Source organism: Xiphias gladius, unplaced genomic scaffold (assembly GCF_016859285.1).
Source record: "Xiphias gladius isolate SHS-SW01 ecotype Sanya breed wild unplaced genomic scaffold, ASM1685928v1 HiC_scaffold_1479, whole genome shotgun sequence".
In the NCBI taxonomy this organism is placed as follows: Eukaryota; Metazoa; Chordata; class Actinopteri; order Istiophoriformes; family Xiphiidae; genus Xiphias; species Xiphias gladius.
The window spans coordinates 4167-126062 of NW_024401809.1; the positions used below are offsets into that span (position 1 = coordinate 4167).

The 121896-nt window shown below is 37.8% G+C and overlaps 2 protein-coding genes and 1 long non-coding RNA gene across 5 annotated transcripts; all 3 read right to left on the reverse strand.

The window, feature by feature from the left end:
- Positions 1–31411: 31411 nt before the first annotated feature.
- On the reverse strand, positions 31412–46777 carry LOC120787487 (troponin C, slow skeletal and cardiac muscles-like). The gene is made up of 6 exons (XM_040123164.1): positions 46675–46777; positions 45807–45837; positions 37589–37735; positions 37287–37401; positions 36854–36990; positions 31412–31686 (listed from the first exon to the last, which is right to left on the reverse strand). The coding sequence occupies exons 1-6, from the start codon at positions 46696–46698 to the stop codon at positions 31655–31657; spliced, it is 486 nt and encodes a 161-aa protein (XP_039979098.1). The 5' UTR covers positions 46699–46777; the 3' UTR covers positions 31412–31654.
- On the reverse strand, positions 40690–45238 carry LOC120787488. Its single transcript, XR_005706938.1, has 3 exons — positions 42107–45238; positions 41553–41675; positions 40690–41435 (listed from the first exon to the last, which is right to left on the reverse strand). It is a non-coding gene; the product is annotated as an uncharacterized LOC120787488 (long non-coding RNA).
- Positions 46778–64907: 18130 nt separating the features above from the next.
- dedd (death effector domain containing) lies at positions 64908–111363 on the reverse strand. 3 transcript variants are annotated; one of them, XM_040123160.1, is made up of 7 exons: positions 105735–105752; positions 105601–105657; positions 105277–105361; positions 101660–102299; positions 87227–87331; positions 87005–87142; positions 64908–69090 (listed from the first exon to the last, which is right to left on the reverse strand). In XM_040123160.1, exons 4-7 carry the CDS (start codon positions 102222–102224, stop codon positions 68684–68686), a joined length of 1215 nt encoding a protein of 404 aa, XP_039979094.1. In that variant the 5' UTR covers positions 102225–102299; positions 105277–105361; positions 105601–105657; positions 105735–105752; the 3' UTR covers positions 64908–68683. The 3 variants fall into 3 exon arrangements, with proteins under 3 accessions (XP_039979094.1, XP_039979095.1, XP_039979096.1); XM_040123161.1 differs by lacking the exon at positions 105601–105657 and having other exon boundaries at positions 105735–105830; XM_040123162.1 differs by lacking the exons at positions 105277–105361; positions 105601–105657; positions 105735–105752 and adding an exon at positions 111198–111363.
- Positions 111364–121896: the final 10533 nt, after the last annotated feature.

Here is a 121896-nt window from a genome sequence, read left to right on the forward strand (position 1 = left end):
GGGTCGACAACATGTCTTATATACATATATGTTCCAAAAGAAACAAGCTGTTTAGACTATATTATGTTCAAATTCCCTCTCTCGTCGCGAATGAACATCAAATCAAACATGTACTGCGTTTTCAAAAAAGTGCTTATGCAAACTCAATTCAAAGCACATACTTACCTTGCTTATGGAGTCTTCTTAAAGTACAAAGTTTTCTAAAACGATCTGGCAAGAATTAAGAGCCTAGCAGCTCAAATGAATATTTGAGTCAAATGAAGTTTTCTCGGCGAATAGACGTCAAAAATCAACATCTGCTGTGATTCTGGCCCGTCTGCGCACTGAAATCAAATGAAAGCATGTTTGCCATCATCAGTCATGCAATTTCTTGGGTTCCAAAATCTTAAAGTAGTTAGATGAGCTTGAGGGGTCGACAACATGTCTTATATACATATATGTTCCAAAAGAAACAAGCTGTTTAGACTATATTATGTTCAAATTCCCTCTCTCGTCGCGAATGAACATCAAATCAAACATGTACTGCGTTTTCAAAAAATGCTTATGCAAACTCAATTCAAAGCACATACTTATCTTGTATGTATGGAGTCTTCTTAAAGTACAAAGTTTTCTAAAACGATCTGGCAAGAATTAAGAGCCTAGCAGCTCAAATGAATATTTGAGTCAAATGAAGTTTCTCGGAATAATAGGCCCAAAAATCAACATCTGCTGTGATTCTGGCCGTGTGTCTTACTGAAATCAAATGAAAGCATGTTTGCCATCATCAGTCATGCAATTTCTTGGGTTCCAAAATCTTAAAGTAGTTAGATGAGCTTGAGGGTCGACAACATGTCTTATATACATATATGTTCCAAAAGAAACAAGCTGTTTAGACTATATTATGTTCAAATTCCCTCTCAAATGCGAATGAACATCAAATCAAACATGTACTGCGTTTTCAAAAAGTGCTTATGCAAACTCAATTCAAAGCACATACTTATCTTGCTTATGGAGTCTTCTTAAAGTACAAAGTTTTCTAAAACGATCTGGCAAGAATTAAGAGCCTAGCAGCTCAAATGAATATTTGAGTCAAATGAAGTTTTCTCGGCGAATAGGCGTAAAAATCAACATCTGCTGTGATTCTGGCCCGTGTCTTACTGAAATCAAATGAAAGCATGTTTGCCATCATCAGTCATGCAATTTCTTGGGTTCCAAAATCTTAAAGTAGTTAGATGAGCTTGAGGAGTCGACAACATGTCTTATATACATATATGTTCCAAAAGAAACAAGCTGTTTAGACTATATTATGTTCAAATTCCCTCTCGTCGCGAAAGAAAATCAAATCAAACATGTACTGCGTTTTCAAAAAGTACAAGTTCAAAAACTATCTGGCAAACGCAAAATTTCTAAGAGCCTAGCAAATGAATAAATGAATTCAAAAGTTTTTTTTTTTTTCGGAGAATAGAAAAAAATCAACATCTGCTGTGATTGATTCCCGACTGAAATCAAATGAAAGCATGTTTGCCATCATCAGTCATGCAATTTCTTGGGTTCCAAAATCTTAAAGTAGTTAGATGAGCTTGAGGGGTCGACAACATGTCTTATATACATATATGTTCCAAAAGAAACAAGCTGTTTAGACTATATTATGTTCAAATTCCCTCTCTCGTCGCGAATGAACATCAAATCAAACATGTACTGCGTTTTCAAAAAAGTGCTTATGCAAACTCAATTCAAAGCACATACTTACCTTGCTTATGGAGTCTTCTTAAAGTACAAAGTTTTCTAAAACGATCTGGCAAGAATTAAGAGCCTAGCAGCTCAAATGAATATTTGAGTCAAATGAAGTTTTCTCGGCGAATAGACGCCAAAAATCAACATCTGCTGTGATTCTGGCCAAGCTGCGCACTGAAATCAAATGAAAGCACGTTTGCCATCATCAGTCATGCAATTTCTTGGGTTCCAAAATCTTAAAGTAGTTAGATGAGCTTGAGGGGGTGACACCAGGTCTTATATACATATATGTTCCAAAAAGAAACAAGCTGTTTAGACTATATTATGTTCAAATTCCCTCTCTCGTCGCGAATGAACATCAAATCAAACATGTACTGCGTTTTCAAAAAAGTGCTTATGCAAACTCAATTCAAAGCACATACTTATCTTGCTTATGGAGTCTTCTTAAAGTACAAAGTTTTCTAAAACGATCTGGCAAGAATTAAGAGCCTAGCAGCTCAAATGAATATTTGAGTCAAATGAAGTTTTCTCGCTGAATAGGCGCCAAAAAATCAACATCTGCTGTGATTCTGGCCCGTCTGCACTGAAATCAAATGAAAGCATGTTTGCCATCATCAGTCATGCAATTTCTTGGGTTCCAAAATCTTAAAGTAGTTAGATGAGCTTGAGGGTCGACAACATGTCTTATATACATATATGTTCCAAAAAACAAGCTGTTTAGACTATATTATGTTCAAATTCCCTCTCGTCATGAATGAACATCAAATCAAACATGTACTGCGTTTTCAAAAAGTGCTTATGCAAACTCAATTCAAAGCACATACTTACCTTGCTTATGGAGTCTTCTTAAAGTACAAAGTTTTCTAAAACGATCTGGCAAGAATTAAGAGCCTAGCAGCTCAAATGAATATTTGAGTCAAATGAAGTTTTCTCGTGCGAATAGGCGTAAAATCAACATCTGCTGTGATTCTGGCCGATGTGCGCACTGAAATCAAATGAAAGCATGTTTGCCATCATCAGTCATGCAATTTCTTGGGTTCCAAAATCTTAAAGTAGTTAGATGAGCTTGAGGGTCGACAACATGTCTTATATACATATATGTTCCAAAAACAAGCTGTTTAGACTATATTATGTTCAAATTCCCTCTCTCGTCGCGAATGAACATCAAATCAAACATGTACTGCGTTTTCAAAAAGTGCTTATGCAAACTCAATTCAAAGCACATACTTATCTTGATTATGGAGTATTCTTTAAGTACAAAGTTTTCTAAAACGATCTGGCAAGAATTAAGAGCCTAGCAGCTCAAATGAATATTTGAGTCAAATGAAGTTTTCTCGTGAATAGGCGCCAAAATCAACATCTGCTGTGATTCTGGCCCGTGTGCTCACTGTAATCCAATGAAAGCATGTTTGCCATCATCAGTCATGCAATTTCTTGGGTTCCAAAATCTTAAAGTAGTTAGATGAGCTTGAGGGGTCGACAACATGTCTTATATACATATATGTTCCAAAAGAAACAAGCTGTTTAGACTATATTATGTTCAAATTCCTCTCTCGTCATGAATGAACATCAAATCAAACATGTACTGCGTTTTCAAAAAGTGCTTATGCAAACTCAATTCAAAGCACATACTACCTTGCTTAGGGAGTCTTCTTAAAGTACAAAGTTTTCTAAAACGATCTGGCAAGAATTAAGAGCCTAGCAGCTCAAATTAATATTTGAGTCAAATGAAGTTTTCTCGGCGAATAGGCGCCAAAATCAACATCTGCTGTGATTCTGGCCCGTCTGCACTGAAATCAAATGAAAGCATGTTTGCTATCATCAGTCATGCAATTTCTTGGGTTCCAAAATCTTAAAGTAGTTAGATGAGCTTGAGGGTCGACAACATGTCTTATATACATATATGTTCCAAAAGAAACAAGCTGTTTAGACTATATTATGTTCAAATTCCCTCTCTCGTCGCGAATGAACATCAAATCAAACATGTACTGCGTTTTCAAAAAAGTGCTTATGCAAACTCAATTCAAAGCACATACTTACCTTGCTTATGGAGTCTTCTTAAAGTACAAAGTTTTCTAAAACGATCTGGCAAGAATTAAGAGCCTAGCAGCTCAAATGAATATTTGAGTCAAATGAAGTTTTCTCGGCGAATAGACGCCAAAAATCAACATCTGCTGTGATTCTGGCCCGTGTGCGCACTGAAATCAAATGAAAGCATGTTTGCCATCATCAGTCATGCAATTTCTTGGGTTCCAAAATCTTAAAGTAGTTAGATGAGCTTGAGGGGTCGACAACATGTCTTATATACATATATGTTCCAAAAGAAACAAGCTGTTTAGACTATATTATGTTCAAATTCCCTCTCTCGTCGCGAATGAACATCAAATCAAACATGTACTGCGTTTTCAAAAAGTGCTTATGCAAACTCAATTCAAAGCACATACATACCTTGCTTATGGAGTCTTCTTAAAGTACAATTTTTTCTAAAACGATCTGGCAAGAATTAAGAGCCTAGCAGCTCAAATGAATATTTGAGTCAAATGAAGTTTTCTCGGCGAATAGACGCCAAAAATCAACATCTGCTGTGATTCTTGCACTTGTGCGCACTGAAATCAAATGAAAGCATGTTTGCCATCATCAGTCATGCAATTTCTTGGGTTCCAAAATCTTAAAGTAGTTAGATGAGCTTGAGGGTCGACAACATGTCTTATATACATATATGTTCCAAAAGAAACAAGCTGTTTAGACTATATTATGTTCAAATTCCATCTCTCATCGCGAATGAACATCAAATCAAACATGTACTGCGTTTTCTAAAAATGCTTATGCAAACTCAATTCAAAGCACATACTTACCTTGCTTATGGAGTCTTCTTAAAGTACAAAGTTTTCTAAAACGATCTGGCAAGAATTAAGAGCCTAGCAGCTCAAATGAATATTTGAGTCAAATGAAGTTTTCTCGGCGAATAGGCGTAAAATCAACATCTGCTGTGATTCTGGAAAGTCTGCGCACTGAAATCAAATGAAAGCATGTTTGCCATCATCAGTCATGCAATTTCTTGGGTTCCAAAATCTTAAAGTAGTTAGATGAGCTTGAGGGTCGACAACATGTCTTATATACATATATGTTCCAAAAAAACAAGCTGTTTAGACTATATTATGTTCAAATTCTCTCTCGTCATGAATGAACATCAAATCAAACATGTACTGCGTTCTCAAAAAATGCTTATACAAACTCAATTCAAAGCACATACTTACCTTGCTTATGGAGTCTTCTTAAAGTACAAAGTTTTCTAAAACGATCTGGCAAGAATTAAGAGCCTAGCAGCTCAAATGAATATTTGAGTCAAATGAAGTTTTCTCGGCTGAATAGGCGCCAAAAATCAACATCTGCTGTGATTCTGGAAAGTCTATGCACTGAAATCAAATGAAAGCATGTTTGCCATCATCAGTCATGCAATTTCTTGGGTTCCAAAATCTTAAAGTAGTTAGATGAGCTTGAGGGTCAACAACATATCTTATATACATATATATAGTTCCAAAAGAAACAAGCTGTTTAGACTATATTATGTTCAAATTCCTCTCTCGTCGCGATGGAATGAACATCAAATCAAACATGTACTGCGTTTTCAAAAAAGTGCTTATACAAACTCAATTCAAAGCACATACTTAGCTTATGGGGGAGTCTTCTTAAAGTACAAAGTTTTCTAAAACGATCTGGCAAGAATTAAGAGCCTAGCAGCTCAAAAGAATATTTGAGTCAAATGAAGTTTTCTCCCTGAAAAGACGTCAAAAATCAACATCTGCTGTGATTTTGGAAAATCTGCGCACTGAAATCAAATGAAAGCATGTTTGCCATCATCAGTCATGCAATTTCTTGGGTTCCAAAATCTTAAAGTAGTTAGATGAGCTTGAGGGGTCAACAACATATCTTATATACATATATGTTCCAAAAGAAACAAGCTGTTTAGACTATATTATGTTCAAATTCCTCTCTCGTCAATGAACATCAAATCAAACATTTAAAAGTCTATGCACTGAAATCAAATGAAAGCATGTTTGCCATCATCAGTCATGCAATTTCTTGGGTTCCAAAATCTTAAAGTAGTTAGATGAGCCTGAGGTCTTATATACATATATGTTCCAAAAAACAAGCTGTTTAGACTATATTATGTTCAAATTCCCTCTCGTCGCGAATGAACATCAAATCAAACATGTACTGCGTTTTCAAAAAATGCTTGTACAAACTCAATTCAAAGCACATACTTACCTTGCTTATGGAGTCTTCTTAAAGTAGAAAGTTTTCTAAAACGATCTGGCAAGAATTAAGAGCCTAGCAGCTCAAATGAATATTTGAGTCAAATGAAGTTTTCTCGGCGAATAGACGCCAAAAATCAACATCTGCTGTGATTTTGGCCGTCTAAGACTGAAATCAAATGAAAGCATGTTTGCCATCATCAGTCATGCAATTTCTTGGGTTCCAAAATCTTAAAGTAGTTAGATGAGCCTGAGGGGTCGAAAACACATCTTATATACATATATATATATAGGTATGTTCCAAAAAAAACAAGCTGTTTAGACTATATTATGTTCAAATTCCCTCTCTCGTCGCGAATGAACATCAAATCAAACATGTACTGCGTTTTCAAAAAATGCTTATGCAAACTCAATTCAAAGCACATACTTAGCTTTCTTTGGGAGTCTTCTTAAAGTAGAAAGTTTTCTAAAACGATCTGGCAAGAATTAAGAGCCTAGCAGCTCAAATGAATATTTGAGTCAAATGAAGTTTTCGCTGAAAAAGACGCCAAAATCAACATCTGCTGTGATTTTGGAAAGTCTGCGCACTGAAATCAAATGAAAGCATGTTTGCCATCATCAGTCATGCAATTTCTTGGGTTCCAAAATCTTAAAGTAGTTAGATGAGCTTGAGGGGTCGACACATATCTTTATATACATATATGTTCAAAAAGAAACAAGCTGTTTAGACTATATTATGTTCAAATTCCTCTCTAAATCGCGAATGAACATCAAATCAAACATGTACTGCGTTTTCAAAAAATGCTCATGCAAACTCAATTCAAAGCACATACTTAGCTTTCTTTGGGAGTCTTCTTAAAGTAGAAAGTTTTCTAAAACGATCTGGCAAGAATTAAGAGCCTAGCAGCTCAAATGAATATTTGAGTCAAATGAAGTTTTCTCGGCGAATAGACGCCAAAAATCAACATCTGCTGTGATTTTGGAAAGTCTACGCACTGAAATCAAATGAAAGCATGTTTGCCATCATCAGTCATGCAATTTCTTGGGTTCCAAAATCTTAAAGTAGTTAGATGAGCTTGAGGGGTCGACAACACATCTTATATACATATATATATGTTCCAAAAAACAAGCTGTTTAGACTATATTATGTTCAAATTCCTCTCGTCATGAATGAACATCAAATCAAACATGTACTGTTTTCAAAAAAATGCTTATACAAACTCAATTCAAAGCACATACTTAGCTTTCTTTGGGAGTCTTCTTAAAGTAGAAAGTTTTCTAAAACGATCTGGCAAGAATTAAGAGCCTAGCAGCTCAAATGAATATTTGAGTCAAATGAAGTTTTCTGCTGAATAGGCGCCAAAAATCAACATCTGCTGTGATTTTGGAAAGTCTAGCGCACTGAAATCAAATGAAAGCATGTTCTCCATCATCAGTCATGCAATTTCTTAGGTTCCAAAATCTTAAAGTAGTTAGATGAGCTTGAGGGGTCGACAACATATCTTATATACATATATATATAGGTATGTTCCAAAAGAAACAAGCTGTTTAGACTATATTATGTTCAAATTCCATCTCTCATCGCGAATGAACATCAAATCAAACATGTACTGCGTTTTCAAAAAATGCTTATACAAACTCAATTCAAAGCACATACTTAGCTTTCTGTGGGAGTCTTCTTAAAGTAGAAAGTTTTCTAAAACGATCTGGCAAGAATTAAGAGCCTAGCAGCTCAAATGAATATTTGAGTCAAATGAAGTTTTCTCGCTGAAAAGACGCCAAAAATCAACATCTGCTGTGATTTTGGAAAGTCTGCGCACTGAAATCAAATGAAAGCATGTTTGCCATCATCAGTCATGCAATTTCTTAGGTTCCAAAATCTTAAAGTAGTTAGATGAGCTTGAGGGGTCAACAACATATCTTATATACATATATATATAGGTATGTTCCAAAAGAAACAAGCTGTTTAGACTATTTTATGTTCAAATTCCCTCTCTCGTCGCGAATGAACATCAAATCAAACATTTTGGAAAGTCTGCGCACTGAAATCAAATGAAAGCATGTTTGCCATCATCAGTCATGCAATTTCTTGGGTTCCAAAATCTTAAAGTAGTTAGATGAGCCTGAGGGGTCGAAAACACATCTTATATACATATATATATAGGTATGTTCCAAAAGAAACAAGCTGTTTAGACTACATTATGTTCAAATTCCCTCTCTCGTCGCGAATGAACATCAAATTAAACATGTACTGCGTTTTCAAAAAATGCTTGTACAAACTCAATTCAAAGCACATACTTACCTTGCTTATGGAGTCTTCTTAAAGTAGAAAGTTTTCTAAAACGATCTGGCAAGAATCAAGAGCCTAGCAGCTCAAATGAATATTTGAGTCAAATGAAGTTTTCTCGGCGAATACACGCCAAAAATCAACATCTGCTGTGATTTTGAAAGTCTAACACTGAAATCAAATGAAAGCATGTTTGCCATCATCAGTCATGCAATTTCTTGGGTTCCAAAATCTTAAAGTAGTTAGATGAGCTTGAGGGTCGACAACATATCTTATATACATATATATATAGGTATGTTCCAAAAAACAAGCTGTTTAGACTATATTATGTTCAAATTCCCTCTCTCGTAGCGAATGAACATCAAACCAAACATGTACTGCGTTTTCAAAAAATGCTTGTACAAACTCAATTCAAAGCACATACTTAGCTTTCTTTGGGAGTCTTCTTAAAGTAGAAAGTTTTCTAAAACGATCTGGCAAGAATTAAGAGCCTAGCAGCTCAAATGAATATTTGAGTCAAATGAAGTTTTCTCGCTGAAAAGACGCCAAAAATCAACATCTGCTGTGATTTTGGAAAGTCTGCGCACTGAAATCAAATGAAAGCATGTTCTCCATCATCAGTCATGCAATTTCTTAGGTTCCAAAATCTTAAATTAGTTAGATGAGCTTGAGGGGTCGACAACATATCTTATATGCATATAAATAAGGGTGTGTTCCAAAATAAACAAGCTGTTTAGACTATATCAAATCAAACATGTACTGCGTTTTCAAAAAATGCTTATGCAAACTCAATTCAAAGCACATACTTACCTTTCTTTGGGAGTCTTCTTAAAGTAGAAAGTTTTCTAAAACGATCTGGCAAGAATCAAGAGCCTAGCAGCTCAAATGAATATTTGAGTCAAATGAAGTTTTCTCGGCGAATACACGCCAAAAATCAACATCTGCTGTGATTTTGGAACGTCTGCGCACTGAAATCAAATGAAAGCATGTTTGCCATCATCAGTCATGCAATTTCTTGGGTTCCAAAATCTTAAAGTAGTTAGATGAGCCTGAGGGGTCGAAAACACATCTTATATACATATATATATATAGGTATGTTCCAAAAAAAACAAGCTGTTTAGACTATATTATGTTCAAATTCCCTCTCTCGTCGCGAATGAACATCAAACCAAACATGTACTGCGTTTTCAAAAAATGCTTGTACAAACTCAATTCAAAGCACATACTTAGCTTTCTTTGGGAGTCTTCTTAAAGTAGAAAGTTTTCTAAAACGATCTGGCAAGAATTAAGAGCCTAGCAGCTCAAATGAATATTTGAGTCAAATGAAGTTTTCTCGCTGAAAAGACGCCAAAAATCAACATCTGCTGTGATTTTGGAAAGTCTGCGCACTGAAATCAAATGAAAGCATGTTCTCCATCATCAGTCATGCAATTTCTTAGGTTCCAAAATCTTAAAGTAGTTAGATGAGCTTGAGGGGTCAACAACATATCTTATATACATATATATATAGGTATGTTCCAAAAGAAACAAGCTGTTTAGACTATATTATGTTCAAATTCCCTCTCTCGTCGCGAATGAACATCAAACCAAACATGTACTGCGTTTTCAAAAAATGCTTGTACAAACTAAATTCAAAGCACATACTTAGCTTTCTTTGGGAGTCTTAAAGTAGAAAGTTTTCTAAAACGATCTGGCAAGAATTAAGAGCCTAGCAGCTCAAATGAATATTTGAGTCAAATGAAGTTTTCTCGCTGAAAAGACGCCAAAAATCAACATCTGCTGTGATTTTGGAAAGTCTGCGCACTGAAATCAAATGAAAGCATGTTCTCCATCATCAGTCATGCAATTTCTTAGGTTCCAAAATCTTAAAGTAGTTAGATGAGCTTGAGGGGTCGACAACATATCTTATATACATATATATATATATATATAGGTATGTTCCAAAAGAAACAAGCTGTTTAGACTATATTATGTTCAAATTCCCTCTCTTCGCGAATGAACATCAAATTAAACATGTACTTCGTTTTCAAAAAATGCTTGTACAAACTCAATTCAAAGCACATACTTACCTTTCTTATGGAGTCTTCTTAAAGTAGAAAGTTTTCTAAAACGATCTGGCAAGAATCAAGAGCCTAGCAGCTCAAATGAATATTTGAGTCAATTGAAGTTTTCTCTGCGAATAGACGCCAAAAATCAACATCTGCTGTGATTCTGGCCCGTGTGCGCACTGAAATCAAATGAAAGCATGTTTGCCATCATCAGTCATGCAATTTCTTGGGTTCCAAAATCTTAAAATAGTAAGATGAGCGTGAGGGGTCAACAACATATCTTACATACATATATGTTCCAAAAGAAACAAGTTGTTTAGGCTATATTATGTTAAGAAACACGTTTGCCATCATTAGTCATGCAGTTTCTTAGGTTCCAAAATCTTAAAGTAGTTAGATGAGCGTGAGGGGTCGACAACATATCTTATATACATATATGTTCCAAAAGAAAAAAGTTGTTTAGACTATTTTATGTTCAAATTCCCTCTCGTCGCGAATGAACATCAAATCAAACATGTACTGCGTTTTCAAAAAATCCTTATGCAAACTCAATTCAAAGCACATACTTAGCTTTCTTTGGGAGTCTTCTTAAAGTAGAAAGTTTTCTAAAACAATCTGGCAAGAATTAAGAGCCTAGCGTCTCAAATGAATATTTGAGTCAAATGAAGTTTTTCAAGTAATAGACGCCAAAAATCAACATCTGCTGTGATTTTGGAAAGTCTGCGCACTGAAATCAAATGAAAGCATTTTTGCCATCATCAGTCATGCAATTTCTTGGGTTCCAAAATCTTAAAATAGTTAGGTGAGCGTGAGGGGTCAACAACATATCTTACATACATATATGTTCCAAAAGAAACAAGTTGTTTAGGCTATATTATGTTAAGAAACACGTTTGCCATCATCAGTCATGCAGTTTCTTAGGTTCCAAAATCTTAAAGTAGTTAGATGAGCTTGAGGGGTCGACAACATATCTTATATACATATAAGTTCCAAAAGAAACAAGCTGTTTAGACTATTTTGTGTTCAAATTCCCTCTCTCGTCGCGAATGAACATCAAATCAAACATGTACTGCGTTTTCAAAAAATGCTTGTACAAACTCAATTCAAAGCACATACTTACCTTGCTTTGGGAGTCTTCTTGAAGTAGAAAGTTTTCTAAAAGGATCTGGCAAGAATTAAGAGCCTAGCAGCTCAAATGAATATTTGAGTCAAATGAAGTTTTCTCTGCGAATAGACGCCAAAAATCAACATCTGCTGTGATTTTGGAAAGTCTGCGCACTGAAATCAAATGAAAGCATGTTTGCCATCATCAGTCATGCAATTTCTTGGGTTCCAAAATCTTAAAGTAGTTAGATGAGCCTGAGGGGTCGAAAACACATCTTATATACATATATATATATAGGTATGTTCCAAAAAAAACAAGCTGTTTAGACTATATTATGTTCAAATTCCCTCTCTCGTCGCGAATGAACATCAAACCAAACATGTACTGCGTTTTCAAAAAATGCTTGTACAAACTCAATTCAAAGCACATACTTAGCTTTCTTTGGGAGTCTTCTTAAAGTAGAAAGTTTTCTAAAACGATCTGGCAAGAATTAAGAGCCTAGCAGCTCAAATGAATATTTGAGTCAAATGAAGTTTTCTCGCTGAAAAGACGCCAAAAATCAACATCTGCTGTGATTTTGGAAAGTCTGCGCACTGAAATCAAATGAAAGCATGTTCTCCATCATCAGTCATGCAATTTCTTAGGTTCCAAAATCTTAAAGTAGTTAGATGAGCTTGAGGGGTCAACAACATATCTTATATACATATATATATAGGTATGTTCCAAAAGAAACAAGCTGTTTAGACTATATTATGTTCAAATTCCCTCTCGTCGCGAATGAACATCAAACCAAACCTGTACTGCGTTTTCAAAAAAATGCTTGTACAAACTCAATTCAAAGCACATACTTAGCTTTCTTTGGGAGTCTTCTTAAAGTAGAAAGTTTTCTAAAACGATCTGGCAAGAATTAAGAGCCTAGCAGCTCAAAAGAATATTTGAGTCAAATGAAGTTTTCTGAAAAGACGCCAAAAATCAACATCTGCTGTGATTTTGGAAAGTCTGCGCACTGAAATCAAATGAAAGCATGTTCTCCATCATCAGTCATGCAATTTCTTAGGTTCCAAAATCTTAAAGTAGTTAGATGAGCTTGAGGGGTCGACAACATATCTTATTTACATATATATATAGGTATGTTCCAAAGGAAACAAGCTGTTAAGACTATATTATGTTGAAATTCCCTCTCTCGTCGCGAATGAACATCAAATCAAACATGTACTGCGTTTTCAAAAAATGCTCATAAAAAACTCAATTCAAAGCACATACTTAGCTTTCTTTGGGAGTCTTCTTAAAGTAGAAAGTTTTCTAAAACGATCTGGCAAGAATTAAGAGCCTAGCAGCTCAAATGAATATTTGAGTCAAATGAAGTTTTCTCGCTGAAAAGACGCCAAAAATCAACATCTGCTGTGATTCTGGCCCGTCTGCGCACTCAAATCAAATGAAAGCATGTTTACCATCATCAGTCATGCAATTTCTTAGCTTCCAAAATCTTAAAGTAGTTAGATGAGATTGAGGGGTCGACAACATATCTTATATACATATATATATATAGGTATGTTCCAAAAGAAACAAGCTGTTTAGACTATATTATGTTCAAATTCCCTCTCTCGTCGCGAATGAACATCAAATTAAACATGTACTGCGTTTTCAAAGAATGCTTGTACAAACTCAATTCAAAGCACATACTTAGCTTTCTTTGGGAGTCTTCTTAAAGTAGAAAGTTTTCTAAAACGATCCCTGGCAAGAATTAAGAGCCTAGTAGCTCAAATGAATATTTGAGTCAAATGAAGTTTTCTCGGCGAATAGACGCCAAAAATCAACATCTGCTGTGATTTTGGAAAGTCTGCGCACTGAAATCAAATGAAAGCATGTTTGCCATCAACAGTCATGCAATTTCTTAGCTTCCAAAATCTTAGAGTAGTTAGATGAGCGTGAGGGGTCGACAACATATCTTATATACATATATGTTCCAAAAGAAAAAAGCTGTTTAGACTATATTATGTTCAAATCCCTCTCTCGTCGCGAATGAACATCAAATCAAACATGTACTGCGTTTTCAAAAAATGCTCATGCAAACTCAATTCAAAGCACATACTTAGCTGTCTTTGGGAGTCTTATTAAAGTAGAAAGTTTTCTAAAACGATCTGGCAAGAATTAAGAGCCTAGCAGCTCAAATGAATATTTGAGTCAAATGAAGTTTTCTCGCTGAAAAGACGCCAAAAATCAACATCTGCTGTGATTTTGGCCGTCTCTTGCACTGAAATCAAATGAAAGCATGTTTGCCATCATCAGTCATGCAATTTCTTGGGTTCCAAAATCTTAAAGTAGTTAGATGAGCTTGAGGGGTCGACAACATATCTTATATACATATATATATATATATATATAGGTATGTTCCAAAAGAAACAAGCTGTTTAGACTATATTATGGCCAAATTCCCTCTCTCGTCGCGAATGAACATTAAATCAAACATGTACTGCGTTTTCAAAAAATGCTTATGCAAACTCAATTCAAAGCACATACTTAGCTTTCTTTGGGAGTCTTCTTAAAGTAGAAAGTTTTCTAAAACGATCTGGCAAGAATTAAGAGCCTAGCAGCTCAAATGAATATTTGAGTCAAATGAAGTTTTCTCGGCGAATAGACGCCAAAAATCAACATCTGCTGTGATTTTGGAAAGTCTGCGCACTGAAATCAAATGAAAGCATGTTTGCCATCATCAGTCATGCAATTTCTTAGCTTCCAAAATCTTAAAGTAGTTAGATGAGCTTGAGGGGTCGACAACATATCTTATATATATATATATATATAGGTATGTTCCAAAAGAAACAAGCTGTTTAGACTATATTATGTTCAAATTCCCTCTCTTCGCGAATGAACATCAAATCAAACATGTACTGCGTTTTCAAAAAATGCTTATACAAACTCAATTCAAAGCACATACTTAGCTTTCTTTGGGAGTCTTCTTAAAGTAGAAAGTTTTCTAAAACGATCTGGCAAGAATTAAGAGCCTAGCAGCTCAAATGAATATTTGAGTCAAATGAAGTTTTCTCGTGAATAGGCGCCAAAACCAACATCTGCTGTGATTCTGGAAAGTCTGCGCACTGAAATCAAATGAAAGCATGTTTGCCATCATCAGTCATGCAATTTCTTGGGTTCCAAAATCTTAAAGTAGTTAGATGAGCGTGAGGGGTCGACAACATATCTTATATACATATATTTTGCAAAAGAAACAAACTGTTTAGACTATATTATGTTCAAATTCCCTCTCTCGTCGCGAATGAACATCAAATCAAACATGTACTGCGTTTTCAAAAAATGCTCATGCAAACTCAATTCAAAGCAAATACTTAGCTTTCTTTGGGAGTCTTCTTAAAGTAGAAAGTTTTCTAAAACGATCTGGCAAGAATTAAGAGCCTAGCAGCTCAAATGAATATTTGAGTCAAATGAAGTTTTCTCGCTGAAAAGACGCCAAAAATCAACATCTGCTGTGATTTTGGAAAGTCTGCGCACTGAAATCAAATAAAAGCATGTTTGCCATCATCAGTCATGCAATTTCTTAGGTTCCATAATCTTAAAGTAGTTAGATGAGCTTGGGGGTCGACAACATATCTTATATACATATATATATATAGGTATGTTCTAAAAGAAACAAGCTGTTTAGACTATTTTATGTTCAAATTCCCTCTCTCGTCGCATATGAACATCAAATCAAACATGTACTGCGTTTTCAAAAATGCTTATGCAAACTCAATTCAGAGCACATACTTAGCTTTCTTTGGGAGTCTTCTTAAAGTAGAAAGTTTTCTAAAACGATCTGGCAAGAATTGAGAGCCTAGCAGCTCAAATGAATATTTGAGTCAAATGAAGTTGTCTCGGCGAATAGACGCCAAAAATCAACATCTGCTGTGATTTTGGAAAGTCTGCGCACTGAAATCAAATGAAAGCATGTTTGCCATCATCAGTCATGCAATTTCTTAGCTTCCAAAATCTTAAAGTAGTTAGATGAGCTTGAGGGGTCGACAACATATCTTATATACATTATATATATATAGGTATGTTCCAAAAGAAACAAGCTGTTTAGACTATATTATGTTCAAATTCCCTCTCTCGTCGCGAATGAACATCAAATCAAACATGTACTGCGTTTTCAAAAAATGCTTATGCAAACTCAATTCAAAGCACATACTTAGCTTTCTTTGGGAGTCTTCTTAAAGTAGAAAGTTTTCTAAAACGATCCCTGGCAAGAATTAAGAGCCTAGTAGCTCAAATGAATATTTGAGTCAAATGAAGTTTTCTCGGCGAATAGACGCCAAAAATCAACATCTGCCGTGATTTTGGAAAGTCTGCGCACTGAAATCAAATGAAAGCATGTTTGCCACCATCAGTCATGCAATTTCTTAGCTTCCAAAATCTTAGAGTAGTTAGATGAGCGTGAGGGGTCGACAACATATCTTATATACATATATGTTCCAAAAGAAAAAAGCTGTTTAGACTATATTATGTTCAAATTCCCTCTCTCGTCACGAATGAACATCAAATCAAACATGTACTGCGTTTTCAAAAAATGCTTATGCAAACTCAATTCAAAGCACATACTTAGCTTTCTTTGGGAGTCTTCTTAAAGTAGAAAGTTTTCTAAAACGATCTGGCAAGAATTAAGAGCCTAGCAGCTCAAATGAATATTTGAGTCAAATGAAGTTTTCTCGGCGAATAGACGCCAAAAATCAACATCTGCTGTGATTTTGGAACGTCTGCGCACTGAAATCAAATGAAAGCATGTTTGCCATCATCAGTCATGCAATTTCTTAGCTTCCAAAATCTTAAAGTAGTTAGATGAGCTTGAGGGGTCGACAACATATCTTATATACATATATGTTCCAAAAGAAAAAAGCTGTTTAGACTATATTATGTTCAAATTCCCTCTCAAATGCGAATGAACATCAAATCAAACATGTACTGCGTTTTCAAAAAATGCTTATGCAAACTCAATTCAAAGCACATACTTAGCTTTCTTTGGGAGTCTTCTTAAAGTAGAAAGTTTTCTAAAACGATCTGGCAAGAATTAAGAGCCTAGCAGCTCAAATGAATATTTGAGTCAAATGAAGTTTTCTCGGCGAATAGACGCCAAAAATCAACATCTGCTGTGATTTTGGAAAGTCTGCGCACTAAAATCAAATGAAAGCATGTTTGCCATCATCAGTCATGCAATTTCTTAGGTTCCAAAATCTTAAATTAGTTAGATGAGCTTGAGGGGTCGACAACATATCTTATATGCATATAAATAAGGGTGTGTTCCAAAATAAACAAGCTGTTTAGACTATATCAAATCAAACATGTACTGCGTTTTCAAAAAATGCTTATGCAAACTCAATTCAAAGCACATACTTAGCTTTCTTTGGGAGTCTTCTTAAAGTAGAAAGTTTTCTAAAACGATCTGGCAAGAATTAAGAGCCTAGCAGCTCAAATGAATATTTGAGTCAAATGAAGTTTTCTCGCTGAAAAGACGCCAAAAATCAACATCTGCTGTGATTTTGGAACGTCTGCGCACTGACATCAAATGAAAGCATGTTTGCCATCATCAGTCATGCAATTTCTTAGGTTCCATAATCTTAAAGTAGTTAGATGAGCTTGAGGGGTCGACAACATATCTTATATACATTATATATATATAGGTATGTTCCAAAAGAAACAAGCTGTTTAGACTATATTATGTTCAAATTCCCTCTCTCGTCGCGAATGAACATCAAATCAAACATGTACTGCGTTTTCAAAAAAGTGCTTATGCAAACTCAATTCAAAGCACATACTTATCTTGCTTATGGAGTCTTCTTAAAGTACAAAGTTTTCTAAAACGATCTGGCAAGAATTAAGAGCCTAGCAGCTCAAATGAATATTTGAGTCAAATGAAGTTTTCTCGCTGAAAAGACGCCAAAAATCAACATCTGCTGTGATTTTGGAAAGTCTGCGCACTGACATCAAATGAAAGCATGTTTGCCATCATCAGTCATGTAATTTCTTAGGTTCCAAAATCCTAAAGTAGTTAGATGAGATTGAGGGGTCGACAACATATCTTATATACATATATGTCCCAAAAGAAACAAGCTGTTTAGACTATATTATGTTCAAATTCCCTCTCTCGTCGCGAATGAACATCAAATCAAACATGTACTGCGTTTTCAAAAAATGCTCATGCAAACTCAATTCAAAGCACATACTTATCTTGCTTATGGAGTCTTCTTAAAGTACAAAGTTTTCTAAAACGATCTGGCAAGAATTAAGAGCCTAGCAGCTCAAATGAATATTTGAGTCAAATGAAGTTTTCTCGCTGAAAAGACGCCAAAAATCAACATCTGCTGTGATTTTGGAAAGTCTGCGCACTGAAATCAAATGAAAGCATGTTTGCCATCATCATTCGTGCAATTTCTTAGGTTCCATAATCTTAAAGTAGTTAGATGAGCTTGAGGGTTCGACAACATATCTTATATACATATATATATAGGTATGTCCCAAGAAGAAACCAGCTGTTTAGACTATAATATGTTGAAATTCCCTCACTCATCGCGAATGAACATCAAATCAAACATGTACTGCGTTTTCAAAAAATGCTTATACAAACTCAATTCAAAGCACATACTTAGCTTTCTTTGGGAGTCTTCTTAAAGTAGAAAGTTTTCTAAAACGATCTGGCAAGAATTAAGAGCCTAGCAGCTCAAATGAATATTTTAGTCAAATGAAGTTTTCTCGCTGAAAAGACGCCAAAAATCAACATCTGCTGTGATTTTGGAAAGTCTGCGCACTGAAATCAATTGAAAGCATGTTTGCCATCATCAGTCATGCAGTTTCTTAGGTTCCATAATCTTAAAGTAGTTAGATGAGCTTGAGGGGTTGACAACAAATCTTACATACATATATATATAGGTATGTTCCAAAAGAAACAAGCTGTTTAGACTATTTTGTGTTCAAATTCCCTCTCTCGTCGCGAATGAACATCAAATCAAACATGTACTGCGTTTTCAAAAAATGCTCATGCAAACTCAATTCAGAGCACATACTTAGCTTTCTTTGGGAGTCTTCTCAAAGTAGAAAGTTTTCTAAAACGATCTGGCAAGAATTAAGAGCCTAGCAGCTCAAATGAATATTTGAGTCAAATGAAGTTTTCTCGTCGAATAGACGCCAAAAAACAACATCTGCTGTGATTTTGGCCGGTCTGCGCACTGAAATCAAATGAAAGCATGTTTGCCATCATCAGTCATGCAATTTCTTGGGTTCCAAAATCTTAAAGTAGTTAGATGATCTTGAGTGGTCAACAACATATCTTATATACATATATGTTCCAAAAGAAACAAGCTGTTTAGACTATATTATGTTCAAATTCCCTCTCTCGTCGCGAATGAACATCAAATCAAACATGTACTGCGTTTTCAAAAAATGCTCATGCAAACTCAATTCAAAGCATATACTTAGCTTTCTTTTGGAGTCTTCTTAAAATAGAAAGTTTTCTAAAACGATCTGGCAAGAATTCAGAGCCTAGCAGCTCAAATGAATATTTGAGTCAAATGAAGTTTTCTCGCTGAAAAGACACCAAAAATCAACATCTGCTGTGATTTTGGAAAGTCTGCGCACTGAAATCAAATGAAAGCATGTTTGCCATCATCAGTCATGCAATTTCTTAGGTTCCATAATCTTAAAGTAGTTAGATGAGCTTGAGGGGTTGACAACAAATATTACATACATATATATATAGGTATGTTCCAAAAGAAACAAGCTGTTTAGACTATTTTGTGTTCAAATTCCCTCTGTCGTCGCGAATGAACATCAAATCAAACATGTACTGCGTTTTCAAAAAATGCTTATGCAAACTCAATTCAAAGCACATACTTAGCTTTCTTTGGGAGTCTTCTTAAAGTAGAAAGTTTTCTAAAACGATCTGGCAAGAATTGAGAGCCTAGCAGCTCAAATGAATATTTGAGTCAAATGAAGTTTTCTCGCTGAAAAGACGCCAAAAATCAACATCTGCTGTGATTTTGGCCCGTCTGCGCACTGAAATCAAATGAAAGCATGTTTGCCATCATCAGTCATGCAATTTCTTAGCTTCCAAAATCTTAAAGTAGTTAGATGAGCTTGAGGGGTCGACAACATATCTTATATGCATATACATAAGGGTGTGTTCCAAAATAAACAAGCTGTTTAGACTATATCAAATCAAACATGTACTGCGTTTTCAAAAAATGCTCATGCAAACTCAATTCAAAGCACATACTTAGCTTTCGTTGGGAGTCTTCTTAAAGTAGAAAGTTTTCTAAAATGATCTGGCAAGAATTAAGAGCCTAGCAGCTCAAATGAATATTTGAGTCAAATGAAGTTTTCTCGGCGAATAGACGCCAAAAATCAACATCTGCCGTGATTTGGGACCGTCAACGCACTAAAATCAAATGAAAGCATGTCTAACCCTAACCCTAACCCTAACCCTAACCCCCTAACCCTAACTCTAACCCTAACCATAACCCCTAACTACTAACCCTAACCCTAACCCTACCCTTAACCCTAACCTTTACTCTAACCCCTAACCCTATCCATAACCCTAACCCTAACCTTAACCCCAAAAATCAACATCTGCTGTGATTTGGGACCGCCTGCGCACTAAAATCAAATGAAAGCATGTCTAACCCTAACCCTAACCCTAACCCCCTAACCCTAACCCTAACCCTAACCCTACTGGGTACACGTGAAAGTCTACAAAACGAAGTGGTTGGAAGCCACGTGGACAGGACCCTATAAGGTAATGGAGGTTACCTCTCACGCGGTCCAGGTAAAAGGTAAATCTGGAGCAAATTGGCACCACATTGTGTACCTGCCCCACCACCCCCTCATGCGCATCAGCGTAGGTTAGAACTGATTTGGAAGAAACTGATGCATGTCCGACCCACAAAGACATCCATGGCATCTATTTGCTAATCCTAGACCAAAATGTGCCTTTGGATCCTCCAGTTTAGGTTGGATGGGTAAGGGCTTCAGCTTAGTGGGATCGCCACAGGACTGGAGCATATATCCAGCTATTAACATAACATTCTATAAGAGATATACTGCCACTGTAGAAGTAGATTTCTGTACCTTAGTGGGTGGCAACTGCGGGGATAAGTCATGGGCTTCAAAACTTACTGGGTCAGACAAGTACATATGTATAATATATCAGAACACTCGATCAGGCAGGAAGTGTGGCCAGTCGTCCAAAGCCCTATGGACCACAGGGGCTGATTACGGCTATGGGATGCAAGGAAACGATAACCTAGACTAAAAACAAAGATTGATAATAATTAAGAAAGCCAGTTCTGAATGCTCATCTAGCACAACTCGTAATAAACTCTCTAACTTTCAACCAACCCCCAGAACGCGGATCAGAGACTGTTTGCCATAGGGGCTGACATTAAATCACCTAATTACTACTGCCTTAACGAAATTAGCAAATCTTCCCCCTTACCAAATGCCCCAGTTAAACTTCGGAGTGGAGTTAGATGAAGAGAAGGAAGCCAAAGAGTCAGGGGACGAAGAAGGCCGGCAGGTTGGGCTCCTATTGAGCTTAGGGAGGACAGTGAGGCTGACAATGTGATTTAACTGACTCTACCTATTAGTAATAAGGTTGTAGAACTCCAGGTCACAACGGATGACCTGTAACTGGGGCTGAAGGTCAGAATAGGTATCCTAGTCGAGAACTGCTACTGGGCGTTGGTTTACACCTTAAAAGGTGTAAAAGGAGGAATTTGTTAGATCTAGCTCTTTTTATTAATCATGCGAATATAAAGAGCATGCCAAAGATACATGCTGTTTGCACACAGTTTATTGTATGTACGTAGAAAGACAATGGCTTATGAAAGGGTGCGTGTGGTGAGTGGCAATTATCTACGTTTGTGCAAACAACAGTTTTTCTGGTTGTTGACTGAAAATCTGCAAGTCCTGCACCCATCCATTGGTAAACTGAAGGTGACCCTCGAGATATAATAATTTATAATTTCTGAATTGCTTGAATGTGTAAGCATTTACACCACAAACAAGGTAGGAAGACATGTCTGGAAACGTTACTTAGGGTAGCTCATTGAGATCACTCTGCCACTCTTTGTTGGTACGGATCAAGCCTGTTCATTTCTTTTATTTTCTCGAAGGAGTGTTCCTTTGCCTCGTTGTTCAGCTTCGCTTGGTAAGGAATCTTCGAACAGTCAATTCTTATTTGATTCGTGCGTGTTTGAAGCGGTGTGTCCTAAACTATGGCGACCAATACCCGGAGTGCAATGCACTATGACACAATTACCCACTCTCTATCGACTGCTTGTCACTGCTTTGAGTCATTAGCCTGCTGGTCAGGAGGGATCCTGCCCCATTAGATCATAACACAACAGACACACACACACTAGTGTGGCCACGCACAACCAGAGAAGCCTACTGCATGCTGTCAACTGAGAAAATTTTTATCATAACATCAATTAGGGATTACAAATGAGCTATTCAGAATTTTTTACACATTAATCTCAGTACAAGGAATGTGTTTGGGTTATTACCAGAATTAAATTAAGAGAGAATTTGCCACCAAGTTGTTGGTGGCAATTTGGAGAAGAGATGGTCAGTTACAGTCATGCCACACACTCACCAAAGAGTTATGCTGCAATTTAGGATCACACTTCTATAAACTTCAGGGTTTCACAAGAGACAGATTTTTAGAAAATGAAGTTGGCTAGCTCCATTAATGCAGGAGCCTCCATTTCCCACATTGCAACTTGGCAACCTCTTCTCCTTTGACCCTCCCTGTCTGGTAAATGCTCACATTTTTTTTCAAACTCCATGCCAACACTTTTTAATAAAGGCTTTCTGTCAAAAATTTGAAGTAAAAATAGCAATATTACACTATAAAAGTACACAAGTATACAAGTACAGCTTCTGCATAAAACATTTTAATTATGAAGAAGTACTAATACTGAAGTATTAGCAAAAAAATGTCCCTCAAGCATTTAAAGTAAAAGTACTCATGCAGAATTGCCCCAGTAAGTGTTGTTTTATTATTGGATCATTATTATTGATGCATTAACATTTATCTGATGTACTTTAATGTTGATGGTGGAGGTTTAGCTAATTTCAGTTGCTTCTGGGTAGTTCAAGTTATGATAATACTAATATTAGAAACAAATCACATGTTTTTATATGTAAAATTTTAACTTGTAAAGAAACTTGTCACTATAGCTTTTAGATAATTTTAGTGGTGTACAAAATAAATTTCCTTCTAAAATGTAGTGGAAATGGAAATGTAGTAGAAGTATAAAGTGTGGAAATATTAAAGTAAGATTTAGAGGTACTTGTATTTTACTTAGATGCAGTACTTGAGTAAATGTAATGAGTTACTTTCCACCTCCAGTCAAGATGACCCTGATGACATCACCATGACAGGATCACTGTTTGTTTTTTCTGCATTTTGTTGTTGCTGTTATTTTAGAAATCTCCTCCAGAGCCAGGGAGGAGATTACACATTTTTTTTATTACAGAGTGAGTAGTACTTCAAATCTGTGGAGTGCCATTTTAGGAACGATTAGATTGGCGAACAACCTATAAAGAAAGAAAATAAAATTTGACCTCAGAGACTTGGTAAATGAATTAAATTATTAGAAAAGAACAAATATTATTAATTTGAAGAAATATAATTAAAATGGAACTAATATATTACTAAGACAACCCAATTATTTATTTTGTATGAATACCGATTAAGGAAACTGATCCATCATAATTTGTCCATCATCTTTTGTTCATGTTTAAAGTGAAATTAAATTGAATAAACAGATCAGATCAGATAGAGTGCACTGGTAGCTGAATGTTTACAGCAAATCGCACCGTCCGTGGTTTGATTCCGGCCAGGAACCTTTGTTGCATGTCATACCCCTTCACTCTCACCCATGTTTCCTGTCTGCCTCTTCACTGCTAACTGTCAAATAAAGGCAAAAAATGCCAAATAATCTTAAAAGAAACAAAATATGTTGATAAGATAACTGAAAAGGTTGTTGAACTAACTGAGAAAGTGGATTCAAGTGGTGGAAGCAGCAACACAAGTATTACATAAGATTACCTTTGGGCTGTTTGTGTCATACTTGTGTCTTAGAGTATTGTTCAAACGCAGCTGTAAGATACTCAAAGGTCTGGCACATTAAAAACGACTAGCTGTGGGTTATCCCTGCATAAGACAACTGTAATATCATCAGCCTCCACAGGAAGAAGTTTACCTGGTTCTTGTCGAGAAATTTGAAGAAAAACACTGTTATCTTACAAATAAGGCAGTAATAATATGTAGTATGAATGTGAAATGTAGTTTTGATTACTACAAACTATTTCCTAATTATTATCATTATCACTAAGGAGTCTACCTGATGACGATAAGTCAAAAATTTACTCTCCTTTTTGCTCTGCTTTAGTCTCCACCAACTCCTATCTGTCTCTTTAGTTTCTAAATGGTCCACTTTATTCACCAGCTATTTGCTAACTTTGTCTGTGTTTAGTTTTCATATTTGTAAGTTGTTTTGAACAGCATCTAGGCAGAATCTGAGGCTTGATCTAACATAGCAATCGAAATCAACTAAATTCAACAAAATAAAAGTCCAAATAAACATGTGCAAATGTTAGACAAAGTGCTGAATGAATCTCAGATGAAATCATTTTGTCCTAGTAATTCATCCATTTTTTAATGTTTCCAGTGATAAAAAAAAACTTGTATTTAGAGTATCTTGACCAAAAAAAAAAAAATCAAAGAATTTCAGAAACAACTTATGTAGCCTTTCATAAAGTGTTGAGTAAAACTCACATGAAACTATTTAAAACATTGTTCCTCCAAATTCATCCAGTTTTTGTATTTTATTTTAAAGAAAGCTATTTCAAACAGTATCTGAGCGGGATTTGAAGCTAGAACTTGGCTCCTATCACATCAGAAACACATTATCTAATGATAAAGTTACTCTAGATGGCATTGCACACTGTTAAGCACCGCTGTTAAGAATCTTGGAGTTCTCTTTGATCAGGATATGTCCTTTAACTCCCACATCAAACAAACTTCAAGGACTGCTTTTTTTCACCTACATAACATTGCAAAAATCAGGCACATCCTGTCTCTAAAAGATGCAGAAAAACTAGTCAATTTTACTTCCAGGCTGGATTATTGCAACTCCTTATTATCAGGCTGTCCAAACAAATCTTTAAATTCTCTCCAGCTGAACCAGAATGCTGCAGCATGAGTACTGACAGGAACTAGGAAAAGAGATCATATTTCTCCTGTGTTGGCTTCCCTGCATTAGCTCCCTGTAAAATCCAGAATAGAATTAAAAATCCTCCTCCTCACCTACAAAGTCCTTAATGGTCAGGCAGTGCTATGAGTTAAAGAACTCATAGCACTGAGCTCTTTAAGATATGAGCTCAGTACTATGAGCTCATGCATTCTGGGAGCCTGTGCTGTGTTCTGGGAGCCTGTGCTCCCAGAACACAGGAAGGTCAGAAAGTGAAGGGAAAAGTCATTTCCAAAATCTTACATACATTTTCAACATCTTTTTACTGTGATTATATTGACTGTTATGCTATGTTCTGAAGGTACTGACGGTTAAGCCTATGCTGATGGCTACTTATGCTGCTATAGGCCTAGGCTTGCTTGTGGTCACCAAAAGTAAAATGGGAAGCAGAGCCTTTAGTCATCAGGCTCCTCCACTATGGAACCATCTTTCAGTTTGGGTCCAGGAGGCAGACACCCTCTCAACATTTAAGAGTATGCTTAAAACCTTCCTTTTTGATAAAGTGCATAGTTAAGGCTGGCTCAGGCTTCGCTTGAACCACCCCTAGTTATGTTGCTATAGGCCTAGACTGCTGGGGGACTTCCCAAGATGCACAGAGCTCCTCTCTACTCCTCTTCCTCTCCCTCTGTACGCAATCCTATCCCATCAATGCTTATTACTAACTTGGTTTCTTCTCTCTCCCATAGTTTTGAGCTTTCTTGTCTCTCTCATCTCTCCTCCTGTCGCTTTCTCCGGGTATTTCTGCCTCTGGTGCTGCAGAGTCTGGATCTGTGACTGGACTGACCTACTGCCCCCATGATCCTGCACAACACCCACAACTTCAATTATTATGATTATCATTACTATTATTATATTTGGTTTTAAATGGTATTATTATTCACCCTAGTATTATAATTATTAGTTATATTATTAGTCTCATTATTATGATACATCTTTATGTGGTACCTATACCCTGCTATGTTCTCTTTCCTTCCTCCGGCCCCCTCCCCCCATCTCTCTCTCTATTTCTCTCTCTCTCTTTCTCTGTCAACCCAGCCAGTTAGGGCAGACAGCCGCCCACTATGAGGCGGGTTCTGTTAAAGGTTTCTACCTGTTGAACTGGAGTTTTTTCCTGGTGCTGTCGGCAAGTACTTGCTCATGGGGGAATGTTGGGTCTCTGTAAATATAACTATAAAGAGTACCTTTCTAAACCTGTTCTATATGAAAAGTGGCCTGCGATAACCTCTGTTATGATTTGGCGCTATATAAATTAAAACTGAATTGAATTGAATGTAGCTTTAAGACAGAGTTTTGAGTGAAAATAAAAGGAAACAATTTTGTCATCTACATTCATCAAATTTTTGACGTATAAGAAAGTTGCTTTTAACAGCATCTTGTGATGGCTGAACAAACTATTCTCTAAAATCATTATCTAAGTGAGGGAATTCCAAAAGCAAGTTATGTAGTTGCTGGACAAAGCTTTGAGAGAAAGTCAGATAACAGCATTGGAAAAATGTAATTTTTCACTCAGGTTTTAATATTTACATTGAAGAAAGCTAACTCATTAAGTAGCTGAGCAGAAATTTAAGCTGTAACTGTTACATGTACAAACCTTTGTCAAAGGTATTCTCAGGAGATACCGAAGCTTCAACAAGTATTTGAGCAGAAACTGAAGTTTCAAAAAAACTACTTATTTCTGCAAATATTCTTAATGAACATGTGTATCTTTTGAAATAAGTATTCCAAGAGACTCAGATTATACGATGTTCTCATTGACCGGACTTTTTCAATATTTCCATTTAAAAAAACTTGTTTTTAAAGGTTTAACTAATGTAGTCCTTAAAATCAACTTATTTCAGCAAAGGAATTTCAAAAAGCCTGTGGACAAAGATTTGAGGGAAAGTCATATCAAACAATCATTTAGTCATTCATCAAGTTTTAAAGTCATTAAAACAAATTTGTGTCTGAAGATGAGGAAAACTCAGATGAAACTATTGTTGTCTTTAATATTAATATAATTTTTTTGCATGTTCCAATGTGGAAACTTTATTCCAACAGGTTTATGAAGAGATGACAGCTTGAGCTAAAGTAATCATTGAAATGAAATAAAAACAGCAACAGATGTTAAAAAGTGAATTTTGGAAGACTTTGAGAGATTTTTTTTTAGATAAAACCAGATAAAACACTTCCTGTGTTTAGTTTTCATATTTGTAACTTCTTTATGGCATCTGGGCGTCTTTAAATTTTAATTTACATAATGTGTTGAGCAAAATTCAGTTGAAATCACAAAAAATGTTTCTATGAGTATACCGGCAGAAAGCGGTGAGCAAATTTCAGATTAATTTTTTTTTGTCCACCTTCTTCAATAGATTTTTAATGTTTCCAGTTACATCATTTGTTTTTAAGAGCATCTGAGTGTCATTAAAATCAGTTCAAATGAAAACTTAAATTCTTCCTCCATATTCATCTTCGTTCAATTGATGACAGTTGTTTAAAGATTATCTGAGCAGATAAATCATCTCAGAAAACGATATATGAAATGTACGTGTAAAGCTTTTGGCACACAAATTGAGAGGAACTCAGAGGAAACCCCTTCACAATCTTCAACTTTTTAATTGTCTCCAAAGCAGAATCTCTTTCCAAAGAGGTTCTGGGAAATAAAATCAGGCGGACATGATGTAACTTTCAAAATAACCTTAAAACAGCGAAAGAAGTTCAAACTGAATGGAGTCTTCAGGGCAAGTTTTAAAGGATAATTGGATGAAACTATTTTATCGTTCTCAGTCCTTAAATTTCAAAATCTTAAATTTCCAAATCTGAAACTCAAGTCAAACACTGTGTGGGAAGCAATTTTTTTCTTTTTTTAAAAAAACCTGATGGGTAGAAACAACATTCTCATAATCAAGACACACTGTGTTGAGAGAAAATGTTACAGAAACTTAAATCCTGTTTGACTTGATATTTAACCAGTTTCTTATCTTCCTAAAAATATAATTTTGTTTGAAAACCCTTCTGGAAAGAAGTGACAGTTTAACCCAATATTATTTTCACATTAAGCCTCTTGCTGCAAAACAATCCCAAAATGAATATATACTCTGTTCTGGGAAAATGTATACAAAAACTCAAATCCATTCATGTTTTCATATAGACGTCTCTAAATTCATAGGTTCCTAAACAGTAAAGTTGTTTGAAAAACCTGTAGAGTAAATAAGACAGGTTAAACTAATATTTTGTTCAAATTGACAAAACGTTAAATTTTACATTTGTTTTGCTTTGGGGAAATGTTTGCAGATAGTAAAATCCTTCATATTTATTAAAGTTTTGTATGTTACTCGATTGTAAATTTGTTTGAAAAGCCTGCTAGCAAAATTTGACAGCTTAAATTAACGTGCTAAAATTTGCTTTCTGTGAATGAACCTTAAATTCAACAAACTAGAAAAGTGAGCACAGAAGCTCAATGCAAAACATTGTTGCCACCGTATTTGTGCAGTTTTGAATGTTTCTAAACCTTAAAACTTGTTTGAAAAACGTGATGGGTAGAAACAAGAAACAAAACTAATATTGAGTTCAAAATGAGCTTTTCGCTATGATTGAACATCAAAATCAAGATATACCGCATTCAGGGAAAATGTTTACAGAAACTTAAATCAAACCATGTTTGACTTCATATTTATCCAATTTTTCATCTTCCTAAAGTATAAAGTTGTTTGACAACCCTTTTGGGAAGAAGTGACAGTTTAACCCAATATTCTTTTTACTTTGAGCTTCTCGCTGTGAATGAACCTCAAAATGAATACAATAGCATGAAAAAGTTGAACTGATTTCCAAAAGGCATAAAATTAAAGATGACACATTTCATTTATTTTGAAGAACATTAGTTTTTTACTTCTGTCAAAATAAGAAAAGGGCCCGAAATGAAAAGTTTAGGTGCCCTGCATGGTAAGTACTCGCTTTGCAAGTGTAAATATTTTTTGTAGCTTCAAGGAGTCTTTCATTTCTTGTTTGGGGAATTTTTGTCCATTCTTCCTTTAAAGGCCTTTAGGTTCTGTGACATTTTTGGGCCGTCTTGCATGCTCTGCTCTTTTGAGGTGTAGCCACAGATTTTTGATAATGTTTAAGTTTGGGGTCTGTGACGGCCACTGCAAAACCTTCAACTTGCACCTCTTGAGGTAGTCTATAATGGATTATGGATCATTATCCTGTTGTAGAAGCCATTCTCTTTTTATATTCAGCTTTTTCACAGATAGTGTGGTGTTTGCTCCCAGAATTTGCTGGTATTTAATTTAATCCATTTATTCCCTCTACCAATGAAATGCTCCCCATGCCATAGGCTGCAAAAACAAGCCCAGAGCATGATCGATCCACCCCCATGCTTTACAGTTGGAGAGAGTGGTTCTTTTCATGAAATTCTGCACCAATTTTTCTCCAAACATACCTTTGCTCATTGTGGCCATAAAGTTCTATTATAACTTCATCCTCACAGGAGTCTGCTAAATCTTCCTGAAAGTCTTTTGTAGTCAAATGGGGGTTCTGATTTGCCTTTCTAGCAATCCTACCAGCAGTTCTCTTTGAAACTTTTCTTGGTCTTCCAGACCTCAACTTGACCCCCACGGTTCCTGTTAACTGCCATTTCTTATAAACTGAGGAAATGGCTACCAGAAAACACTTAACTATGTTCTTATAGCTTTCTCCTGGTTTGTGGGCATCAGTTATTTTAATTTTCAGGTTGCTATGCAGCTGCTTAGAGGAGCCCATGGCTGTGGATTGTTGGGACAAAGTTTGAAGAGTCGATGTATTTATAAAGCTTTAAAATTTGTATCACCTGGCCTTTCCTAACAATGATTGTTAGGAAAGGCCAATTAATTAAGGTCAGATATCTTGGCAACAAGATATAGGCCTAACAAGCTAATTAAGGGCAGATATCTTGACATATCTTTTATGGTGCTCCTTTCCTTTTTCACTTTAAAATTGTACAAAACAAAAATAATATAATAATCTTGCTTAAAATGTTTAAAAGAATGTTTCATTTTTAACTTTCTGCTTTTTGGGGATCAGTTAATCTTCTACTCACTAACTGTTCACAGTAACAAAATGTTTGTGCAGGGGTGCCTAAACTTTTTCATGACACCGTATAGGCTGTGTTCTAATTTATACAAAAAGTCAAATCAAACCATGTTTGCTTTTAGACTTCTCTAAATTCTTAAACAGTAAATTTGTTTGAAAAACCTGTTGCAAAGATTTGACAGCTTAAATGGCAGGTTTAGAACTGATCTTAAGAATTTATTGCTTGTTTTTAAAGCCTTCCAAAACTTTAGCTCCTGAACATATCTATGCTCTACTAATTCACTATGAGCCTCATCACTGCTTGTGATCCTCTGGCAGGGCCCTACTAATGTTTTTAAAATCTCAACTTGTCACTAAAGGGCCTATGCTGTCTCATTTTTATCTCATGGCTTTTTATAACCGATGGTATTCAGTGTAATTATTTTAACTATTTTTCTGTTTTTAGATTTCTGTTTCAGATTTATTGCTTTTATTCCATGTTTTTACTGTGGTTTGAAAGGTGTTTTATAAATAAAGTTGTTATTATTATTATAAGTATTAACAAGGGGGTATAGTGTACACTACCACTCTAATTTTGATTGTAATTTCTTGATGCTATTTTGACGAGAGGAGCGATCTGACTGTTTAGATCGAAGTGATGGTAATTGCAGCCACAGTGCAGGCTGCACCCATGGACAATATACCTAAAACAATTATCATAACAAACCTGATTTATGCTACTGTAAGTATCATGAAATTCTTTTTTTTAAATAGAATTTGTTAATCCAAATTAGCTATCTTTTGCAGTAACAGGTTTGACAAAGAGATGTCCATTGGGTGGCATAATACTATTTTGCTAAGTTTTAACTGTCTCACTTTTACACACTGAGAAAAATTTGTGCGAAGCTAAAGAAAATGTCTCCCAGCTATTGCTTTATTCTTAACACATCAATCTATCAATCTTCTCATCTAACTCATGAATTAGTGTACTTCCCAAAACGTCAAATTATTTGTTCTTTATGTTATTTTGTTAGAAGTTTTGAAATTTAGATAGTTCCTTTAGCAACACCAACAGAAAAATAGTTCTTACGCTTTACATTGTACATTCTTGTAGATGAATCCGGGACTGGTCCCCAGTCTATCACAGGGCTGACATATAGACAAACAATGCTATCATTCACACCTAAGAGCAATTTAAAGTAACCAGTTAACCTGCATGATGTTACACTATGGGAGGAAGCTGGAGTACGTAGAGGAAACCCATGCAAACTCCACACAGAGAGGCCCCAGAACATGCAAACTCCACACAGAAAAGCTCCGGCTCTCACTGTGACACGACAGTGCTATCCACTGCCCCTGGTACAACATATTATATTTAATACCATAATCACTCCCCCTGGTACAACATGTTATATTTAATACTATTAACCTCTATTTAAGATTTGTAAGACAACACCCAATGGAATGACCTTGAATGACACTGAGAACATTCAAAACCACCCCTTTACAAAAATCAACTATACTGTATTGGCTTTGAAAGCTTTTAAGGTTTTTGGAATCTAAAATCTCCCAGTCTACAATCTTGTAAAAAAACAAGTTCTTTGTTATTTTTCTCAAGATGTTAAATATAGCTTGATGAAAACAATAAATCACATATCACAACAGACATAATCTACAGTTATGAAAATCTTTTTATTGAAAATAGCCTTTATATTTTTGCAGTTTTTGCGAGGCAAACCTTTCAGGTCCTTGGTGGTGTTGTTTGAGAATAACTGACAGGACAGGTGTCTGCTGAGGACAGGTGTGTTGTATGTATTGTTCAAAGCAGACAAAGGCTGAAAGCATGTCTTCAGGAATGGCCTTAGATGATGTTGTCACAATTGAAGATAGGTGGTGCAGTGTGAGGCCTTCAGCTGAATTCTTTATTCAACACCTTTCATGAACTCCAGAAACTCTGTCAGAGAGAATGCAAAAAGTCAATACATATATATGTAATGTGTTGTGAAGAAATATGACATATGATGACTGATCCATCCAGTCCTTCCCATCCCATCTTTTCCAACTTTTTTGGGGTATGGAAAAGACCACACTTCACTTTAAACTGTTTCTGAACTCAAGTTCCTGTATTTGGTGAAACCCAGATTTACACATGGGGCATGGTGAGACTAGCTCCAAAGTGGTATACAATCTAGAGGTGATTTACTATATAAACTATAAAAGAAAATATTCAAGTAAGGAACTATTGTACAAAATTGTACTTAACACAGCACATGAGTTAATGTACCTTCCACACAAGCAAACTTGAAAAACATGGTGTGACTCAGATTTTTAAAAAAAAGAACAAAAAACAAAAAAAGGAGAGGAACACTGCTCTTCTAACCATGGCTTAGTTTACAGGACAGAAGCAGTCTCACAGACAACCTTCATCCAATCATTCCGCAAAACCAACATGGAGAAAAGACACATCTCATAAATGTAATGGAATGATGCATTTAGTGAGAAATTATAGAGTCCGCAGCGATTATTACATACCCAATCAGATAATTAATAAATAAATAATAAATTTGTTTAAATGTATATTTGTAAATAAATCAAAATAACCCATTTGTAAATCAAAATCAGAGATGCAAATATAAAAACTGTACCAACTCTGTGATGTATGACACTAAAATTAAATCGTCTAGCTCTACAATGAGGATACAATAACAGATGTTGTTGTTAATGGGCAGAGAATATGTATGTTGAATGACTCTGGGACAAGCTTATCTTAAGTCTTATTCAACATGATAGTTTTTATTTTTTACAACTCTGCAGTGAGTCTGTTGAGAAGAGTATGTGCACTTAAAGATGGTATTTATTGTATGCCTGATGAAAAATAATTTTAAGACACTCAGTCAAAACCCCAAGACAAGATAAAAGACAATTTTAAATAGGATTTAAAAGGATTTACAAAACAGAAAAAGATAAATAAAAAAGACAGAAAACTAGAATTACCACCTCTCAGTTGTATGCTTCCACCAACCAGTCAAGTTGCAGTTTATAGCCATGTCTGTCCAGACTCATATAATATAGGTAGTTAAGACACTGAAGGAATTTAAAGTGTATTTTATCATACTTAGCATATGAATTCTAGAGTTATGATCAAAAACGTGTTTTGTGACGTTGATGTTTGACCATCAAATTCCAATTAGTTCATCCTTGAATCCAAGTGGACGTTTGTGCCAAATGTGATGAAATTCCCTTAGGCATTCCTGATGTATCAAGCTGACAAAAATGGGAGGGACGTGAGGTCACAGTGACCTTGACCTTTGACAACCCAGAAATATGTAGTGAAGACTATGAACGACTTTAATTAAAGGTTGTAAATGTATTTTGTCATATTTAGCATATGAATTCTTAGGTTATGGCCAAAAACATGGTTTTTTGAGGTCACAGTGACCTTGACCCTTCACCTTTTACCACCAAATTCTATCCAGTTCATCCATGAGTCCAAGTGAACATTTGTGCAAATTTTGTAGAAATTCCCTCAAGGGGTTCCTGAGATATCGTGTTCACAAGACCTGGGCGAACGCAGGGACGGATGGACAACCTGAAAACATAATGCCTCCAGCCACAGCTGTCGCTGGCACAGAGGCATAAACATGAGAATAAAAATTACAGTGCAATCACAAGATACAATATGACTCAAAAGTTTCAAGTTAAACTAAATAAAATGCAGTGGCTAACAGAAAAGCACACATTGTGATGGGCTCCGCATGTAAAGTCTTGTTCTTTATGCTGTTTTACATTTACTGAACACTTGAGCCACCCAGTATATGACAGTTGTGTAGAGATGTGGCTATAAAGTGACCATTCTGATCTCCACAAGCTGAGTTGTATGCCATGACACATGCCTGTATTTTGGCTGAAAGCCATTCTGCCATCATTTATCAGGATATACATTTAGTCCATGATTTTGGTGCACTGTGGAAACTCAACAGGTTCATGACACAACATCTTCTGGTATATAAATGAAACATTTATATCCAACCTTTTAAAAGCCATTCTCTAGGCTTCTCAACTGGTTATTGCAAAACCTGTTGCTCACCTAGCTGGTACTGATTCTGTTTCCAAAAGTAACTTGTTAGCAGACAGCGCTGCTAAACAAGCTTTTCTTATCCCATCATCTAGGGAATTATAATGTTTGTCTTTGCAGCGCCTTGTTCTTTTGCCAGTTGTCTAACATAAGAAGGTCGCAGGTGCCAAACTCTGTGCGTATGGTTCTGAGACAACAATGTGGGAAAACTAAGGTTGTACTCAGGTTGTGGCTCCACCCTGAGGTTAAGCCAGTTTGCCCCAAAATCCCTCCGCCATTTGTTAGCTGAAGGTGCACACGGACCCACACATGTACTATAAAGGGGGATGAATCATATGATCTGAACCCAATGATTCTCTTCAGGTATAACTGCAATGACTCAATTGGTAGTAAACAGGTTCACTGTGTTCTTACAAAACAGCAAGGGGCGAGGAAGCAGTAAAACATGACAACCCACCAACAGTGGGCATGTTTGTAGATATGCAAATAGACTGAACATATGCCTCTATGTATTTGTTAAAGATACCTTTTAGTGATTGTAAATATGTTTTCAAAGGGGGTTAAAGTGTTCCCCACAACAGTGGTAAAATGTCTGGTGAAAGAAATAATTCTCATATTCGGCTTTCTGTAGGGAATTAATAGTGACAAAGGGACACTTTTTACCTCTAAAGACACCCAACAGCAGAGTGTTAGGGATAGACTGCAAGTTGCATATTCTTTATCACCAGAGATTTTGTGTTTGGGAAATCACTAGATAAAATGTCTGTTTTCAAGGTGGAAAGGATCCTACCAAGTGCTGCTGACTATGAAAACCACCCTGAAGGTGGACAGGAAAGCAGAATAGATCCATGTCGCAAGGTGCCACAAAGATCCAAACAAAGGAAACGAGGGCATGTGCAACCCTGCTACTCCTTGGCATAAGTGGCATTGCCTTCATCCTCCTGAAAGACAATGTAAGACAGTCACCAGAGTGCACAGGCTCACATATTCACAACACAGACACTTTTCACACAGGACCAACAAACTATTAGGGACACCAGAGTGATCATTATTGTATTTTTGAGCGAAATGTTTTTCTTTTTATGTGACCCAATGTTTATTGGGTGCATTTAGGGTTTTACTCAATTTGTCATTCTGAGGTTCTTCCCTTCTTGCACTACATACAGAGTAGCTAGACACATTGGTCTTTTTGACATCTCTTGTCTCTACTGGATTGGGATGTTTGGCCTAAATTGTGGCTACTGTATGACCTTTGACCTCTAAAGATGGAACTCATAGGCCCTCAGAGGTATAGTTTGTTTGATTTTGATCTAATGATTAAACTATCATGGCACTCAGCAAAGTGCAGATAGGTCAGATATATTGACATTTAAAGTCTGTGCACCCCTGGTCAACATTTCTATTACTGTGAATATGTAAGATAGTAAAATATGAACTGATTTCCAAAAGGCATAAAGTCAAAAATGACACATTTCTTTAATATTTTGAGACGGGTTGCCTTTTTTATTTGCATATTTTACAATTTCGAAATAACAAAAAAGGAAAAGGGTGCAAAACAAAAGTTTGGGCGCCCTGCATGGTCAGTACTCAGTAACACCCCCTTTGGCAAATATCACAGCTTGTAAATGCTTTTTGTAGCCAGCTAAGAGTCTTTCATTTCTTGTTGGGGGAATTTTCACCCATTCTTCCTTGCAAGAGGCTTCTACTTCTGTGAGATTCTTGGGCTGTCTTGAATGCACTGCTCTTTGAGGTCTATCAACAAATTTTCGATGATGTTTAGGCCCAGGGACTGTGAGGACAAAACCGTCAGCTTGCGCCTCTAGAGGTAGTCCATTGTGGATTTTGAGGTGTGTTTAGGATCATTATCCTGTTGTAGAAATCATTGACTTCTCATCTTCAGCTTTTTAACAGATGGTGTGATGTTTGCTTCCAGAATTTGCTGGTATTTAATTTAATCCATTCTTCCCTCTACCAGTGAAATGTTCCCCATGCCACCGGCTGCAACACAAGCCTCAAGCATAACTGATCCACCCCCCTGCTTGAACAGTTGAAGAGGTGTTCTTTTCATGAAATTCTGCACCATTTCTTCTCCAAACATGCCTTTGCTCATTGTGGCCAAAAAGTTACATTTTATCTTCGTCAGTCCACAGGACTTGTTTCCAAAATGCACCAAGCTTTTTTGATGTTTTTCTTTGCAAACTTCTGATGCTGAATTTTGTGGTGAGGACGCAGGAGAGGTTTTCTTCTGATGACTCTTCCATGACGGTCATATTTGTGCATCTGTCACTGCACAATAGAACAGTGCACCTTCACACACCACCATTCGCTATTTAAATAATGACCACAATCTTTTTCTTAAAGAGGAACTATATGCTTTTAGCTGCCTACTCCATGTAGCAGCTTATAAGCCCAATATTTTTTTCAGGAGGAGAAAAGACAATTAATATTGCACTTAATTTATCAGATGACCACAAACCCAACGAATGCTATTGTTTCCCTGTTTATACTGTACATGTAAATACGCAATATAAGCAGTAAAATGTCTGATGTGTGGGATTTTCAGCTTGCATAGGAGTTCTGCCCTCAAGTGGCAAAAAAAGCCCAGCTTTAATCATGACCTTAGCTTTTAGCTAGTTGAAGAACAAGTTTTAAAAACACTCAACTATTTGTAGGTTAAAAGTTTAATATTAAATTTGAAATGCTAAAGAACAGTTTAATCTGGACTGTGTTATATTTAAGACTGTCCTCAACACTTATCATTTGTTCACCTTTAAACACTTAAAAAGATGTATCCTTACATTTTTCTGACAAGGACTTCTGGTGGCTATGTGGATAATGACTGCAACTCTCAGTAACAAACAAGGAACATGTTATTTTGGAATTTGATGACAAACAATGTATTTTGTTTAGTTTGCAGGAGTTGTCCTTATGTTTCCTGCAAACATTAGCTGAAAATGAAAAATCTCTGCATCTGAACATTGGTTGTAGAACATACAGTTAGTGTCTGATGTTTACTGTTGTGCTACTACTGCGCTGGCTAACGTACCGTCATAATCAATTTTGCCATCATTGTTTTTGTCTCCATCCTTCATCAGCTCCTCAATGTCATCCTCCGTGATGGCCTCTCCAGTGGACTCCAGCATGGTCTTCAGCTCTTCTAAGTCTATGTAGCCGTCTCCATTCCTCGAAAAAAGATAAAGGAATCAAGCTTATACTCATCAGGAATGTCTGTTGAGTTTAACCTTTTTAGCAATAGACTGCTCTGAGTGTACTGTGCTGAACATACTGTAATTTATTTCTAACATTGTAACATAGTGAAGTTTTTGCTACTACTTAAGGTCAACAAAAGAGATCTGTTTGACCTTAGTGATATTTAAAAATTAATCAGTCAATCTACAAGAGGGAATCAGCACTGATTTCCTTTGAATTTTGTAGAGACTCTGTGTAGTGTGTGAACAGAAATACAAAGGGAAACCTACTTGTCAAACATGCGGAATAGTTCAGCCAACTCCTCTTCTGATTTTCCTTTGCTCTCCTCCTTCATGCAGCGGACCATCATAACCAAGAACTCATCAAAATCTACTGTGCCACTACCTGTGAATATGCACCATGATATTATAAAGACTCAATATCTTGATATCATATTTGCAGTTGATTAAATTTAAATTAAAAATTTCCCCTTTAATTTACACTCAAGTTGCTTTAGTGTTGTTAAAATAATTTTATTCCCCTTCAAGAAACAAACATGCTCCTGATGTCACACTTAATGATGCTGACATACCATCCTCATCCACCTCATCTATCATCTCCTGTAACTCTTCAGGGGTAGGATTCTGTCCCAGCATCCTCATCACCTTTCCCAACTCTTTGGTGCTGATGCAGCCATCCTCTGCATCCTGGATGAAGATGTCAAATGCAGCCTTGAACTCTAGAAGAGACATAGCAACTGTTATTGTGGGAGATAATTGCTTAAGTTAGTTACAGATACAAACATAAGCAAATTGTACATTTTTTAGAGAGCATATGGTAGGTTGGCAACTCAAAGGAATCAGTGGAGTTTTTTTTTGTAAGGGACTTAAAAGTTCAGCTTGAAAAGGACAATATATGTGTGCACATACATACATACATATATATATGTACATACATACATAGATATATATGTATATATATATATATATATATATATATATATATATATATACATATATATAATATAATACACAGTTAGGTACATAAGTATTAGGTACATAAGTATTTGGACAGTGACAGAATTTTTTGGTAATTTTGCTTCTGTGCACCACTGCAATGGATTTCATATAAAGTCATCAAGATGCGATTAAAGTGTATACTTTCAACTTTTCGGGGGGGGGGGCGGGTAAGGAAATATTGCATTAACCATTTAGGAATTTCAGCCATTTTTATACAGAGTCCCTCAGAGGCTCAAAAGTAATTGGACAAAAAAGATTATTTTTAATACCTGGAAGAAAATCCTTTGCAGTCAATGACTGCCTGAAGTCTGGAACGTTTGGACATCACCACACGCTGATTTTCCTTCCTTGAGATGCTTTGCCATGTCTTACTGCAGCCACCTTCAGTTGCTGCTTTTTTTGGGGTCTTTTTGCCTTCAGTTTTGTCTTCAGTAAGTGAAAAGCATTCTCAATTGGGTTGAGGTCGCGTGACTGACTTGACCATTCAAGAATATTCAATTTCCTTGCCTTGAGAAGCACTTAGGTTGCTTTCGCAATTTGTTTTGGGTCATTATCCATGTGTACTATGAAGCACTGTCCTACCAGTTTTGCAGCATTAGCGGAATCTGAGCAGATAGTGAAATCCTATACACTTCAGGATTCATCCTGCTACTTCTATCAGCAGTCACATCATCAATAAACAGGAGTGACCCAATTCCATTGGCAGCCATACATGCCCTTGACATAAAACTGCCTCTACCATTTTTGACAGATGATGTGGTATGCTTTGGATCATGAGCCGTTCCTTTCCTTCTCCAAACGCTTGTCTTCCCATTAATCTGGTAAAAGTTTATCTTGGTGTCATCTGTCCAAATAATCTTGTTACAGAACTGGTCAGGCTTTTTAAGATGTTTTCTGGCATAGTCTAATCTGGCCTTTCTGTTCTTGAGTGTTACCAGTGGCTCGCAGAATTCTGCGATCAGCCCCTTGAGTTGTCTTCTGTGGTCTTCCAGGCCTTTTGGTGTTGCTGAGCTTGCCAGTGCATTCCTTCTTTTTAAGAATGTACCAAATTCTTGATTTGGCCACTCCTAAAGTCTCTGCCATCTGTCTGATATATTTGTTTTGTTCTTTCAACCTAATTATGGCCTCCTTCATTTGCATCGACACCTCTTTTGAGCGCATATTGAGAGTTCCCATGAACCACTATCAAAAGCGAATTCAACACTTGGAATCGACTCCAGACATTTTATCTGCTGAATTTGTCATGAAATAACGAGGGAACAGGCCACACCTGGCCATGAAACTGATGTCTGATGATTGTCAGTCAATTGTCCTATTACTGAAAAATCAGGGACTATGTATAAAATGTCTGTAATTCGTAAACGATTAATGTGATATTTTTGTTAAACCACTTAAATTAAAGCTGAAAGTCTACACTTCAATCACATCTTGATTGCTTCATTTCAAATCCACTGTGATGGTGTACAGAGGCAAAATTAAAAAAATTGTTTCACTGTCCATACATTTGTACCTAACCGTATACAGTGGGATCCAAAAGTTCAGGTGCATGAGTGCATGGGAAAGTGGTCTCAGACTTTTGGACCACACTGTACTGTGAATATATATATATATATATATATATATATATATATATATGTATATCCATACTGTATAAATATAAGTATAAATATATTTATACTGTATATATACACCATTCAGTCACAATATTAAAACCGGTAACTGGTTTTAATGTTGTGGCTGATCAGAATAGAAGGGTAAGTGGACCAAGATAGTAAAGTACATATTGATGCTGAGTGAGCAGCAGTTCCACGGGCAGAAATGCTTTGTTGATGACAGAGGTCAGAGGAGAATGGCCAGACTAGTTGAAGCTGACAGAAAGGCTATGGTAACTCAGATAACCACTTTTTACAACTGAGGTGAGCAAAAGCATCTCAAAATGCACAACACCTCCAACCCTGCAGCGGATGGGCTATAACAGCAGAAGACCAGTTTGGGTTTCACTCTTGTCAGCCAAGAACAGAAATCTGAGTCACAGTGGGCACAGGCTCACCAAAACTGGACAGTTGAGGACTGGAAAAACATAGCATTGTCTGGTGAATCTCAATTTCTGCTGAGGCACACTGTGTGGAGGGTCAGAATTTGGCGTCAATAGCATGAATCCATGGACCCAATCTGCCTTGTGTCAACAGTCTAGACTGCTGGTGGTATGAATTGTGTGGTGAATTTTTTCTTGGCACACATCGGGCCCCTTAATACCAATCAATCATTGTTTGAATGCCACAGCCTATCTGAGTATTGTTGCTGACCATGTGCATCCCTTTATGGCCACAATCAATCCATCGTCTAATGGCTACTTCCAGCATGATAATGCAAGATGTCAGTAAGCAAAAGTCATCTCAAACTGTTAACATTAACATGATAGTGAGTTAAGTCTACTTCAATCACCTCCCCAGTCACCAGATCTGAATCTAGTAGAACACATTTGCAGAAATTATGTAATGCAATCACGTTACAATGGAGCAGAATCTGAAAGGAATGTTTCCAACATCTTGTGGAATCCATCCCATGAAAAATTGAGGATGTTTTGAGTGTAAAGGGAGGCCCTTTACACACACTAGTGTGGTATTCCTAATAAAGTGCTTTGTGAATGTGTACTTAATCATTTATTTGTGAAATTGACTACCAATGCAAATTGCAGAGGTTAGAAGTATTCAAACATTGCTAAATAGAAGGAGGAGTTTACAAATATTTTGAAAGGCCTCATCTGGGTTACAATCAATAAAATTAATCACAATTACAAAGTTTTTCTTATTGTATAAAAACATTTTATGTAAATTAAGATCAGATATAGATCAAACAGACACCCCAGGCAGCCCCAGACTATAACAAACATAATTTTTAAATACAATCTGTGTGTAATATTACATTCATGATATATATGCCCAATGTTAACTGAGTACAATAAGAAAAAGTAAATATTGAAAACGCTCAAAAATATATCTGTTTTTTTCTTGTAATGTTTTTTTCTCAACATTGCAAGGAAAAAGAAAGTTCACTCGATCCTTGGCCCATGGCCTAATTGTTTACCAGATTTGATCAAAATCTCTCACAAAGGTTTTGAGATACCTAACAAATAAATAAATAAATGTGAATATGAATACAAATTATAGAACTGATCGGACTTTATGTTGACTTTTAAAGATTTTATCCTGAAAACTGGGAACCACAACATCTGTGCAGGTTTCACACTAATGTCCTGTATTAAACTGTGAATGCTGTGCGAGGTAAAAGTCAACTGCCTCAGGAACTGCAGGGGAAGGGGGGTGCACTGAAGGATAAGACTTCACTGCTCTTGCGTAGAACCTTTGGTGACCTGGAGTAAGCCCTCTCTCAGAGACTCCATCAGGGTCATTGCAAAGGCTGGAGGAAGGAAAAAAATGTTTAATTTTAATTCAGTGGTATTTTAGATGACTTCTACACTGACTAACATAAATAATACACATAAATAATATAAAGGGAGTGACAGAAACTGCTAACCATACAATGGCTTCTCCTCGACAGGTCAGACCTATCACCACCTTTGTCGAACCTTGGGTAGCAAACCGCATGGCATATAACCTCCTTCCATTATGGTTGAAATGCAGGGCTGCCAAGAGAAGCCTGTATAAAAAGCTAATTATGCAGTTCACATGTTTTACAGATGGGAATAAATCCAGAAGTAGAAACAACATATAGAAAATTTGTAAAACCCAATTTTCTTGTATTGTATCATACTGACAGGAAGGAATATTCAAATCCAATAAATTATTATCTCCCAGTTTATCAGGTGCACCTAGCTCAAACTAATGCAGTCTAAGACCAAAATTGAAACCCTACTTGCATGATGGTCTTCTTTGTTTTAACAGTTTTATAGAGGCACTGATTTAACCTTATGCCCGAATCTGCGGTGCTGTTAAATTGTACAGTATTGTGTAATGCTGAGACGTGTTTCTGTTTAGTCTGCCCCATTTATATCAGTGAGGTTTGGGCTGCTGTATTAGTATGCGTTTGTTTTAGTCATACTCATTCTTTCACAATCACATAATGTTTACCTGCTGTGCCTCCCAAGGAAAAGAACCCAATGTGCTTTGGTATAAAGTGGAGGATGAAGAAGCGAAATATCGCTAAGATCTGATGCTGCGGTAATATCTGCCAAACACCCGTGACCTGTGCTGCTGTGGTATCTACACTCTCCAGTTTAACTTCTACTGTTGATCCTGCAAGAACACATATTTTGTTGTGCATTTATTACATACACTTTTAGTATAAGGCATGATTGTATGATTACTATCAGGTGTGATTTGTATAACATCTTGTTCATGTGTTTTTACTTTTTATACTGGAAAAAGGGTGTTGGGCTGAAACAACATGTTTTATTTATTTTTTTCTCTGAAGCATTGCCTGTGCATCTATTTGCCATATAAACATGTACAACTAATACTAGATATAAGAGTAAATTGTCACTACCTGGTGAATGATATACAGGTTTGAGGTTGTACTGCAAGCCATAGTAAAGCATAGAGATTGGCTGAGAAGCCAGTGGAGAGAACACCTGCAGCAGTAATGGCTGTAGGTGCGTCTGTCCACATGTGACCTGCAGTATCTCCCCAAACCCAATAACACCACATGGAACTAAATAACAAATGCAATAGATGTGCAAACAAGTCACCGAGCTATTTAACTAGACCTCAGAATTTCAATTTTAGCAAACTGAGGTTACGTCCTCAAATGGTATGTTTTACAAAATAGGATACTAATGCTAGCTAACGTTAGCCATTATGCCTTATCAGCTGGTCGGTTTTACAGAATAGTTAGTCGCCCTAGAAAAAACAAATACTTTACACACATTGCTTCTCAATATTTAAATCATGATGCTGACTAATTTGGAAGTTAGTAAACATTAGAAAACAAGACTTACGGTGCACAGTTCACGTTTTCATCAAGCTGAATCTCTGACAGACCTATGACTGGGTGGTGATGCTGACAGTGGAACTGGTGAAGCAGCTGTGTGTGCTGAAGGAACCACAGCAGCTACCAGTGTCACCTGGTCCTGGCTTCAAAATCCCATCCTGAAATCCTGAATTATCGCTGGGAACATGATGCTCCTGTCTAAAATGAGTGCCATACACTACAAAGTTTTTCATCACATTCACAAAACGTGCCCAAGCCCAGAAACTGCACCTCTTGTTATTAGGAAAAATGTCGACTCCATGGATGGAGCCGACTGCCTCATGTAATTTGACATGTTTTTAAGGGCATTGCTCAAACTTCCATCTGAATTTCTGCATTTATTTTGTTTTTCCAGGGAACGTTAAGTACAACATTTGGAAGAAATTTAACCTGCAAGTTGCTCTTTAGTGTTCAACCAACCTGCTGTTACAGGCTAAAAGACTTTCGATGTTAAGTTGGCAATTCTTTGCAATTATTTAGATTTCCTGTATTTTACCCATAATCAGTACCAATGTTGGAATGGCCATTGGAAGAACCGAGACTTTTCCTGGGTGGCAACAGAAATCGAACAGAAAGAGAGAAAGAGAGGGAGTGAGACAGAGCAAGAGGGAGAGAGATAGTGCCGTGTCGCAGTTATCAGCCCAGTCGAGCAGTCTGCATGGCCCACTGTGGTGTGCCAGTCATCTCCCTCACATCTGCCTGCCTCTCCAGCTAACTAAGTTTGGTTTGGCTCCACCCACCGGCTTCCCGTTTATGTGTACATATCTTCGTTTAAACATTGAGGCAGCCAGCAGTGGAGTTTTGCTGAATCTTTTTACATGAATAATAAAGTTTAACAAAACATTAAGGTGTGGTTGAAAAGCTCATAGAAAAGAAGTTAAACTCCAGAAAAATCCAAATGTTTCAAAGAGTTGTGCATCCAGCAGCAGTACCTCTGCAGACAACAGAGAGGAGGAGCAGAGCGGCAGAGTGGATTCAGGACCATAGCTCCCAGTGAGTCCAGTTCAAACACCACTCAAGTTTTACAGCATAAGTGGTAGGCAGAAGACAAAAGGAAGCTTGCCTGAGTTTATTTAGCGTGAAAAATACAAATTCAATTTAATACAATGCAAAGTGAGCAGCAGTAAATACCAGCTACATTACTTAGCTACAGTATTTGTTGACCCTTGTTAGTGTGTCAACTCAGTTATATGGTAATTTTTGAGACTGTAGCTACTTTGTTGTTATAGTTGTAGACAATCATTTCAAAAGGTGTTTCTGATACTGTTTTTTCTACACAAACTACAGTAATAAAATCTTCAAAGAATCTGTAATTGAATTATGTAAACAACAATTAGACTGTTAGACAATTAGGCAATGCATGTACATGCATTTTATGTATGGTGTTACATACATCATAGTTAATTTAACCTCTGTTTACTACATGAATCTCGTAGAGTGGGACATGGGCTGTATGTGATCCTGTGTCTTCATATAGGTTTCGGTGGGCCAGTCCCAGTCAAATGCCCTTGGCCAATTTTTATTCCCACTCCGACCCTGATTAGTACCAAACTATATATTTCTTTCCAGGAGATTTCTTTGAAATCATTAAGTAAGTATATGAAAATGATACACCTGTTAAGTAAACAAATAAATAAGGAAATAAATAAACAAGACAAGGCATTACAGTTGTGCACTAAAAAGGATGGAAGCCCATGCTGTTTAATTGGATCCAAAAGAAAAACCTTGAAAGCCCCTCTCTGATGAAGGTAATACGGTGCGCGAGAAAATAAACTAAGGAACTTAATAAGGAAATAAAAGTCCCTTTTTAACTGTTTGTGTTTCAACTATACCTGGAGAACCACTGAGATTAGTCAAATAGACCAGTAATGTATTACAAATTGCACCTTTGTTTGGGATGCAACTTTTGCACATTACAAAACAATATCACAGTCATTCTAGTGGTTCTTGTGCTTTAATGCTGCATGATTCTTATGTTTGTTAATGAAGACATGCCACAAGGGGCAGAGACAGACAGAGTCAGCCAGCTCTAGTATTGACAGTCTGTGAGTGTTTTATGGTTATCTGTTTATTTCTTTTAACTCCACTCTCTGTCACTCATTAGTTCTCTCTCACAACTACAGTGTTTTTGTTTTCTTGCTCTTTTCAGACTATATTTTCTTAGCATCAATAAACTTGACAGGAAATGTCTGCCACTTCTCCTAATATTAATCCTAGTGGCAGTGTTGCAGAGCGGAGACCTTTTATGGCCCGGGAACCAAATTTAGTCCCTGGTTCCTTCAGTTGAAACCAAACCCTGGAGAAGAGGATTTTGGAAATCTTCCTGCGGTGCTACGGCAGGCCTATAAAATAAATCAGCAGCATAGAAGACAGTTCCTCTCTTGAGAGGCTCAGTGCAGAGTCAGTGAAAAGGACTTCACGGATAAATGGCAGCCATTGAAATTTATCAGTGATCTTCTCTTTAAAAGAGGGGCCCAAACTGACAGCCGTCATGATTTATCCATTAAGTAGGCTAAATTAGCCTGTACTCAGTAATATACAAAAGGACCGTGTACGTGCATATTTTATTGTTATGTTTTTCATTGTTTCTGTAGAGACTGTAGAACTGTGAAAGTCAATAAAACCTAAATCAAACTTCTCTTTTACATACTATTACTACTACTAGTAGTAGTTGTCATACTAATAGATAAATGTTATACTACTGGTAGATAAATGTTATGAGTATTATAAGTCTTACTAGTAGGTACATAAATATAGATAATGGTAGTAATAATAACAGTAATGTGATAACAGTTTCCTCACCATTTTTCTGCTCCTCTGTCAAGTTTTCAACCTGAAAGGAAATAAGATCAGAATGAACATTGTACATATAAGTGTTTTTCAGAGTAACAGCCACCTTTATTTCCACTCTACAGTTGGAGTTGATCTTCAACTCAGCAACTATACTGATCACCTCAATCTGTGCTGCTCTCAGTGTAGCAGGACTGCAATGCCACACTGCCACGACGGGGTGGTGGGGGGGGTATCTGGTGTCACCCATTTGTTTTAATAGCCATCAGCTGTCCCTTCTCCTTTTCGCCCTGAACTGTCCAGCTGTTCTTTGTTCTATTGTCAGGCACAGAAATATGACCTAACCAAAGCAGCACTCTGTGCTCTGTCTGGGCTTATCACAACTATTGTTTCAGTGTCATTACAAGTTGAAGGAACACACAGAGACTCTTGTTTTTGTGCTTTCAAACATACTAAATATATTTTTTAAAAACAATAAACATTATTAAAGTGGTCATCACAGGAAGACATACAATAAAGTCAGTGATCATTGCAAAACAAACCCCTGAAAAACAAACAAAAACAAAATACCAAGGGCGTGATCTCAGCATCTAAATTTGCATCAACTAATGTCTAAAGTCAAAGTCTCAAAATGTGATAAACTCTAATCTGTAATCTGCAATCACAAAATGGCCTCTAAACCTCAAATACATGTATGCTATCAAAGACCTCAAATATAACAGTGAGTGTGTTGGGTTGTATGTTTTTGTTGAATCAAAACATACAAGGATCAAATCTGTCCCAAGATTTTCTACAGCTTTAGAAATCATCACTTCAAAGCCAATTATCATCAGATAGAGAAATAATATAGCATATCATACTTGGCATACTCTGTACTCACCGCTGCTTTATATACATCATCCATGGCTGCTGGTCCGTCCCTGCCTCTGACTTACTGCTGAACGCACTGCTGCACTCAGATACAATTCAAATGCTGGCAGCAATAACTGCCTCAGTTTTTATTGTTGGGTGAGTGTGGCACTAAAAAAAGCTCTTGACCCATCCCACAAAATCCGAGGGTGACGGAAGGAGGAGTGACAGAGAGAAAGAGATAAAAAGAGAGAGAGACAGAGATCTATAAATAGGAAACAGCATAAGCCACCCAACAATAGTGGAACATCAAAAGCAGTGCCTATGTTCAACTCAGGCTGTTCTTAGGTATGACTTTATACTGATTATAATGTTGTTGTCATATTTACATTAAAGTCTTTTATTCTCGGACTTTACCTCTACTGCCCTAGTATGTACATATTCGGTCAAAATGAGATAAGACCGGAATGTAACTTTGTGACATCTCTTCTACAATGTAATTGCTATAGAAATGTGAAACTTCATAGAAAACCATGTGCAAAGCTTAAAGCAAGTTTGTAGTAATTTAAACACTGTCCACTCATCAGAAAGGTGTAGGGGGGAGGGGCTTTCTGAAGTGTGCTTTCCTGTTACAATCTGTTGCAGATCTCCTGCCCACGCCAAGCAATTTGAAGCACATTGTATGCTAAACCACATCCTCACTGCCTGCCCCGAAGCCCTGGGTGAGGGCCGGTATAGGTGGAAGTATTATCATATCTCCAATCGAAACCAATAAGTGGGTAGAGCCTGAGAGATCAAAAGCAAACAGCAAAAAAGCATTTCACACTTAGGGTTGGGTGGGTTGTAGAGGAAACAACTGGAACGCTTCTGCAGGTGAAGGCTAGTTTACCCTCTGCTGCTCCACTCAGACAGGTTAACCCTCCCGCTGTCCTCGGGTCATAGTGACCCGCAACACAAGTCTCCTCGACATCCAACCCAAAGCAGGGAATCGTGTGCTGCAGGTGTAAGAAATATATCTGCAAAGGCTGTATACTTGCATACTGCCCTACATGTGGTAATCGGGACTTTAGTGAAGGTGGCACGGTTTCAACAGGAGGACATGGTGTGTGTACAGAATATGAGGACAACAGGAAGGTTAAGGGCCGAAACACTGGTGATCCTGAGATACCTGCTGAGAATGCAGAAGGGTTCCCAACAGATACTCTTTCTCTGCCAAAGGAAGTAAAATCAAAAGGAAGTACAACTACTTTCAACAAAAGCTGAACATTATAACCATCATGAAGGTAGGATTTATTGAAAGACTGTTTTATTAGACTGCATTCAGTTTAGCCAGGTGTACATAATAAACTGCCAACTGAGTGTATGTGTGGCTGTGTCTTATATGGATTTATGTAGAGTATAACCTGAATGATACTGGGTTTTTAATGCAAATACCAATGTCAATATTTTAGAGTGTAAAAAAAACTAATAACAATTTATCTGCCATATTAGTTTTTAAACATATCAAATACACAAACATTTTTAACAAGGACCCCTTGCATTTTGTTATTAAAGAACTGTGAACCAGATACTGTACTGAGCATGGCATTTAAAGGGTAAAAATAATCTTGTCAGGGTGATGGCATGTAATGGCAACACAGTTTCTAAATCACCTCAAACATAGAGGTCTTTTTGTACTGACATTTATTTTCACTTATTGACTGACATATACCAAAACTGATTTATCTGCAAGAAGCTAATATCAACCCATATCTATTTATCAGTCAGGGTAAACAGAGCTCACAGAGCAACATGAAGAATTTGTTGGAAAGCCCTGCCAACGAATGGGACAGCACATAGAGAATACTTGTTAGGTCAATCATATCCATTTCACCATAAACACACAAGCTCTCCAGATTTGAACATTTTGAAGGGCAGCAACCCTGGTCAGACTGAAGAAAATCAAAGGGTTAAAAAAAAAAGAAAATCATCATCATAACTAACAATAATCTTCCTTATTTACTGTGCCCTGAGTTTAGAGTGGAGTCAGTTGTCTACATGACAATAGATACACTAATAGGGTTATTTTGAACATGTGTCCTTGACTAGAAATAGTAGACCTCTACCAGTGGGGAGGGTGAGAAAGTGGCTATGGTGATAAATCTCTGTTGTAAGGCTACACTATGCAGAACAGATAGGTAGCACCTGCCAATGTGCAGCAGCTGTAGATCAGGCTCAGAGGTCAGAGCTCAATCAAACCTTTCTCTAAGTAGGGAAGCGTACTTATCACATCTGCAAATAACCAATTTTTATGTTTGCAGTACTAAACACTTAATTCAACCCACAATTCTGAGTGCTGAGAACCCACAGTGCCATGATGCAACTATATTTGAAAAATCTAGAATTTCATATAACATAAATACTAAAGTCCTCTATGTACATACACACAACTTAATGAGTTCTAAAGCTGTAGCTGTAAAACAGCACTGATATCAACCTTTGATAAACATTAATGGAAAGTTATATGCAGGGACTTTGTCAGACTGTCTAGTGCTGCAGATTATAAGTAACTAATGCAAAAGATTTGGACTATGCATAATTTCTATGTCTGTAATCAAACCTCACTAGATCAATAAACCTTTACATCAACAATTATAATGGATTTATTGTTGCTATTACTATAATAATATTAATAATAAATAATAATAATAAGGTTACATTTGTGTGTTGTATTTGTGTGTGTAGTTTTTTGAGAGTCTTTTCACAGTCCCAGATCCACAAATGTATGCTGTGTTTATGTTATGATGGAAAACTTGTACATAATTTCTAAATGGAAAAGGCATTTTGCCAAAAAGATTAAATAGCTCTATGTTTAGACAAAAATAACTAAGTATTTTTAAATTGTGTTATGCCCTGGTCTAAGGGTATGACAACACAACATAGGGACAAGAAGCGGAGAGTGAAAATGAACGAAAAATTGAGCAATTTATTGCCACATACAGTAAGCGTTATTTACAGTCAGTGAAACTCAAATTCAGAGTGAACCAAAGGCCAAAACAATAAATAAAGCAAAGCTACCTTCCCGCCAAAAGTACTGCCAAATCCCTAACTGAAAAAAAGAAATTAACAAAAAGACATTTTCTAACCCTGACTTACTAAGCTAAACAAGACAGAAGAAAAGTGTCAAACAGAAATGGCAATTTGCCCGTACTGCCTCGTGCTATAAACAATGTGTCTGAGCTATTTACAAAATGTACAAAAGAAATGTTAGCGATGAAGCCAAAGCTAACAGTAAGTACCAACACAAGCCAAGGTTATCTAAGATCATCAGTCTTAAACACACAAGTTTCACAAAGTTTCACAAAAGTTTGAAGAATAAGGAGGAAGGAGGCCCAGCTGTTGATTGAATATGGTTTCAATTCACCCCCCAGCATCGCCTCAGAGATCCCAGAAGTTATAGAGGCCAGCCTCTGGATCAGCTAATCTGCACCCCCATCACTGGAACTGCACTGGAACCAGCACCTGTCAGTTAACACACAGATCCTCACAAAAAAGAGAAAGCTCCCACTCTCTACCAAAAAAAACAGTTGTATGCATCACACCAAAATTAAATGTAAATACAGCTGGTGCCATTACACCCCCCCTTCCTGAAAAACAAGCATTTCCCTCAGAAAAGTTTGTTGATTAAGACTGGGCTGACAAATGGGAAAGGGCATCTACCAGTACATTTTCTGTCTCTCTTTTTTTTGGTGAATCTCCTGATTGAACTCTTGTTCCAGTAATGACCATCTCATCAGTCTCTGAATAGAATGTTGCATCTGGTTCAGGAACATAAGAGGGTTGTAGTCAGTATACACTGCAACAAGTAACGGACTTGAACCAATGTACATTTCAGTCCTTTAATGCAAGCAGTAATAAGAGAGCCTCTTTTTCAATTGTATTGTAATTGACTTGAAGTAAGCTGAACTTTTCTGAGAAATAACAAATGGGAAGATCAATACCTTGCCCATCCTCCTGCAGTAGCACAACACTGGACCAGCAGGCACTAGCATCTACCTCCAATTTGAATGGGCATGTGTTTGGAGCCGCAAGGACAGGTGCACTGCAGACGAGAGCGAGTGAGGCAGTAAGGGGAGCAACCATATCAGCAAAGTTTCTACAACAAGACTAGGTCGAAACCATGGCTGGACCGTGTTAGGTCAATGTGCACAATTTGTGGAAATTTCTTACAGGGATAATCAGTGGTAGTGTCTATAATGTGAATTCCTGTATATTTAATGTTCATTGAATTTTCTACAGTGGTCTTAATATTATTTGATGTTAAAGTGCACTGAAGTAGCATATCACATGACATGGTTAAGCTTCGATTGAGTTTAAAAAAAAAAGGTTATAAATGCACTTGCAAGAACAATACTTTACACCAATATCTTGAGATGTTTGATTTGCAAAAGAACTTGTTTTGTAATTATAACTATTTTAATTATTTGTTAAACCTCCCTGCCCCTTCATCAGTTTCTATCTGAGGATGTTTCTTGTTTTTCTAAGACTCATTGTGTATTGAGTGTTTTGTCAGAGTGATTTTTATTTGGTATGCTTTAACTTTGTGCTCTGCCTCATACCTTTCAGCACATGGAGGGGTGCAGTCGTGAGATGAACTGATATAAGGGCCCCCTTCAGGCATAGTTGAAAACTGTTGTGGATCCACTGTAAATGCTTCCTGATGATATAATAGAAAATGTTTGAGCCAAATCATTTTTAAAGAGCAACAGCCAATGGGAAAAGTCTAACACTCATCTGACCAATGGTGTAACTTCATCACAAACTCAACTCTGTCACTCATTCACTCAGTCATTGACATTCAGGGATATGGCACTGGACCATGGCCAGTCCAACCAAAAACTGCAATAATGCCCAGCCATTTCCAGGAAATGGCTAAGAAGGCTTGTACCTTAGCATTAACTGGACATACCTAACCTTGACCCACCTGTTTACCAAGGTAGGTAACAGTAGCTCTGCCAAACCTACCCTTAGCTAGGTTCAAACTAAGGGTGGCCTCCATTAATCACCTTAAAATCACCTCTAAGGTTTTAATGCGCTCAGACCACGTGTCTGACTAGTCCACAACATCATCAAGATATACCTCAAAGTTTTCCAACACCAGCTAAGACGATGTGCATTACTGGAATGTAGCAGGTGCATTATGGTGACCGAAGGGCATGACAGTATACTGAAGAAAACTGTGGCGGGGTGACAAAATAAGAAATTTCAGAAACATGAGGGGTTTACCAGTAGCCTTTTAGCAGGTCAAGATTTGTGACAAAGGAGCTGAACCAATTCTATCAAAACAATCTTCCATTCAAGGCAAAGGGTACGAGTCAGCATTGGTAACATTGTCTACCTTTCTGAAGTCTGTACCAAAATGTGGCGTCTGATCTTACTTGGGCACAAGCATCCTAAGGGAATTCCAAGCACTGGAGCTGGGAACAACTAGTCCGTTCCCCAACAAATAGTCAACCTCTTTTTTTTTAGAAGAGAGCGCTTGGTAGGATTTACATGGTAGGCATGCTATTTAATGGGCAGGTGATTACCAACATCAATGTTGTGAGAGAGGACAGTGATGCGGGGAAAAAGTGTCTGGAAACAGGGCGGGGTTATTTTCAATCAAATAATAATGAATAATGTTTGCTTGGGCTGAAAAATCCAAATGCTGCACGTGATCTGGCAAATTCTTTAGAAATTCAGAATTTTGTTGCTGCGAACAAGGAGGGCTATTCACACACAGGACATCACTTTCAGAGGAGTATAGAGAGGGAGTTATACATGTGACAGTGTCCATGTGGTCGGCACGACAGAGGGGCAGGCAACAGTATCACTGCATGTGAAATATGGTTTCAATATATTCACATGACAGACTTGAGTGTTTCTTTTGCAATCTGGGGTACCGACAACATAGTGTCACTCAGTTTTTCTCTCACATATCGGCAACAGAACTTCACTTTGAGGGCAGAACTGGAGATTGGGAGAAGGGCCAGTACCCTACCAATATTTGCATTGAAATAATGTTAACCTTCTGAGAGTTGGGTAGTTTTACACATAAGATTGATTTATATCAATTCTATATTCTAAACAATATGTATATATTTTAAAAAAAATTGGATAGTTTATGCGACTATTGCCTTCTCTTAAAATACATAAATAAAATAGCAACATTATTTTCCTTTGTAAGCAAGTCTGGCACGTTCAAGTTGCCTGAGCTCAGTTTAATATTTGCTACAGCACTGTGATGTGAGCTAGCCAGTTGCTGACATTTCTGTCGAAGTCCTGCTACATACTGTTTCCACACTACATTCAAGACACATGGATTTACACACATTTCAACATATTTCACTGGAAATACTTTTAAAGGACAGTGTTAGTCAGGAGACATTTGGCAGGTAATTTCAACTGGTACTTCTAGCTGACACCACACAAACACACACACAATCATGTTTAGGTCAATTCAGAGGACTGTGCGTTGACTTGCAATCTTTTGTGTGATACACACAACCATAACCACACACACACACACAAATTGCTATCTCTCTGTAATTTAAACTCCAGTTCCATAGATTTTCACGATGTAAACCAAAATAAATGACAGTAATTGTGAGGATATATAATATTTTGTTAAATTATAAAGATCACATTTAGCCTAAATTTTTGAAGCCATCTGTTTTTAACGCTGGAATTGCAGTGTCCCTGACTGCCTTCATCTACTCTTTCATACAGATTTATGAAAATGTTGAAAATGTTCTCCTATTTGAAATTCAACTTCTTCGGCAGACTTTCATTTAGAGACTTAAGCTGTAAACACGTCACAAGACTTTCAACTATTAAACTTGTGTTCAGCTTTTTGATATCTTGGTTGAGATTTTTATCGCAGTTTAAATGTTATGAGTTTTGGATTTTATAATGGTGATGTTACCCACTCTAAACTTCAGCTGTTCTGCTTTTCTAAATTTTTTGTGCTGCAGCTCTTGTAGCTCACACATCTTTTACTTCTCACACACAATTTAGACATCAAATTGTAGAAAAATGAGTGCTCTTTCACACAGTGTGGCTACTTCAGCAAGAGAAGAGTCAGCCTTTGAGCAACTGGAGTAGCCCTCAACTGCTTCACCAGAGTTTTTCGAGGTTTCTCTCAGCCTAATCCCTGTTTGAACCAGCTATAACTAAGGAATGACCATCACTATGGGAACCATTAACTGCAGCTGGGCACACAAAAGTTATTCAGATCAGCTGATCCTCTGAAATGTCCGCTATATACCAGTTTTTATCCAAAAATATTTCACAAAAGTTTCGAGTTTTTAGGTAAGTTTTTGCCAACTAGTTGTCACATCCGATTCCATTGCACAAATTTCACTATCAGTGGCATCCTTATCTTTGTGATTACCAAATACTTTCACCTATGGGGACAGCACATACTGGCCAGCTATTGTAGACACCATTCTTCTTATGACTGACTGGATCAAGGGTATGCAAAATATCACAGCCATCAGTGCTACTCCTATAATAATCCCCATCCTGATTAAAGCTGCTTTCCAAGATGTTTTCCACAACCAATCCCCCCATGACCACTTCTCTGGTTCTGCCTTCATTTTTCTAACATGCTCATCTCTTGGGGTTTCTCAGATTTTATAATGCCTTTGTTATATTAGCGTGAGTTCCTGTGTGCATTGTTATTACTGTGCAACACTCTTCCCCAAAGCGTGTGCATGCTCCTTGTTCTTGTCAAGGAGGAGTTTATTCTGAAGTGCCATATTGCTGGTGGCATGCAGCTGTTCTTTTACCCCCTCTAGTGCGTGCACAGGCTTTAATCACTGCTCCATGGACAAATCACTAAAAGGCTACCACCAATATGTGACCTGTGCCACATGGATGCATAACACCCTAGATAAGTATTATGGCTCAGTTTCTGGAGCATATAGATCACTCCCCTTCCCTCCATTTGGATCGGCTGATCATAAGATCATGCTACTTGCCTCAGCTAACATCCCTGTGATGAAGCTAGTAAAGAAAGAGGTGAGGAGAGTCAAAACATGGACTCTATCAAGCATTGAGGCCCTCCAGGGTTGTTTTGACTCCAACACATGGGAGCTGTTCCTGGATTCAAGCACTAGTCTAGATGAGCAAGCATTCACAATATCAAAAGATATTACATTCTATATTGATTCTGTAATTCCTCGTAAGCCAATCACTATATTCCCCAATAATAAAACCTGGGTGACCAAGGAGTTTAACGGCATCCTTAATGAGAAAAAGGGTGTTTTTTACAGGATCTTCTGAGGAGAAAGAACAGGTCAACAGAAAGGGGAAAGAGGCCAGCAGCCAACCCAGTACAAAACTAATATTGAGCAGATGTTTCTGCAAAGCAACAAAAAAAAAAGCTGTACTTCGTTAGAGGACCTCTCCTAATCCACGATGATGATCCAACCTGATTGTGATCTACATTATCCAGGAAGACATAGAGAGACAACTTTCTTTTCTTTCATTCATTCTTTTCACGTGTTCAGATTTAACAGATGGGGGTGGACGATAAGGAAGTCACTCTTTCTTTCCCACAGCCCATATCCTTGGGAAATGAGGGTTGGGGTATAGTGAGGTCACTTTTTACTTTCCCACAGACCATATTCTTCGGAAATATCAGTAATCCCTTGTATATCAGCCTGCTGCTCCTCAAATCTTGACAGGTCCCTAACCTCCAAAAGCTCTTCTCAAAATGAGAAAGGATTCAAAGAAAGCTGACCTTTCTTTTCATCAGTGAGGGCTTCAGCAAAATACCTCAAAGGTAAACTAAAAGCATTTAAATCAGTGGAGCAGAGACGATGAAAAAAATAGAAAAATAATGCACGGCATAATTCACCCATTTTTTGCGGTCTTAACAAGATTCCATTTACAACAGCGGTATTTTTTTTGGTTTTAAAGAGTGAAGTATAAAACAGCCTACCATGACGATCCCTCACGGGTTTTGATAAAGACAAGGGCAGACTGAACACACAAGATGAGAAGCTGGAAACTTTAACTGACCATTCCATCATATTTGTTCTTTTAATTAAAGGATTAATTTTTTATAGAAATTGAGGTTTGCGCAGAGATCCTTGGTCCTCCTCAACGGAACGCATCTCCATTTCCCTTTGAGTAAAAACTGTTCTTTTCTCTGAATCAATTTTTATTTTATTTGTCAAAAAGATTGCGCACTTTTTTGAACACGATTTCTTTCTTTTAGCCGTCTACTTTACACAATCACACAATCAGAATACGGTACGCGTTCCTCTCTGTTTTTTTTTAAATGACAATGTCAAAAACTTTTAAAAATTAATTCACATTATAAAAACTACTTATAGATTTATCAGACGCCATGGTATGTTGATTCCAGGCTGTAAATCCTGAAGGAGCAGGAGAAGATGAGAACGCAGCACAGTCACAGAGCCTAGCGTGTCCATCTTCCAGTGGTTCCCTCTCTGGTAAAAGACCGGATTTCGTTGAGGAAGCAGACAGATCCTCCGTTAACATCGGGTCAGAAGGTCCAGCGAGAGAGCTTGTTAGCAGCCTACTTGAATCAAGTAAGCCGATAAAACTTTTAAACGATTAATTTTAAAATACGCCTTACGTTGGATGTAGCCTGCTTGCTGCTTACAGGATTTGAATAACTCTACTTCCTGTTAGCTACAGCGTATGAGAGAGGGTGAGAGAGAGTCTTTCACGGTGACGTTTAACATAGAAGTTAGGAAGTCAGCTTAGGTAGTCGTGCAGGTTGTACGACTAGAGGTGGAGGTAAACTAATGCTGGAAAAAACTATATACAGCGAAATCGTAATTAAAAAATCTTGTTACAAACAATAGGCAGGACCAGTTCTGTTCAGCTTAGCTCATCTAATTGAAGTTGAACTCACCAAAAGCGAAGCCGCGCAACTAGAGAGAGAGTGTCAACATCTCGCCAGTTTGAACGATCAGACGGCCCTAACTTTTAGCGACTTCAACACATTTGAAAAGATTCTGAAACGTAAAATTGTGGTGTTTAACAGAAACATAAAAAAATCAGTTTGTTTCTGTTTTTATTCCAAAACCACTACTACGCTATAAAAAAATCTCAAAGCCAGACATGTTTGCAATTATTGTTGCAGAGGCTATGATGATCCCTATGTACACAGATGTAAAGGTTTTTCTGCTTTATGTTTTCCAGATAATATAACGTCAAGTACTTTACCTTCCTTAATGAGAGAATTGCTATGGTTCAATGGGATTACAACGAGCATTGCTTCGTGCACCCCAGTAAGGTGAATAACGTTTTCATAGCCGCGCCCACCACCGCGTACGCACATTTAACGCTGTACGGTTATCTGGAACGGTTTCAAGAGAATGTTCTTTATACTGATACTGATACCTTTACCTTTATATACTTGGTGGAAGGTGGGGAAACTCCCCTGGAATTGGGGGACTAATTGGGTCAAGTGATGGATGACCTGAAGGGTGACAGCATTCAGTAATTTGCCGCCCCAAGAGTTGTGCGTACCAAACCAAAAACCAAAAAAAAAGTAGTGCTATGTGTCAAGGGTATCACGTATACCCAGGAACGCTGAAAACTAGTCAACTAGACAACATCAGAGAGCTGGTGGAGGGTTACCTGCACAACTCTGAAGAGGGCGTAATTGAGACCCCTCAACACAACATCACACGTGATAAAAGGGGCTTTCTGTTGAAAAACTCCACATTTCTGAAAAAGTTTAGAGTTGTGTATGACAAAAGAGTTGTGTACGACAAAAGACATCCCTTCACTGATGGGAAATATTAGCCTTTCAGCTATTAGGATATAGCCTCACTTTCTTGCCCATTTCATCTTGCACACTCCTCCGAAGCTACCTGGATGGGCAGGGTTGTAATATACTTTTTTCATGAACTGTTTCTCTGTCATCCTGCTTGTATGGCCACTAAGGTTTTACTGTAAAAAAACAATGCATGAGCGCTTCTTTATTCGTTTTTCATTTATTTACAATAAAAAAAAGGCATACATGACAACATACATTTGTCTAACAAAAAGCATATTGGTGGATAAGCTAAGAACTACATTTTCTTACAAGAGCAGTATTAATGAGTCAAAGCTAACACTACATTTTTATTTTTTTTTACAAGAGCATTTACAAGTTATCATTTTTAAGGCTCGGTCTAAAATGGAGTTATCCAGGGTATTGTAAATAATGTAATGTAAGCTTCTCAATTCAGTCAAGATATTTACAGCCTTGTTGTTTGGAAGACGATAACTCACACCATAAATAAACAAGGCATAGAGACGGAACAAATGGCTAGCTTTTATATCTTTCTGGTTGACGTGCTGATGTGCTGAGGTAAGTATATTGTGTCATTTCCTGTTGCCAGCTTCTGTGTGACTGGTAGCGATTTTTGCTGCTCTGCCTCTACCCAGTTAATTTTGGTATTTTCTTTGTTACAGTGGCTAATTACCTACTGTACATTTAAACGTACATTAGTTCTGCTTAAGCATTCTTAGCTCTCTCTTTCTGCTAGCGATTCCTCCCTACTTCACAGTTGTTTACACACTTCTACATCCACTAGTTACTTTAGCTTAGCAGTTAGCGATGGCTTTTCTGTCCCCTGCGCACTCTCCTGCTCTCTCTTGCTCAGTGTGTCTCATGTTTAGTTATTCCTCTGCCTCCTTTAGCGATAATGGTTCATGTAATAAATGCACTTTATTTGCAGTGATGGAGGCGAGGCTCAGTCTATTGGAAGCAAGGCTCCGCACCATGGAAACCAAATCGTTAGTTACTGTAGTTAGCCAGCCACCAGTAGCCGGTGTGAGCCGACCAAGCATAGCTCCTTCTCTTAGCCAGGGCGGCTGAGTGACTGTCAAGACTAACAAGAAGCATAGTCCTAAGCAGAAACCAATGGTTCACCACCAACCAGTTCACATTTCAAACAGATACTCCCCACTCAGCAACACACCAGCAAGTTATTCTGCTTTGGCCCCCAACACTTCAGAAACACCTTATCTAATGATAAAGTTACTCTGGATGGCTTTGCCCTGGCCTCCAGCACCACCGTTAGGAATCTCGGAGTTCTCTTTGATTAGGATATGTTCTTTAACTCTCACATTAAAAAAAACTTCAAGGATTGCCTTTTTTCACCTATGTAACATTGCAAAAATCAGGCACATCCTTTCTCAAAAAGACACTGAAAAACTAGTCCATGCTTTTGTTACCTCTAAAATGGATTATTGTAATTCCTTATTGTCAGGCTGTCCCAACAAATCTTTAAAAACTCTCCAGCTGATCCAGAATGCTGCAGCGCGAGTACTGACAGGAACTAGGAAAACATAACATTTCACCTGTCATAGCTTCTCTGCATATGCTCCCTGTAAAAGTCAGAATAGAATTAAAAATCCACACCTACAAAGCCCTTAATGGTCAGGCACTATCATATCTGAAAGAGCTCATAGTACCCTATTACCCCAGTAGAACAATGTGCTCCCAGAATGCAGGCTTGCTTGTGGTTCCTAGAGTCTCCAAAGGTAGAATAGGAGGAAGAGCTAGCACACTCCTCTACTGTGGAACCATCACCCAGTTTTTGTCCGGTAGGCAGACATCCTCTCCACGTTTAAGAGTAGGCTTAAAACCTTCCTTTTTGATAAAGCTTACAGTTATGGCTTGCTCAGGCTTGTCTTGTACCATCCCCTAGTTATGCTGCTATAGGCCTAGACTGCCGGGTGACTTTCCAATATGCACTGAGCTTCTCTCCCCTCTTCCTCTACATCTGCGCACATTCATATGGCATCACCGCTCAGTACTAACTTGACTTCTTCTCTCTCCCATAGTTTTGTGCTTTCTCACCTCTCTCCTCTCTCTTCCTGTCGCTTTCTGCAGGTATTTCTGCCCCTGGTGCTAGAGAGTCTGTATCTGTTACTGCAAACCACCTACTGCCCACACAATCCTGCTCAAAACCCACTGCTTCATATATCATGATTATCATCTATTATTATTAATTATAATAATATCTATAATTATTATTTAGTTTTATTAGTATTATTATTCACCCTATTATCATAATTATTAGTTTTATCATTAGTCTCATTATTTTTTCCACATCTTTACGTTACACATCTAATGTGCAATGTGCCGCCCCCCCACCCACCCTCCCTCTCTTTCTCTCAACCCAGCTGGCCGGGGCAGACGGCCGCCCACCATCAGCCGGGATCTGTTCAAGGTTTCTACCTGATAAAAGGGAGTTTTTCCTTGCCGCTGTTGCCAAGTGCTTGCTCACGTGGGAATGTTGGGTCTCTGTAAATATAACTATAAAGAGTATGGTCTAGATCTGATCTACATGAAAAGTGCCCTGAGATAACCTCTGTTATGTTTTGGCGCTATATAAATAAAACTGAATTGAACTGAATTGAATATATCGGAGGAGTTTTAAGCCCATTCTTTTTGCAATTTCTCCAAAGGTAACTGACAAACCAAATTTGCTTATACACACGGTACGGTGTACAATCAGTTCCCAGGGTGTATGTACAGAATGGGATCGTACTTTATCCAGAATAATTTTCCAGTTTTTCAATTTCCACATCTCTGATACAATGGTCCATGTTTCTGCTCATCGAAATTCTGTTTTTAATAGCCTGCTCCAAAAGATATTTAACTGACAACATAGTCTTCTACATACTTCACACATTTTCTACTGTAATTTTCCATTTTTAAAAGCAGTTAATTCAGGATATTATTTTACTGATGATAAACAAAAACATGGCTAATACCCTTTCCAACACTCTGCCACCATTCGAAGTTGACAAATTTTCACAACGTCCTGCCCAATCAGATTATTGTACATTCCACCAATGGGCTCGTAGATCTTCCTCACTGATTTTAGCTCATGTAGCAGAGTCCCGCTCGTCAATTTCATCTTCAGGGCTTTCCTCTCCTGGAGAAAACCAAAGAGAGGGAGGAGGCATCAGAGAGAAGGGAGTGACTGAGGATGGCAATAAAGGCGAGGGTGACCCTTGAGGGGCAGGAAGCTGTGACTCCTCGAATGCGTCATCCAAATCGTCCGAGTTAGAGGAACCGCTGGGTAACTTGCGCTGATCTGGAAATGCGTCTGACGAGGGTTCTGGGTCCGAGGCAGAAAGATCATCTCCATCAGGAGATGGTCTGTTGGGGGCTCTGATTCATCCAGTTTATAGGACATGGGAATTTCAACCCCGGATGAAGCCCGCGGATCCCCGGAGCCGGCCCTGCAGAGGGTTGTTAGAAGTCTTTCCTGGCTAGTTTCCATCTTTTATTCATCCCGATGATCATTGATTGGCTGCGTCAGGAACGTCTCCAGCGGTCATTGTGTTGGATTGTCCTCAGCGGTTTTTCGTTATGACATGTACTGGATGTGGACAAGGTGTGGTTAACGTGTAGAGGGGTACATTGGGGGTGCGGCCTAAAAGGACAATGCTTTTTTACCACTAGACTGTCAATCCAGTTGCAACAGCTGTGGAAGAGAGCCATGAGTCTCTTAGCTATTTCTTCCATCTCTTCTGACCAAGCAGCAAACGGTAGAGCTTACAATGTCTGGAATATGCCGCAATCAGAATTAAAAGCCTGCAAGACCAAGTCCTCTGCCAATAACTTTTTCTGGCGGGTGGCACGAAAGAACCATCGACCAGAGGGTAACATTATGTCTAGGGTGCCATATCCTGAAAATAATTTTTCTCTGAGCAATCTTGACATCGGTGGCAAAGATTCCAGTCTCGCTTGTTTAGCGGGTGTATCAACGATTTGTTTTTCATCCATCGCCCCATGACGTAGCATCACCAGATTCAGCGACCCCTAGTAAATAAAAGTCAACGTTTTACACTCATTCAGCTGATAAAAACAGAGATCACCCATTTCGTACTTGAACACATAGCAACAGGCTCCACACACTCCGATGGGTTCTAAAGACCATTGCTCTCTCAGAGACTCACAGAGGCATCTGTGTCCGGCACAGATACAACAGACTTTTCTGAGGAGCTTCTGTTATTAAGGTTGATTCTTGAAAGAGTGTTACAGCTGATCATCGTGGCCGGGGTGGCTCTCCTGGTTATCTCAACTCTCCTGCATGTTGCTTTAATTTTTCTGGTGCTTGTATCAGGAACCACAGAGGAATCGAATGTTCTCTTAGAGATTTTTTTTACAGTCTTACATTTTTCTATTTCTCCTTTCCACCAGCAAAACGCATTTTTGTATTATATGGTAAAAAAGGGACTAGTAAAAGGACATCCAAAGAGGGGGCGGGTGAGAGGAGGGGCATGAGGATGGCTGAGGGAGGGGTTAGGGCGTGAGACAGCCCCATTCCGGTGATGACTTGGCACAATTTCATTGGCTGAAAAAATGGCGGGAGAGGGGGGGCAGGGACTTTTGAAGGCGGGACATCCAATGATGTCTTGTCGTGTTCTGATTGCACCTGTCAAAATTTGACTAAAGGGTGTTGGTAATACTATTTCCTATGGATTATGGACTTTTGAAACAAATAGAACCCAGCAAGTCCTTACTAATGGTAATTTATCAAACACACTGTACATAAGGACGGGCTCACCACAAAGGTGCCCCCCCCTGTCATTCTCTACACTAAAGACTGTAAGAGCATCCATCCCAAACTATCACCTCATTAAATTCGCTGATGACAGATTCTTCCTCTCACTTTTCTCGTGGTGTGAAAAGGAATATGGCCCTGCCTTCCATTGCCAAGACCAAGGAGATGGTCATTGTTCAGGAGGAAGCCCTCCAGGACAAACCCAGTGGTCATACATGGCAAGAAGGTGGATGTTGTCGACCAGTATAAATATCTCAGTACCATCTTGAAGTTTGAGCAAAACATAAAAGTCATAATCAAGAAAGCACACCGTCAATATTTCCACAGGATACTGAATTCATTCAGTGTCCAAAAACCAATTCTACAAACTTTCTACAGTTTTTTTATTGAGAGTATTCTGTGTTTCTCCTTCATTTGCTGGTTCCCATCCCTCACTGTCAAAAACAGAAACCATCTTCTGGACAAAGTGAGCACCTGTTCCAAAATCACTGGTGCGCCCCTCCAAAGACTAATCTCAATCTATGAACAGCAGGTGAGGGCAAAGGCCCATGACATCATGGGTGACAATACCCATGTCCTTAAGCCCTAGCTCTAGATGCCAACTGGCACAGGGCATTGTTCATTTCAGAAGCCATCCACTTGGTGATATTTAAATGATTATCTGCCATGTGGACTATTTCTGTATTTATTTATTTTTATCTTTATTATGACTTTTATTGTTATTATTATTATTATTATTAGCTCCTTTGCTTGTACTGGTAATTGCCTGTCTTTGCATATGTATGTTACCTGTCTGTTCTTACTTATGCCCAAAATCAAAAAGCAATTGTGGTTTAATAAAGTTGTATTGATTGATTGATTGATTGATGGGGAGAAGGTGGTTTGCGCAGAGTAGGTCTGAAAGAGAGACAGGCAGAATTGCAATGATATATAAATAATGGCAACTAGTGATTGATTGGCTTGAGGAACATGGGCAGATAATTGTCAGGTATGGTGACAATGGGATTGTGAATGGAGGGACTTGACAGCGTGGGAAAGTGGAAGTGATGGAGAGAAATAGATCAGGAGAATATAGCCAACATTAACTCATATAAGGAACAAGGTATAATATGAAGGGAGAGACTTTCATTACTGAACTTTTGCCAAAGCTTCATCAGCTGCAGGCAGCACAACACATTTTCTGTCATTTTGATTAAGTCAAAAACTTTTTTTTTCACTGCCTTCAAATTTGATTCAGTCTTTAACAAGTTTCACATATGAAGTTTGGAATGAGTCGCACAAAAGTTATCACTTTTAAATTTTGATAGAATGTTCTGCTTTACTTGAATTAATTTTCAAAGTTTTGACACTGTAGTATAATTTCCCAAAAATGTCATAAATCAACTTCACTTCGTACAATAGCCAAATTTGGTGCATGTATTCATTTGCTAATTCTGTGGGGTGACCGCAAAATGTAGGGTCATTCTGCTTCTAAGGGGTGACACAAGCTCAAAAAGTTTATATCAAAATTGACTGTAAGATTTTTTCTGAAATTAAGTTGACATGATCTAGGGTCATATGTAATGCAATACCTGAAATTTGGTTGTCACAGATTGATCTGTGAAGAGTTTATAATAAAAAACAAAAATTAGAATTTATCAAAAATCTCCAGAACTGCTATGGTTAGACACTGTCTCTCCCTCATTCCATATGTTTTCCTCCATTCTCCCTTCCTTGTGTGGTTGTTTGTCCGTTTGTGTGTATGTGTGTGTGTGTGTGTGTGTTTGTCTGGCTGGATGTGGTTATTCGGTTCCTTCTCCCACCAATCCACCTGAGCACCTGCTCATCCACTCCACAAGCTACTGCAGTATATAAACCAGTATTCATCGCTCTAGTTTCTGTCAGATCGTTCAGTCACCAAAGTGGTACAAACGCTATGGGAAGACACATAGTCCATGGCTCTACCTATGAAATGCTGGCTGACACAGGAGCCAAAGAGTCATAATTGAGATCAACAACACAAGCCTTTCAGCATTTATAGTATTCCAACAAAGACAAAATTACACGATTCATGGCAACCTCTCCCTAAGAAAAGACTTGAAGCATCATGTCACAAGGACAAATCGCATCTATGGGAGCCAAACAACTCAGTTACAGGGGCATACATACAGCGAGGCATCTCAGAGGTACTGACAGAGTGAACAAATGATAAACTTTGACACTGTTTTACTTTCAAAGGAACCATGGCCGTGTGCCTGTACTAGTTTGTAGCTGTATACGTTTTCATGATTCAGTCATGATTCTACATGTCATATTGTTTTATATTCTGAGCAAGGACGGGAGGAAGCCTAAATGAGCAGCAGGGAAAGCATTTTACATATGCTTGGAACCCCTAAAATGCTGCATATGACTTTAATGTCTTGACTGAGTCTCTTTTGTGGAAAGTTGAATCATGCTGACTGCCTGCAGATACATCTGCTGCAACAGTAACTAAACTCAGTTAAATGAGTAAATTGATCGATGTTAAAGTCTATAAAAAACACATATGAAAACACCATCAACAAGTACACACAGGACTCCTCAGCATATTTTCATAAATTTGTTTAATCTATTTTGTACAAAGTAGGATCATACTGACAGCAGACCTGCTGTAGCAGTGGTTAGTCAAAGCTCAGTTTAATAATCAATAAATTAACTGACTGCAGAGTATCCATGGCAAATAGAAACACAGCAATTTTACTTTTATTGGTAAACAAGTCAACAGGACTAACCACCAAATCTTTTATCATTTCATTTATGTTATGAAAGCAACAGAGTATGGTTCACACTGACATACATTACATTCAAGTCTCTGCAAGAACATTCATGGCACAAATAAAGTTGGTGTGCCTAGTTTGTCACACAAAATGTGATGCCTGGATTTTTCCTTCCTTGTACGTCTTCCTCATGTTGTGATTTTAATAAGCTGTGGAGCAAGAGGCAAGTAAAGGGAATGAAGACACATGTAAAAGAGAAATGAGATGCACCCAGGACCTCTCACACACAGTCTGAAATGTGTTCTAAAAATTCCACATACACAGATTTTTTGTGTCAAAGTAGTATAAGGTTTAGACCAAATATCTGAAATGATGGTGTAGCACACAATAAGAAGTAGCTCTATCAGGAAGCTATTTTGTTTAAATATTTCCTCTATATTTTTTATCTGGAAAATGTACACTGTTTTGTGTCATGTGACATAAAAAAAAATAGGATTGGGACTTCAACAAAACCCATTTCATTTATTAACAGTCCTTCTTACCGATTTTCTGAAAGAAATGCAAAATTGAAGTAACAAAACCAGATATCTGATAAAGTTATTTACAAAATGTTAGCACTGTGAGTTTCTATGAGATTTCTGGAGCTCATAAAAGGTTACATGCGATTTTGCTTAAAAGACAGCTGAATTTAACAACTAACATAACATACAATCAAGATAACATACACCAACCTATATAATAGATACTAACTTGCAACCTTATAATGAAACTCCACTGGGGTAAAAATATAAAATGTAGGCCTACTCTATATAATTCATAGTAATAGTGGTCTGTCAATCATGATTGCATGTTCTCATATGTACCCATGGATGGTATGACAGCAAATATAAGACAGGGCATCTTTAGCAGGAAGAATATATTTGGTAAATACATACACTGAACTTTTAATAGGGATCATAAAAGCAAAATGCAGAATTTCAGTCCACCATTTTACTAACTGATGGGAAGCTAGACAAAAGTTCAATTACATTTTAAAATCAGAGGCAAAAATTAGATTACAAAGATTTGGCAAAAAGAAAGATGCACATCTGCAAATCAGCTAGTAAAAACATCAAGGTGGTAAGAACTGCAAAGTAATGTAAAGTGAAGAACTTTGTCAAAATCATACTTTGATGACTAAGTACACATTTGTTGCTACTGAATATGAGCCTGCACGCATTTTTTGGCTATGTGCACTGAGTAACAGAAAATGAAGAAAAATTGTCAAATATTAGCTTTAGAGACAAGCATTTCAAATGACAATTCTTCCTAAAATGACATTCAGTCTCTAATCTACTTTTGCAACAAAATCAAAATAATCTTCACACTTCATTTTTGATATTTATCACTGATGTTAAACATTTCCAAACACAGGTATTTTAAGTTTACTTTGAGTCATAACCAGTCCGGGTATATCAGTAATAACATTTCAAACGGTCAAATTCTTTACTTCTTTTCTTTTCACTTTAATGCCACAATTTGGGGAATTTTAAAATTTACGTCTACAGTGCCCCCATGACATCAACATTCACTCCAGCCCAAAATCTCTAGGAATTGTGTCAATATGTGATGATTGCGCACCTCACACTTTACAAAATAATGCCAATGTTCAGTGCCAATTCAGGAAGTATTTCTCAAACCATAACCATACTGTAACTGCCCTGCTCAGATACTGTAGAAAGCAAGAATTTAAAGGATGCTGTCACTGAACATAGTCCAGAATTTTGCAGGATTATCCAATACGGAGAGACAGTTTAGTTGAGAGTACAGGCCCTTTAAGCTTAGGTGGGATGGGAGATTTGTACAATGATTGTGTAGCCACAAAATCTACAGCTACTGCATGAGGCTATCATGTCAACATGAACCAAAATCTCTAATCTCCAACACCTTCTTTAATCCATGCCATGAAGATTTTGCGCTGTTTCCAGGGCCTTCCCAGAACTAGAACACTGTGCCTAATAAAGTTAATGAGGTGGAAATTGAGTGTATATTATGACTGCATAAAATGAAAGCTATAATCAGTAATACTGTCAACATGTACTTGACACAGGCACCCACCAAACTTAACCTCCTATTAATCCACGTCATTCCATGGATACTAAAAAGAAATGAATATAAATTCCCATTTTGGTTAATTAGCATTTCAGGCTGCACTGTTAAAGTGGTGTGCCACTAGAAGAATATTATTGTTCAAGATCTAGGCACTAAATTGTAGAGGATCAACATGCAATTTACATTACTATTATGTTGGTCCTTACAGATTGCCAAAAGATTGCCCAATTCAGTTTGCAATTGCCTATGGAGATGCCACACCTTCTGATTGAGAAGGATGCCACTAAGAACACCTGTCCTTTCAAGGGAAATACTAGCTTGTTTCTCCAACAGGTCCAAAAGGCCCTCAAGCTACTGGATGAGAAAGTGATTTCAACACCTGCTCATACCACCCTGGGCATATGGACTCAACTACATTCTCAGCTACCAGAAGGCATTATATATCCACAAAAAAGACTGAATAAGATTTAATGTGTGAGTTCCACTATAGCTGGGTGAAATATCTTTAACTTAAAAAACAAGACCAGTGAATTATTTTAATTTGCTGACATCCTACTATCTGCACAACTGCGATTTCTTTACACATACTGCCAATGATTTTCACTTGCTGTTGATTTGTTATTAAGTGTCATTTCAAATAATAAAAAAAAAAGGTCAGAGTTATATTACAAGTGAACATTAGTTAGAGGATGAGGGAGCAGAGGTCCAGCGGTACAGGCTGACAATGAAATTGGCATTGATTTACAAATCCAAAACACCAGTAAATGACTCAGTGTTTCATTGGATACGATTCAATGCGTTCGAACGAAGTTTTAAATATTGGCAGTGACTGGATAGGAAATAGCAAATTAGGCCAGAATCACAGCTGCTGGTAATGAGCCATGTGAGAATTTGTTGCATGAAAACAAAAACACAATATTGTTGACAAGGACCAAATATGAGCCATAAAAAATAGGCTCTGATAGGGTTTATCTTTACAGAAAAGAAAACTCTGCAAAGTCTTGGGAAAGTAAGATAGTGAGCTGACAGAAACAGACAAACAAATTGTAAATCATTTCTGGTCTGCACCTTTCATTAACATACAGAACACTACCACTGGGTTAATCCAATCAGTCTGTAATGTACCTGAAAAACCTGGAAAAAAGATGAACCTGTTTGACAATTAGGTACAACTCCCACTGGGAGCAACTTGTCAGCATTAAGCATATTTCCTGTATTGAAAATAACTCCACTTTTGAACAGGAGTGAAGAATATCACTGGAGTTAACAAATGTGTTTCAATGAGCTAACATACCAGAAACAAGAAATTAGTTAAAGTCAATGCACATTTGAGATCAGCATTCTCCTCCTTGAAGAAATTGAACAGCTTAGGATTCAAAATAATACCAACCTGTATGCATCCACTACTTCTTTTTGCTAACATAGTTCCCAATCACTTTGCATGCTACGCTTAGGGGTGCCAAGTAGATATCATATAAACTTGGCTCTCAAGGAATCAATGGGGTGGCTCGAAGTCCTTAGTTCCTTTCAGACACACACTTCAGGCACCTCAAATGACACAACCACATCTCGCTCTACTCCCTGTGGGGGAGGCACAGCATTGTTCCTCCCATATGCTACCACCTTGAGAGTGTTTCTAAGATACAGAGTCTTTGCTACTTCCTGGTGGGCTCCCGACACCTGTGACCAAATTACAGAGCAGTTTGCGTCGACCAGCCTGGTAGTCCTCTTCGTCAACGTTGACCAACAGTTTTATAGCCTCGTGGCCCACAGCCTGTTTTAGGGAATCTGTGATAAAGACCCCTTTAAGGGCCTCTAGCAATGACCCATTGATGTAGTCCCTCCAGAAGGCATCCAAGTAGGTGAGCTCAGAGAACTTGATGTCACAGATGATGGAGCCCAAGTCTCGGGACTTGAGGATAGTGTTGGCCTGATTGAAGCGCTCGAACTGTCGCTCCACTGCCTCTTGTTTGTTGGAGAATACATTGCCCTGAAGCGCAGACTCATGCTGGCAATATTCGGCACGAACCCGGAGGCGGATATCTGAGAGAGGAGAGTACAAGAAGGGTCAACTGAGAGTGAATAGTAAATTAACAAAACAAATAACAACAGTTTACATTTGAAATGTTATCACCACTTAATACTCCAATCATAGCTGAGTAATGGCTGACAGCCAGCATGACATATGCCAGGCACTTGTCATAGGAGTTGATGCCGCAATATGCTCGAAATGAACTAGTTTGTGCTATCTGTCGTGCAGCTATGTCTCAAGCTATAGTGTATATTACTGTTCACAATGGTCACTATCAAAGGCAGGGCAAAGTACCTGCTGTCAGAGGAAGAGGTCAGTTTTAAATAAATCATACAAATGGGCACAATAAGCACACACAATCAAACAGCCCCGAGGCATTCCTAATATTACTACAGGTGTTAACACAAAAAGTGACTTAAGTATTTGACTGAATATTGAGAAGAGAGCTTAAGAGAAACTTTCACACCTCAGCGCACACCTGGTCAATGACTGTGTGAAGTGGGTGTGCTTTTACAGCACTATTGTTGACGTCCAAAAAACTGCTGGATACAGTGCCCGCAGTCATCAAGATGTGGTACGCTGGTGTTTCAGACACTATTCGACAATTCACCATGCACTTTGTTTTAAGCGCACTGATGCCTTAACAAAACTCAAACTACAAAAAAACAATAATACAGCACTTTCTTATTTTAAAGGGATCTCTCTATTACACATTAGAGTTCTTCTTTTCAAAAAGAACATCTGGGCTTGTGACTACATAGAAGTGCAGTATTTGAATATAATAGTATAACCTGCACTTTTTCGAGAACTAATTCAAAATAAGAAAAAATATTTTCTATATTCATCAGTGCAAATAAGTATTATATGGTTTTACATTAATATTGTTCTGAGGGCACTTGTTTATGAAGTGAGCAAATTATTTTCTATTTATCTCAACTGTGGAGTTTCTTTGCAACTTAAAATGTTGAAAGGTGAGGAGCATTACAGAAAAATGTCACAGTGAACTGTGAACACAGTGAACAAACAGCTGATGTATAGGCCTATTGGTGCTGTAACTGCTGGCATACTGATGCTGAGTTGTGCAAACCATATATACAGGTAAAATAATATGATTAAACTCTGTGACTCTGCTACTCCTCCATGTTTGAAAAGACTTTTTCTTTTTATTCAATGAATAAAAACATAAACAAGTCCAAAAAAAAAACAAAAAACAAAACACTCTTTATTCAAACATAATAAAAATAAAAAGTCCTTAAACAGTGAATATAACATTAAACAAAAACATTATACATAGAAAACATGGAGGATGCATGAATGACCACATTATATTTATGTGGTTAGTGCTATTAAGGGTGCAAGCACCAATAATGTTGGAACACTTTTGTTTTCGGTCGGATTTTTATTATTCTGTATGTATTGTTGCTGTATGTGTGGACTTTAAATGGTGCAAAGGTGAAATTTTAAGGAACATGCAAATATTCTCCAGTGTTAAATCTTTTTTTCTAATAAATCATTAAAGGAGCTATATGTAAGTTTTATCTGCCGCTGAATGTGATTTCTTGCCAGTAGTGGATGGTTGTGAGGGTCGCTTGCCAAGAGCTTCAGCCATCGTTGCGTTTACAAGGCAAGGGAATAGAGTAAATCCTCTGAACAGCGCTTATTCTTCATCCTCTCATGTTGGGCAGACTGGATGCTACAGTGACTTGCTATTGGAAAGTGACCAGATGGGCTGGGGCTAGCTGGTTAGCTTGCTAACTTCTGTAGAAGAAATGATAGAAATAGAAGCTAAACAAGAGTTAACACTGGCTTTGCTTTCCATCGCTGGAAACAGCTACTGGCGAGTAAAGGAATGAAGTTTGATGCTAAACTCACAATGTTTCTTCTAGGCTCGTAAGTAAACAGCTTTTAATGCTAATGCTGACTATGTAGCAACAGCAAAAACTTAGATATAGCCCCTTTAAAAACATTTTTAAAAATTTCACTATATTTGCTACACACATCCAGTATATACTCCAGACTTGGCATGTCAAATTTGATGCAACCAAACAATGGCGCCATTAGAATTCCTCCTGGTACACAAATACTTGCTCCAAATGACACCAAAAATCATGTGGATTATATTTATAAGTATATTGTTACGTTACTTTTGGTGAAAAGTTTACGGTGTTTCATATCAAAATCCACAATAAATTAGAAATGTAACAACTCTTTCCATTAAATTGTGGTCTCTTGCTGTCCTGCAGTGGAGTGTCTGAATTTCACATGTTGGTCTTTGGAGGTCTCTGCATATAGCTTGTTGTCCTGGGGCTTAGCACAGGCTGATAACCGTCTGGCCCTTATCAGGAATTGCACCTTCTATTATGGATCCAAGATCTGAGCATGGTGGTCAACACTTTCATGCTCAACTGAACTTCATCTTGTTTTTGTTACAAAATATGTGAAGACAGTACATCTGAATGATACCAGTTAGTTTAAGTGGTGCAACAGGATTACCTTATTTGCATTTCAACTGTCAATTTTAAAGTGTAAACCTACATTATTAGATGACACAGCAGACACTGAAAAAAAACAAACAAACAAACAAACCCTGGGATCATTCTCAAGCTGTATCTATATATATTGGCTTATTTATTAGAATTTCTTGTGGTTTACAAATACTTCCTCTAAATGACACTAAAATTCATGTGGTCATGTTGGATGTATTAAAGTACTATCATTTAAAATTTGGTGAAAAGGCAATGATGTTTCATCATCATAAATGCAATAAAAAAAATGTATCATTTATTTCAATTAATTGAATTCAATTAAATGTCACTTCATTGTCCCATTTGTCCTGGGGGTGAAGCCCAGTCAATTAAAATGGTGGCTCTAAACTATGCCAATACATTCTGTTGGAGGTTTGATACTTGGACATGGGGCTTAAGATTTTAGTTCTCAAGTGAATCTAGTTTTTGAAGCAATATACATTGTGACATTGGGCCTACAAGGTCAGATTGCTGCAAGTAGTGCAATGGGATTACCTTAATTGCATTTTAACTGTCACTTTTTAATGTAAAACTTGATTATTGAATGAAACAGCAGATTCAGATACAATGACTGAACGACTGCATACTATCTTACATCTTTTTGTTTATTTATATCAATATTAGGTTGGTCATTTGTTCTCCAAAATTTTAACATTTATTCAAACGTAGGGGAAAAAAATACTGAAACTGTAATGACCTGTTTATTTAAAATTCACATCTATAAGCACAAGTTCGTTTGAAGTAGTTTGCCTTGTGGTCCAACAGAGAATTCTCATGATCTGATTTTTCTTGACCTACTGCTGCCTTATTAACTAGCGAAGGTGGCAGAAGCACCAGAAACAAGTGAAGCAACATCAACTGTAAAGCATTGTCCAACTGCCTACTTTTTGCCATACTTACCCTAATGTCTCGACGCTTATTGAAAGGCTTTCACCAGTAAGTTAGCGAGATTTACAGACCCCTTCACTTTTTCACATTTTGTTATGTTGCAGCCTTATGCTAAAATGAAAAAAAAAATCCCTCATCAATTTACACTCAATGACAAAGTGAAAACAGAATTTTTGAAATTTTAGCAAATTGATTAAAAAGAAAAAAACTAAAATATCACTGACGCAAGTATTCAGACCCTTTGCTATGACAATTTCGCTCAGGTGCCTCCCATTTCTCTTGATCATCATTGATGTTTCTACACCTCAGTTGGAATCCAACTGTGGTAAAGTCAATTGCTTTGACATGATTTGGAAAGGCCTCACTATATAAGGTTTAACAGCTAACAACGCATATCAAAGAAAAAACCAAGCCATGAGGTTGAAGGAACTGCTGGCAGAGAACAGAGACAGCATCGTGTCTAGGCAAAGATCTGGCGAAGGCTACAAAATTTTCGTAAATAAATAAATAATTCGTGAATTAAGAAGTTTGGAGCATCCCGGCCAAACTAAGCAATCGGAGGAGGAGGGCCTTGCTAAGAGAAGTGACCAAGAACCCAATGGTCACTCTGCCTGAGTTTCAGAGATGTGTTGAGTTGGGAGAAGCTTCCAGAAGGACAGCCATCACTGCAACACACCACCGATCTGGGCTTTATGGCAGAGTGGCCAGACGGAAGCCTCTCCTCACTGAACCACACATGAAAACCTGCTTGGAGTTTGCAAAAAGGCACTTAAAGGACACCCAGACTGTGAGAAAGAAGATTCTCTGGTCTAATGAAACCAAGATTGAACTTTTTTGCCTGAATTCTAAGCATCAAGTCTGGAGAGAACTGGGCACCGCTCGTCACCTTCCCCATACCATTCCAATGGTGAAGCATGGTGGTGGCAGCATCATGCTGTGGGACAGGGAGACTCGTCAGGGTAGAGGGGAAGCTGAACGGAGCAAAGTACAGAGATATCTTAATGAAAATGCTCAGGACCTCAGATTGGGCTGAAGGCTCACCTTCTAGCAGGACAATGACCATAAGCACACAGCCAATACAACGGAGGAGTGGCTTAATGAAACGAACGTGAGTGGCCAAGCCGCAGCCCTCACTTGAACCCATTCGAACATATCTGGACAGACCTGAAAATGACTATCCACCGACGGTCCCCATTCAACCTGACATAGGTTGAGAGTATGTGCAGAGAAGAATGGCAGAAAATCCACAAATCCAGGTGTGCAACAAATGTCACATCATACCCAAGAAGACTTGAGACTTTAATCACTGCCAAAGGTGTTTCAATTAAGTACTGCATAAAGGGTCTGAATACTTATGTCAAAGTGATATTTCAGTTTCTCCTTTTTTAATAGATTTTCATAAATTTCTATAATTCTGACTTTGTCATTATGGGGTACTGAGTGTATACTGATGACAGAAAAAAATGAATTCAAATGATTACAGCATAATGCTGTAACAAAGTGTGAAAAAAGTAAGTGGTCTGAATACTTGAAAGCACTGTAAATCAGCTCCTGTCAGTCGTTTCACAGTGTAAAACAGAGGCCAGTTTTACTCCTTCCTCCTCTCACTGCTGACAGCAGCCCCAGCAGCTTTGTTAGCATATTCATTCTAATGGTATGGCCTGAAACAGAGTTTACAAGTAGTTAACATTGACGAGTACTGTAGGAGCAAGAAATCTTTGGAGGTAAGGTTAGGCTATCTGCGTGAATTTGTCAAGAGGCTAACTGGATGTTAGTGTTGTTCCAGAGTCCATGCAACCTGAGACTGGGGAAGTGGTTCACCTTCCAGCACGACAATGACACGAAGCACACAGCCAAGACAACGCTGGAGTGGCTTTGGGACAGGTCTCTGACTATCCTTGAGTGGCCCAACCCCATAAAACATTTGTGGAGAGACCTGAAGATGGCAGTTCAGACACTTCCCATGCAATCTGACGGAGCTTGAGAGAATCTGCCAAGAAGAATGGGATAAACTGCCCAAATCCAGGTGTGCAAAGCTTGTTAAGAGTTACCCAAGAAGACTCGAAGATGTAATTGCTGAGAAAGGGGCTTTGACAAAGTACTAAAGTAAGGGTCTTAATACTTTGGTAATTGAGAGATTTCAGTGATTTTTAAAAGATTTGCTAAAATTTCTAAAATCATTTTCCTATTTGTCATTATGGGTTATTGAGTGTAGACTGATGGCAAAAATGGTAATTTTTTCCCTTTTAAATTAAATATACAACACAATAAAATGTGCAAAAAGTGAAGGGGTCTGAATACTTTCTGAAGCCACCACAAACAGCAGTATTTATCTGAGGAAATCTTCAGGGAAACCTGTGATCTCGGTTGTCTATGATGTTTTCATTTCTTCCCAGTTTGGGATCAGACTCCCGTTGCAACGTGCAGTTATTTAGTCTTCGGTTTAGAAATTATTGTATTTACACTGATTGCAGAAGTGCAGATAAACTCAGCCTACAGTGTTGTCCTGGCTGTGGAGAAAAATGCCGACTGGGCTGTTCGGGAGGGGGCCCTTAAAGAGACAGGATTTAAAACAGACTGTTTCAGAGAAAGGGTGAAGAGAGCTGTGGTAGAAACAGTAGGACAGTACGAAAAATTATGTTTTTTTTTTTAACTTTAAAGCATCTAAATATTTTCTAGTAGACCCCTGAGATAAAAATATGAACATTAAAATGAGCATAATATGTGCTCTTTAATGTTACATGTCAGAAGGCTAAAGATTTATAAAAGAAATGGAAATAAAAATTAAGGCACTGACTTTGATCACAAAGATTAGCTTAGATTAAGGGGCACACAGGCTTTGTGTCATGATGGACACAAAAACCCCAAGTAAATCCAAAGCCCTGAGTTGAGTGCAGAAAGATATATGTGCTGTATTCAACTTAACTAAAAAGGTTCAACTTTAATTTAAAATAAAGCTGCAAACAGCATTTATTGGGCCCTCGCACCATTGTTGCATGTCAGGGGTGCTGGTGAGATGCCAGATGACGCAGCTGTGAATTTGAGCAACCAACGGAGGCTGCACTAATGAGTTAAATGTTATTTATTGTGTGGAGTGCATGGCGACGGACATGACGTATTGCACATTTTGTAATAATTCCTGTGTCCAGAACGTGGTGCTAGAGAACATGCTCCAAACATGCATTATATTGTTGCACAAGTGTAGACAAGATCATGAAACAATAATGTAAATACAATGATGACTGTCACACAAGGCTTACTTCCTATTCCCAGTAGGTGTCACTATTACTATGATTCAATATTGGCCTGTAGATGTATTCAGGTTGGGACTCAAACATGCTAAATTTGGGATGATGTGGATTCAAAATGTCAAGCCCTCGCGGGACGTTGCACCGCATCTCAAAACATCTAAATTCGCCGCACTGCCAGGGTAACACTCTTCAATGAAAAGTCACAATCCTCACAATAAAACCTCATCAAGGTCTTTGGGCTTTTCTGACCACATTTGAGGTGGATCTGGTCAACCCGCTAGGCGGACTATATCTAAGTGTAAAACATGTCCTGTTGCCAGTAGGTGGCACTAAGACTAGACCTGAATATTGGCATGTAGATGTCTTCAAGCTGGGACTCTAATCAAACACGTGAAGTTTGGGGCAGATTGGATAATTTATATTTGAGTTTCCAACAACGTCCTCTTTAATTGCAAAACATAATTCTCCATGGCGCCACGGACATGCTGTTCAATGAAAATATCACCAAGATCTTTGGATTATACTGACCACTTTTGATGTCGATCTGATGCATTCTCTAGGAGGAGTTTGTTAAAGTATAACGGCTGGAAATGGCAAAAACTGCACCAAAATTGTACAGTAAATTCAACTTCCTGTTGGGTTTAGGGTATGGTTCCAAGAGGCTTTGAATGTGAATGAGAGAAACCTTCGAACCCATTCATCTTCAACCTCTTCCTACTCATTCATACATTAACCTAGAAACTTCATTATAAAACATTCATGGAATAATGGGATTTTCACACATCAATACAGCTTTTTTATGCATTTCACACTTTTGACACAGTCAAAATTTTACTTTCATTAACTTTTCTGACTTTTCCAGATTTTTACATTGGTGTCTATGGTGCGGAATGTTCAGAGGCTAGAGTAGGCGACATCGCAAAGAGTGGAAGAAGGTGTTAAACTGTTCTGAAAATTTTTTTGTGTAACTTGTCCTCACATCCACAAATTTCATTGTTCACACATCATTTTTTGCCAGAACGTAGACATATTGTCCTCTTTCACACAATGTAACTATCTAAGCAAACAGACTTGCAAATTTTGTTCCATGAGCCTCTGAGTGACAGGAGTACTATCCAACTGCCCCATTTACTCCAATGTTAACTGAGACCAGAAAATAAAGAGGAAAACAGAAGGGGGGGGGGGGAGATTTTTTTTTTTTTTTTTTTTTTTTTTTTAAATCGCTGTATCTCCCACATTTTCGTACCACAAATAAATACTTTATATCACTGCTTTCAGCACAGTTTTGGGAAATATTTACCTGTTCAAGTATTATTCAATATAAGCACTCATCATTAGTATTGTTCAATATATGTATTTACCATTAATCAAACAGTGAGATAATTTAATCATTTTTTTATTAAATCAAATGATATGGATGTTACACCATTGCTTTTGAACTCATGCACTTATATATCAAGAGATGGAGAAAATATTACACCATTATTTTCGAGACCAAGCAGAGTGCCTAAAAAAAGAAAAAACGCTGGAACAAAGGAGGGGTCAGATTGTAAGCTCCATCAAGGGCAGGACAGTTGGAAAAGTATAAATATGAATGCTTTCTCATTCTGATTCAGTTGCTCCCGGGACCAGCTTGGTTTATTGTATGCTTTTTGACTATATGCAATAAATCTACTACATCCGACCCAGTAGACTTCAGTTAATTATTTGCTAGGTTAAACTTAACTGTAAATCTGAGGGTTTCCTCTTCCCACTTAACACCCCCCTCTCTCACACAACAGGAAATTTTAGTTAATAGCAGTTATGGTCTTTCTTTGGTGAGCCTGAGTTCAAGAGCTGTCTCCCTCGGCCTTAATCCATGTCCCACTCAGTAGAAACTAAGCACTTAGAAGCACTACGGCACCCGTTAACTGCAGCTGGGTACATACACAACCCATTCAGATCAGCTGCTTACACTGCACACACACATCAGCATAACATAAGACAAACAGACACATATGCAGAGACGCACAAGGCCACACAGACAAAGCATAAAAGCAACCTGGTACCTCCATGCCTATGTGTGTGTGCATGTAATCACTGATTCTGAATCAGTTGCGTGTACACATCTGTGATTAATTTTCTTTATACATTTAAACTTATTCAAGTCCTTCAACTGACTTCAATTTGAACTCCTTTCAATTCTAAAACTATAGTTTGCATTCTGCATCTCTTTCTCACTGTCTCTCTCTTAATGGATTTAAATTCCACTTATTCCCAGATTTTCCAGCTATTCAGCTAGGCTTTGCCATTTTCTTTTCTTTTCAGTTAAGTGGCAGTTTGGCTTCAGTTCAGTCCTTCTCCTCGTACTTGTGCTCACTTGTACAATATGACTCCCTTTTAAACTTCTTTCATCACTTTCACTATAGATTACACACATCCCTTTTTGTCAAGCGGGCTCCATAGTGCCTGCAACACAGGGTCATGTTGGGATAACTTTGCTTGGATGTTCATGAAATTAGGTGGAGTCATTGGAGTCATCACTCTGGACATAATACATATTTTTTTGAAATTTTCTTTGTTGGACAGGAAGTCAGCCATTTTGGATTTCGTGCATCACTTTTCATTTTAGAAACAAATTTTTGAGGCTTTTAGGATATGCAGAAACTCAAAACTTTTCACTCATGTTCAAACTCCTAAGTATTTCGATTTGATATCATGACTGGGCATGGGCATGGCACTTCGACTATAGCGCCCCCCCTAATTACTTTTAGCATTTTTGAGGTGACAGGGGTGCTAGCACCTCAAAAACGCCTCTTCTGATGCACATGCATTAATGCATCCCTTCTGGTGTAACCTGATATCTGATACGGGTCTTGGCCATGGGTGTGGCAAAATGGCTCGAGGGCACCACCTAGAAGTTGTTGTAACTTGCACAAATCTACACCAGACTTAACATTGTTGATAAGAGTCCCAGCTACTTACTGGCAACACTAAATTACATTTTATATATTTATGCTCTCTTGGCTGGCTGATCAGATCCATCTCAAATTAGGTCAGAAAAGCCTTAAGGCCTCTATGAGGTTTTCTCGTGAAGATTGGTACTTTTCATCAAATGGCATTCCCCTGGTGGCTCTGCGAATTTCGATGAATCTTGAGGAAGTTGTTGTAACTCAAATATACATTGTTAAATCGTTCCTAAACTTAAAATGTTTGGTAATAGTCTTGGCCTGAGACCATATACATGCCAACAGTCATAGCGCCACCTAGTGGCAACAGGAAATGACATACTATACTTTGATGTACTCCTCCTAGGAGGTTGACCAAATACATTTCACATTAGGTCAGAAAAGCCTTAAGACCCTGATCATGCTATATTGTGAAGCTTGTCAAGTCTGAGGGCAAAAGGACTGGGGCTCAAGCCCCTTTTAGGGCCTATCTGTGCACATGCCTTCCTTCATGCACGATGCAAATATGCAACTGGTGGGCACAGTAAGTGATGTTTAACTCACTGGTTCTCTATCTGATGTTCATGCAAATTCTGAGCCATGTCATACCTGTATTAACACCAGGGCTGCCACTCCCCCCACAGGCTCAAAGTGTGAGGGCTCATTCAATGCTGCTTTCTATCATTGGATTATGATCCGGATTAGACCTGCCCCTATTTGAAGCCACATTACTTTGTCATTATTTAATGTAGTTTAAGTTTTATGCCGTTTTTAGTATCTTCCAGATTTTGTTGATGATGTTTATTAAGTGGAATGCTCAGAGCTGATTGTTTGACTATCTGCCAAATTTTCCCAAAAAACCTTTTTCAACCTCCTTTAACTCAGTCATTGTTGCTCGCATTATGACGACTTAATGTTTTTGAATGAATCCCATCCAAGCTCAGAGAGTGCTAACCAAGTCTCACCGACTGCCATGTTAAACTGAGCTCTAAAGTTCTTGCCAAAAACACAACTGGTAGATTTTCAACTGCGACAGCTACTATATCTTATAATACATCAGTGTCTTTACTAAAGCCCTATGAAGCTCATAGTGCAAAATTTTGTGGATAGGATCTTAACTATGCTAGCTATGAGGGGATTTTTTGATGGTTAAGTTTTAGCTTGTAAGCTGTAGTCTGCCGGGTGACGGAGTGTTGTGTGTATGTAATTACTAAGGTATTACTAATTATATTACCAAGGCCTGGATACCTGTAGTGACGATGGTCAGAGTTAGGATAAGTCTCCAGGACATGAATGAAAGTCCATGTAATGTTGTCTGTAGTGATTTGAACATGACTGCGTGTGTGTGTGTGTGTGTGTGTGTGTGTGTGTGAGAGAGAGACCCACTTTTACACAACACCTGCTATCAGTACTTATACTGGTAACGTTAGCACCTTTTCCGCTGCCTGAGGTGGTAGTAAGACTACCCAAATGCCGCAAATACCATCAACCATAGTACTACAGTTAGTCCTGGATGAATATTCCCTCACATCCACTTGTAGTGGGTTATCCTGGTTAAGCACCAAGCAGCAGGCGCACTCAAAATTTCTCCAGAAATTTTCTAGTTATTTGCCCGCTTTGCAAAGCACAGAAGTCATATATTATCATACGCCAGGCTTATTTTTCTTATAAATTTCCTTCTTATTATCATCATTATTTTTCATCTTCTGTACAAATTTCGGTGCATAAATACTGTTGCAGCTTTGAGAAAACCGAGGCAAAATATACACTTAAGTACGAAACTACTTGGACAGTGACACCATTTTCTTAGTTTTGCCTTTGTACAACACCACAATGATTTGAAAAGAAGCCATCAAGATGTGATTGAAGTGTAAGCTTTCAGTTTTAATTCAAGGGAGTTTAAAAAATATATACCATTAACTGTTTAGGACGCACAGCCATTTTTATACATATACCCTCCATTTTCAGAGGCACAAAACTAATCAGGCACATAATTATAAATATAGGGATTATTTTCAATACTTGGATGAAAATCCTTTAGTATTCATTCAACTTCTATCAGAAGTCAAATCATCAATAAACAGCAGTGATCCAGTTCCTTTGGCAGCCATACATGCCCTTGCCAACACAGCCTACACCATGTTTGACAGATGATGTGGTATGTTTTGGAACATGAGCTGTTCCTTTCCTTCTCCAAACTCTTTTCTTCCCATCACTCAGTAATAGTTAATCTTGGTTTCATCTGTCCAAAGAATCTTTTACCAGAACTGGGCAAGCTTATTTAGATGTTTTACTGCATATTTTCCCACGAACGGCTACCAAATGCAAATTCAGCACTAGGAATCAACTCCAGACATTTTATCTATCTAATTTGCCGTGAGGACAAAAGAGGGAATAGGCCAAATCTGGCCATGAAACTCACCGTCAGTCATAAAATGAGGGACTGTATAAAAATGGTCCTAGGTTAATGAAATATTTTTGTTAACCCCACCCCGGAAATAAAGCTTAAAATCTACACTTCAGTCACATCTTGATGGCATTGTTTCAAATCCACTGTGGTGGTGTACAAAGACAAAATTACAAAAATTGTGTCAATGTCCAAATACTTACATACCTAACTGTACACCAATATCTGCGGTTCAATCGAAATAGTGTGCTATGACTTTTGGTGCTGATATCTGTAATGTTTGATTTTATAGGAATTTTTTAATGATTCTTTAAATGCTTTTATATGGGGAATGAGTGAAACATGATGAAAGATGAGGAGTATCTCAAAAAGTATAAAAACTGCAAGACTGAAAATTGGTGATGGGCTTCCCCATACTTCAATGCTTCACGTTTTCTAAATGGTAGCAGTAGTGCCACCATGTGCTGAGAAATGAGCTAACAAACATTGTAAAATATTTTGGCTAATATCTCAGAAACCGTGAGGCATAGAAGAAAAAATGGTATCTAATGATTAAGTGGGGTGAAAAGATTGATATAGGCATTGGTATCATAAATTTCTTCCGCCAATTTGGATTTTTTGATAGACATACTTTTGACTCCTTAGTCTACATTCTTCATCCAAGCTTCACCAAACTTGGTAAATACCATGTTTGGACGGCCCCGAGCACTGCCCATACGCTTGATTTGAGATATCCTGTATCATTTCTCCATGATTGGCAAACAAACTTTTGTGGTTGCGGTCAAATCAATTCAACCCACTATAACTCTTGAATGCCTCACAGACTGCAACCATGAAAAAGACTGCCGCGTTTCATGCAGTTTTGCCAGTAGGGGGCGCTGTCGTAAAAGAAATTGCTTAATAAAAATTGCTACTACTCTCAGATAGTAGAGTTTTTAAAATGTCAAGCATGACTAGGCCATATTAGCTTTTGAGCAGCTTGTTGATATCTGTAATAGTTCATTAGTTATTGACAGTTGTAAAATTTTATTTATTGTTATTGTTATCTATTGTGTTTGTGTCTGATTATTACCTTCGCCAAGGAGCTTATGTTTTCACCCATGTCTGTTTGTTGTTTTGTTTGATTGTCAGCAGGATTATGCAAGAAGTACTGAACCAATATTTATTAAAGTTGGTGGACGGATCGGGTCGAGGCCAGGGAAGAATCCATTAAATTTTGGTGATGAGCCGGTTAGAGGGGCAGATCCAGGAATTTATTTCAATTTTCCTTAACATTGTGAGGTAGGGAATTTTTCACCTTGGCAGAGGTATGTGCTTTACTGTTTGCCATTTAAGTTTTTATTATTAATATTAGTCATCTTATGCTGTGGCTCAAACTTTCATGAACAGGAATGCGCTAGAAATATGAAACTTGGCCCAATATCTGGAAATTATGTGAAAATACTTCCCAACAAACAGGAGCCCAATCAGCCAGATGGTCGTGCTGTAATTAGGGCCCAAAAACACAATCTTGGAATGCCCCTTACACACAAGTCCAGCTCAACGTTCCCTACAAAAAAGCCTCTTGGCCCATAAAAGTCCGCCATGATGGATTTTTTGCTAATTTGCAATGTGAAAGTCTTCATAAAACTTGGTAGATATCTTCAAGCTGTGTCAGAGAATAGGTCTACCAAGCATTTTGAGCCTAAGTCATAGGGCGCAGCAGAAATGCCACAAAAGTGTACCTCAAAATTTCAAAAATTTTGGTGCACATGATCTGTGGGCAAGTATAAACTAAAATCAAAGGGAAAAATTGATTGGTGCATGTTGGGTGAGGTCTATTCATTCTTTGCTCAATTTGCTATGAGTTGGAGACTACCTAGAGACATGAAACTTGGCAGCATAACTAGAAATTATAACAGTCAAAAAGTGAAAAATTCGCATGGCAAGCCCCCAACACTATAAGTCCAATCGACTTCAAATTTGATTTTCATCTACAACCCACTATCCTCTACAAATAAGCCTCTTGGGTAATTAAGGCCACCATGATGAATTTTTTTGCTAATTTGCACAATATGAAATACAGTAATGCGAACAGACTTTTTTTCGATTTCAACTATCAACACCAAATTTGGTAAACAGCCTTGATTCTATTATAAATGAGCAAGATCGGTCCCAAAAATACATTGCGGCAGGGCTTAGCAGGATACTGGCAATAACTCATTAATGACCAGTTAGAGTGCAGTCAGTGCACTTTGGCCGATTTAGTTAATCTAGAGATAACATGCAGATTTTTTTCCCCTGCGACCAACTCATTGGTTGAAGAGTAGGTACAGTTTTACTCTAACAAGATTTTCTTTGGTTGACTCCAGCCCTAGTGGAATGAGTTAATTTTTTGGCTAAACAATGTAGCTAACAACCTTAGTTGGCATGTGAAGGTCGACAAGCGGTACTGCAGGGAGAAAGTATGTTTTCCATTATGAAATGTGTGGGCCGCTTCTGTTTAGTTTAATGTCATGAGTTGTTGAGTTACACTTGTCAACCTAGAAGTAGGGAAGGGTGTCTATGTTGTTTACACTGAATGGAAACCTGAAATGTAAAATGTAGCTAATTTGAGTATTTTTGCACTGTGTCATAATGATGTAATAGACAGCACCGTAACAGTTTTAGACATATACTTCTAGTGTGACAGACAATTATATTTGTGCATAAGGAGATAATATGGAAGTGAAAGATTTTTATTTCTATGGTAAAACACAAGGTGTGGAAGGAAACAATACTGTGTACTATTCTTCAGTTAATGGTTAAAAGAAGTTAAATTCATGGGAAATATGAAACCTTAAAAACCTGAAATCATACTTCATGATTGATGTTTGAGGAGAAACAATTCCTAAAAGATACTGTACAGTTAAAACAATTTAACGCATTTAATTGCTATTAAACTATAGTGGCACGTTGAAGGTTAATGATTTGTTGATTTACTATGGCCATAGATAATGCAGACCTGACGTAAAATAATAGCCCTATTGTTATACAGGCTAGGTTTGAGACTCCCCAAAGATACCTTGGATCTTGGATTCTGAATTCTCTCCTCGCCAAAGGAGATGGCAAGCCACCATTAGCGCTTCATCTGCCTGGAGAAGAAGACACTTTTCCTTCATCCCCTTATCTGGTGATACCATTGTGGTTGGACTATGTAAGCCCACAATATCTTTGTTTTTATTATTGGGTGCACCCAGAACTCTAAATTTCTATCTGAACTGAAAACTAACTAAACATAACCTAACACTAAAGAGACCGACTACAATTAAAGGCTGAAGAAGCCTGAAAATATCAAAGAACTGAAATTTGTTACATGATTAGGACCATTGTTTCAGAGGAACCACTAAGAAGTTGAACTGGCTTATGTTATATATTGTTATTGGTTTTAACAGTAGATGTATGGGGTTTGTATAGGGCTACTGTGAAAATGTTTCCTTGCATTTGAACAAAGTTTTTTGTTAATAATGCTGGCTTAGGTCATATTCATTTTTTATTTTCTTACAAAAGGAAGGTTTCAATAAAATTATACTTTGAACCTGGCTCCAGCTACTGATTGAGTCCTTCACTCATCTCCAACCTCTCCCTACAAACTTAGACAATGGTCCAGTTTCATTTAACTACCTGTTGTCATTAAGCGGGTTTCAGGGGTAACACTGCAGATTAGTGATACCATTTTTTGGATTAATCATGGTGAACATATTTTGAGTATTTTAAAAATACATAGCTACTGTTCTATTAAGATTCGACAAATAAATTACATATTGCTTGTAAACATCAATACAGCAATAGGTCAACAGGTATGAGCAAATCCACTTTTATGTCTGCTTGGAAATGTTCCTGACTCTCTTACACAATATGAAGAAGTTGTTCAATGGAAGAAACCATTAGAATCTGTGAGAGTCAAACGGTAATTGTTGGACTCAAATGGACAACAATTGTGGTCGCATGACTGAACTAGGAGAACTGAATCCATGTACCAAGAGACAATTTTTTTTAATTTCAGTATGTTTCTCACATTATATAAGTGTTGTTCCTCCTTCTTTCTTCTATGGACCAGTTTTGTAACATTGTGTTTCATAAAACCTATTAAAATCAAGAAAAAAATACAAAATTCTGAAAAGTAATTGCAATACGTATTTAGAATAAACGTAAGAGAAATACTGCCCACATCTGAGTGTAAATTCACCAGCATGAGCATTTATGATTTTTTGGGAATACCAATCAGCTTTTATTAAAGGCAGACATATTCATAATCATACACGAGTAGTCCTTGATATGCTTGATTACAGTTCATTTATAAATGATGATGGTCTCTTCCTTTTCCTGGATATCTTTAAAGTGTTCGACTCACTTGAACATTCTTTTTTATTCAAAGCTCTGAAACACTTTGATTTTGGTCCATTCTTTTGTAATGCAGGAAGAATATTTTAAAATGACAACAGCTGTGTTTTCTTAAACTGGTCCATCAACATATTTGTTGATCTCAAAAAGCATTAGGCAGGGTTGACCGATATCTCCTTTGTTAATTATTTTAGCCAAAGAGTTATTGGCTATATTGATTATCAATGCTGGGAATATTCATCGAATTAATACTTTGGATAAAGAATCTGTCACAAATTCAATCTATTTTTCCAATTCATTGACTAGACTTGTTATACACTTGTGAAAATAACAATAAAACAAACATACCACACAAACATATCAAGCAAACTGGATAAATGGCTTGGCATTATAATAGCACCTTCCACTGCATTACCCTTTTTGTCTTTTCAAATGCCTGTCATTAACTCCAATCAAAGCATTTACTTTTGCTAATTCTTTTTGTAGGAAAATATTAATAGACACTGAAGTAGATTTTTTTTTCCATCAATGAGCTCCCCAATGCATTTACTAGATGGTAGCCAAGATATTATTTTATACACAGAAACTTTGTTGACATTAGAATGTTTTTAGAATCTGCAAATTGCCGCTTGTGCCTGTATTTTGTAATTGTGTGTAGTTCTCTAATCCCACTGCTAACATGGGTAAATTAGTTTTCGTCTACTGTTTTACTGGTTTTCGTAACCAGGATTTGAAGCTCCACGGTGTGATGATCTTCTTTTTACTCTTTGGTAACATTTTTGTGAATTAAATCAGCCCATGAATGAAGCGAAACAGTTAACCTTATAATGGGAATATTAGGAGCATGGATTATGCAAATTATTACATCTCACCAACACGCATTTCTTATGAACAGGTGGCACTCATGAGGCTGAAATGAGAGATTTACCACAAGTTTTTGCAGATAACAGAATTTAGTGAATCCGACTTAGAACACTCATACGAGCAAACCTAACAGAAAAAAAGTAAGGGCATCACACACACATTTACTCACTCTCTCTCTCTCTCTCTCTCACACACTCTCACACTCTCTCTCTCTTACACACACTCTCACTCTCTGACACACACACACACACACACACACACACACACACACACACACACACACACACACACACACACACAGTTCCTGAGTTTCTTAATGAATAATTGAGAAATTGAACAAAAACAAAAAAACTTGAGGTACAGGTAATCTGAGAATGCATATACACTGCACAGAAATCAGAGTGTCAAGGAGAAATCTAGCTGGGGAAATTCTCTAATCCCTTACCCCGATTACTGAAACTGGGTTTCTCATCAAAATCAGGAAATCAGCGTACCTGCAAAAAGCTTACTTAAGGCATGTAAACACAAGCATTTATGTCTCAGTTACTTAAGTGCATGTAAATGTGTTCCTGGGTTGTTCCTGAAACAACCCAGGAATGCATAACATATACGAATGTCACTGGACAGCGCTCATTTTTTAAAATCATATTCTTTGAGACAAGACAAGAACGATGCTCCCTCTATGTCATGCTTCTTTTTACCACATGTTTGTTTCTCTCTGCTGTCAGCTGAGGAATGACTTCTCTTCCGTTTGCGGTTTGGTACGGGAGGAGATGGTTTTGTTCGGGGAGGGCCAACATGGGGTCCTGACGGGGAACAGCAAATGACTGGCTGAGGACCTAGAAAGTGACATTAGTTATGACAATCAATCCTCTTTGTCATAGTATTAGAAAAAAAACTTGAACACGCACGCAATCACCAACCTGTTCTTCTGTGAGGCGCAGTGTCCTTGCTCTGCACTGTTCCTCTTGGTGAAATGTAGCGCACTGATGTCTCTTCCAGGTACTTATCAACAGGGTCTGGGCACACTGAAACAACAGTTGATTTCTGATGTTATTTTTAATTGTAATGCTCATTATCTTCAAATCAGAGGAATATGTCTCACAGATTGTAGAGACAATGTCTCAACTGTCATTTTTTGTGCGTTACCAGGGTTGATACATTATCAATCACCTCGGGTCAAGTACACACGAATATGTTTATTATGTTTGCATATACTTATATAGTTTTTGCATAAAACAGTGATATACTTTAAAGTTTAAATTTAAACTATGTAAATTTTAAGTGTACAAAAGGTACACTCATAAAAACAAATGTTGGATTTCTAAGCAATAAAAATAATGTACCACATCCACTTTAATCTTAATTTTGAATGCTACAGTCTGTTTTTATAAATTGCTCGCCCCATCCACTTTCCACATGTGCCCGCTGAACTTCCAGCCTCAAGCTCCTTTTACCCGCCATGTGCTACCTCCAACTGCTGCAGATCAATCGTATTCTCAGTCTCAGGCTACTTCAACTGATCATTATTTGTGTCCTTACACAGCTCTTTCTCTGAAGCCATTTTCACATATGAACTTCATACAATCTCCTAAGAATCAGGTCCGGACGTTGTCTGGACTTTCCCTTTCACACATTCAGTGCACAAATGGAGATTGTCCTTGTGAGACATGTTCAGCCTCGCTGGAAGTACTTTGTTTGATTTTGGCGAGGGGTGGCGCCTTGGTAGAGTGTGCAAGAGGCAGGACACAAACATCATTAACACGCCCACTCACTCGCTGTGAATTCTCCGGACAATTACCTCCTCTATTCACACATCGGCTCAATTGGACATTACACAGACCTTGTACTAGGAAGCTGGCAGGGTAAAGTCTGTTTATTGACTGGTTCAACTGATTCAGACTTGCGTTCACACACACAGACGCTCCTGTAATGTCTAGAAAAATTTCAGGTTTGCAGTGCACTTTTAAAGGCAGCTCTAATGTCCAGAATGTAGACACTATCCATCAGTCTCATTCAGTCCTTCAGTATGCACCACAGCAATCATTGAGGTCAAGCCGAATCTATCATGTGGCTGCCCCCTCCTTTCCACACTTAATTTGTGATGATCCCAGACAGTTTAATTTCCTTAAGATGGCTCTGGCCAGTCTTCTGTCTCATAATGAAAGGGACCAGTTCAAAATATCATGTATTATTGGATCACTTGAAGCTGGACACTGCTTTTCCCTATCCATAGATATTTTTCATTTTTATAAACAGAGAAAATTATTGCTTATGTCTTTTCTTTAACACACCTTACTTACCAATATGAGAAATCTATAATTCACTCCCCTGCCCAGTTAGTGTCAGATCAGCTCACCTATGGAGCAGTTGCCCACACTAGTCCATGGAGCATCACTCCTGCTGGGTGCTGCCTGTTGTTGCATTGCCCTCCATTTGTATCACCTTAGGTTAGGTTAGGTTTGTGGCTCAGTCATTTTAAGACAAAACCCAGTTTGTAAATTTGACATCCTGCCATTCTGTTGCTCTGGCATTGCTCTGTGTACAATGAAACAGCTAATGACAGAGCTAAAACAAGCAAAAAAAGGGGCAGTTACTTTGACAAACAAAATGTGTGAGTCGACTCGGCAGCTTCTCGACTAATGACTAAAATTATCGACTTTTAGGGGACGGTCAAACTCTAGATAATAGTGAAGTAGATGCAGAGTTGGCTTGTGCATCACATGTACATGCAGATACTGGGAAAACTCCCTACTGAGCATGTTGCCAACTATGATAGATTTACCTGAGATAGACAGTCATTCCGTGTAACCTGGTTGACTTCTCTAACTAGCTTCTCCTTTTCAGCGAGTCTTAAAATAAAATGAAAATACTTGGCCAACTATTCTGTAATCCAGGTAATATTACTCTGTAAACATTTTATGTAATTAAATTCAATCCCCAGATTTTTGTCCTATAGAATGACCTAAATGTGAAACAAAGTTCAACACAATATCTAGTATGTGACCATACTGCGAGAGCATCCTCCATAAAAGGGTAACAGGCATTAAACATTCACAATGGAGTCTTTATTATTATTAATAATCAAATGACTTGTTTAATCTCCATTCTTTTATTAATAATGTTAGGAACCATTTTGTTATGTTATTTGGTCAATTTACCACGTTACACTGCGCCTTACATTTTACCACACACCAGGTTTTGATTAACGTACTAATGTGAAATCCACATTTGCATTGTTCCTTTCTGTCATTAATAACGCTAGGTTTATATATCATTTTATGTTTAATGTTTAAATGAGTCATTGTGGAAGGCGGATGTGTGATTTTTGCAAGTAAACTCCAGATTAAACAATTCAAAAGTTCCCCAGAAAATTACTTGCCTATCCAGTTGAAAGAAAATGAGAAGATGAGTACTGCCCCTAAGAAGCACGCCCGGCCCTTAGGATTACAGCCAGATTTCTTTGCGCCTTGCTTTTTGCCATTTGCATTTTTGCCACTTTTGGCTTTATGCCATTTTTGCCATATTATTTCCTTTATGTGATGCTCTTCTGTAGTTTTGTCATCATGTATCTTGTTCTTTCTGTGCCACAGTTTTATCAATACGCACGACCTGTAGCTACTCTATATTGTAAGCCAAGTCAACAACAAATTAAATGAGAAGAGCAGAAAATGCTTTAGAATATTTTTATAACTTTTCAATCATTAAGATTTTTGAAGGTTTGTCTTGTTCGGCCAAAGCCAATTCCTTCTAAAGTTATCTAGCAAAAGCTAAGTACAGTAATTAGAATCATCGCTTTTATTCTGCCATCAATCCGTCAGAGACATACGCTGGCTGCACGCCTGCCCGACAGAACACTGAGAAATAATCATCAGTGCCAAAGGAGAGTCTTGTAGACTTCCAAAAACTGAAATGGCTTTGGTTCAAGCTGAAAATTCCCAGACTTCCAACCAAAGTAGGCAAAGCCATCTTTCCTTTTACTCATGACTGGGTTGATGTTGAAATACTGGTAACATCTTTTAGTCTGTAAATTTAATTTATAGACGTCCTAGGATTCGTAAAGTAATATAGCCATACCATTCCTGGCCTAAACATATTCTTTCCCACCATTACCTAATTTATCATATTGCTCAGCTATTGATTAACATTGTCCTTTTGTCCCACTCTGCATGTTTATAATCAGCCATTGCATTTATCCTGCGTTAGTAGACAGCAGTTAATAAATTGTAATTTTAAGCCCAGTCGTTGCTTTGTGTTCCTTTGAAGTAGAGATTGGAGATCCATTGAATCAGGATGTCATGGATTCTGATATTAAATTGATTAATCTGATTAATTCATCAATTGATTAATTAATTTCATGCAAAAGCAGGTGGTACCCTACGAGTGCTTTGATAATCCTGACAAAAACACTAGATTTTGTTTTCTGTAATTTACTTTCAGTCACTTTACCTATCTGATTGTGGTTGCTTGTTCTACCTAAGGTCAGGTTAATTCTTTCCCAATGTTAAATTCTCCATTATAGACATTCTTGACTGATCACCAAGAGAAATGGTTTTATAAGCTTTACTAAGTAGTTCCACATGATAATTCTGATTAACACCATATTTCCTCAAATTAAAATTATTTTCCCTGTAGGTCTGAATAGTTTCTGCAGCCATTGTAATGTCAACTCCGCTGGACACACAGTTTTAATAATATCGTGTATCAGAACGCATTGCTATTCTATGTTCCTGAGATTGACAGCAATGACTGAAATTTCTCTTTCCCGGTTTTAAAACCTGTCAGGATTATAAAACTCCTGTCTGAGCCTTGCAAACCCCCTCCAGTTTTCAGTTTCATTTTATGATGATTAAAATAGAAAAGCAAGATCAAAATTAAGTAGTTATATGTGTAAATCAATGACTGATATTTTTGTTTGATTACATATGGCATTTTGTTGGCAAGTGGCCATGGTGGAAGTGGGAATACACCCTCCATGTTAACATTCCATGACTGTAATGGATCTTGGTTGTAATTGTTCTTAGCCCCCATCTCATCCATTACAATCATGGAATGTACAACTCGTCAGGTATTGTCCCGTCCATATGTAAACCAGTATTTTTTAACCTGGGGGTCATGACTGTTTCATTTCTGTAAATTAATATTCTGCTTGTCAAATAGATGATTTTACTGAATTTATGGTTTACAAGCACTCAAGTCAACATGTTCTGCATTCATTCCCTCTGCTGTCCACTTTCTGCGTGTGGAGGAGCTCTGCTCTGCTCTTGGGCAAAGTATGTATTTTCTTACATATTGGCCAATGATATACAATGGCAAGAAAAAGTAAGCAAACTCTTTTTAATTACCTGCATTTATGTATAAATTTGTCTTAAAATATAGTCAGATCTTCATCTCAGTTACAAATATGAACAAACCCAATCTATTTTAACTAATATCACACAAATCATTGTATTGTTCTTTTTCATATTTAATACATCATTCAAACATTCACAGTGTATGTTGGAAAAAGGACATTAACTCCTTGGCTAATGACATCAGCAAAAGCTAACTGGAATCAGGAGTTAGTAAAACTGGAGTCCAGTGAATTAAACCAGATTTGAGGTGTGGGGTACAGTTACTTTGACTTATAACAACCACTAAAACATTTTGAGTTTTCTATTCACAAGAGGCAACAGCTGATGTGAACCATGCCTTACAAAGTAGAGGTCTCAGAAGACCTACTATCCAGAATTGTTGTTATGCATCAAGCTGGAAAGTGTAACAAACTACCTCAAAGAGTTAGGATATTCATCATTCCACAGTTAGACAAACTGTCTATAAATTTAGTTCTGTGGCTACTCTCCCTAGAAGTGGGCGCCCAACCAAGATGACTCCAAAGGCACAACAAAAAATTCTCAATGAGGTAAAAAAGAAGCTCAAAACAACAGCTAAAGGCTTAAAGGAATCATTGGAGCTAGTTAACATCTCTGTTCATTACTCTACCATACGCAAATCATTGTACATGGTTGCGTGGAGCATGGTGTCCATGGCAGGACATCAGGGAGGAAGTCGCTGCTCTCCAAAAAAGAAAAACAAAAACAAAAACAAAAAAACATCAAAGCCGGCCTGAAGTTTACCAAAGAGCACCTTGGCACTCCACAACACTACTGGGAAAATGGTTTGTGGACTGGTGAAGCTAAGGTTGAATTGTTTGGGAAGAACATGTAGCCCTACGAATGGCATAAAAAGGCCACTGCATACCAAGATGAGAACATCAACCCAACAGTAAAGTGAGTTGGAGGGAACAGCTCATGATTTTGAGCTGCTTTGCTGCTTCTGGGTCTGCACAGCTAACCATCATCGAGGGGAAAAGGAATTCTTAGGTTTATCAAGGTATCTTACAGGAATTATTACTTATAGCTGTCCACCAACTGAAGCCCAATAGAAGTTGGCTGATGCAGCAGGAAAATGACTCTAAACATGGAGGTAAATCTACTACAGAATGACTTCAAACTTAAGAAAATCCAAATTTTGGGGTGGCCCAGACAGAGCCCAGACCTTAACCCAATAGAGATACCGTGGAATGATGACCAGAGAGCCGTTCAAAACCAGAAATTCAGGCAGCAGTTCTGTAAGGAAGAATGGTTCAACACTCGAACGTTGAGCAAGTCGGATCCACAGCTACCAGAGCCAAATGTTAAATCCAAGGGTGCACTTACTTTTTCCAGCAGCACTGTGAATGTTTAATGGGTGTGTACAGTAAAGATAACTGTTGGTGTGTTATTAGCTTAAGCACATTGTCTTTGTCTATAATTGTGACTTAGGTTAAGATCAGATCACATTACATGAACTGTTAACACAGACATCTTGGTGGTAGTTGTAACTAGGTAACACCCCTTCTCTCTCTCTCTAAACTAAGTTTAAATGTCCGTATCACTGAGTTCATTTCTAATTCTGATAGTAATGCCAATTCACCAGCATGATTCACATCTGACCATTCGGTTAGTTTCAGCTCTAGTGTAGACTGTTCATCATGTCAGCTACACAACTTCTGAATCAAACACTGGTACAACCTCCTCTACTGCTCCCCAGTGTGACTGAGTATTCTGTTGACACTACTGTCAGCAACCCAGCAGGAGAAACACTTAGCTAGTGAGCGCGGCTAGGATTTTATTACTGATCATTACCGAGCAGAAGGGCTTTCCTATTAATTACGATTTTTATTTGAATGATTTAATAAATCTCTCTTAAAATCTCTCATTTGCACTTTTTATCTCTTAGTATGGGCATCTGCGCTAAATGTCATGTGTATGTGGTGCTTACTTGTGGTTCAATTAGGACTGCATGATGTATAAAGTGTCTAATTTGTGGAAATTGAGTTATTACAACATGCAGTTGACTGTGAGTATGTTAGTCTAAATGAATCAACACCCCGACTCATATTAATTTTCATATTCCTCGAAGCACAGGCCAAGGAGGAGGGGTTGCAGCAATTTTCCAATCCAGTTAATTAATCAACCCTAGACCTAAACTTTGTTATAATTCATTTAAAGGCTTACTCTTAGTCGTTCCCACCTAAGCTGGTAAACACAAAAAAACAGTTCTACTAGCTACTGTATATCATCAACTGGCCCCTTAGTCAGAATTTGCTGAATTCTCAGAGTTTTTAATCTGAATTAGTTCTTAGTAGAGATAAAGTAATTGTAGTGGATGATTTCAGCATTCATGTAGATGTTGACAGCGACAGCTTTAGTTCTTTAGTTTTATTAGACTCAATTGGTTTTCTCAAAATGTAAATCAACCCACTCACAGATTTAATCCCACCCTTGATCTTGTTCTGAAATATCGAAGTTATAGAAGTTCAACATTTAATAATATTTCCCTGAACCCTCTTCTTCATGACCATTTTTTAGTAAGATTTGAGATTACAATAATGGATTACATAGCATTTGGGAAAAAAATCCATTCCATACAGTAGGTGTCTATCTGATAATGCTGTAATCAAATTTAGGGGAAAAAATTCCATTGTTATTTACTCCAATGCCGTGTGTCAATACAATGGAGGACAGCAATCTCAGCTTTACTCACACACAAGTTGATGATCTTGTTGATAGTGCTGCAGCCTCACTGCATACAACACTCTACAATGCTGCCAGAGGAGGCTAGCTTCATGGTACAGCTAAAAAATGCATGCTTTAAAGCAGACATCATGAAAACTGGAAAGGAAGTGGCGTTCCACCAATCTACAAGAATTTTCCTAGCCTGAAAGATGGTCTAATAACACATAAAAAAGCCCTCTGTAATGCTAGAACATTCTATTATTCATCATTAATATAAGAAAATAAAAGAAAATAAGAACTCCAGGTCAGCACTGTAGCCAGGCTAATACATGGCTCTATTGAGCCATGTATTCCTTTAACTCCTATAAGTAATGACTTCATCAGCTTCTTCCTGATTCGTATTTAGACTGTTTCCTCCTATAGATCACTCTGAGCTTTCTTCATCTAAATCATCAACTTGTCTTTTAAACCCTATTCCAAATAGGCTGTTCAAGAATCCTTTACCTCTAATTAACACTTGCATTTTAGATCTTATCAATTTATATTTATTAAACGGCTATGTACCACAGCCTCTTAAGGATGCAGTAACTAACTCTCTACTTAAAAAGCCTACTCTTGATCCAGATGTTTTAGCCAACTATAGAGATATATCCAGCTTCCCTTTTATTTCTAAAATCCTTGCAAATGCTGTTGCAAACCAGTTATGTGATTATTTACATAGTAATGGTATGTTTGAAGATTTTCAATCAGGATTTAGAGTACATCATAGCACAGAAACAGCAATTGAAAGTTACCAACTATCTTCTCATGACAATGAGAATGCCTAAGACAATGGACTTGTCTCTATACTTGTCATGCAAGATCTTAGTCCTAAATTTGACACCACTGATCACAAGATTTTTATTACAGAGAACATTTCATTGGGATTAAAGGAATTGCACTTGTCTGGTTTAAGTCATATTGATCAGATAGACTCCAGTTAACAATGACTCTTCCATGCACATAGAAAATAAGTCATGGGGTTCCACAGGTTTCTGTGCTAGGACCGATAATTGTCACCCTATATATATGCTTCTTTTAGGCAATATTATGAGGAGGCACCGCATAAATTTCCATTGCTACGCAAATGACACCCAGATGTATATCTATGAAGCCAGACAAAACTAATTAAGTAGTTAAACTTTTGGCATGTCTTAAAGAAATAAAGGCTTGGGTGATCTGTCATTTTTTACTTCTAAATTCAGACAAAACTTCAGTTATTGTACTTTGCCCTAAACACCTCAGGAAAACATAATGTAATATAATTAGCTTGGATGGCATTACCTTGGCCTCCAGTTATACTTTAAGGAAGCACATGTCCTTTGCCTCACACATAAAACAAGTCTCTAGGACAGCGTTCTTCCACCTGCACAATATTGTGAAAATTAGAAACATTATGTCTCAAAAAAGATATTAACAAATGCATAGACTAGTTTTTCAACCTCTATATTGGACTATTTTAATTCCTTGGTATCAGGATGTCCCAATAAAAGCTTCCAGTTGATCCAAAATGCTGCAGCGCAAGTATTGACAGGAACTAGAAAGAGAGATTATATTTCTCTGGCGTTAGCATCTCTGCATTGGCTCCCCGTAAAATCCCAGATATAATTCAAAATCCCTCTCTTTTCGTACAAAGCCCTTAATAGTACCCTATTACCCCAATACAACATTTCAAAATATAGGCTTACTTGTGTTTCCTAGAGTTTCTAAGAGTATAATGGGATGCAGAGCCTTCAGCTAGCAGGCCCCTCTCCTACGAATAGAGGAAACAGTTACGTGAAAAGACTTTGGCATCTTCTTATAGCCTTCTACTGGTTTGTGGGCATCAATAATTTTAATTTTCAGAGTGCTACGCAGCTGATGAGTGGAGCCCATGGATGCTAATTGTCAGGATAAGGATTGTAGTGTCAGAGTATTTATAAAGCTTTGACATTTGGATCACTTGGCCTTTCCTAATGATGATTAAGAACAAGCCATAGCCCTAACAAGCCTAAACTTTTGTATGGTACTCCTTGTCTTTTTTTCCCCACTCTAAAACTGTACAAAGCAAAAATAATACACTAATCATACTTAAAAAGTTGAAAAGAATATATATTGTACAACAGTATATACTGCTATTCCAGGTCTCTCTCACTGAGCCATTCTACTATAATTAGAGAGCAGAGTGTCTGTGTGTGTGTCTGTGTGTGTGTCTGTGTGTGTGTCTGTGGAACTGCTCTGTCTAAGAAGTAGTTAGTTACAGTTAGCTCCATAAGTATTTGGACAGTGAAACAATTTGTGTAATTTTGTGCCTCTTTACACCACCACAATGGATTTGAAACGAAGCCATCAAGATATGATGACGTGTAGACTTTAAACCTTAATTCAAGGGGTTTAACAAAAATGTGGCATAAACTGTTTAGGAATTACAGCCATTTTTAAACATAGTCCCTCATTTTCAGAGGCTCAAAAGTAATTGGACATCTGACTGACAATCAGTTCCATGGCCAGGTATGGCCTTGTTCCCTCTTTATTTCATGTCAAATTAGACAGATAAAAAGTCTGGAGTTGATTCCAAGTGTTGAATCTGTATTTGGTATCTGTTCATGGGAATTCTCAATATGTGGTCCAAAGGAGGTGTTGATGCAAATGAAGGAAGCCATCATTAAGCTTACAAAACAAAACAAACCTATCAGACAGATAGCAGAAACTTTAGGAGTGGCCAAATCAACTTTCTGGTACATTCTTAAAAAGAAGGAATGCACTGGCGGAGCTCAGCAACACCAAAAGGCCGTGAAGAACACATAAGACAACGTAAGTGGATGATCGCAGAATTCTGTCTTTGGTGAAGAAAAACCCCTCACAACATCTATCCTGGTCAACAACACTCTTGAGGAGGTCGGTGTCTCATTGTCTAAGTCTACAATCAAGAGAAGCCTTCATGAATGTATATACAGATGGTTTACCACAAGGTGCAAACCACTGGTAACACTCAAGAACAGAAAGGCCAGATTAGACTTTGCCAGAAACATCTAAAAAAGCCTGCCAAGTTCTGGAACAAGATTCTTTGGACAGATGAAACCCAGATTAACTTGTACCAGAACGATGGGAAGAGAAGAGTATGGAAAAGGCAAGGAACCACTCATGATCCAAAGTATACCACATCATCTGTCAAACATGGTGGAGGCGGCGTTAGGGCATGGGCATGTATGGTTGCCAATGGAACTGGGTCACTCCTGTTTATTGATGATGTGACTGCTGATAGAAGCAGTAGGATGAATTCTGCGGTGTATTGGGCTACACTATCTGTTCAGATTCAGCCAAATGCTGCAAAACTGATAGGATAGTGCTTCACAGTACACATGGATAATAACCCAAAAAATACTGTGAAAGCAACCCAAGAGCTTGTCAAGGCAAAGAAATGGAATAATCATCAATGGCCAAGTCAGTCACCTAACCTCAATCCAATTGAGTATGCATTTCACTTAGTGAAGACAAAAGTGAGGGCAAAAAGACCCACAAACAAGCAGCAACTGAGGGTGGCTGCAGTAAAGGCCTGGCAAAGGATTTCAAGGGAGCAAACTCAGCATTTGGCTATTTGTATGGGTTCCAGACTTCAGCCAGTCACTGACAGCAAATGAATTTCCTCCAAGTATGAAAAATAATCCTTATATTTATAATTATGCTTGTCCAATTACTCCTGAGACTCTGAAAATGACAGACTATGTATAAAAATGGCTGTAATTCCTAAACGGTTAATGTGATATTTTTGTTAAACCCTTTAAAGCTGTAAGTCTACACTTCAATCACATTTTGATGGCTTCATTTCAAATCCATTGTGGTGGTGAACAGAGGCACACAATTATGCAAATTGTGTCACTGTCCAAATAGTTATGGCGCTGTCTGTGTTTCTTACTGAGGCTTTTCAAATGACACCAAGTTTGTCTGGTTCAGTCGTTCCTAGTTCCGGTTCAGTCGTTCCTTTCTTTTTTTCCCTTGCTCATGTGCCACACTGAAGAGGCAAGATGTTCTGTGCATCGATTCCAATAAAATTCACATAAGTGTGAGCTTAACATAGTTACAAACAAAGGTCAATCTCAGGCGTTGCATGCCCATTGATGCACATAGATCTTTGTCAAGTCAAATAAATTGAAAGCCATTGATAATACAATGAGACCGGGAGTGGGCAATTGAGAACTAACTCAGCCAATGTGAAACTTAAGCAAGACAACCTCTACAAGGAGCTTCCAGAGCACTACACTTGGAATTTGCAGAAGCGAGAGTGGAAAGAAACGACAAAGGCGGCCAGAGGAGGGAGAGATTCCCAGTATGATAGGAAGGATGTGAAATTTTTCAGTGATCCAAGGAGAAAGATTATATTGAACCTTGAAGGTGGTAGGACAGCTCATTCAAGGTCTGTACCATCAAAAACGAGTACTCCCTGGCTAAACTGACCAGAGACAGCAGGTTGATCATCTGGAATGAGCTCTTCAGTGTCTACCACTTTAATGTTGAATGTGTGGAAAGAACTCTGACAGACCGGATGGAGTCAGAGCTCCTGTGGGGCGGCAAGCCTGTCCTGCTGGGTGGAGACCCAAGGCAAACACTACCAGCAGTCAAAAGAGCACGCAAGGCTCAAATAGTCAAACCATGCATCCAAATGTCACCCCTCTATATCCTATCTTGCAGGAACACACGCTGAAAGTGAACATAAAGACAGATAAAGGCTGAAAGGGACTTTTCCAACTATCTCCTTGATTTGGGGGAAGACAAAATTAAAAACCGGGAAAGTTCAGTTCAGTTCCAGAGACGTCGAGAATACTTGGTTAAGGATCTGTGATACCTTCTCTGACCTCCAGAATGGACGTGTTGACAGAGACAACTTTCTCAAAAGGTACTATATATCCCCCTTTGAACAACGATATGAAAGCCATCAATGACATGTTTGACTATGTTCCCTGGAAAGAGAGGGTCTACATTTTAGCTGACTCAGTTCTGGAGGACAATTACAAGGATGTACTACCTTCTAAGTTTCTAAACTCACTGACACCCTCTGGAATGCCTAACCAGGAAATTAAACAGAAAAAGGGAGTTCCAATCATGCTGCTTAGAAACCTGCAAGCAGGTCCTTACCAGACTCTCCAAAACACCACCAGGATAGAGGCGGTACAAAAGATGGACAAGGGGGTTGAGTGAGAGATTGCTGTAGGTACAAACACAGGTCAAAGGGTCTTTCTACCAAGGATTCCTCACCATGACAAAAATGGTGTGTTTCCCTTAACCTTTGTCAGATGGCAGTTCCCTGTCAGGCTGGCTTTCACAGTTGCCATCAACAAAGTTCAGACACAGACACTCAGACAAGAAAATGAGAGAGTTGGAGTCTACCTTCAGCAAGCAGTGTTCGGTCATGGCCAACTCTAGACATCCTTCTCCAGGGGAAAGAGAGCCACCAACATCAAAGTTTTTATTTGAAGGAAATGAGGAAAGAATACCAGACAACACGGTGTATAAGGAGCTACTATAATTCTCTATAAATAGCTGTAATTCGGGAACCCATGTCATATCGACTGTCAACAAGCCCTAAAGTTTTGTAGTGCTTAAATTTCTCCTTTACTCTTCAACTTATATAATGACATGTATATTTCTATGCTTTACCTTATCTATTTGCACAATCTGTGGATGAAAGAAGGCAAAAAAAAAAAAAAAAAACGTGTACGTGACAAATAATAACTATGGATGTGCTTTTTCAAATATGTGCCATGCACCTTTTGCTACATCCCTTCCAAATTCACCATTAATACTGGTTCAATGTTTGCCATTTCCACAAAATATTTATAGTGGGTAAAATGAGAGATTAGGGGGAAATTACGGAAACGGGGGGTAAAAGAGCCAAAGTACAGGTTCCTAAATCTTACAAGTCCGGAAGGGTCAAAGGCACACGTTACAATACCCAAATGGTGCTTTGTTCTACACTACCTTGATTCTCTTCGCGATTGCCTCTAGTTGAACTGACCTGACGGTTCACTGACTTTGACTATACTGCAAAAAGACTCTGCACACTAATCTGATCTCTGGTTTTGTGTTTGTTGAAGATATATTATCTCTGGCAACAAAATGTGAAGCAGTGGAAGTCGAGTGAATAATGTGTGGATTCTACTTTATTCAGTCTGTCCCTGCCAGGGAGCTAACAATAGCTAGCCAGCTGCCTGCAGATATCAGGCTGATGACTTGTCAACACAAACAGTCCACATGAATTAGTGAGCAGACTTTCAGTTTTGTGCATTGTCTGTGCTCAAAGTGATCATTAAGGTGGAGGTCTGTGCTTAGTTGAAGCATCTGCTACTGACAATCCAGGCATAGCTGTATGGGATAACATTTATCTTTTAAAATATGCACAATGTTGATGCAATTGCAGGTGGTGCAGGACTTTAATTATTCTTGCTCAAGTGTTTTGCACATGCGGCCCTAAAAAAATATAGATGTTTCATGTTTTAGTCTTTCTGCATTTGTCAAAATCCTTGGTCAGTTTCCCACATATCCCAGTTTAACTGGGATATGTGTTTACAATTTAGCCTATAATGTGCACTTTACACAATTGTATATTCAAGGAAACAACAGTGTTACTCACTTGCTTAAGTTCCCAGAATAAATTCTGAGAAGTGGCTTACGCAGCATTGGTATTTATCTGAAGTAACTGATTCATCAAGAATTGAATCGAAATGAATCAATTCAAAATGATTCGAGTCCGGACCTTGTTAATCGAAATCAAATCAAATCTGGAGATCAATGCCAATATCCAGTACTAACGAGCAGGACGCAAACTTTTATTTTCTGACCATGTGTAAATGTGATGTTTTCACGTTACATATGATGAACAAAGATATAAAATATGGATCTTACAGGTAAAATGTGAAGCTCCTGTAGGTTGATACGGTTTAGTGTGGGCCACTGCTCTGCAGGTGAGCTGAACACACAAAGACTGAGCAGTGGAGTGAATAATATATTTCTTATATTTGTAGGTAATGTTTATTGAATACAGAACATCAGTAATAATGTTGAGTGTTTATGTGTTTATAAAAATTATATAAAAAAAGCCTAAACCTCTAACGGAAACATCTGTTAGAAGTGCTGACTCTGAGTCGACAATTTTGCACTTTATTGAGTTCATATGCTCCCCAATAAAAAAAAAAAAATCTAGACGGTACATTGGTAACACTAAGATATTGAAACCAAACTGTCAATCATTAAATATGTACTTAAAGCCTGGTGTGGACATAGTGATGACAGTGCTTTACTCACCGGCCTGTCGTTTCCTGAGTGTGACATAAGGCAAAAGGTCGTGGCGGGTGATAATCCTCAGAAGCTGGAGAACGTGCCGGAAGTTGGTCTCATCACAGCGACCCTGGCGCTCTAGGGCAAGCAGGAAATCCCTTCCACTCCTGATGCCACCACGCTCATACTCATCAATCACATCAACAAACAGGAATGACAGTACTCGCACATCCCGATGTGTTAGCTGGGCTCCAACTATGTCAAACATGCGGTGGAGTGAGTACAGCCCATGGGAGTTGTCCACTGCTTCCTCAGGCCAAGGTTCAAAACCCCCATCTCTTCTGGATAGGCTGGAGTTGGTGCAGGAGGCAGAAACGTCCCTGTTGGCCACCTCCCCGCTGGCTGCTGACACACCGGAGCAGCCTGGCCTGCCTGTCAGTGCTCTGTGTTCCAGAGGCCGAGCAGTAGCACTGCTCTGACTCGAGTGCAGCTGATTAGCCTGAATGTGAGGCCTGGCCTGGTGAGCAGAGGAGTTCTGAGCAAGCTGGGGAGGAATAACAGCATTGGGGAGCTGAGGTTGCTGCGATGTCATCTCAGGGCCCGGTGGTAATAAGGGAAACTCCAATCCCTGCAACTCCTGCTGTCTTTCTCTGCTCCAACTGGTGAGCTACGTATGGAGAGTGGGGGATCACATATAAATGTACAATCATTTTAGACCGAGCTTACCATCAGTAGCCATCATTGTTAACCAATAACCAGCTACATGATACAACTCCATACACATGCAGGGTTTCTCACAGTTTATTATAGTGAAGGTAAACCTTTTCTGTTAATGTCAGAAATCAAAATTATACTTTCATGAAATATAACAGACAGAGAAACAAATCAGAGCCTCAATTTAAGACAACAAAGGCCACATATTTAATTAAGGAGGCAAATGTTTGGTCTAGGGTTGGGCAATATCACAATATATACCATAAGAATTAATCATTCGGTAGACATTTTCCCAAATCCTTAGATTGTGTACATACCTTTAATATTTCTGGGTGTATGAGTCCCTTGTGGGCAATTTTACAGGACTGTTTTACTGAAATGTGAGATTTTTGCATGATTTTTGCATAAATGTGATGAAGTACTTTGTCAGCTATTTAAGTAGCCGGATTAGCCAAAAGCTGTTTTATCAGCCTATTACAAATGTAGGTCATATTGGAGAACATTGAGCATCTACAGTAATAACTTTCAAATTCTTTCAAAGTGGGAATCAGTCATCATCTTTTTTTTTTTCCCCTGTGACTTCTAGCCTCAGGTAAATGAACAGTTCACGTGTCCCACCTGAACTACATAACTAATCAACTGCCCTCACATCCTCCTTACAGGTACAAGACATTTGTGGTGGTTGTTAATACATAGACCTCATTAGTTTTTTCAGTAGGCAGTAACCCTTTTTCTGGGGCCAAAAATAAATTGAGGAAAATGTTACATATTTTCTATATACTTATACAATATTAAATTAGAATTATACAATGATAGTGTTGGCTTTAAATGGTCATTCAGGGGGATAAAGTTTTGAACTTTCAAAAATATATAAAATTATTTGAGTTGTAGAAATCTGCCCTTATACTGAACTCTATGTCTCAGAAGCTATAAGTTATACTTCAGATAAGGTGACACGGGGCCTCATTTATAACCGTTGCGTATGCACAAAACGGCGCCTGAAAAGAGGCATATGGCACTTCCCAGGCAAAAGTTTGGATCTATAAAAACAAACTTGACAGGAACATGTGCTTACTTGTACAGAAACTCATCATCAGTCATACCAAGACTCATGCGTACAAACATTTTGGAGACAGGCGAAATTGGTGACACAGAGGGTGAGGTGGTGAATTTAAGCCAGATTGTAGAAATTAAATGTGAGAGGCATCATTATACCTATAGTGATGAATGCCTCTCACAGATTTTAAATACATTTCATATCACACGTTACATATAGATCCACGTTATCATAAACATCCAAACTAGTTATTTGCTTGTGCTAGTGAGCCATAACTATTCCAAAAGCACCTTTCAATTGTAAAAGATATAAGCCAGCTCAAATCTCAATGTTGTGGTGTAATGTTGCATTGTGATGCACTGCATTGTGGGATTTTTAGGAGAAAGTAAGGGACATGGAATGGATACTGCTTTTTTCATTCAATTTCTCACTAAGAATGCAAACACTCAAATATAATGGTGGCGGGCAAATATACTGAACTAAACAACAAGTGGGGAGTGATATTGGACACAGCCCTCAAACGGCAATCAGGTGGTTTTTACATGACACAGTAGCTAGGTGCACTACATGTGCAGCTTAAACCGCAGATCCTGAGGACAAAGCAATGGGGTTTAGGAGACCACATGATTGTGTTTTAGACAACACAGGTTTAAACTCTTCTTAAACATAAACCACAGCTAAGCTAATGTCAGAAAAAGAGCCCCGATGTAACCTTGATGAAAATGTCAAACATGTTGTGTATCAGTCACATGGTGAGTTGCATGAGCTGCCTGGCAGCACAGGTGTCCTTCATTTACTGTTTACATGTTAAACCATGTCTAAAAATATTGCTGACATCTGTAAGTGGGACAATAGACCTTTTTCAGTTAACATTTTGACATGTCTCTGAATAAGCAAAGTTGTAAATAACTCAATTATTGATGACTAAAATCCATTTAGTTGGTTCATTTTCAGTGTCCTGGTATTGTGCATGCTGGCTAACTGACACAATGTCATGGCTTATGGGAACACTTGAACAGAATGGAGGTTCGTCAATCAAACACAAAAACCTGAGAAAGGCAATGCAATGTGATGATGAAAGAGAAAAGCTGAAAATAATGTTAAACTTGGCTGGTTGAAAATTATTTGTACTGTTGAAATTTACACCAAATCGGGGATTGCAATTGAAGAAAATCAAAAGATTAAGAAAGCATGACAGAAACTGAATTATTTCACTTTATAAATGTCACATCTATTGTTCATTAAGCGGACATGGGGAAAAATTCATTTATGAACACAGGAAATCAACATTATGAATCACTGCTATCATCATGAGGCCGTATTGGACTACACTTAGACTTAAATGTAGTCCAAAACGCTAAGGTTAGTTTGGCTAATTAAATCAGTGTTTATGTAAACACAAGAGCCGAATTTTTGTAATAACTCTGTTCCCACTTAAATAACTTACAGGATGCCGTTTCAACGGCAGACCAAACAAATACACACTATAATATCCAGCTTATTAGCAAGACAGATAACGAGTTAGCAACTAGCTGGCACCTGACGGAGGTTAGCTTGCAGGCTAACGAAAGTTATCCTGAAATTAAAACCAGATGCAAGGTGATGTTGATGTGTGGTTGCTACACAAGACGGGAAACGGGCCTCTGGGTCCGCGTTATACTATGTGCGACTACAAAGCCAAAATTTGATAAGGTCCTGTAAATCTGCACTCAATAATACACCTACCCCCATGATCTGCGTCTTGGTTTGTTGTGACTGCTACTTGCTAGCTTCAGTCCGTGTCAACGTTATCCAAAATAACTTACATATAGCTAAGTACAGCAGACAATCAAATCAGGATACATGTCATTATCTACTGAGAACTTTACTTTACCTTTTGTCTTTTGGATATTCCTGACGAGCCCGTCACTAACAAAGTTCGGTAGGCCGCTAACGCTAAGTTACCTTCCCAGTGTCTACTAGGAAAGGACAGAAAACACGGTTACAATAAATTGTTTTGGTTGACTACACGATCAGCGTTCAACAAATGTGCCGTCAGTGTCTCGATGTGCGGCACGGATTCTTTTCAGGCCAGAACAAAAGACTTTGTTTAATGGTTGTGGTCCACAGTCACCATGGGAAAACAAGCAGACAATTTTCGTTCCTCAGCTAAAATGAAAGAACTTCCAGTTTACAGTAGAGTTCAGTTCCGGGTTACCTCAAGTCAACTTTGGCAGAAGGGAGTTCGCAATAGGGTGGTCCGTACGGGCAAAAGCTTTTACAATAGTGGAAGAAAATACATTAAGGGAAACGCGCTACAAATCCAGAAATACATAGATAAATGAGACATACATGCAGCACCAGAATAGCTCGGGGACGCTAAGAGGATTGATGCTCGATTTGGATAAGCAGCACCTTCTTCTTCGATTTTCATGGCGGAACACAACTGTGAAGGTGCATGCCGCCTACTGTACTGCAGTTTGTAACATCATGACTTTATGAGGAGTTTATATTCAAATATATTTGACCTGTTTCCATTAAATATTTTTATAAAGCCCTTTGAACCTGTGACTGTTTGCCCCCTGTCATTAAAAGGCCATTGATGCTCCACTACCCTCCCATACCTACCACCCTGTCTTCCAGTCTCTCTTTCACTAAGGAACTTCCTACAGGTTTACAAGTATATGCTCTACAGCCTTACAATCACAAGTTATGCATTTATCTGAAGCTGTCTTTTCCAAGATTAATAATATAACATTTAGTCCTGGGTTCTAATCTTCACATCTTCTTCCTTCCTACATTTGCTTCTTTTGCTTCTCTGACCAATTTTTGAATTTTGTGACAATCTCTGCCTTTACCATAATTTTCCTAGATTTGCTGCCAGTATGCCATTATTCTCTAATTAATAAATTAGTTTGTTTCTGATCTCCCAAAAGTAATTTATGACATATTATCGTTTTTTTAGAGCTCTTTTGGCCAGTTTCTCTGAAGCCTCATTTCCTTCAATATCTAAGTGAGCCAGTATCCAATAAAAATTGACATCTAATCCCAGATGTTGAAGGTTTAGTAAGATCATATACACATTGATCAAAAGATTCCCTCTTACAGTTTGTCCCAATTTGGATTGCCGCAGCAGAATTGTAACAAATCACTAGGCTAATTGAGGTGGTTTAACCTCCTCTACCCACTTAAGACTGGTGATTATTACTGTCAGTTCTACTGTGGATACTGATAAACTGTTTGAAATTCATTTAATAATTCCTTTGTCACACTCTGGAATGTATATTCCTACTCAAACATTGGCACATTATTCGGCTCGTTTGATCCATCTGTGAAAATGTTGTTCTGTGAAAACTTTAGAAGTAGTTCTTCAGATATTCTTGAACTAAATACATAGAAATGAAATTCTTCTCTGTCCAGTCTTTCCTCTTTTCTAATACCTTAAGATTTACTGTTGGCTCTGGAAATATCTATGGGGAAATACTGCTACTAATACTTGTTTGTGTCTCATCCAAAACCTTTACTAGAGAATTTAGCAATTCAGCAGAACAGTTGAATCCAAGTTTCTAATTCTTCCTCCCTGACTTCTTATCCAGCATGTTCATGATAGCTTCATTTTCATCAGATGTTAACAGAAGTTCACTGGCCTCAACTACCAAGGTGTCAATGTGCGTGGTTTTGACTGCTCCTAAACTAAATCTTAATGCTCTGTATTGTATTATGTCTAGTTTTTTTAGGTGAGATTTTGCTGCTGCTTCATAAACCATGCATCCATGATCAACAGAGACTCAAAGCCCTTTATATGTGTAACAATGCTTCTTTGTCAGCACTCCATTCAAAACCAACAACACACCTCAAACTTTACACTTTTCTTAATTTGGTTCTTCATTCAATATTAAAATATGATTTGTCCATATTTTTCATCTAGCCATAAACTAAAAATACTCTAACTTGCTATATATTGTTAATCTCTGTCCATTAGCCACAGTCCTGGCCGAAATGATTGGCACCCCTGAATTTTAAGTACAGAATTCAGAATATCTTCAGAAATAACTGCAAATTAACCAATTTTATTATTGAAAAACAACAAAAAATGCTTTCATATAGTGAAATATTAAATACAGACATAAAATGTGCACTCAACACAATTATTAGCACCCTTTTGATAAATTTAAATTAGTTTGTCAAACAAAATAAAAAACAAATGAGACTCACCTTTTTAGTGTTCACGTGGCCTGAATTAACCCAATAATGATATTTTTACTGCATAAAAAGGGGCTGATTGTTTATAGTTTCTTGTTCACAGTGGCAAAGACAAGAGAGCTATCTGACTGAATCAGAAACGCTATTTAAAAAAAAAAAATTAAATTCCAAAGGCTACAAGGCAATCGCCAAAGATCTTGAAATCCCTGGTTCAGCATTTCATAATGTTATCAAGAAGTTTCACAGTCATAAAATTTTTAAGGTGCTTCCAGGACGTGGTGCTAAGAAGAAACTCAATATTAGAAGTCTGCGAGAGTTTATGAGGATTGTTGAAAAAACACCATGCAAGACATCTAATGCGCTTCAGGCTGGAGGCATGGAATGTATCAAAGGGATGATGGAATCAGAAGATTACCATGGCATTTTAGAGCCAAATGTGTTACACAATGTCAGAAAACTAGGTTTGAGGCAAAAGTCTTGGATCCTTAAGCAGGACAAACACCCAAAGCACACATCCAAAAGCACAAAAGAATGGTTGGGCAGGAAAAGATGGACTGTTTTAAACTGGCCAGCAGTGAGTCCTGACCAAAAAACCATTGAAAAGACCGCTGAAATCTGCTATTCCAAAAAGGACTCCTACAAACTCTAAAGAGCTTGAACACATAGCAATGGAAGAGTGGCAGAAACTACCAGCAGGCAGGTGCAAGAAGCTTCAAGATGGCTACATGAAATGTTTAGTGGCTGTCATTGGTGCCAAAGGTTCTGCAACCAAATATTGGTGAAAGGTGCCACTGATTATGTCCAGGGTCAATTTTGTGTTTGTATTATTTCACTTTTATGCAAGTTTTGTTTTTTTTATTTTCTTTTGTTCAGTAACCTTGGACATTTTATTAAAATATTTTGATTATTCAAATGTGATTAATTTAATTTATTTCTGAATATTTTAAATTCTGTACTTAAAATTCATGTGTGCCAATAATTTCAACCAGGACTGTATTTTCATTTTAGTGAACAGCTAATAGCATGACTTTGCTACTGAGATGGTCCAATCATAGGACCATCTCTCGACACTAACTATTGGTTTCTGAATATTTTTTAATCATATGAGACGGTTTTTCCCAATTTCCAGATTGCTCAAGTGATTCAATTTCGTTACATCTGCTTCCACACTATTTCTAATGCTTCCTCTGGTAACTGCTGGGACATGGCATAAAACACTTGATCTTGCCCAGGTGAAGAATATCTACTTCCATCTAATGCCTTTCTCATTTCAGTATCCCAGGTTGTGCTGATTTATACCGTTTTTCCTCATACACCTTTTTAGTCTCCTTAAGGACTTCTTCGCGTTGCTTATGCATATCAGCAAGGTGATTGCCACTGTATACGTGGGCAAACACTCTTCCTGGACGGTTGTTTTTTTCCCACATCTCTTATGGCGAAACTGTCTCCATCTTCAAATACTGGTATTTTATTGGTTATTTTTCTTCCACTCATCTTGTTGATCATATTCTCCAGGCATTCCTTTAAGGTGTGGCTACGCAACTTTCTTTTATTTTCTATCAAATTTTACATATTCTTGTTACTTCTGATATTTCTGATAGGCATAATTTCTGTCTTTAATAGCTGAACCGCAATCACCATTCCACAATAGCACCGCTTTCTTATTCCCTGTTATCACCATTTTAGGTATACTTTTTGATGCAGCTTCAATTATCATAGATGTAACCTCATCATCCACATTCCCAATCATTTGAATGTTATTAGCTAATTCCCTACAACATTCTTTGAATTGGTGATCTCTACCGATGTTATCACTACAGATTTCCCATTCACATAGGCTAGCCATACTTGAAGAGACCTATGTTGAATCAACACATGACAACTAGTTTACTATTAATATCAACTTGTTCCTCTGCCACTCTTAAGACATACAAGATTTCTTGTATCAATAATTTCTTCAATCACTGCCCCATTGTTATCAGTATGATCGCTTCCCTATAAGCTATTATGTGCATTGAAATCACCACACCAGACCTTCTTTTCCAAATACACAAAAGTATGGCATGGGTTGTAAAATTATGGGTTATAAAAATAAACTATTTTGATTGAGCCTTATGTGTCCTATACACATCCTTTACACATCAACAACAGTGCATTCATACCTGCATGGAGGATTTTTTCTTCTGTATCCTAAACCATCCTTTTATAAATGTAATACATCCACCCCCTTGATTTTTTGGTATATCATATCTGATTTAGTTGTATCCTCCGATAAAGTTTCAATACGGTCTCAGTCATGTCTCTTGCATACATATTATACCTGGTTTATATGTTCTTAGGCACCCAGCAAGAAATAAATTTTAAAAAATATCAGGAGAGCAGTGGGTAACTCCGGAGGGGCATGTTGCATTTGATTGGCCAGTATTTTCAAAAAACAAACAAAAAAAAATGAACGCACAAGCTCCCAGCAGCAACAGACTATGTTTGGGTATGTGAAATTCACACCTTGAAATGTCCTTTTTCCTAAATGAATTATAGCAGAGACAATGATTCAATGATTGATTCACCCCTAAAATGTTTCACAATTATGTTTTCCTTACAGGAAAATATATATCATGCTTTCATTGTTTGTAGGTTTTAAAGTATGATGGTTGGAATTTCAGCCTAACGTTCTGCCCCCATTGTGATTACATTGCGGGCAGAACATATGACTTCCTTGCTAAGGGCAAATACATGTTCCTGACAACTGTGCAGATAATATGAGTTGGTTGACTTTCTGATTTCACATGATGATGATGATTTCACTATTTTATGGACAGTTACACTTCAACAGGTGAAATTTGGGATAGTTTCTTCTAGGTGTTCCTTTTGCCTGGTGCTAAGAACTACAGTCTCATAAACAGGAGGTTCGGAGTTCAATCCCCATTAAAGACAGGCACATGTTCAGATCATGGAAGTTGGTTGGTGGGTACAACGTTCTGCTTTCACATCACCTTAGTTTATGGGTAGTTACACTTCTCCAAAAGAAAATGTGAACTTCATATGGGTTCTTCTAGGAGTTAAGATTGCTTGTTGGTTGTCACTGCAGTCTCATAAACAGAAGGTTTGGAGTTTAATCCCAACTAAGGGGGGGGGGGGGCAAGGGTATTCCTGGGTCTGCACTTAGCACCTGCAGCAGCAGGGGTATACTTTGTCCAACAAACATCGTTCAAACAAACTGTTAAGCTCATTCAAAACATGTGTGCCATTATTTGTGTTTTTTCCAAACTATTCCTATGATTTTATATTAATTTTTGAAAATCATGATTTTATAATGGAATTATGACAAGTATGAGAGGAATGATTCTGCTTAGTTCACACCTACTCAACTTTAAAAGATGACTACTCTGAAATACAATGGGCTACAGACTAACAACTGCTCTGCTACAGATTATAAAAATTGGCTGAGATTGCAGTCCAGAGGGTGAGCACGGCCAAAATAACAAACAAAATCTACAACAATGTCCTCTAACTTACTTAATCAACAAAAGAAAAGAAAATACAAGCATTTTACCTGCCTCAATAACAAACACAATTAAAAGTTGTAAATTAAAAAAGAAAAAGCCTACTCACCCCTAAAGCTACTTGGACTGCATGTAGAAGATATATACAACAAAGATCACTCTGATCAGTCAAGCTAAAACTAAATCCACAACCACTTGGCAGGGCGTTGGAAAAAGGCGAAGTGAAGCTGGCATCGTCCAGTACAATTTTAAAGTAGGTGCCATCAGTCTTAATTCAATCAGCAGCCACCATCTTTAACTCAACATACTAGGAGAAAACACAGAACATGTGAATAGCACCACCCTCAGTCAGGGAGGGAGAACAGCAAAAACAAACACCCAAATACAAATAACTCTGGGTCATGACAGATAACTCAACACAGCTATCTGCTTTCACATGACTTGAGTTTATGGGCAATTACCTTTCTCTTTAAGGAAATGTGAACTTGAGATATGTTTGGTGATATGTGATTTTGATATGTGCGTGAGTTGTGATGGTATGATGCTTTGCACTCCAGTCTCATAAATAGAAAGTTTAGAATTCAATCTCTACTAAGGACAGACGCCAATATTCCTATGCAGCAGCTTCAGAGGAAAATGAATCCCCTGTTATTTTTCTCTGTGAAAAGGCTCCCAATAACCTTAGAGAGTACAAAAAGGTAAGCGGTAAACTGCCCAAGGTTTTAAAAAAAAAAGAAAAGAAATTGCAGAAAAAAAATGCCATGATTGTGTTTGGATGCTGAATGAGTAGAAAATTTTGATTAATTATTTAGGAGTAGATTATTTATGTGTTTTATGCTTTAATGTTGGAGGAATTCTCAAATTTTCCAACGGTAGTGTAAAGTTGGACAACAGATGTAAAACCAGATTATCTCAATTGCCCCCTGGTGGCCGGTTGCAATAGAGGTCATATACCCTGCATCCTTCATGTTAGCAGATGGGACATGAGCCAAACTTAAAATTCAAAGTACATTTTAAATCATTTTTTAATTTCATCAAACTGATAGTATGTTTTATTTTTATAGGTTATTTGATGATATAAGGAGCATGTCTCAGCATGATTGACAGGTGCTCTCACAACTACATCAGATGTGATACCGTTTCTGAAAGAAGAGCTAATTTATTTACATTGTCTTCATTTGTGATTCACTGTCAACATTGAAAACAGAACTGCATTCTGCAGTTAACTGTTCTTACAGAAACTTTAAAGGGTCTTCTTTGCATTTTTGTTTGGTAAAATTGTAATTTGTCTGCTTACTCGTGTTAGCTAGCTAACCTTAGCATACTGTAAATTTATAATGTTGGCGTGGAAGGGTAACATGTTAATACTAGTTGTTTATGAATATGTTTATAACTTTAAAAGGTGGCCGGACAGAATTCAAAAATATTCAACCTACAAAAATATTTTCATAAAAACTTTAAAAATATACAGCCAGAGGGGTGCTTGAAAGAACTCAAAATGAAATGCATGAGAACCAACATTAAAACGACACATTCAAAGAAAATACAGTAATGTTAGCTGTGTGGGCTGCTGAATGAAGTCGTAGCTAACTAGATATTTGTCCTAAAAATTTTCAGAAGCTGATATGAGAGTTCAGATGATTTTGTCAGTACATTGTGGGCTTGTTTTAATGACAAATTGACTGCTGGGGCACATTATCTGCTCTCAGTTACCATGTTAGCACTGTGGTCTGATCTCAGGACACTCACAGTAGCTACAGGGTTTTGGAAGTAAGAAAAGACTTGGCTTTTCTCCAGCTGTCTTTGCAGAGTTGAGCTGTATCTGAAGACACCCTTGACTTTACTGCAGACATGTGTGGGCAGGAAAAGGATTACATTGTGAGTGAAAAATGAATAATGCGATATGCATTATGTTTTGTGTAGTGATACACTGTATGGGAAGGGCATCCAATTTTTGTAATTATCTGAACTTTAGCTACATTTGTTATGTTAAATGACACTTATAATAATACAGAAAGGGAGGATAGTTATTTTTTTGTATTTCACTGGTCACAAACTTAAATTGAGCTCAAACTGATCACTTTTCATTCACTGATGTGTTTGTATTGTGATTAAAGAAGCAGCATGTCTGAAAGCCACAGTACAGTGCAGAAGACAAGGACTGCTCCAGTGTTGACGGTGTACTCTGTGCATGACCTCCGTCAGTTCAAACGGCATCTCTGAGCATGATTCTAATGCATTTTGCATTCACAGAAATTATAAACATTTAGGTTTTATCTTTTTTGTTCAGAGAAAGAGCTAAAATGTACTTAACTGAGCAGTTTTTTTCTGAAGAGCTGGATATGATTCTTGAGATGACTATTAACTTGAAAATGTAACCCCATATTATATCTAATTGTTTGAATGTGATACAGTACAGTTCTGTATGTCCTCTAAACATTAAAGCTAGTGTAATACAAGATCAGTAGACTTGTAATGGATTATTATATCATTTTTGGTTGATGTTGTAACCTAGTAACACATAACAGTACTTAAGTAAACGTATTAAGTAAATTTAATTTTTTTCCACTTCTCTGCAGCAATGTTGCTGCCAAACTGAACTGATAAGTTCTATGTCATTTGAAACTTTTTACTGCAAGTAGTTTCTAACACTAAGAACGAAAAAAAAAAAAACACCAAATCTGATTTATAAAATAGAAATGCATTTAACAAAAGTTATAACTTCACTTTGGAACCCAAGATGCAGAACACAGACTCTGAGGCAGGAGCAGTTTTTAATAGGCGTAGCAATATGTCTGAAGATTCTCAATCATCCGGGTAATGCATCCATTGTATAGCACTTACAGTTTTGAATAGGATTTACTGCAAACAGTATGTTAGAGAGTTGGCTAATGTTTACAATAGTCTTTTGGGTTAGGAGGTTGCAGTACAGCTGGAGGAGCAGGAGGAGCTGAACAGGTGAGTGTTTCAAGGCCATTCAATCCAGTTTGCGATTGGGGTTTGTGGCAAAGCTGGACAGGCGAGGAGGCGATGATCCACGTGGAAAGCAGGAGGCCAATACTGAGCTAGTGGCAGAACTGGACTCGAGTAAGTACAATGATCCAAATGGAAAACAGGCAACAAGGAAGGAACTGGCCATGACTGCAGCAGACTGAAGGTATAAACAATAGCCTGGACTGTGGCCTTAATATTTGTACCACAAGGTAGACAGAACTATTTAGCAGAGAGTGGAGGGATGAGTGGGGCTTAAATACTGCAGCTGGTGGAGGAGTTCAGGAGTCGATTAGACACAGCTGTGCCGGTGAGTTAGCAGGATATGAACCAGGTGGCCACACTCAGCTCCAGACTGACAAGCAAGGACAACAGGGAGGAAAACAAACTGAGGACAAACAAGCATATAAGGGAGGACAAAACAGGAGAACACAGGGAACAAGGGAGAGACCTAGTCAACCCATGACAATAAACAGCATGTGAAGGATCACACTGATATCCAGCAGCCACAGCCCAACCACTGGATGCTTCTGCCTGAAACAATGTAGGAAGCTGATGCTCCCATGTATACAACAACACAGGTAGCCATCACATCTCCTGGCAGGACCGACAGATGTGATGATCTTCATCTAAGCAACTGTTGGTCGATGACCTTCTGCTTTTGCTTCAGTCCTGCATCAAGTTTTTCTTTTTAGGCGTCTCATGTTGCTGCTGTGGTCGCCATCGTGAGTGACGACAGCTCAGCCCCAAGCTCCAGGGTTTGGACCTGATGGAGAGATGAATAATACAAGATGTTTCGAAATCACATTTCAAAATCTTAGTTTAAATATTACATATTTCATGTTGACAGGGTATTACTTGGTCATGTATAAATATAGTTTCTGTAGTTTACTTTGTACAGCATTATATTCAAAAATAGATGTATTTTTCAATAAAGCTTTGAGTGGGTCTTTACTGTAGTATTGCTCGGTTATATTACTTCTTATCAACAAGGGTTGAGTTAAGCATTGAATATTTTTTAGATAGCTATACTATAGTTTTTCTGAATTTGGTCATTATGGGAAATGGACCTGGATGCAGACAAAATGGCAGACCTCTGCAAGAGGCACCTCCACAGTGGACAGGAACTCACATGATCTCAGCAGCAGAAGTTGGTCTTCTTCGTGTCGTTTTTTTGGTACTAATGAATGTATAGAGATGGACGACATGACATCTTCCCAGAAGGGAGGCCAAAACATCCTGATCTCTCCTTGGTGGCTGCCTGCAATATAGGTCATAAACCCCATCCCCTCCATGTTAGGGGAAGGGAAAAATAAACGTAAACATCAAATACATTTTTCTCAATGATGGTTTCTGTCATTTTAGGTAGTTCATCATGCTGATGTATATTCAAGTGTTAATTTTTCTGATAAGTTCGGTTTTAATGAGTTATTTAATGCTATAAAAAGGGGATGTGACATCATAATTGACGTGTGTGTGGGCTCACAATTGAGTTGGGCGGGTGTATGGACCTCAATAGCTCACAGCTCGACCTGCTGAACACTACTTTGCAGACTCTGGCTCCAAATGACGTCACCAGCACAAGACAGCAGCGTGCCTTCATTCTGTACACTGGGAGGAAGTGGAGAGGTGCCATCCATCTTTATATACAGTCATTGGCATGAATGTCTGCATTGCACATGTGCGTAGTCCACATGCGGCAGAAAAGGGATGAAGGTGGGTGGACTTTACGGTGGTAAAATAAAGTCTATAAATGATCTTTTAAAAAGTTTGTTAGCTTTTATAATGTTATATTCAGTGTTGTCTATCAAACTTTAATATATCAAAGAATCCGATATCGGTATACTGATATGGAAAAATAAATTTGAAAATATTAAGTGGCTCGAATCATTTAACATTAGCATTTTTTGTCACATTATTGCAGGTCATGTAAGCACTTTTTTAAAATATTTGTGTAACTTAAATCATTAGTTTAAACCATCATAGATATTATTAGTGGATAAGTAATAGTGTAATTGTTTGTAAACTATCTTTTCAAGAATTTTACTGAGAAATGGGACGTTATTATAGGGTTAGTGTGGTCAATATTTTACACCTCTGGAATAAAGTGCACTATCAAGGACAGCACGAGGAAAGATTGGATCATTTGCTAACTGTTTTTCAGATTAGCATCAAAATCCTAGAAGCCCAATGAAAAACCCGGTACCAAGTAGAGGTCACCATGGCCAGAGGGAGTTCTAACCCTCTTGTTATGTTTTTTTATGTATGGTTTTTATTGGTATATATTGTGTTTCATTCTTTCTGTCTTTAAATGTACACATGCAACCACCGTACGTGCAAATATACAGTACTTGGCCAATAAAAGCATCGAGATATTGAACTATGTGTTCCTTGCTGATGTTCTGAGATGTAAACGTGGGTTACACTTTCAATTACAGTAATTTACAGTACATTTAACTTGCTGGGGTAAATTTAACCCCAAACATAAAAGATTTCTGTTTATTTGAACATTATAATTGGGTTAATTTTGACCCAAGTGAATGCATCAACCGAACCCCCCCTCAGGTACTGGTAATATTGAAGGACAAACATGAGGGCTTTGGATATACTTTTCATTAGTTTGCTGCCTAAAAATATCAGAAGTGTCCCCACTCTGAGTTTTCAACCCAGGAGGGTCGAGTGAGGACAGCGAGGATACCTATAATGAAAAGCAGATGAGAGATTTTTCTGCCTGTCATAGAATGCGCTGTTATTGGCTATTGGCTTTGTCAATCCTTCATGTTTGAAGATAAGCATTTGCCCTTTTCAAAGATAGTAAGCAGTGGGATTTGGGCACTTTTGAGCCAAAGCTATTTACCTGCACAAAGGCGTGAACATCTCTCTTTAACGCAGCAGGACGCACACGCAGGAGAGAACAAAGAGTAGGATTTTTGGCAAGTGCAATATTTTACCACAGACGAGGCTCCTGACACGGTAATCGTTTCATCTGATGACAGTGAAGAAAGTGAATATGATTTGGAGAGAGAGATGTTAGCAGATGGTGTAGATGATATTTTAGATTGGTGATTATATAAAAGAGTCTTAGTTTTTGTTGTGATTTTATGTAATGAGTTTGAGTTTCGCTTTCTGCATATTTACTGTGACGTCAAAGAGAGTAAAAGTAGCTTTTTCCATGTAATATAGCACTGAGTTTTTATCAAGCTTGTAAACAGATTGAACTGTGTTTTTTGTTTCACATTTGCTTTTACAGATGTAAACATCTGTTTCTCATGCCAATACAGCCCCTTTCAATTGAACTGCATATTTTGATAACAACTGTGCATTACATTTTGTTTTATAGGTCAGCAGTTGAAGACAGTGATCCAGACTGGGAGCCTGACACGCAGCCAACCCTTTCAATTTCTGACAACAGTGGACAGAAGCGGCGACGCTCCTCTTCTGCAGCCCCCAGTGCCACCTCCACTACTGGGCCAGTCTACTACACTGACTGGACCAAGGGACACAGCTGCCAGCAGACCCACCGGTGGATGTTCACAAGGAAGGTCACCCAGATCATCAGACTCTCCTCATGCCCCCCACATAGGCCAGCAGTGGCAAACTGATGATGATAACACTCTGGACTTTCTTGGCCAACACCAATGCATATAGTGCGGTGTGAAGAAACAAGAAGGGAATAACTGCAGCATGGCGTGACATCACCATCAAACCTTTTCTCCCTCATTGGTATGTTGATTTACTTTGGCTTAATGAAGTGCTCTGTATTGGAGGACTACTGGAAAGGATCCTGACTCAAGTGTTTTCTATTACCTGCCTCTGTCATATAACGGAACAATTTCCTGAATATCTGCCATGCTATCCACATCAGTGACATCACAACTGATGAGGAGAGTGATGCCAAGAGGGGGACACCAGGACAACAGCATCTTGGCCAGATGAAGTCCCTTTTACAGTCACATTATTGAAGCCTGCAAGACACACGTCCAACCTGGTCAGCACATGTGATTGTCCTGTCTGATGCTCTCATTGGGTATTATAGAGTCATCCACAAGACTAGTAAGTGGTAGCGGACATTTTACTGTCATTTTGTGGACATTTTTGTAGTGAAAGCCTTCATTCTGCATCAAGAATGCGAGAGGGATCCTGCTATGACACAGTAATACTTCCAACAGGCCCTTTTTGAGGAGCTTGCAGACCAGGGCTCTGTGTCAACATCTCAACCTTCAACCTCGAAATACCCTGCATCCCCCAGGCCAGCAGCCTCACATGAGCTGCACTACTTTGCAGAGGGACTTAACATTCCTGGACGTGATGCAGGCACTGCAGGAAGAAGGAGCTGTGTGCTCTGCTGTGGAAAGGCACCAGTTGGCTGTGTGTCATGTGATGTGCCCTTGTTTTTCAGCACAGATGGACTGCTTCAACACCTGGCACACAGAGAAAGGACTGTAGACAATGGCCCCTGATCAGATAACCAGGATGGCCTTGGATCTGGCATTACCTGTAGTATTTTGCATTTTTTACATTTCATATACATATATTTTTAGTTATTTAGTTTATTAAAATGTACTTTTCACCTCTTTTATACACTTTCTATATGTTTTCATATATTGTGTATAGTTCAGATATATGAAATTACTGTATTGGCACAGTGCAACTAATTGGAATTTTAAAAAAATTGCTGAGTTCAGTTCAGCATGGTTTGTCATTTTTTTTATCATATGTACTAGCATTCTGTAGTGTTTTTGTCACATGACAAAATAAAAAGTCAATATGGCCAGTTGAAAATGTGTGTGGCGCCCTCCAGCCACCCATCAAACGAATGTGTTGTGTGAGAACAATGATCAACAATGTTTGAATGATGGTTAAAGGTTTTACAGTAACTTAAAAAAACTTACTTTTTTGAGCCATGTTGGAACTGATGTAGTAGTAAATATACTAAGATCGTTATCCACATTGGCGGTAACAACACCCGAATACACCAATTGGAGGTCACTTAAATTAATGTTGAGATGGTGTGTACATATGCAAGGACAATGTTGGACCTTGTTAGTTTTCTCTGGGCACCTATCAAATGATATGTATAGCTGCATGTCATCATTCAACCGCTGGCTGTCGAGGTGGTGTCCAGCAAATGACGCAGATAACTGCGGGATTTTCTGGGGATGACCTGCTCACATTAGGAGAGATGGCATTCATCCCATGTTGAGACTGTCTGCCCCCTGACCACCTAAATTAATTAAATCAAAGGTAAACAGAATAGGAATTGTACATAAAAACCTAATTAAAAAGGAACACCCCCACTGAAATCCACAACAAAATAGGGAAATTAAATGTGTACTACTAAATATTAGATCGCACTTATCTAAAGTTGTATTAGTAAACAATCAAATATCAGATTATAATTATTTATTTTGTCTTACCTAAACCTAGCTTTGTAATGATGAGATGAGTGCTTATCAGTATCCTAAAGTCATATTAATACTCGTATTATTCGAGGCACTGGCTGAGGAGGTAGAGTTGCAGCCATTTTCAATTTAAGTCCCTCGACTCAACTCCTAAACTACATCATAACTCATTTGAAAGCCTTGTTCTTAGTTTTTCACACACAACCTGGAAAACACTACAGACAGTTCTATTTGTTATAGTGTACTGCACTCCTGGCCTGTACTCTTGAATTTTCTACCTGAATTCTGAGTTTTTATCAAGTTTAGACCTTAGTACAGAGAGGGTAATTATAGTAGGTGTTTTTAATATTCATATGGGTGTCAACAATGATAGCCTTAGCACTGCATTTATCTCATAAGACTCAATTAGCTTCTCTCAAAGTGTAAATAAACCCATTCACTTTTTTTAACCACATCCTTGACCTTGTTCTGTCATATGTCATCATTTAATAGTCTTTCCAGAGTCCTCTTTTATCAGACCACTATGTAATTACTTTTAAATTCCTATTACTGGATAACTGCACACCACTGAGCAAAAATGTCTTTACTAGATGTCTATCTGATAGTGCTGTAGGTAGATTTAAGGAATTGATTCTATCAGCACATGTCTCAATATAACAGAGTGTGCTAACTTCAGTCCCTCCTAGACTGATCATCTTGTTGATAGTGCTGCCGGCTCAATGTGAATGATGCCTGACTCTATTGACCCCCTAAAAAAGATGATGATAAAACAAAAAAGGGTTAGCTCCATGGTATAAATCTCATATCTCAAATTAAAGCAAACATCCCAAAAGCTTGAAAAGATATGGTATTCCACCAAAGTGGAAGACTCTCGCTTAGCCTGGCAAGATAGTCTTAAACTATATAGGAAGGTCCTCTGTAATGCCAGAGCAGCCTATTATTCATTATTCAGTAGAGGAAAATACAAACAACACTAGGATTCTTTTCAGAATTGTAGCCAGGGACAAAAGACAGAGAATCATAGCTCTAATGATCCAGTTATTCCTATAGCTCTCAGTAGAAATAACTTCATGATCTTCTTTAATGATAAAATTCTAACTATTAGAGACAAAATTCATCATCTCCTGCCCTCAACTGGCATCAGTTTATCTTCAAACACAGAAACCTGAGAAACAGCTTTAAAATCTGATTTATATTGAAAGTTTTTCTCTCAGCAACTAAATGGTTTAGATGATTTCTTCATCTAAAACATTAACCTGTCTTTCCTGGACCCCATCCCAACTAGAATGCTTAAGGACGTTTTACCCTTAGTTAGCACTTCTTTACTAGATATGATCAATCCGTCTTTATTAACAGGCCATGAGCCAAAATCCCTTACAAATAGCTATAATTTAACCACTTCTTAAAAAGCCTAATCCAGGTTTTTAGCCAACTACAGAGCTATACCTAATCTTCCTTTTCTCTCTATGAGCCTAGAGTTGTATCAGTTATGTTTAATAACAACAATTAATTTATTACACTAGTTTGAGGGTTTTCAGTCAGGATTTAGAGTGCATCATAGCAAAGAGACAGGACTGGTGAAAGTTAAAAATGACCTCCTACTTGCAATGGACAAAGGACTTGTCTCTGTACTTGTCTTGTTTGATCTTAGTGCTCCATCTGATACCACTGACCATTACATCCTATTACAGAGACTGGAACATTTAATTGGCATTAAAGGAACCACACTAAGCTGGTTTAGGTCCTGTTTATCAGATCGATTTCAGTTTGTACACGTTAACGATGAAGTCTCCATGTACGCAAAAGTTAGACATGGAGTTCCACAAGTTCTGTGCTTGGACCAATTCTATTCACCTTATACATGCTTCTTTTAGGCAAAATTATTAGAAAAACACTCCATAAACCTCCATTGTTATGCTGATGATATCCAATTATGCTTATCAGTGAAGCCAGATTAAACCGAGCAGTTGATCACTGTATATCAGTTATACAGTTTAGCCAGAGAGTAAAGATGTCCCTCTGTGCACACTACACCATGATAAACTGCTACCATGTGGATTTTTACCTATTACTGGCCCAAATCTTCCTTGTAGCCCAAAACTGCCCTACAGGCCCACAACCCTTCAACATCCTGGTCCTAGTAGTAACAGTGTAGACGAGGACGAATTTAGGTCTGATTTGGATATTGACACTTCTTGTGAAGAACTTTAAACTTTGAAACATTCCAAACTGCATGAAAAACCTGCTCTCTTACAATAGTAATAATAATATTTATGATAATTTAATTTTCAGTTATGTGTATAATTAGTAAGCCTATATCAATAATACTGCAGTTACTGAAGACTATATATTCATGTGATATATTGCATGTTGTATATATTCATTTTATTGTTATCCTGTGGGCTACACTATAAT

Coding starts and splice junctions, on each gene's coding strand:
- LOC120787487 (XM_040123164.1), bottom strand. CDS start 46,698: ATGGATGATGTATATAAAGCAGCG. Junction 37,736..45,806: donor GACAGAGGAGCAGAAAAATG/GTGAGGAAACTG, acceptor TGTCTCTTCTAG/AGTTCAAGGCTGCATTTGAC. Junction 37,402..37,588: donor AGATGAGGTGGATGAGGATG/GTATGTCAGCAT, acceptor GCATATTCACAG/GTAGTGGCACAGTAGATTTT.
- dedd (XM_040123162.1), bottom strand. CDS start 102,224: ATGACATCGCAGCAACCTCAGCTCCCCAATGCTGTTATTCCTCCCCAG. Junction 87,143..87,226: donor TGCGCCTCACAGAAGAACAG/GTTGGTGATTGC, acceptor GTCACTTTCTAG/GTCCTCAGCCAGTCATTTGC. Junction 69,091..87,004: donor CAGAGAGAAACAAACATGTG/GTAAAAAGAAGC, acceptor CTCCTCTCTCAG/ATATCCGCCTCCGGGTTCGT.